The 144,179-nt window shown below is 34.3% G+C and overlaps 1 long non-coding RNA gene across 1 annotated transcript; it reads left to right on the forward strand.

The window, feature by feature from the left end:
• The first annotated feature begins 347 nt into the window (after positions 1-347).
• Positions 348-48,468, forward strand: LOC141553299 (uncharacterized). Its single transcript, XR_012485380.1, has 2 exons — positions 348-424; positions 47,704-48,468. It is a non-coding gene; the product is annotated as an uncharacterized LOC141553299 (long non-coding RNA).
• Positions 48,469-144,179: the final 95,711 nt, after the last annotated feature.

A 144,179-nucleotide genomic window follows, 5' to 3' on the forward strand; every position in this document is an offset into this window, starting at 1 on the left:
GTCTATTAGAGAAAACGATTTGATTAAAGGCTCTAAAAACTGGGAAAGAAAATAAACATCAAACCATTCAGTTAAGACTTTTAATTTTATAATACCTAATGACTTTAAGAGTAAGAGTCCTATTACATCACTATCTCATTTAATGTAATATAAGGACAAGACATCATTTTAAGTGAGTAAACATTGATGATTTACACTTTGTGATTTCTTAATGAGTTGTGAATCTTTTTGACTAAGGAAGGCAAAAATTGTTATACTGATCAAACAAATTAGCAATCACACATCTTGAAGGTTTTAAATAGCTGAGCCAGGTCAGTAGAAGTCAGCCCAACAGAAAAATAGTCAAATGGTAAAAGATTCTAAACTCAGGAAAGCTGTGAGGAGGCAAATCATATTCCCTGTAACAGAGGATTTCAAGGAAGGGGTGAGTGAGCACAGCCAGAGTGTAACACTCTTCCCCACCCCTTCCTTCCTATACTGACCAAATTTTAGCAAGCCAAGATCAATAGCAAACAGTGTAGGCAGTGGACACATTGAAGATAAATATGGACAATCATAGACACAGACAGATAAAGGCCTGAAAGAGTAGGCCTGAGGGGGGAAAAAACAGCTTCAGAGAAGAGTGTGGCAGAGAGAATGATAGTTATGAATTCTAGGACACTGAACCTTAACAGTTCCCCAGAGAACTACCTATATCTAAGAGAAACTTCATAAAGACTCAATCAAGGGAAGAAAAGACTTCCATTGTTAGGATTCATGAAGTACCCCTTTGTCTCATGTACTCATTTCTCTTATATCTTGAATTTAAGATCATTCTCTAAAAAAAATCTTATCTGTACAAGGGGAGACAATGCTTTGGGAAAACTTTATACCGAAAATTTATTGAAGTTACTGACTGATTTGTGACCAGCAGTAATTCTAGAAATCTAGAAATCCAATCCTGCAGGGATTGGCCTTTCTGGTATTTTCATTAGCTGTTCCTCATGTCTGTAACTCCTTCTTCATCTCTGCCTCCTGGCTTTCCTAGCAATTCCACTTCTCTCTCTCCCCTTCTCCCGGCACATTCATCTTTTATCCCTTAATTTTATTTTTTTAGATATTATCCCTTCATATTCAATTCAAACTTGTGTCCTCTATCTACATATACTCCTTCTAACTGCCATAATAATGAGAAAGTTCTTATGAATTACAAGTACTATCCTCCAAAATAGGAATATAAAGAGATAAACCTTATTAAGTCCCTTATGATTTCCCTTTCCTCATCACCTCCTTATGTTTCTCCTGAGTCCTGTATTTGAAAATCAAATTTTCTATTCAGTTCTGGTCTTTTCATCACAAATGCTTGAAAGTCCTCTATTTCATTGAATATTCATCTTTCCCTCAAAAGTATTATAATCAGTTTTTCTGGTTAGGTGATTATTGCTCTTTTGGTCTCTGGAATATCCATATTCAATATCTGTGACCTGCAATGTTTTAATGTAGAAGCTACTAGCAAGTCACTTAATCCAACTGCCTCAGCAAAAAAAAAAAAAATGTAGAAGATGATGAATTTTATGTTATCCTGCCTGTGGCTCTACTATTCTTGAATTATTTCTTTCTGGATGCGATATTTTCTTCTTGATATGGAAATTCCAAAATTTGGCTATAATATTCCTGGAAGTTTTCATCTTGGGATTTCTTTCAGGAGGCAATTCATGGATTCTTTCCATTTTTATTTTATCTTCTGATTCTAGAATATCAGGACAAAATTGATAATATTTTTCTTAGGGGTTTTTTTGCAGGGGGGGAAGGAGAATTTATGTTTTCTTTTGCAATATAACTTTTATGGAAATATTTTACAAAGAGGGAGGAAGAAAGAGAGAAAATCTAAAATTTGAAGTCTTAAAAACAAATATAAAAACCTGTTTTATGTGTAACTGGGGTAAATAAAAACATTAAATAAAGCAAAAAAGCAAAACAAAAAACAAAAATAAAAGGAACACAGTCAATTCTGGCTCTGGAGTAGATCTTCAGAGTCCAATCTAGATGTCTGAAAAGCTAGGGGGCTGTGTACTATCTTGACCTTACTCAAGAAGGGTTAGAACTAGCCTAGCCACCCTTTTGGACAAATGAATATTACTCTTGGACTGATCAACCAAGAGTTTTTTTTGGGAGGGATGGAAATCTGTCCTCTGTTAATTTGGTGAATCGAACCATATGAGCTGCCAGGAGAGAATCCTTTATTGGTTGATTGAATAACCCTGAAGAACTGGTTGCCTAATATTATTCCTACCCTCATTTTCTGAGGACAACTCTAGATTTATGAGGATAGTCAAAATAAACTGTGCAGTGTTGAGCCTATTGTGGGCTGAATACTCATACTCCAACAGAAGGGATCCCTTTCTTTTTTCCTTCTCTATCCTCTCTATAAGCTTCTAAGGAAAATCTTTGTCTTAGTTATTTGTAGTTTTATTTGTAGTTATTTGTTATTTGAAGATTTGCTACTTGGAAGATTCTTAAGGGAAAAGTGCAGCCAGCTAGAAAGACTACTATAAAAAACAAAACAAAACAAAACAAAAAACTCAGTCAGAAAGTTTAAATTGTGGGAAAGATTAATGAAGTTTCATACTTGAGATAGTTCTTCCAGTTTTCTATAATATGATACTAAACTTTTCATTTCAGTAACAGGGACCTATTCCCTCTTCAGATATTCAATAGGAGATTAGGTTTTAAGAGTAAAGAAAATTTAAAAATAATCTTTATCAGCTGTCATTTCAGCCCTGATAAATTTGGGGTTACAGAGATAAAGTTGAACAAGCAAAGAAAGGAACATTTTTTCCCTTGCTTATAGAAATCTTGGGCATTATCAACAAATTAAAGACTAAATTTGCAATCGAAATATAGTATTTTTGCTATACATTTCCAAATATGGTTTGACTATTTTTGTAAATTCTGAAATGTTTTGAGAAGAATGAGAATATGAGACTACAGGGGCAGTTAGGTGATGCAGTGGATAGAGTACCAGCCCTGAAGTCAGGAGGACCTGAGTTCAAATATGGTCTCAGACACTTAACACTTTCTACCTTGTGACCCTGGGCAAGTCACTTAACCCCAATTTTCTCAGCAAGAAAAAAATTGAGAATATGAGATTACCACCATAAATTTTTGGAATGGAACTAACTGAAAACAATATATAATTTGAGAGATTGTCATTTTAGGATCCTTAAAAATTTTGAGATTTGAATAATTCAATATATGATTCTTAATTCAGATTTTATTTGTTTGAGTTTGTCTTAAAACAAAATTATAATATGATTTCATTTAAAGTGAGGTGATTTTGATGTTTTACCCTCTATAGGTAGATCAGATCTTAATGGAAAATACATATTGATATCAAGGTGAAAAGTGTATTCTATACCATTGCTTTAAATGCAATTATTATAGATATATGAAATTATTTTCTGTGTAAGAGGTTTTGAACATGCATTTAACTGAACTGCTATTTGACTTTTAAAAGTTCTGTGGTGTGTTTGTAAAATTCATAATATTATTTATGTTATTGTTAGACTTTTAATTTTTCTCCTATTACTATTTTTGGAAAGTTAACATTTAAGGAACATTGTCAATTTAAAAATTGATATCCAGAGATGTGATACAATTGTATCAATGGAAAATTAACTCATTTTCATGAGGATTCTTACTGGTATAGTTTTAAAAATCTATCAAGCATTTAATTTTATTTTTTTGCTTAAAATGAATGATGATACAATAACTTAGAGTTTGGGGAAAATACCATAAACTTTGTTAATATTTGAGAAGTTTTTCAGGAATTTGCAAGATTTTCATTCTGGATCTTCATCCTGAGTGAGGTCATAAATCTTATTAACTCTGTGAGAGAAGTTGCTGAAAGAACTTTGTGATATTCTAGAATAATAAAGTAGTTTAATGAGAACCTAGGATCTCTTGCTGTTGAAGTAAAGGGACTTACAAGTTGATTTTATAAAGAGTGATTTTGATCTGATATATTGGCAATTGTTATGGAAATTTTGAAAGTGAACTTAGAATAGTATGTATTTAAGTTACATCTTTGAGCTTGCTTAGTATTGATTTCAGATTGAAATCTTTTATTTTGGGTTGAGTTAATATGCAATGCTTTAAGGTGTACAATAGCTAGTGTTTTCTGGGTTTTGAGTAAACTATCATGGATTCACTACATGTGTTATCATAGAATGTGATTATATTCTTAATTTATTATGATTGATATCTGCTCCAATATGTATTTAAACAAGAAAGAATGGATAGAATTAAGGATTGTATGCATTTATTGTTAATTGTTATTCCAACAACATGGAAAAAAATAATAATAGTTATGCCAAAGCTGTGATTAATAATTTGAAGGAAAATCTCTTGTGAGTATAATTTGATATTGTTTGGAGTATTATTGCTGAAATTATCATTAAGCCAATAATTCACCATGTAAGAGAAAAGTCAAATGCTTCTACAAAAGGTTACAATCTGAGAATTGTTGATAATTTTTTGAAGGATGATGTCTAGGTTCTTTTTTCATCATAGTTTTCAGGTAGACCAATAATTTTTAAATTTTCTTTCTTGAATCTATTTTCCAGATCAGTTTTTTTTTCCAATAAGAAATTTTACAATGTTTTCTGCTTTTTTTTATTCTTTTGGTTTTGTTTATTTTGTTTCTTGATTTCTCACATAGTCATTAACTTTTATTTGCTCAAATCTAATTTGTAAGAAATTATTTTCCTCAATGAGCTTTTGTACTTCCTTTTCCATTTGTTCAATTTTGCTTTTTAAGCCATTCTTCTGCTCATTAGCTTTTTGTATTTCCTGTTGTATCACTTTCATTTTTCTTCCCCATTTTTCCTTTATCTTTCTTACTTGATTTTCAAAATCCTTTTTGAGCTCTTCCATGGCTTGAGACCAATTCTTATTTTCTTGGAAGCTTTGGATGGAGGAACTTTGACCTTTTTATCTTCTTCTGAGTCTCTGTTTGTGCTGGACTGTCTGAGCACTATTCTAGGCTGCCAGGGCCATATTCACCAGTCTTCAGAGCCCACCCAGATACACACTAGAGCTGATCTGAGGTGCAAACAGGTTTTGTGTAGCTGTTTTCAGAGATCCTTCTAGGCACCTATAAGTTTTCCATTCTTTCAAGGTGTTATGATCCAAGGAGAAATGTATCTGAGTTTTCACAATCACAGATTTAATGGCTCCCAAGGCTGTTGGTTTGCTGGTTTCCTGAGACCCTCTCACTCTAGTGAGACAAACTTCTTCTGACAACTTTCCAAATTGTCTTTGGTGTTTCTAGTCTGAGATATTTGATAAGTGCCAGTGTGATTCAGAGACCCCATGGCCCACTCCTAGTTTGCTGGGCCTGGGGCTGTGCTGGTGCAGTCTGTGCCAGAACTGTGCTAGTTTCCTACTCTGGTGCAACAGAACCTTTCCTGCTGACCTTCTAAGTTATTTTCAACTGGAAAATTGTTTGACTCCATCTTTTTGTGATTTTGATGCCTCAAATGTGTTTAGAGTCATTATTTAGAGGTATTTTGAGAGGTTCATGGGAGAGGTTGGGTGAGTCCCTGTATTTACCCAACCATCTTGACTCTGTCTCAACTTGACTGTATTCTATATGAACCACAGAAATACTTCTCACTATGCAGAGTAATCTTGTTTAGGTTAAATCCCAACTCTTAGGTCATCAGAGATCCCACTTCTAACACCAATTTATGAACTGAGGACAAAAATAGTTTTAATAATAACTTAGAAAAAAGTTTAAGTCATCCACCAGAGGTTGGGAGCCAAAAAAGAGGTAGCCTACTCTCTCCACATTTCTGTAAGTTACATATATTATAGGATTCAAATAAAGAAGCAAGAAAACAATAGATCATTGGCCAGTACAGAGGCAGTTTCCAGATAAAAATGCAGGTTACTTGAGATGTAAATGGAAAAAACTCTACATTCTTTGTATCAACCTTTGGAGCTGACTGGATTTCTGGTCAGCAAAGCTGTTCCTAGGTTCCTAAGTTAAGCTTAAATACATCTAGTCTTTAAGCAATAGGTAGCTTCTCAGCTATGCAAAGCTAAGAACAATGCCATAAAGTTTTCTCATACCTGGCTTCAAGTCTCAACTGAAGTCCTATTTTTTGCAAAAAGTCCTTCCCCGTTATCAATAATCTTATTGCCTTCCCTTTGTTGATTATCTCCAATTTATAGTGTGTGTGTATATATATATATATATATATATATATATAGTTTACACATAGTTGTAGAAATAGACTTAAGGCTTAGTATGATTGATTTAAATAAGGTGTTAACTCAGTGGAATTGATAAGACAATGGTTATCTAGTTTAGCATGTAAGTTCTCTAGTTCAGTATGATTAATATAATGACTGGTTTATACTCAGTATACTATGATGATTTAGTTGTAATAAAGCATAAAAACTGGGACAAACTCAGCCAGAGACAGACTCGGAGAAGACAGAAGTAATAAGTGTCAACATACTACCTTTGAGGGAGAATGTTCTACATTTGGATAGCTCTGATTTTTTAAATAGCATTTTATTTTTTCCAATTACATGTAAAGACAATTTTAAACCTTCATTTTTTTTTTAATTTTGAGTTCCAAATTTTTTCTCCCTCCTTCCTCTCTCCCTTTTCTAAAATGGTAAGCAATTTGATATAGGTTATATTTGTACAATTGTGTAAAACATATTTACATATTAGTCATATTGAAAAAGAAGAAACAGCAAAAGAAAAAAAAACATGAAAAAATAAGTTGGAAATAGTATACTTTGATCTGCATTCAGACTTTATCAACCCTTTCTCTGGATGTGGATAGCATTTTCCATCATGAGACCCTTGTAATTATTTTGGATCATCATATTGCTAAAAAGAGCTAAATTATTCACAGTTGATTACTGCAGAATGTTGCTGTTACTATGTATAATGTTCTCCTGGTTCTGCTAACTTCACTTTGCATCAGTTCAAGTAAGTCTTTCCAGGTTTTTCTGAAATCCATCTGAGAACAGCTCTAATTGTTAGAAACTTTTCCTTAAAAATTCAAATTTGCTTCTTTTCAGCTCCCACACATTGCTCCTACATCTGTTCTATGTGGTTAAACAGAAATTTAAACCTTTTCCTCATGACAACTTTTCAATTACTTATCAGCTCAAAGAACTAGAGGAAACAATCATCTAGTTCAAAACCCACATTTTCTAGTTGAAATTAATACCTATGAATATTAAATAACTTTTCCAAGATTAGAAGACAATAAGTAGTAGAGTAGGAAATTGAATCCAGATCCTCTAATTCTAAAATTGTTATCCATCTATTATATCATACTGCTCTTTGTTCTAGTAAAATAGTCCAAATACTTTCACCCAGTTCCCAAATAGCATGATTTTTGAAACCCATCTTGATTGTTCTCTTCTAGATGTTCCTCAGATTTTCAATTTACTTCTATTTGTTATGTCCTAAACTGAACACAATATTCCGGATGAGGATTAGGTCAGAGTATAGTGGGACTATTAATTTTGAACACCCTGCTTCTATGCAGACCAAGGTTTCATTAGCTTTGGGGATGTCAGTATCACAATGTTGATTCTCATTGAGTTTGTAGTTTACTAAAATCCCCAGACCTTTTAGAGATAAATTAAATGTCCTTGTTCCCCCTTCCCCATATTATAATGATGAAATTGATTTTCTATATAAGAATTTGCATTTACCCCTCTCAAGTTTCATCCATATAGAGAAATCTTGGACCCTGGCTTTTACTTCATAACTTTTTTTAACCTTATCACTTGTGCACATTAACTACATGAAAGATTAGTGCAAGATCACAAAAACTTTTCACATGTATTTTCCCATTGTTATTGGAATCCAGAAAGATAACATACATAGATTAGATTAAATTATCACAACTGTCTGACCTAGAAAAATTCAGTGTATATGTGTATAGTATATAGAGTGAGGAAGAAAAATAACTGGTCTCCTAAAGCCTGAGGCAGATAGGAAGAAACAAATTCAGTAGTCCTGCATAATGGAGAGGAAGTCAAAATGCAGAATAATTAATTTTGGAGCCAGAATTGCAGAGAGAAGAAGGAAGGGTTATGAGCAGAAGAAAGGTAGATAAAGAAGAAAAGGAGTGGAAAAGAAAGAAATAGTAATGGATCAGGAAAAATGAGGTTGTTAAGTTCAGTTTACTCACAAACATTTTGTGGGACTCATCTAATTTAATTTACCACAATAAGAATCTTTTCTAAACCCACTCTACCAAAAGAAATGGCATTTTTTTATTTATGAATATTTACATTTTACATTTTAGTTTATTATTTTAGCCAATAATATATAATTTTCTGAAAGATGAAGTTTTTATTATAGCTAAAATTTAACAAGAGCAACAATAAAAAAATGTTGTTCTTTTATTCATTTATTTTGCCAAGTTCTATGTTAGAGCTCTAATGTGCTTACAACCCTTATTGAAGTCAATTGGAATTATGCACACACAAGGGCTCTGGGATCAAACCCTTTGTTGACAGAGAGAAGCACTTAAAGAAGGTAAAAGGCTTGAAGATCCAAATCCTTGGACTCAAAGCAAAGCTAAACCATTGTCTGTGCTGATTAATGAAGTCTTTAGCGTGGTGAAATAATATGGTTTTACTAAATGTGAAAAGCTTCTACAGCATTGAAATATCAGGAGTGTGAATGTCAGTCAATAGGATAGTAAGCTCAGAAATGTATCTTGAAATTACTAGCCTCTCTTAAAAATAGTTTTTGGTTGATTTCATAATTATTTGCCACTTTGATGTATTTCTTATCAGGTTCAACAAGTGCTACTAACTACAAGGGTTTCAAACAAAAGGAAATACTAAATCTATTCAATTGGCAGGTTAAGGGAAATCCCAACAAAAGACTTCTGAAGTCCCTTCAAATTCTAAGTTTCTATGATTCTAGTTCAAGGGTAACATGATTATGCCTCTATCTGTCATATATATGTATGTATATATACACACACACATATATATATGCATATATAATATACAGAGTAATACAAGTTTTAAAAGAATCTCCTTTGTGTTGTTGAACTGGTAACTCTGGAGATATTGTCCAAGGAGAACAATTCTAAATCCCTGTAAACCAGCCAATGAAAGATTGGAAAGGAAAAAAATTAATTTGTTATTGTACTATGTACAAGGTACGGTGCTAGGTACTTATGCAAATATTATCTCATACCTGTATTCATTGTGGAGTCAAGGAACCATTACAAAGTGTGGGTTCTGCTTCCTTTATTAGTGAAACAATGATCAGAAGTTAGCTTGAACCTGAAAAAACTACATCCCTTAGTCTACCAATATTTAAAGGAGAAAAATAGATGTAATTCTAAACCTATACCCCTTCTCTTTGAGGAGAACAGAATAGTCAGCTTCTAACCCCAATTTTCTGCTTCTTCTCTTGGAAGGAAGTAAAGGGTTTTTTTGGCGAGGCAATTGTGGTTAAGTGACTCACCCAGGGTCACATAGCTAGGAAGTATTAAGTATCTGAGGTCAGATTTGAACTCAGGTCCTCTTGACTTCAGAGCTGGTGCTCCATTCACTGCACCATCTAGTTGACTCTTTTTTTTTTTTTTTTTTTTTTTTTTTTTTTTTTTTTGAGAAGAATAAAGGAAGAGGCTAAAAATGTAAATCCTGCCTTTCTCTGAGCCACACAATGATATATATGTCCATGCTATATGTTGGAGACAGTCTTCCTACAAAAATATAATCTATCTACCACCAGGACATAAGAAGAAAAAGACAAGGAATTTGGAGGACATCATTAATTATGAATAAAAATAAAATTATTAAATAAAATAAAATTTTTTTATTTTATTAAAAATTATTATAAAAATTATATAAAAATTATTCCAGTGAATATAAAAAAGAGAACTATCTAAAAGGACTAATATAGTTCAAAGAGAATTTTTTGCCTAGTTTACACATTCATAAAAAAGACATGTTTGAAGATAGAAGCAAGATTAAGTAATGGAACATGAATTTGAAAGAGTGTTGTGATCCTTTAATAATAGTCAGGAGTGTCCATTTTTAGACAACTTATGCTAAGGGCAAAAGGGGCTTTTAAAATTGCATAGAGGAGAAACAGAAGATCAAAGAAGGAAAGGGCCTTCTGCTTTGGGGGATTAGGTAATTATAACAGATGATAAAAAAAAAAGTAAAATTGTTTAATCCTTACTTTGCTACTATTTCTATAGATAGAAGAGAAAATGAATGACTAATGAGGAATTGAAAGCTCAAATAAATGAAAGAATAGTGATAATAGATAGTAAATAGTAGATATCATTGCTCTTGAATTTGAGTCATTAGATCCAGATATATCTCATTTATACAATAGTTTTAGTCATATTTCATAGTAATTATGTGATTTTAAGTCATATTTATTTCAATTTAGCATAATTCTGTCAAAAAACATATACCAGATTAATTTCTGTCCTTTTTTGACAAGTTTTCTAAATTGGAGATGAAGAAAATGCTATATCCTTAGCATACCTATGCCTTAGTAAAGCATTTGACAAAGTCCTTCATGATATATTTCCGGGAAATGGACAGAGATGTGGGCTGGACTATAGTACTATTTTGATAATTTGGGTTTGGTTGGACAAATAAAAAAAGTAATCATTAGGAGATCAAAGTAAATTCTCTTTAAACTATATTAGTCCTTTTAGATAGTTCTCTTTTTTTATACTCACTGGAATAATTTTTATTTACAATTTCATAATTAATGATGTCCTTGTGTGGATCAAAGAAAAAAAAGTCTCTAGTTGACTAGTCCCTAAGTGTTCTGTGCTTGGCTCAGTTTTATCTAACATTTTTCAATGGGTTAAATACATAGATGACATGATCATCAAATATACAAATGTGCTGAAAAGTACAAACATTTTGAATAGCCTAGAGTCATCAGGGTCCAAAAAGTATAGATCAAGTAGAATGAAATTAAATCAAATAAGATGAAATTCAATAGGGATAAGTATAAAATCCTAAAATCAGGAACTTCACAACTGTAAAATGAGAGTTATCTAATGACATAAGTATTTGAAAAAGATCTAAATGTTTTAAGGGAATGCAAGCTCAATATTGTTATCAAATGAAGATAAGAAAGGCTCTTGCCCATGTCTTCTGTCAAATGTTATCAAGAAAGATAACATTACTTATCTAAAATCAAAAGAAGATGCCCTTTGCGATTCTTTTTTTCTAGTAATAGAAATTGATTTATATTGAATTATCTATACTCTCTAAGTTGAATCCCCTTGCAATAGTATACATTTGAAACCTAGTTAGCATTATAAATTCTAAACACTCATTACTTTTAGCAGACAATCTCCTTTTAGGTAAATTATAATGATGATATATTATGTACTAGCTCTTGAGCACCAAAGAAAGGTAAATCTTCTCTTCAGTTTCATCAAAAGAAACTTAAAAGAACAAGAATTGTCATGGTACAAGTTGTCTTCCTATTATTGACCTCTTCTTACTATTGATCCCTTCCTAATCTTGTGTCCTAACTCAATTTGTAACTTGTCTACTGTTATCTCACTTTGATTTAAGTCATGTCAGGGTTTTCATTCTTTCTAGATGCCTCTGGCACCGCCATCTCCAAAGCCCTGGATCACCCTTTTCTAATGCAATGTTATGTCCCTATAATAATAGCTAACATATAATAATACAGCTAAGCTATAATACTTAAGGTTTTCAAAGTGTTTTATATATATTATCTCACTTGACCCACACAACAGTCCTCTGGTACATTATTATCTTCATTTTACAGGAGAGGAAACTAATGCTGAATGATTTGTACAGGATTATAGAGCTAGTAATTGTCTCAGGAAGAATTTGAAGTTTTCCTCACTTCCTGACTTCAGATCCATCATCCTATGTATTCTGCCACCAAACTATTATTCCTAACAAAGAGAAACTGCTGAGGCAAACTTATGCTTATATAGTGATAGCTTCATGTAGAACATTATTGGGCAATCAAAAGACTGTCTCACATTGAAGAACTCCCCTCCCTCATCCTTAACTTCCTCTCTTTTGTTCATTATTATTCAATGCTGTAGTTCTCCTTCACCTTAGTTCTTCTCTGGATACAGTCTTTTACAAATGGGACAATTCACCTTTCAAGGAACACTGCTGTTCATACTTTCTACTACATTATATATATTTTCTCTTTCTCTCTCTCTCTTTCTCTCTCTCTCTCTCTCTCTCTCTCTCTCTCTCTCTCTCTCTCTCCCCCTTTTGCTCTTTTTCTACCTTATGTTTGTATGTATATATTTCTACCCCTTTCCCTCAATATTTTAAATACAGTTAATATTTATTGATTCAATAAATTAGTGAGTTAAAATAAATGGATTTAATTCTGTAAATTTTGAGCACCCTGTCAATAAACATTTCTTAAGTATCTATTATGTGTCAGTCACTGTGCTAAGTGGCAAGGACATCTTAAAAACTACTAAATTACTGAAATGACTTCTGAGGTAACAAGTTCTCTGCCAATGGAAGTCTTCAAGCAAAGACTTGATGACCTCTTGTTGAGGATATTATTTAGAAGATTCTTGTTCAGTTCTGGGCTAGAATAGAGCACACCTAAAGTCTTTTCCATTGCTAAGATTTTATGATTATTTGATACCATTATATTTCAATTCATGTTTTGGAGCTGCCTTATTGCCATGATTGACATTTCCCAAAAGAGATACATGTTGAAATAGTCCATTTAACTCAGCTAATTAAAAATTGTTCCAATTATGAAGATCTGCAATTTAATTTCTGTAAGGGTAAGTTAACTTCATTGGTGTATTGAAGCTGTCACATATCAATTAATAATGTATATTGATTTTTAAAGTATGTCCCATGTATAATTTTTTGAAGGACAATTAGTTGTTAAATATTTACCAGCATGCTCCCAGTTAGCTTCATTCTGTTCCATAAATATCTACCATATATCTCAAGACCTTCTCCTGAGGAACAAGAAGTGAAGAGTAACAGGATAGGACAGTTGCTTTGGCTGGAGTTGGGGGGTGATATGTGTTATATTGAAAAAGAGAAATCCAGTGCATTAAGATAGAAGAGGTGGGGGAGGTAAGAAATTGGAAAGAATGGAAACAGACCAGGTTCGAAGTGAAATAATAGAGTTAAGTTTAACTTGAAGAGATAACACAAGCTCTAGACCAGGAAACTTTCCATGTCTTGACCATCCCACCTCAAAATATGAGCCCTCCCTTATAACAAATAAGGATAGTCTAACTTATAGGTCATATCTGAAAATGTATGTATCATTCTGTATCTCTAATCTATCACCTCTCTATCAAGATGTAGGAAGTATGCTTTATCATCAATCTATTGAAGCTGTGATTGGACATTGTATTGACCAAAGTTGTTTTTCTTTATATTATTATAGTCATTCATAAATTGTTTTTTTGGTTCTGTTCAATTCACTCTGCAACTGTTCATACAAGTCTTCCCAGATCTCTCTGGTTCTATCAATGCCTTTTATCATTTATTATGGTGCAGTATTATTTCATTATATTACACTATAATTTTTCATCTATTTCCCATTTGATAGTGTGATAGGACCAGGGTTCCTCATTTCCCCATAACAAGAATTAATATTGCCTAAAAGGCAACACCTGGGACTTGACTAGGCCCTCCTTTGTTTAGAATAACTTTTTGATCATCAACAGGCCAAAAAATCCCATCAATAGACAATCAGAGTCTCTTTGATTTGGTGGATTAATGAAGATTGAAGCAGTCACCATATCCAGCCTTGCAGACCAGACTCATTTCCAAATGGAGATGAAATGGAGGTTGGGGGGGATGAAGTGGTGGTAGATCATCCAGAAAAGCTAAATGCAACTGTATCCTTATTGTATATATCCTTTCTGTGACAGGACAAAGTAAATTTCCTTTCATTAACTATTCAATGATTTGCAAGTGCCTCCTTTTATCCTAATATCAAAACTGAACTAATAAGATACTGATGCTAGTTTCATCCAGAACAGATGGATGCCCACTTGTTTCTAGTTCTTTCCTACAGCAAAAAGGGCTTGCTAACAAAACTTTTGTACATATGAATCCTTTTCCTCTGTCTTTGATCTTTTTAGAGAACAATGCAAAACTTTATTGGTAATTATTTATCAACTAGTTTCCCAAGAAAGTATGCATGACACATTTTTAAATATAATCTGTATTATTAACATATGACAATCAACAGAACAATAAATTAAGCCCTAATTTGTAGCATTTGCCAATATCCAAAGTATAACTGCTCACACTGAAACTTTAATAATCAACTCTTCTGAATCGGCATGAGACAGCTCCAACATACCCACCATATGCTTAGGAGTGTTAGGAATGGTTTGTTTATTTTTAAAATCCCTCACAACCTATCTTTTCCACTGATATGCATACATACATACATATATATATAATTCCCTAATCCAACCAGATTAGTCTTATTGCTGTTCCCCACCCACAATCCTTCCTGCCTTTGCCTTGGTTAAATGCACTCAAATGTCTGGAATGCAAATCTGCCTTATCAATGGCTCTTAGTAGGTTTTCTTCAAAACTGTGGAAGCAGCGCCTTTACTGCAAAGTCATTTCTAATCTCTACAGCTACAAGTGTCCTCCTTTTTCCAAAATTTATATTTTATCTATATAGTATTATGCTTATTTATGTGCATGCTGTCTCACCTAATGGAATACAATCTTTGGGATTGGAGATGATTTCATTTTGTTTGTTCCCACCCCATCCCCAGTACTTAGTACATTGTCTGGCATAAAGAAGATACTTAATAAATGTTTATTGTTTGATTTCCTCAGTATAGGGGAGAATCATCCTCTACCCAAATCAGTACCTTCTTATATGGGGTGCCAAGTGGTAAAATGACTTGCCTAATTTATATCATAAGCTCAATATGTTCAGAAGTGAAATTTGAACCTAAATTCTAAATTCTAAGCCCTAAGGCCAATTCTCTATCAACTTATGCCACACTAAATTGCACATTAACTCATATGTATGTGTGTATTTGCACATACACATTATTACCATCCTGTAAATTATAGTCTAGTTGGGGAGATAACATGTACACGAATAACTATATATGCAAATTATAGTTTATTAAATGAATAGTATAAACAGTAGAAAGCTTAAGACTTGGGATGGGAGAGGTGTTATTTCTATCTAAAATGATCAAGTGAGTTGTTTCATAGAAGAGTAATTTGAACCATGAAAGATGGCACTTAGCAGGCACTTAATAAATATTTATTCCCGTTCCAGTCTACATCTATAGTACTCTACCTCTGCAAAATAGGAGGTTAAGTCATTTTTACATTTCCAATTCTCATATTTCTTATTAACAATCAAGCTTGCTCATATAATTACAAAACATTCAGTATTAATTTTAGTATTGTTGTTCTTTCCATTTATATTTACTAGTTGTATATCCTCTTTTTTTCTGGTTCTTCTTCACTTTGTGTCAATCCATAGAAGTCTTCCAAAGTTTCCCTGTTTTCTTCAAATTCATTGTTAACAAACACAATAATATTTCATTGTATTTATATATTTATGTATCACATTTTTCCCAGTAATTCACTAATTCATGGGTATCTGATTTTTTTCCATTTCTTCTCTACCATTATAACCCAAAATAATTTCTAAGTTTTTAAATGCACATCCTAAATTATGGAGTAGATGAGAAATACACAAGACTAGGAGGCAAAGATTTGAATTCTTGTCTTTGCTGTATGAACATGAATAAGTCATGTAATCTATACATCATAATTTCCTCCTTTGTAAATGGATATATTATCAGAACTAGTTATTTCATAGGAGCCTTCTGAATACCAAATGAGATAATTTATGAAAGCATTTGTATAAGTATGAAAGTGCTATATGAGTGAACAGAGTGCAAATTACAAGTTTTAATGGCTTCTCCCAATAAATACATAATTGTTACAGATTTTGTTTTTAACTCTCATAGGCTCCTTTGAACAAATTAAATTAAATGGGAGAAAAATCTAGATTTTGTTCTAATTATTCAAACAACTCATTTTACCAGACAATTTTCAGGACTTCACTTTATTTAATTTCAAGTTAAAGTTAATGGAAGATGTTTGACCATAGATGTAAACAAGATGAGCTAATGGCAAACTATCGCTTTGATTGTTAATTATTATACATTATTTATTACGATGAAGTAGCAAACATCTCTCTCTCTCTCTCTCTCTCTCTCTCTCTCTCTCTCTCTCTCTCTCTCTCTCTCTCTCTGTCTCTTTCTTTTCCCCTTGATGGGATGTTTGCAGTAAAAACCGGACTCATTATTTATTACTTTTTGCCATGGCAGTAGAGTTTATATGGTTAATTATTTTAAACTTGCTTCCTTTAATGTAGATTGATGAGCATTATGGGAAACAGACAAATATTTATCATAAAATAAAAATGTGAACATTTAATATAATACTTATAAATATTTTTGAGAATTTTAGAATTTACTATACTTTCAATTAGAAATGTAAAATATTTTCTTTTAAGTATAATTATTTCATATATAATTGTATATTCAAATACATTTATAGTCATGTTTTCATGGTGAGACATTCCCAGTTTTCTTTTTTTTATAAAGTATACTTTTGAAAGAGAGACAGAGTGAATAACTATCCTCTATGGAAATATTAGGAAACTTTTTCTCCCACACCTAACCAAATAGAAGAATGGGCTTAGTAAGTCAATTTTTATAAATTCTTTGCTGTGTTGTACTATTTTCAGATTCAAGTTGGACCTATACATATAGTTAGCAGAGGGGTATATTAAAATCAGTTATTTTGAAAACCACTAATTTAATTTAGTCAAACAGCTGATTGCAAATTGGTTGCTTTTAAAATAGCTGTTTGATTAAATTCAATTGAATTAGGCCCCAAACCATATTGTATGTGCAGACAGCTTCCTTTCAGGGAAATGTAGGAGGGATCTTCCTTTATTTTGTTCCTTTATTGTTCTGTAAGATCTAGAATGGTGCTTATTAATTATCATCTTCTGAGCCAATAAGATATTTCAATAGAAGCAATTATTCCTTCTACTATGTGACACCTAACAGTACATAAAAGTTGCTTCCTAATTGGTTTATTAGCTTTAAAAATCTACCTAAAAGAATTGTGCTGGGAAAAAATCAGAAGGCAATACTAGTAATACCCTATGGATGGCTTTGGAATTGCATACTGAATTTATGTACTTTTTAAAAAAGAGAATGAAAAATGCAAATTAAGGATTTGAGAATTTATTTTCCTCCTATTCAGTATTTAGTATATAAAATACCTCTTTATATTCTAAAGTAATCCTTTGAAACAGCTTCAATTATTTTAGTCAATCTGTATTTCAAACACATAACATAACAACATAAACGATGTGTAATGAAGACGAACAAAAATTCAGGTCGAATTCACTCTGCCGAAAAATTGCAAATTAAAATCCTTTGATTGGTATTCTGACTGAATTTCTTAATAATCTAGATATACATTCGATATTAAATATAGGACAGCAATGCATTTGACAGACCCTCGACCAAAATAAAGAGCCCAATCAGAAAAAGACTTCTTAAACATTTTAGGGTGATAAGAAGAAAGCGGACATTTAAATTGTAGGGAAATGGGTGTATATCTTTGGGGGGGGGGAGTGATAATGTACACCCCAGGGGATCCATATAACAAATCCAATAGGTTGGGGGTGGGGGGGTAGTTGGATCTGGGAACCTAACAGTTTGTATATTTCCAATAAATCGTGCGATGATTAATTAAATGTTTGATATTTTAATATCGCGTGTGATTCAATTAGAAGTGGGTGGAGGTGGGGGGGGGGGGGTGGTGGTTAAGAATTTCTTCCAAGCTGCGGACACTGCTGGAGGACTACTCAACGCCAGGGGAAGCCAGGAAAGCGCCAGACTCTGCACAATGCCTCCTTGGGGTTGGTGTCCCTGGGCGTGACTCTGGTGAGAAGGTTCGTGGTTTCCTGAAGGTCACTTAGGAGAAGCGTGGAGGGCGGGGCGGGGGTGGGGGCTTCTAGAGTGAGGAGCCGGGCGGGAAGTAAAGGGAAGGAGAGGAAAAGGTGTGTGATTACTGTGGGGACTCGGGAAGGGGAAAGAAAGAGTTGGCTCTAACGGGGGTGGAGATAGGTGAAGAAAGAAAATACACGTCTAGTGAGGACAACCTAGCCACAGATTAGAATTACAGGCTCTTCACTCCTGACCAAATTTAATCCAGTTCTAAAGGGAAGCTTTTGAAAAACGGGATCTTTTCTAGGAGAAGCTGGATGGGGTCGCATGAGCAGGCGGATAGGTTGTGGGGAGGAGGACTCAAATGCACTGGGCCCTCACTAGGTTACTCCCTTGTTCTTCAAAAGCTAAAGCAGGTAAAGGTTGAAGGAAGCAGTTATCAGTGCTTGCGGTAAAAAGCTATCCTTTTAGGTTACGGTCCAAAATGACCCTAGTCCTTTGAAACCGGCAAATCCTTAAATATCTTTAAAAACAAAACAAACAAAAACCAAATATTGCTGCAATATACCTCTAGTCCCCCGAAAGGAACTGAGAATTTAAGAATTTTCCGAGCTAAATGCGTCGCCTTTTTCCTTTTTCTTGGAAGGATTCTCTCTAAGATGCATCAGGTTGGAGCAGAACGTTTGGGAAGCCGTCTCGGAGTCAGCTTGTAGTTTTCCTTCTCGCTACAAAATAGACCCTTTTTTTTTTTCTTTTCTTTCTTTCTTTGTTTCTTTCTCCCCCCCCCCTTTTTTTTTTCAAGCCGTTACCCTTGCCTCCTCTCGCTCACAGGGAGAAACTTCCCGCATCAGAAACCTTCACTGTGGTTTTTGGGAACATGCAGTGCAGAGAGATGTTTCAGTGAAAACCGCTGACCAATAACCACCTTAAAACTCCTTTAGGAAAGTTAGCCTGTTCGAAGTAACAACGCCTATCCGTTGTGTTTTTACGGGGCTTCGCTACTTATGGTTTTCGGTTTTAGGTCCTTAGGAAAAGGAGAGAAAAGGAGGAATTGAGGGAAACCGGCTAAAATAGTAGCATTCAATTTATCTTATAATGCTGCTTTTTTTTTTTTTTTAAAGTGAAGGATTAGTCCTTTATTTTGCTCTTGCTTTTTCCCCCCTAGTTGAATAAAAAGCCTGGCGTATCCCGACCTCTTTTCCTAAAGGAGTCTGACTGAGAACCCGTTCTTTAGAAGGCTGCCAACCCCTTAGTAAACTTCATTCATTGCTCTCCAACCGCCTCTCAGTCCCAATCCTACTATGTGCCCCACCGTGATTTATTCAGTTAGGCACGGATGAAGGTAGGTCCCTCCTTTTCCTTATATTAAGAGCACTGTGTCTGTATGTGTAGAGGCTGCTTTTTTAGTGGGCTCTTTGGATTTCCTTCTGGTTATTTTGTCAGTTCAATAAAGAAACCGGAGGAGGGATGTAGTGAGATAACACATAATAGGGTGAGACTGAGGGAGGCTCATTCTCCTATTTAAAAGACTACATTAAAAAAAATTAACATCTACGAGGGAAAGAGAAAGTCCCAGAAAGAGGCAGGTGTGTCCCAATAATATATCCATTAAACTTAATCTCTGCTGCTTTTCAAATGAGGAGAGAAGAGGATTAGCAATAAAAGACAAACTAAGTTCTCGGAAAGAGTTGTCTTTAATGATGCCCCAAATGGCCAGATGGGAAATTCTCCATTGGTTGATTTTTCGGGAGGGTCAGTTCAAGAGCAACTCTCGGGCACTCTACTTTCGTTTAAGAGGTGACCTCCCTCCAGTAATTTGTACCTGTAGATAATCTTTCTAATAGTCATCCCAGTCCCTAAAATTGCAAAATAAAATCCCAAGGTTGAGAGGTTTTACCTATGTTGGGGGGGAAAAAGTGTATGTGTAAGATGCTTTTGTTCCCTCGTTAGTTAAATGCATATGTGGAACAGGATCGTTGGATTTGAAAGAATTAACTCTTCTTTTTTTATAAGCTGTTTCCAGAGATTGAAAAATAATGTCAGGAGAGAAAAATGTAAATCGTTTGTGAGCAGCAGTCTGGTAAACAAAGATAGCAGGGAGGAAATGCACACAGACAGTTTTTCTGAGTTAGGCAGCAGGAAACCTCTAAGGAACATAAAGAAATAGTACATCAAATAGGGAAAAGATCGATAGGCAGAGGTCTCCTAAGTGGTTCAAGTTACAAAACAGGTGACTAAAATGGCTAAAAGAAAATATGGGACTCACTACTATAAAATGTATCTCTCAACCAAATACACCTGTAATGACCCGGGAGAGACACTTCTGTTTATTGAGTGGTCCAAGGTTTCAAGGTTGGTGTTGAAGGAATCAAGGGGAACTCCCCCTTCCCTCCCTCCCTCCCTCCTCCTCCTTCTCCTCCTTCTCCTCCTTCTCCTCCTTCTCCCCCTTCTCCCCCTTCTCCCCCTTCTCCCCCTTCTCCCCCTTCTCCTTCTCCTTCTCCTTCTCCTTCTCCTTCTCCTTCTCCTTCTCCTTCTCCTTCTCCTTCTCCTTCTCCTTCTCCTTCTCCTTCTCCTTCTCCTTCTCCTTCTCCTTCTCCTTCTCCTTCTCCTTCTCCTTCTCCTTCTCCTTCTCCTTCTCCTTCTCCTTCTCCTTCTCCTTCTCCTTCTTCTTCTTCTTCTTCTTCTTCTTCTTCTTCTTCTTCTTCTTCTTCTTCTTCTTCTTCTTCTTCTTCTTCTTCTTCTTCTTTTCTTCTTCTTCTCTCTCAACACAGACACAAATTTGTTGCTGAAATACTGGACAGCTCCTCATTTCTTTGCTCTGCATAGGCAATATCTGTTATCCCACTAAGTTTCTCCAGATTTTTTAATTTAATTTAATTTAAAGAAATTCTCTCTCCTTGAGGGAGCGTTAATAACGAAATAATTTACAAGGATGGCCTAATAACTTCGGTTTCCTTCTATTAAAACAGGAATAATGTAATAGGGGAAAAATATGTGTAAGATAAAACTGTATTTATACTGGTGACTCACAGGACTGGTACGCTAGCAGATTGCTGAAGCCTTCTTTATTGTACCGACCCATAATCTCTCTCCACACTTGCCATTATATCCACTAAATGTGTGCTCTTTATTCAAACACAAGATACTTCCCTGCACCTGTTCTCCACCGATGAGAGTGATTTGGCCAAGGGAAGACTCTTTCAAAGTACAGGATAAACTATGATCAATAAAAAGGTACAACATGTTGTATAAATAACGCGCAATAACACTAGGACATAGGTCTCACGGCCATGGAAACGAATGTTGTCTTCAGGAAATTGGGCTGGGTAAGTCATAAACTGAAACACACTGTTTCAAAGCAAAGTCTCATTTCCTCAATATTAAACTACCGGTGCTAAGCTTTAGGTTGTGCTGATCCAATTATAGCATTTTGGAACCTAAAAGGATAGAAAAGAGAAAAGGATGTTAAATTAACTTTAAGAATTATGGCAACTTCTAATTTAGAAAGCCTGCCTAAAGTTGTGATAAAATAAGGGTTTTATTCTTTCTTGGACAGCAAAGTGATTCCGGTAGTTTGATAATTTTAGAAACCTGTAAGATGACAATTTTAAGGCAGCTGCATGGAATGCAAAGTCCTTTTCACTTGCTAAGAAGCAAGTTTTTTTTTTTCTTCTCCTTTCTTTTTTCTTTTGCACCCTCCCCCCTTTTTTAGTGTGTGTGTGTGTGTGTGTGTGTGTGTGTGTGTGTGTGTGTGTGTGTGTATTGATTTCACCCTTCGCTTTCAGTCTAGCCGCTGAATACCATTTAGGCCAAGATTGGGTATAATGGAAATATCATCAGGAGACAATTACCCTTTCAGAGTATTCACTTCTACTCACAGACACTGTTATTTGAGAAATAGGATCATTTGATTTCATATTGCACTAAATAACACCCAGCCGTTTCAAATTGCCAGCTTCTTAAAAACCACCCATTGGAATAAATTGCAGCGCTCCTCGTTTGCTTTTCAGAGAAATATTATGTGAGCCGGGTATAACTTTGTAAAAAAGAACAAAAAGCAACTCTATGCGTTCTTTATTGGGAGGAACAAATCTGGCCCACTGTTATAGGCCTCTAGTAAGGAAATTATCAAAGGCAATCACCTTTCTCTCTATCACCACCCTCTTTCCCCCCTTTTCAGCATCTCCTCCCTCCTAAATTTGAGGTGGTTTAAACACTCTGGTTTTGAACTAAAATTTGCAGCCTCGGCATCCACAAGAAGAAAGAGCTGCAGGCCAAAGCTCCCAACTTTAAAATAACATTTGCGTTTAGAGTGAAGAAAAATTGATAGGTGGGGAAAGTACTGATTTTCTTTTGTAGATCGGCGACTCCTCGGAGGCGTCTGTAGTGATCCAGAGGGCTTGTTTTTGTTTTTTAAAAACTCGGAAACTAGGGTTTCGACGCTTGTTTTCGAGTCTTGGAATAGGAAAGACGCACCGCAACATACTGCAGGCAGACGGATCACTCCTAAGCTGTGCACCACGATACCTTCCGAACGACTCTCCAGCTTCCTGCCTCCCTGTCCGGGGCTCTTTGCTTTCCCTCTCTCTGGAGCACAGTCCGATCAGGTTTGTTCATCCTTGAGCCGAGTCTGCTGGCCCCACTGAACAGATTGCGGAGGTCCGTGGTCCCTGAAAAAAAGAAGGGGAAGAAGTCGTGGAAGAAGAGAACTAGCCTTTCTCTCTTGATAGCTCCTTCCAGGCCAAGTGTAGAGTCCAGAGAAAGCGAGAGAGGCAGAGAGGGAGAAAAAGGGTGGAAGAGAGAAGAGACCAAGTTTCCACCACAGTCTGCAGTCAATGGCATTTTAGAAACTGATAAGCAGTGCTCAACAATGAGCTGAATTTGTTAATTGGTACTTGAACTGCAAAGCTCGATGCTCTCGATTTTCCTCCTTTTTTAAAGCAAGATTTTACCCCTTGCTTTCCTGGTTCATTTGTGCAAAGGTGTAGTGCTCCTTTAAGACTATGAACCTCTGCTAATCTGGTCATCGAAGACTTCAGCATATTTATATTAATGTCTTTCTAGCGATTGCTAATTAGCCCTTTTTATTTTTTTAATAAAGGAAATGGAATGTGTCTAACCCCTACAACCTACCTGTCCTTCCGAAATGAGGCATGGGACAAGCATTAGGTGGGATATACAGATTAGAGGTGGGGTGAGGAAAGGGTGGTTTCTCTTGAGGGGACAATTCCCAACGGGATTAATCTGAGTAATTGGGGGGAAATATCTTCACCTGGTAAAAGAGCAAGGGGAATAGGGAAGGATGATTTTCTAAATATTCTGATATGGGAGAGCTTGGGTTAATCAAAATTCAGTCTAATTTTCCTTTATTAGATGAGGGGAAAGGAGATTGAGGGATCAGTGGAGTGAGAATCAGAAATGATGGATGAGTTTGATTCTATGGAAGTCTATTCACAGACATAGGTGGGAATGTTTAGGTCCCCTAAGAAGTGATTTATCTGCTTTCTTCCTCTCCCTTCAGCTATGACTTAGAGAACATCTGAAAAGAGCACTTTTACACATATGTTTAATCAATTTAAATCCTCTTTCAGACAAATAAAAGTAGGATTCATAGGAAAACATGGAGAACCACAGGCTGCCCTAAAAGAGAATCTGTTACCAAGATTATCTTTAACTCCAGACTCTCACTCTTCATCCAGGACTTCCCAACCCTTGGATTCAGGCCAGGACACCCTTCTTCTGAATAAGAGTCAACCTACTGAGGTTTACTTTTCCTAAGTAAACAAAAGCATAGGGAGAAAGCAGATCATCTTGGCAAGTACTTTAGTGAATCTCCTCAGAAATCTATGAGCTCTACAATCCAGGGGAGGAGGGCAAGGATCTACCATGCTTAAAACAAACTTCCCTGCCAAGGGCTGTGATTATGCCTTTACTGCTGTCTCTTGTACCATCCTGGCTTCACCTTCAATCCTTATACTTGAGTCTGAGAGTCAGAATATATCAAGCCATAATGCACATAGTTTTGGGAACTAAAGAATAATTTCATTCCCAAGGACTTCTTAGAACTGACTCTGGGTCACATAAATAATAAAAAATAATTAACATGTCTGTCATACTTCAAAGTTTGCAAATTTACATGATTTCATTAAGGTCACATTTTTTTTTTTTTTTTTTTTTTTTTTTTTTTACAGATAAAGAAACTGAAGAATGATTTCATTAAGGTCACATGGCTAAGTGTCTAAGGCATTATTTGTATCCAGTCTTCATGATTTCAAGCTCTGTATCTGTTATGTCACACTGCTCCCCAAGTTGCATTTGTATTTGACTTTCTAGTTGACAAAAGCTCTCACACACATCAGTTTACTTGATCCTCAGTGAAAAACTACAAGACAGGCCAGACCATTCAATAAACAACTGAGATTCAACCAGATTAAGTAGTCTGCATAAAGTTACTCAAACCTAAGTCTTCTAACTGAAAGTGAAGTTCTATGTTCTTATCAGTAAGAATCCTAAATAGATAACTTTCAGGGTCCTCCCCTCATCTCTGAAATCAAAATTCTGTTGGATGAAACTAGTAAAAGCTGGTTGCATGAAGTATTTCCCTGTCCAGGTTAAAAAATGGCAAGGAGATTTGAGAGGGAAACCTTGGTTATTTGCACTGATAATGAGCTCCCAAATACTCAGAATAGCTTTTCCACAAAGAGCCTTTGCCTGGATGACAAAGTGATTGCATCCACCTATACCAGCTTCCTTAATACCAAGAGATGAGAGAATTTGATGCTATACTGAAACTTTTCTCCTTCCCCCTCCCCACTAGACGGGTCCAGAAGGTAAGTTTTTTCTAGGGGAAAAAAACAAAAGAAAGTGTAAAGATACTTTTAAAAATATATATTTATGAAGACATTTTGTCATGACTTAGAAGGTCTTGGAAATACATCATTGATAAGTATTGTACAAGAGGATCTTAGAGGTTATTATCTAGTTCAAGCCCTTAATGTACAGATAAAGAAATTGAGTCAAATAACAAATTTGGCCATTATCACAGGGAAAGAAAAGGGGCAGATACAGGATTTCAAACCAGATCTCGGAATTCTCATTCTACAGTACCTAAATCTCTTTACAATTGCAAAGGGAAGGATTTTTAGAGGTCCCTTTCCTTCACTTTCACTTTCAGACTTAAAACAGGATTCAGGAAGCAAGGTAGTTTCCCCCTCACCCCTTGATTTTTTCTGCATTCTAGATCAGAGTATACTTATTTCTAATTTTTTGAAGAACCAGTCAAGAAATAGATAGTTTAAATATTCTCCATTATCTCTTGCAGGCCTAGATTTTGAAGTTTTTGTTGTGGTTGGGATGGTCCCTTTTTGCTTCTTTCTTTCCCCTCTTAATACACACTCATTCTTTATTCTGGCTTGATGATTTTGTCCTTCCTTTCATGGGATCATCTCATACGACCACAGACTTAAGGACGGAAAGGACCCCCAGAGTTTATCTAGCTCAACCTCTAGCTTTACAGGTGAGGAAATTTAACTGCAGAGGAGTTAAATAATTTGCCCCAAGATCCTTCTCTTTTTTCTTCTTCCTTCTCCTTCTGTTCCTTCCTTCCTTTCCACTTCCTCCTTCCCTCTCTTTCATTTTCTCCCTTCCCTCCTCCTCCTCCTTCCTTCCCCCCTTTCTGCATGCTCTATTCCGCTCGCTCCCCAAGTTCCTGCAGCAGCATAGTGTTTTGTTTCAGAGGCAGGATTCACTGCCGAGGCGCAGTAATCGTGATCTCTTCCAACAGACGCTAATCAAGTAATTTCCCCATCCCAGCCCCATCAAATTGCTCTTTAGCTGTTGAACTGTGGAGTTGTGCTCCTCTTTTCACATGCTAATCACACCCATTCAACATCTCTCTGTGAGGCTATTTGTAGTGGAATAAATCTCCTTGTTTGCCCGCTGCATGATTAATTGATATTGTTGTATAGCCTTTGTTTGGGCCGCGCAGAGCTGAAAGGCAGTGCATATTGGAGGTGACGAAAGGAGCTGGAAACCTCATTTCACTGCTGAGGTCTTGCAAAGGTCGGGGATAGACCGATCGCATTATGCATCCTATTTATTTATCCTCATTTGAAATATGATGAAAGGCGAGAGACAGGAGTCTTTAAACATTCACTAAATCGTAGGTAGACAGCACGGCGTTTAGAACAAGTCCCCCAAATGGGCCCAAGGGAAGCCCCCGGCCGGGGAGAGCAGCTCTTGCCACGAGGCTGCAGGGTATCCCGAGCCATCACGGCCATTGCGAGGGTTTTCGGACCACGCGGGATTGCTCCGGAAGCTCAGTCGGAGAGCGGCCGTGGAGAGGTCTTCAGTTTAAGTCCCGGATTGAGCATCTGCGTACTGCGTTATCTTCTCCTCTTCCCAACTAATTTTTTTGGATAGGAGTACGTGATTTAAAATTTATAAAACTGCCTCCGACTAAAAGGCAGATTTCAGTGAAGGGTTTTAATGCTTTAAATAAAGCCAAGCCAAGCCTTAATTAGGATCCCAATGAGTTCCGCAGTCAACACTAGACATCCTTGGCCAACACACTGCGGATGGCGGATCCCTATTAGTTTTTGCTAATTCCAGTTAATGATCATTTTAACAAAATGGACCAGAATACGGAATCCTCGCTTCTTACGTCCTTCGACTAATTTTCTCTCCCAAAACAAAGCTTACTGCAAGTCTGCCTTTCTCACGCTAAATGACGGCTCTCGGGGTAATTACCTAGAAAACGTTTGTCATTGTTTCTTTTAAGTTGGGCCTTTGCTTGAAAATCAATGTTTTATTTGCCGCTTTGATCCCTGATTCCCCCCCAAAAAATAATAATAATTATTATTTTTTAAAAAGCAGATGTGCAGCTATTTCGGCAAACTCCTGGATACTACGGGTAACCTCCCCCTTCCCATCCCCTCACTGCAATTTCCCAGTCTCCCGGCGTCTTTATTCCCGAAGGACAGCATTGCAACTTCGAGATTCAATTAAATAATTCCAGTATTCGGTGCTCCTACCTACTGCTTATTGCAAATATTTCCTTTTCCGTGTTCTTAAAAAAGAAACTGTCTCCTTCCTTTTCACTGTGTGTCGGGTAATTGATAGGCTCTATCAGAGGTCAGGATTTGCATAAGAATTAAGAGCAGTAAATTAATTTAATATTCCATGCACATCTCCAATTATTCCCGTAGACCTTTGTCTCCGCGGCTGGCAAAGAGAAGGTTCAGCTGCTCTTCAGCCAAACAACATCTGTGCAGTTAATAATTTGATAAACAGCTCATACAAATAGTTTCTGAATTATCTGCCAACCCAATGACTATTCAGTTTTGAAAACGTTTTGGCAAGGTCCCCTATGGACAATGGCGCTGGCAGAGTTCATGCAGTAACTTAGCTGTCCACATAGTCACATTCAATTCTTAACTTATAAATGTAATTAGTAAGTTTTTGCTAGAACTCACTAGAAGCAATGTGTAAATTAAGCCATTAATGTAACAAAAATTTTTTTAAAAGAGGGGTTCAATTTCAGAAGATTTTTTTCCTACTTAGACTTAATCATTATGGAGAACATCAATATTTATTAAAGAACCCCAAATGCTTTAATTTTAAATTAAACATGTTGTTATAGGAATTAGGTATGGAGTGTCGGAGACAAATCCAGTTCTTATTGGAAAACTTTGATCCTCTTTCTATTGGGGAGGGTGGAGTAAAAGTTACCTATGGATGAATTTTAATTGAATAACCATTAAATGGAGAGGTAAATTGTTCTTAAAGGATTTAGCTGCACATAAGCTTTTCCCAGTTGCTCCCCTTATGCCCTATTTCTCATTCTTCCAACTTCCCTCTAATCTTAATCCATTCCTCTTCATACACATATTACCCTTCTTCCAGGGGTTGAGAGAATTGTGGGACAGTTTTCATGAGGAATCTACTGCAACCAAAGTGATTGGCTTCTCTATATTAAGCATGAAAACTTTTTGGAATTTTCTATCAAAACTAACCAAATCTTCCTTGTGCTTTTTATTTATATCTTTAAATTTAGCTATTTTCCTCCCAATAAATAGCCCTCTCTCACCTTTTTTGTTTAAAATTAAAGCTACTACTGCTTACCTTGTCCACTATTACAGTTCTTTATGAGCCAAGTCTATCTTTGGTGAGACTCTACTTTCTTTCCTTATAAAATGAAATCCTCTTCCTTGAATATATCTCAGATGGAAACGATTTGATATTGAATTAGAACTGGAAGCCTGATCGATGTCTTATAACATGCAAATTGCAATTCTGTTTATATCAAATCTTCACTTACATTGAAATTGTTCTGTGGGAAAGAAATGATTTTCAGTATCAGAGAAGGATTCAGTAGTAATATATATTCAGCTATCTACATAACACCTAAATATTTGATTCCTATGTCTAAATCACTTATTGTTCCATTTTCTGCTTCTTATACCAAATACTTGAAGCCATTGAAAGCTACACCCAAATTCTGAGTAATCTTGAAACAGTAATATTATAGTACTTTGTTCTTACACTTTAATGAGAGCATGGTAGCAGCATTTTAAATACTGGCAAACCTTTCAGACAACAGGTCTAAGCATCCAACTTTACAATGAAAACAATGCTCTCCTGGATTCAGTGAAGAATTACCTTTCCAGAAAATAAGTCAGTGTGTCACAAGAGCATAACAATAGTCTTCTATCAAGCACATTCACATCTATTTTGAACATTTTTTTCTTCTTGAATTTCATTAGGTCTTCCCATATAGACAGAGATACTAGTAGGCTTAGCAAGGTCCTGTAAGCAGATAAATAGTCTCTATTTATGCTGTGGGTTCTTTCTCTGCCTCCTTTTATTAAATTCAGACTGATTCAGACACCCTTAGTCAACTGAATGATATGAAGATTTCTCATTTTCCCCCTTAAATGGCAAGGTTTTGAATCTTTTGGGAATGGTTCTAATTTTAAGCAACTGCAGTTCTGATGTTACTCATTTTAATGTATGCTATCTATCCTCTTTGGCTGCAGTTGGTTTATGCTTTATATTTATCTTCTTTACAGTTGTGTGACTAAATCTCAGGGTAGTATATAGGCAAAAAAAATCATCATTAAAAATGAAGATGGGACATATGACTGTTTTTGACTAGGTAAGTAAAAGCCATGGAATAGGGAGATTATCAGGAAATTTTTTTTTTTTTTAACTAATGAGCACTCTCCAGAAATGCCGTCTGGTTGCCATTAAAGTTGATGAGTTGGGAAGTCTTATCCTGATAAATGTTTGGCTTCTCTGTGATTAGACACACGTTTTTAACACATTTCAACAGAATAGTAGCTGCTTAAGTGAGACTTAGTCCAAGAGTTTTGTGTGTGTGTGTGTGTGTGTGTGTGTGTTATGTGAATGTGTGTGTATATGTGTGCCAAACAGGATTGAAAAACACAATATTATGGGAAAGAGCAGGAAAATGTGGCCATTAACCACTTGGGACAGTTTAAAGATAGGAATACAAGCCACTCGTTCAAATCTTCCAAGATACTTTGGAGAACACTAACATTTAAATATATGTTTTGTATTTCCATTTATTGGCAACCACCTTCCCATTCTTCATTTTTTCCTTCCTTAAACTAATGATCACTTTAAAGATATTAGGGAGATTATATACATTTTATCTTGAATGAATGAATGAAAAGCATTTATTGAAGACATATGAGGTATGAACTGAGGACAAGAGATTTTAAAACAGTGCAAACCAATGGGGGAAAATATTCCTTTGATAGCTAATAATATTGCTTTGAACTATGAAATAATGTTTGCATATCAACCACTTGCATTAGCTTCCTTCTATCTTTTTAAAAAATCTATTTTCAGTTAGAATTAGATCAATACTCATGTTTTACAAATAGAATACATAAAAAAATGTGGACTAGATCATCTCAAACACTTTGCCTTCATGTAATTTTGTCATTAAAATTTTTTTAGCTGAATTGTTAGCATTCCATCATTTTTATTACTTTGGGACTCTGTTAAAAAAATAAACAAAAAGATGCCAATTGGCCTGAAAGAGTTCTGAAATGCAAAGACTAGTCCAGCTCTTCAGAAAATTCTTATCCTTTCAACAGAATTTGACATGTTGACTACTTCATTCTTCTAAATAGTCTCTCCTCCCTGGGTTTTCATGACTGTTCTGTTATTCTGTTAACAGGTGTCCTTCTACATGTCTTACTGATCCTTCTTGATCTATGTGGAATCATCTTTAGAGTTTGACCCATTGCCCTTTAAAAACTCTCACTTTACTATTCTATATCTCTTCCTTTGCAGAGCCAAATTCTTCATTTTTTTACATCCTGGTCATTTCTCAACTCTTGGCATTCTTGTTTCCCTCTCTATCCACATAATACTACTCTTCTCCAAATTCTCAAATAATCACTTTATTGATAAATCCAGTGGCCTTTCTCACTTTTTTGACATTCCCCTTTTTGTGTTTATTCTCTCTTCTCTAGGTTTTCATGATGCTGTTCTCTACTGATTCTTTTTGTGTCTGTCTAATTCTTTTAGCCTATTTTCCACATATAAAAAGCATTTATTAAGTGCTTATTATACCCAAACCCTATGATAAGTACCAGAATTACAAATGTAAAAGTTAGACTTTCCTAGCCCTCCCAGAGCTTACATTCTAATGGGGGAAACAACTCCGATCCCCGAATGAAGGCCCGGGAAAGGTGTGGAATGTCATAAAGATGAAAAGGGGAAATAGAAAGAGAATATCATTTAGATAGTTCCTATTGTGTTCCAGGCATTTTGCTAAGAGCTTTACATATGTTATCTCATTTGATCTTCACAACAACCTTAAGATGTTGTTATCCCCATTTTACAGACAGTGACTAGAACAATAGGGTAGTCAATTGACATACCCTTTTCAGAGGCATGGGAGACTTGATTTGATAGCAGTTCTCTGAGCTGGAGAAGAGAAGAATGGTGTCATGACACAAAGATAGAAAATGTCTAAATGACTAGGGAGTGAAGAAGTGGAAACATTCAGGTCTTATCTATCCTAAACTCCACTCCCATAACTCTAAATAATTGATGGAAATTTCTAACTGGATATCTAAATGCAACCCATCTAATTAACACTTAGTTATCATTCCCCCAGAACCCATAATCTCTGTAACTTTTCTCTTTCATGGCCATTGTGATGTTTTACTCTAATCATGCCCTCTTTATCTCTTTTATCTTTTGAGTGATTTTAAGTTCTACTTCTTCTGAATTATTACCTAATAATGTACCATATCTTGTAGCTTAATAATGTTGGAAGAATAGAGATATTAAGAAGTGGACCTTTGTTTGATGAGGATGGTTCTCATTTATGTAATGTTTCATAATTCACAAGTACTTTTTCTCACAATTGGTAGCATTGCTATTCCCATTTTACAGATGAGGAAACTGAAGTTTAGAAAAATTGAATGACTTGTCTATAGTCCACATGGCTAGTATTTACTTCTTGTAAGTCTTGTCTTTCTCTTCTCGCTTAGTTTAAAAGAAAAGAATATGAAAAATTAAAGCTTTTCCTGCACAGCACCAAAACAATTGGTCACTGATCAATATGCTTAATCTAGCAGCCCTTTTTAGCCATAGCTTTAGAGCAATCTCATTGATCATCTGTGATGTGTACTATTTTTCCTACTAAGCCGTATTTAGATTCCTAGTGTGAGGATGACATTAGTCATACCACCAGCCTTTAAGTCTAAAGAGCCCATCTTTAAATTTGGACCAATCCAGGTCACCTGGTCTTTCATCTTTTAGAGAAAATTTTTCTCTTTCTTTCTTATCTCCTAATCTCTGATTGTGTGATAGGTATAAACTCTGGAGTGATTATCACAGTGCACATTTGTACTAATGAGTCAGGTACAAATATTATGACTACTATACTCTCAGGACTATAGAATTAGACCTGAAAGATAGGGAAATATGGTTTCTAGTGCTATATAGCTCACAAGTACTCACCAGTGGTTTTCCCTTATTCGTTGATGTCAGTTAGTTAAACTCAATTAGTTTTTAGGAAGGGTTATTACTAGAGAGATAAAGAAAAATTAATATAAAATATTTTCCCAAAAGTCTGTGTTTCAATCTCCTACAAGTCAGTGGGCTCCAGTTTCAAGAACATATATGATCAATTGTTAGAAAATTTAGAGTTTCTGCAAGTTCCTTTGCTGGAGTATGTTAAGATGCTTCTGCTTTGGTATAAATGTACTTTTTCATCTGGATTTCTTGGAGGATTGAATCTGCCATTTCATGATCTCCAGTTTGTTCTTACTTCCTGACATAAACACTGCCATGAACTGTTCCACAAATGCCTGCTAAGGAAGATAGAATATTGAGAGTTCTTTTAGATTCTTCAGAGATCACCCAGCCAATGATAAAGGGTAACTGAAGTTAAGGTCTGGCTGCCCAGCACAGAGCTTTGTTCCTCTCCTCTAAATTGATTCTTTCTCTGCAGTTTAAATGGAACATGTACTCTCTTTCAATCCCAGGCATGATAAATGGTTTTACACTAGCTCCAGAGGGTGTGACCAAGTGCCTCAGCCAATCTGAACAGACTCCCTGTTTCCAGGCCTTTTTCATAGAATGAACAATTATACTCTTAAAAGATAAATGCATGGGGTTAAACGGGATGAGGTGATTTTGACTTTACTCTTATTCTTATATCCAGTCTGATTTTGAAATAACAATACCATGTAGTGCCTATCTCACAAGGTTGTTGTGAAGTTCAAAGGATATAAAGCTTGAAAACTTGAAGTACTTTATAAATATGATATATGATTATCATTAATAATAATCATAATGACACTAACAGCTTCAGTTGGTTGAAAAAAATACAAATGTTGTACTCTTTATATAGGTTGCAAATGTGACAGAAAACAAGTTTATTCAGGTTAACATTTATCTTTTACTCAGTAATTTCTACTTTAGAGAGAAAAATTTCCAAACTGGCATCATTTCTCTCCTAACTCATGCCCTCAGATCTCTCTCTCTCTCCCCCAAGATGATGTAACATTTGTGTGAATCTTGAACAAAGAAAATATCATGATAGCTTGAAATGCAGTTTTGGGTTAACATTTCAGAATAGTTATTTAATCTTTAACTATCTAAAAGGATTTATTGATTCAGTGGATCGTACTGAGCCTGAAATCAGGAAGATCTGAGTTCAAATTTCATCTCAGATACTAGCTATGTTACCTTGAGCAAGTCACTTAATTTATTTGCCTCAGGTTCTTTAACTAATAAAATGGGGGGAAATAATAGCCCCTACCTCATTGGGTTGCTATGCTATGATGATAAAATGAGGCAATATTTGTAAAGCAAACAAAACAAAATATTTAAGAGTGCCAGGTACATAGTTCCAGTTAGTACTACTGTATTCCACTCCTTCTTTGACCACTCCCCTTAAAGACTAAAAGGATCCCCTTATTAGGATCACAATCTTTCCTTACTAAAGGAAGGAGACTCTTCTCTTGAGGTGGTTTTTTTTTTTTTGAGGGGGGGAAGGAAAAGCTACTGAGAACCTATCACTGATCAATCCTCTGGGAATGAAATAATCTTTATGAGACTAAGAACATTGTTTAAAATTTGATTTCTACCCTTAATCCAGTTCCCTTAGAAAGGTTGTTTTTGTTCTCAGCCTTTTCTAAGAAGGCAAGTCTGAAAAGGAAGTTCTTCCTTCACAAGCTTCCACACTTGTTATAATGCTTTCAGAAGACATTGTAAAATATCTGTTATCATAATCTAACCACAAACAGTCCTGTGATTATCTAGAGCAAATATTAATCAATAAATAAATATTTATTAAGTGCCTACTATGAGCCAGTCCCAATTTGTAGCTTAGGAAACATAAAGAAAGAGATTATATTATACTGGCTTAGTTCACATAGCCAACTATTTACTATATGTCCAGTCTAATACATTTAATCTTATAGCTTGCTTTTATACTTCTTGAATAAAACTATTTGGACTCAGTTTTTTAATCTGTAAAATGGGGACACAACCACTAGCAATATCTACCTCCCAGGGTTGTTTTTCTTTCTTTCTTTTTTTGCTGAGGCAATTTGAGTTAAGTGACTTGCCCAGGGTCACAAACTAGGAAGTATTAAGTGTCTGAGGCCACATTTGAAATCAAGTCCTCCTGACTTCAGGACTCTATCCACTACACCATCTAGTTGCCCCCTCACAGGATTGTTTTAAGCCTGTTTTTCAAGAAAAAAAAGTTTATATATTATCAATTGCTATATAAGTAAACTATCATCAATGACCCATTGCACGACCCATTTCTTTAATAACAATATTCTTCCAGATTTGTTATATTTGATCTTGTATGCCTTTATGTAATCTCATTTTGGTCTTTTAAGAATATTGATAATTTTAATGACCAATATTCTTCTGGCATTGTTGTATTCAGTCTTAATCACTAAGTTCAAATCATGAAACACTAGTCTCTAAATGATTTCCAAATTAAAAAAGGAATCCTGAAGCTGTATTTAGTTTGTCTTCAAAGTGTCTTTCACCTCCTGACATAGATGCTACTGTCAGTATCAGGGAACACTCTTACCAGAACAAATGGGAAGTCTCAACTGATAAGGTCTTCAATGTTAGGTGTGGTTAGCAGAGGAATTGATAAAAATTAATTCCTGACCAAGGTTCTGCTAGAGATCAGTTTAGCTCCCTGGTTCTATCCTTTGAGGAGGTCCTCCAGCCAGAAATCCAAATTATATCAAACCACTGAGACCCACCTCTCTGTAGAGATCTTTAACCTGAGGTTAAATTTTCCCTATAAAATCTACTTAATGGGCCATCTCATGGCTGCTGCCTCTCTTTGAGCTTCTGTCTTCTAGCATCTTCCCCCTTTCCTCTTCTCCTTTCCTTTCCACATAGTCTCTCCCCTAATTCTACTATGCATTTCAACTCCATTTATCTTCCTTCTAGCTAATTAACTCTTTTAGAGTGCTATGTCTCTTTCAGGATTCAACCTGCCAGCTAAGGGCATGCTCAATCTCATAGAGTGCTCCCTTGCTATTGGATAATTGTGAGTTCCACTGAGAAACTTGCTTTTATATGCTCTCCCATTCAATTTCATATTTACCATTCCTGGTGTCTAGTTACCCTTCATTTAGTCTATAACCTGTTCCCTAAATAAATCTACCTTTTGCAAAGAGAATGGCCATTGTGAATTCTTCACATATCTGAACCCCAACTTTTGGTGCCTACCATCATCTGGTATCTACATCACTCACATCACAAGTATTCAAACCTTTTAAAGTTTTGGAGTTTGCAAGGTTTTCCTTGGGTCAATGGATGAGGGTGGGTGAGAAAAAGAGACATGCCTTTTCCTTTCCTTCTCACTCATCCTTCCCCATCCCTCAAAAAACTCAACAACCAAAAAGCTATTCCCTTTCAAGAGCTTGACTGAAGCTATTGTACAATTAGAATATCTCACCATTGGAATGCTTGGTTCTAAACCATCTGAATGCTCTTCAATTAGTCCTAATATACTTTCTGCATAACACCAGCTAATTTTATTTGAGTGTAAAACACTCTATACTTCCTCCCAACTTGATCAACTTGTACTTGGAGGTTGTTAAGTACTAACAACTTTATTTGATTCATTGGCCTTATAAACACCTTTTGATTATCTGACTGAGAAGTCCTGACCTTCTGTGTTCAAATGGAGTGGGTTGGACCTCCATAAATACATCAATAATCATAGACCCTGGTACTTAGAACAGTGCCTAGAACAAGAAGATTAGATGATGATCAATTCTGATGGATATGGCTTTCTTCAACAATGAGGCAATTCAGACCAGTTCCAATAATCTTGTGATGAAGAGAGCCATCTACACCCAGAGAAGACTGTGGGAACTGAGTGTAGTTCACAACATAGCATTTTCACTCTTTTTGTTGTTGTTTGCTTGCATTTTGTTTTCTTTCTCATTATTTCTAGTTTGATTTGATTTTTCTTGTGCAGCAAAATAATTGTATAAATATGTATGCATATGTTGGATTTAACATATATTTCTACTATGTTTAACATATAATGGATTACTTGCCATCTAGGAGAAGGGGGTGAGGGAAGGGAGGGAAAATTGGAACACAAAGTTTTGCCAGAGTTAATGTTGAAAAATTATCCATGCATATGTTTTGAAAATAAAAGCTTTAATTAAAAAAAAAAAAAAAACAGTTCCTGGAATATAGAAGGTACTTAATAAATGTTTATGGAATGATTGATTGGTTAAGTCTGATTTCATTATTTCAAACAGAGAAGTATAGAACTTTAATTCAAGGTTATAATTAGTTGCTCCTAGCCTCTTTCTCCTTCCAATTCAATCTGTCCTATTACCAAATTAATCTTGAAAAAGAGTACTTTCGTAACATATTTCTCCCAATCCCCAATTAGAGCTTCAGTTTTCATATTTGTACAGTATAAAGTTCAAACTCCTAAACCTAGCATTCTAGATCCTACATAATCATATTGAACTTATTCTAACCATACTTTCTACATTTCTGTTCTAAGTCAGCCCACGATACTCAGTATTTAATTAAATATATTTTATACATAATTTTTCTTGCATTCCTATTCAGGTTATTCCATTCTTAGACTTTACCCTCCTCCTAGTTTTTATTACATAGTTCAGCTCCCATTTTTCTCAACAATTATTTTTTAAAATCATGGAGCAACTAAATATTGTCAAATAAAACATAGTCACACATTTGCCATGACTAAAAATGTAAGTCTTATTCAGTGCCTTGAGTTCATTACCTCTAGGTATCATGTTTTATTATGGGCTCTCTAAAGTCAGAATTATGACATTTTTAGAAATATAAATTTTCCTTCTGGTTCTGCTATTTTCCTCTGCATCAATTCATATAGGATTTCTCTGAAACCATCCCTTTCATTAGAACTCACCAGATTAAAAAAAAAAGTTTGTAGTTGAAATATGTTAAAATAAAATAAATAAAAACATGATGTTAATTTATAATTTTATGAGTTAATAATTGGACAGCAGGGATCTGTTTCTGAGTTAAACACTTTCATTATTTCTTATGACATAGTAATAATCTATTACATTATAAGCTGTAATTTGTTTAGCCATTTATAGACACCTATTTGTTCTTAGTTCTTTTCTACAAAAAAAGCTCCATAATAAATATTTTAGTAGGTATGATTCTTTTTCTTCTTTCTTTGATTTCCTTGATGTATGGGTCTGATAATGGTATCATTGGGTCAAAGAATATGGATAGCATATTTCTTTTTTTGGATATAATTCTAAATTGCTTTCCAAAATGGTGAGACCATTTTCAAGCTCTACCAACATGCCAATGGACCTGTTTTAGGTCCTCCACTAATTATCATTTTCCTTTTTCATTATCTTTACTAATCTGATAGGTATGAGATAGAACCTCAGATTTGTTTTATTTCTATTTCTTCAATTATTAGTGATTTGTAGGGTGTTTTAATATAGTGTGTTGTTTTGTAAGGCAATGGGGTTAAGTGACTTGCTCAGAATCACATGACTAGTGTTAAATGTCTGAGGCTAGCTTTGAATTCAGGTCCTTCTGATTCCAGGGCCAGCGCTATAGCCACTGTATCATCTAACTTTCCTTTGCTGATTTTTCAATAATTATTTATTAGGTACCTACTATGCTCCAAGTACTGTGCTAAGGGCTGGGGATAAAAATACAAACAACTATTTTTGTCCTCAAGGAGTTTACATTCTTAGTTGTGTGTGTGTGTGTGTGTGTGTGTGTGTGTGTGTGTGTGTGTCTGTGTGTCTGTGTTGTGTGTGTATGTGTATGTGTAGACAATATGTACATAGGTATATGCAAAATATATACAAGATACACACAAGATAATTTTGAGAGAAATATATTCGTAGTTAGGATGGGAAAAGAAACAAAGAGAAAAATGCTTAGGAAACCTTCATGTAGAAGGTTGTACTTGAGCAGAGAGCCTTAAATGAAAGTTGAGATTTTAGACTGTGGGAAGTTTGCCATTGTAGAATGAGGTGACAGTACAAAGAGATGGAAATCCCACAGAGATGAGAAATGGGGTTCTGTGTATAAGGAACAGTAAGAAAGCCAGTTTGGCCGTGCTATGGTGCTTGTGATGGCAGAAGTAGGGGACTAGAAATGTGAAATTGAGGTATTTATCTCTGATTCTAGAAGTGATAAGGAACTACTAGAGAGTGACAGGACTCTGAGCTGCAATTAGGAAAATCACTCAGACAAGTGTGTGGAGGATTGTAGTGGTGAGAGACTTGAGTTAGGGAGTCTAATTAAGAAACTATTGCAATAGTTTAGGCAAAGGTAGTGAGACTTGAACTCAGGTGACTCCTCTGGGAGTGGAGAAGAGGACCGAAAAGAGAGACTTCATAGGGGGTAGAAAAGACAAGAGTAGGCAACTGATTAGATATATGTGATGAGAAAGAGTATAATATTGGCAATGATCAGCCTTCCATGATAACATCATCCCCCAGCTGATAATAATTTGTGCCTCTATTCATTCATTCATTTATTCATTTATCATTCAATGCCTACCTTGTGCAAAGAACTATGCCTCCTTGGAACTTCTGTAGTATTTCTTATCTAAAGCATAAAATCATATATTTCAACAAGACCTTAAAAGCTATCTAGTTCAATCCCCTTATTTTACAGAAGAGGAAACCAAGGCCCAGAAAGTTTATCCTCACTCAGTCACACATAGATAGTAAATAATAATTGTCATTACGATAGCCTTCTCTCGTTCATTTTGAAAACAAGGGCCATCTGTTCTATTTCCCTAGAAAAATGTTATTGTAAAAAGATTACTGTAGTTTGAAATCAAAGACCTTGCTTCCTTTCCCACTCCTCCCAACTTATTAACTGTAGCCCTTAGAGCAAATTTGTTCAGCTCTCTGAACCTCAGCTTCCTTATCTGTTAATTCATGTGACAATATTTTTATTGCCTACCTCAAAGGACTACAGTGAGAATTAAATGAGATAACATCTGTAAAAAGGTTTTGTAAAGTGCAATAAATACAAAAATGTCTTTCAAGCCACCTAGTGGTGTTATGATGAATATGGTACATATTTATTGCATACATAACTATATGTGTGACCTTAACCAAGTTATTTTACTTCTCCAGGACATAGTTTACAAATCTATAAGTGATGGAAATTGCATGAACTCTTAAGATCATGATTATGCTGAAACTAGTTAGAACTGATTTACCAAAACTAACTGTTCCATTTTTAGATTTACATCTCAAAAGTTAACAAAGGCTACAAATTAAGACCTGATTTGTTGTTTTATTGATTGTTTAGAATTAAGAAAGTGATGGGGAAAATGTTAATACAAATGAAACTATAAAATATATTTTATGTACATTTCCCCTCTGGAGAGCTGGTTGTTAAATATTTATCAGCATAGTAGTAAGATCATTTCCATTTCCAAATCCTGTAATCTTATATCACCACTCTGCGGAGGATATGGTCATTAAAGATAAATCCATGAGATAAGTTCTGGAGGAAAAGGTAGCTAGTATTATGGGTCAGGAATGCAGTAAATGCATTTTTATTGATTTTTCTTCTAATTATCTACACTCTCCAATGTCTCCTTCCATCTCTCTCTCTCTCTCTCTCTCTCTCTCTCTCTCTCTCTCTCTCTCTCTCTCTCTCTCTCTCTCTCTCTCTCTCTTAAAAACAAATAACAAAAGAGAGGGGGAAAACAGCTTAGTAAAAACTAAGCAACACATCCAAAACAGTTTGTCTTTATCTGAAATGTTACACATAGTCTCTCACCTCTTAAAAAAAGAGATATTTCTTTGGGACCATGTTTGAAAATTATGATTTCAAAGTATTAAATTTCAGTTTTTTTGTTGTTGATATTCTTTCCACTTAGAATGTTATAGTTATTGTCTATATTGTTTTCTTGGTTTTGCTTATTTCCCTCCTGAATCAATTAATATAAATCTTCCCATATTTCTTTGTATTATTGAGTCTTCATAGGCAGCTAGGTGGCACAGTAGATAGAGTGGCAAACTGGGTCAGGAAGACAAGTCCAAATCTGGTCTCAAATATTAGCTGTTTAACTCTGGACAGGTCACTTAATTTCTGTCAGTTAATAGAAATAATAAAATAGCACCTGCCTCACAGGGTTGTTATATTTAAAGTGAGAAAATATATGTAAAGTGCTTTGCAAAACCTAGGGCAGTAGACATACACATACATATATGCTAGTTATTATTAATTTCTTGAAGCACAGTCATAATTAGGGAGAGACAGAGACAGAGACAAATAGAGACAGACATTGACTCTAGTATGTATGTACTAGTACAGTTTTCATTATGTCAAGATTCAGTCCTTTATTGATTCAATAAAAGAAAGCATACTTTTTTCCCTACCTCAAAAATAAGAACTTGCTAGGGAACTGCAGTTACATCAATCATCTGAGTCCTGTAACTCTTTGTGATCCTATTTCAGGCTTTTTTGGAAAAGATACTGGAGTGATTTGCCATTTCCTTCTTTAGTTCATTTTGCAGATGAGGAAACTGAGATAAACAAGGGTTAAAGTGTATTGCCTAATATCACACCATTAGTCAGGATCTGAGGCCAGATTTGAACTAAGAAAAGTGTTCCTGATTCAGATCCAATACTTTATCCACTGTACCTGCTAGCTGCCCTTTAAAATATTGGTCATAAATTAATCTGTTGTTAGTAATCATTGGATTATTTCACTACATCACCTTACTTTCTGACTGTACACATCTATTTTGTTATTATTCCACTTCTGAGGAAAAATCAGGTGGAATAAGCAAAAGGTATATAACTCAAAGTCAATCAATGATTACTCTTGTAACATGAAGATAACTATGGTTAATACAGCAGAAACAAAATTCTTGAAAGCAAAACATTTGACAGAACAGATACAATTTTTGCATTAAGAAATACCACCCATTGTCACATGCACTTACTAATTCCTTTTCCTTTTTAAATTTAATTTTTATTTAAATATGTTGTTTTTGCATTATCTTTATTTCTGTATCCCCTCCCTTCTCTCTAGGAAGACTTAAGAAAGGGAAAAAAAAGCAGCTCAACAAAAACAGTAACATCTGGCTCTATATACAACATTGCACACCATAGAAGGAAAGGAGAGAGATACATTTTTTAAAAATTCTTTCCCTCTTCTTTATTTCTTCTGAGTGTTATTTTTCTGATTCTGCTTTTTTCATATCTTCTCTTTCTTCTCTGGATTTTTCATATTTTTTACATCTTATAGCACAATAATTTTCCATTATATTTGTAGATGACAATTTGTCTAGCCATGTCCCAATAAATGAGCACCTTCTTTGCTTTCAGTTTTTTATTGGCATCTACAAAAAGCCTATTATAAATATATTATATATATTTTTTGTTTTGTTTTTTACTTCCTTAAGAATCTATGCGGAGATGTGGGTTTTTGAGGTCAAAGTATATGAATATTCTAAAAACTTTTTTTAAAAGTGTAGCTCCAGATTACTTTATAGAATGGTTGGTCCAATTCATGGCTCTACCAACACGATATATAGTGTGCCTATATTTTTACAACCTCTTCAATATTAACAATTTCTTTTGTCATCTTTGATAGTTTACTGTGAAATGAAGATTGAGTGTTGTTTTGGTTGCCTTTCTCTTAAGAATGATTTGGAAAAATTTTGCACAAACCCATTTAAAAAAATGTTTGATCAGTCCTCAGAAAATGCTTATATATACTGCTTTTGAAGGATTATTATGGATAATTGTTATCATTTGAAGGATTATCTACTACTTCAAAATTTTATTTGAAAGATTATCCACTACTATGGGAAGTCTTTTAATTGATGATATCTTCCAAATTTGGCAGTTTTATAATATAGCAATGCGATCAGTACCATAAACAACAGAGATGTTCATTTATAGCTGGAAAAGGTGAAATATAATCACAGGTTAGTGACAAAAAGATAGAGCCTTCTTCCACCTTTCATTAATTTTTTTGTATGATCTTGTCTAGACAGAATAATTTAATTCAGGTACTATTTATACACAAGATCTTTCCTGATACCTTACTTGTTATATTTCCTTTCCTCTTCCCCACCTTCCCATTACTTTGCATTTACCTAGCTGTACATGATTTTCTTTCTACTACTCTTACCCAGGATCCAATAGAATGGAAGCTTCTTAAAATCAGGAACTACTACTTATTTTGTCTTTCTGTCCCCAGTACTTTGCATGTGATTGATATATAATAAGTGCTTGTTAAATCGAATAGATTTAGTCAATTCCCTATGTTTAGATATTTCTTTATTTTACAAGTAAATTAAAATATTTTCAATGACCAGACATTCATTTTTTCCTCCTTTTCATCTCTGTATCACCCCTCCCTGCCTCCTCTAGGTTGAGGGAAAAGAAACAAAACTCAGAACGAATAAGCATAATCAAGAGAAATAAACTCTCACCTTGGCCACATTCAAAAATGTATGTTTCATTCTGCATATTAGTCTGTTGCATCTGAAGACATGCTTCATCATTGTTTCTCTGGACTCATGATTGATTATTTTATTGAACTGAATTCTTAATTCTCCTTAAATTTCTCTTTCTCTTCTCTCCCTCCTTCCCTTCCTTCCTTCCTTCCTTCCTTCCCTCCTTCTTCCTTCCTTCCTTCCTTTCTTTCTTTCTTTCTTTCTTTCTTTCTTTCTTTCCTTTCTTTCTTTCTTTCTTTCTTTCTTTCTTTCTTTCTTTCTTTCTTTCTTTCTTTCTTTCTTTCTTTCTTTCTTTCTTTCTTTCTTTCTTTCTTTCTTTCTTTCTTTCTTTCTTTCTCTCTCTCTCTCTCTTTCTTTCTTTCTTTCTTTCTTTCTTTCTTTCTTTCTCTCTCTCTCTCTTTCTCTCTATCTTTCTTTCTCTCTTTCTCCTCCTCCTCTTGTTCTTCTTCTTTTTCTTTCTCTCTTTCTTTCTTTGTTTCTCTCTCTTTCTTTCTCTCTTTCTCTTTCTTTCTTTATCTCTCTCTTTCTTTTTTTCTTTCTTTCTTGTTCTTTCTCTCTTTCTTTCTTTCTTTCTCTCTCTCTTTCTCTCTATCTTTCTTTCTCTCTTTCTCCTCCTCCTCTTGTTCTTCTTCTTTTTCTCTCTCTTTCTTTCTTTGTTTCTCTCTTTCTTTCTCTCTTTCTCTTTCTTTCTCTCTCTTTCTTTTTTTCTTTCTTTCTTTCTTTCTTTCTCTCTTTCTTTCTTTTTTCCTTTCTTCCTTTCTTTCTTTCTTTCTTTCTCTTTCTTTCTTTCTTTCTTTCTTTCTTTCTTTCTTTCTTTCTTTCTTTCTTTCTTTCTTTCTTTCTTTCTTTCTTTCTTTCTTTCTTTCTTTCTTTCTTTCTTTCTTTCTTTCTTCTTCTTCCTTCTTTCTTCTTCTTCTCTTTCTTTTAACAATGTAACTGGTCTAATATAAAATTGTCCCCTTGATTCTGCTTACTTCCTTCTAACAATGTAACTGGTTTAGTATAAAATTTTCCCCTTGATTTTGCTCACTTCACTTTGCATCAGCCCAAATAAACCTTTTCAGTTTTCTCTGAATTCTTTAATGTTTTCCACTTTAAATATAAGTTTCTGTTGGTTTCTTTAAAAAACAAGCAACAACAACAACAACAAAAAAAACCACAAAAAAAACAAATAAACAACAACATCATCATAGCTCCCCCCAGGATCTTTCTTCCCCCACTTCATCCCAGATAATCATCTTATATAGGTATTTTTAAAGTTAAAAATGGGAGAAGAATGAGTATAACCAATCAATAACATTGAGAAAGTTCAAAACCATGTGCAATAGCTAACACATTCAGACATACCACCCCTTCAAGGGATGGAATAGGAACCTCTTCTGTTTCTTCTTTTGACCTATCTTATTCTTTATAATTTTGTAATATCCACTTTTGATTGTTTTAATGTATGATTGTGCTTTCCATTTACATTTTGGTAGTCACTATGTATATTGTTTTCTTGACTCTGCCTATTTTACTCTGTATTAGTTCATGCTCTTGCATAATTTCTTAATGGCATAATAGTATTTCATTATACTAGTATGTCATAATTTATTTAGCTATGCTCTAATTGATGGGTACTCCTTAGTTTCTTTGTCACTCTAAGAAGAACTGCTATAAATATCTTTGTATACATAGGAACTTTTTATTTTTCTTTGATCTCCATGGATATAAGCCTAGTTTGGGTAAAATTTTTAGCAATTTTCAGGGCATAATTCTAATTTTCTTTCCAGAACAACTGTACCACTTCACAGCTCTACTCTACTGCATGAATGTCAGGCCTAGGGATTTCTTTGTAGCTTTTCAAAGACTGAGGAAATTCTGCTGGCAAGCTGGTCACAAATTCTTAAAACTTTGTAAAGAGCAGACAACGACAAATACTTTCATTTTAGATGATTTCCAATTTTAAAAAGCAATGAAGTGAGACAATTCTTTTAAATACTAGGTATAGCAAATACAGATTTAGACTGCAAAGGCTTTTCCCATAGACCTAACTCTAGTTTATCATGTGATGAAATACTGACATTTTAGAATTAGAAGACCAAGATTCAAATCCATTTGCCATTTTTATGACTTCTGCTAAATACTTTAACCTTGAAGGACCTCAGGTAGCAACTTTTTAAAAGGAAGAATTGGGGTTAAATGATGTCTAAGGTCAATTTCAGCTCAAAATCTATGTTCACACATGATCCTTAAAACAAACAAAAGTGATTATTAGGGAGAAAGCCCTGAATAGTAGCCAGGGTTCAAAATCTTGGTAGTGTCACTAATTTTTTAAGTGACAGTTCTTATTTTCTCTGGGCCTCAGTTTATGAATTGAGGAGGTTAGACCAGATCTAGTAGATTCCTTCACTTCTAATATTCTACATTACCATTCCTTCTTTCAACCACTTCTTTTTCTTCCAAGCCTTTCCTAACATATTTTCTAAACTCTAAGTCATTATATTCCACTATGTCTTTTTGGTTTGTTGTCACAATAGAATTCAAAATCCTTTAATATGCTGTGGGGCAAAGATCTCACTAACTCTTTAACAGAGCAACTTTTCTGGTATTTTAAAATACTTAAATGATCATTTGCTCTTTAATTGAATTTTCTTCAATTATTCAAATTTCAGAAAGGCAGTATCAATTGGAAGTGAAGGGGAAAAAAAAAGAAATGACAGTAACAGAAGCATGTATTCTCTTTGGAAAGTGAGAGGAATATATCAAGAGCAAATGTATCAAATGCAAAGGAAGAAACCATCAAATTCAGTGATACATATAGCTGTTACAAGAATACATTTGCAGAAATCAGATTTCTAAGGATTCATCCTTGATGTAGTTTCAGTTCCCTCTCTTATTGTTGTAAATAGGGACATATAAATCTTTGCTTTTATATTATTTTCTTCATTTACTTAGTCAAATGTGATATGGCTAAATTTCCCCTTCAAAAGAGTTATTTGGGAATGGTAAGAAGAAATGTAAATGGTATTATCCCCACAAATAGTTCAATCAGCAGATTACAGCTTCCCTAAACAATATTCTGGGAATAGATACAATTTGTTGACTTGTTACTATTGTTACTCAGTCCAATAATGCCAGAGAAGGGAAATGCAAATTAAGTTGTGGAAGCTACAATAGAGAGAGTGTGTCCAGGTTGCTAGTGTGGTGCCGTCTGTGTTGATAACCCCTTTTCTTTTGTGGCCCAATCTCTCTTTACTGACTTTTTAATCGAGTTGCTATTCCACTCTTTCTTTTATTGAGCCATAGAAGTGTCTGTAATGAAAGATTAAAATGGTAGCTGTGCAGTGGCTTGCAATGGTTGTGCCCAAATAAAATATGACAGGTCTCTTGTAGGGCCTATATGTAGGCAAAGCAAGCTTTGTAACAAGCCACATTACTCTCTCGTCATGCATACTGATTGCAAATTGTGTGGGTTATCCAGCGGTGCCATAAAAAAAAGAGAAAGAGAGAAAGAGAATTTCTTTTCCCCCAACTGATTATAAACCTAATGCATAGCAAACGATGGAGCAATAACACTCAGATTTCCTGTAGTGAAGGTAAAGGGAAAAAAAAAAAACAAAAACAAAAACAAAACCCCAAACCAGAACAAATTTACACAGTGACAGGCTAATGGATACTTTTCCAAAGAGCGGTTAGAAAGAAGTAGTAAATAGGACTGTGCTGATGCAGGGCAGCAGACCTGGTCAGGGATCAAGACATACAGCAACATATCGGATAACATATAATTGGCAGGTCACATCCAAATGAGTGTAGTCGTGCATCATCTGGAAGGCTTTTGCGGGTGATAAAGACACTTGTAAACAATTCAGTCACTGCACATGGCAATAATATGTTGATCCAGCATGTAATGAGGTGTTCCTGGAATCAATAAACTAGTCATGAAGAACAGGGAGCAAGGTCAGTGTCTGCCTTTTTGATGACCTTTCCTTGCCAGTAAGGACATCATATACTCTGAAGAGGACTTTTCTCATTTTGCAGAAAGCACTGAGTGTCAGAACTTTCATTCGCGGCAAGCAAATGAACAACCAGGCTCTGCATGCTAATGAAGTCCAGGCTATTTTCCACCTTTTCATCTGCACATTATGCTCTTGACTTTGGAGAAGGTGGGAATTAGGTTGGACCCTGGTGTCAGACTGCCTGATGGCTTGGCTCCGGAAAACTGGTAATTGAAGCTGATGACTGATGCGGGGGAGGCCTGAATTTGGAAATAAACAGTTTCAAGCACTGCATGTCATTTCTAGAGAGACTGCTGAGTGAATGGAAATGAGCTCTGTTTCTTGAATCTAATGCAGTTTCTCAGCAGGAAAAACACTGTCTTTTAGACAACAATGCCAGTCATTAAGATTTAAATGTTCTGCTGATAATATAAGGCAGAGCCTTCTGCTTTCACAAACAGCACTTATGTAAATTTCCTTCAACATCCAGATCTACATTTAATCCACACCCAAGAAGATAACTGTTTGGATAGGTGTATCCAAAGGCAATTCTAAATCTCTAAATATCATTCATAAGGAGGTGTGTATGTATGTGTGTGTGTGTGTGTGTGTGTGTGTGTGTGTGTGTGTGTGTAGAACCAGTTGAATTATTAGCCACATATTATAACAGAATAGAATACTAGCCAGTGAAAGTGTCTGTCTTATGTTGGAGACAATGAGAGAATGTTAGAATTCTGCTCATAAAAATAGATATAAAAGCTATTTTCAAAAGCCATGTTTGTACCAATATACTTTCCCCTAAGGATTAACCATGTTTTTCATATGTGTAAATATATATTAATGTCATATGACATCTCCAGAACAACAGATTGTGAGCCAAAATATGGACATATTAAGCTTCTAATTTTTAAATTGAGGTTCCTTCATTGAGAGTCCATTTTATTCTCTCTTTACTTGATTGTTACACAAAGTGTCGACTAAATAAATGTGATGAATTGTTTTTTAAAAAACTTTTTCCTTTTGATTTCCTAAGGCTAATCTGGATTGCTTTCATGAGAAGTCCTATAATCTGTATAAATCTTTTATATTTTAAGGGGCTTAAATTTAAAAAAAAGAAAAACAACAACTAGACATTTCTACATCTAAGTGTTCTCCTTTCTTCTGCAGGTATACCACCTTTAAGAGTAAGGGGGAAGCAAACAAGAAGATGGGGCCACTGTTATTTCTCCTGGCTGGCTCTGAATGATTTATGAATATCCATTGCTTTGCTATTTGGCTGCTTCTCTTCCTCCACCAGAGAGCTTCTGAGGTTTCAGTCTTATTTCAATTTAATGGCCACATGCAAGATTCTTGAAGGAAGTCTTTGGTTTGTGTTTAGACATCTGGGATATCAGCACAACTTGTAAGAAACTGGTGAGAGCTTCCATCAGTACTATCATCACTTCAGTTTAAAAGTAGCAAATCTATCTTGAAAAGGATCAACACTGAATTATTTCAATATTTCAAAAAGATAGATAAGTAATCAAAAAGATGATTCCTAATAGCATACTTGTGGATACTAGATATATCAATGCAAATTCAGCAATCCTTTGCATGAAATATATGAAATTCAATGAGAAAAAGGTTAATTTTTTTTTTAAAAAAAGGAAGAAAAGAAAGAAAAAGCAACCACCTCTTAGCGATACTGTTTTTCCATTTCTGCATAATCTTAAATCTCATGGGTGACTTGTGCAATAGGGTTGAAAGAGGGATAAAATTCAGGTCACTAAAGTACATGAAATGCCCTGCCACTACTATGTTATAATAATAGCAAGCTATATACAATTTTAATTTTGTATACATATATATTGTACATATATATATGCATATGTCATATATATAACAATTCTTTCTCTTTACTTTCAACATATTAAATGAATATGTGTTACTATTTATGTAATGCCACAGTTTGGTTTTTTACTTTTTAAAAATTATTTACACACATTTTCTTCTTTTCTTCTTATAATTCTCATATGGTATTTATAAGGCTTTGTGTCCCATTACCTTATTAGAGAAAATTAAAAAAAAAACCTGCCTGGTAATGTTATAGCCAACATAATATAACAAGCTCAGGTTAAAGCCAAGGTTAGAACTTGTCACAGTTCTTCTCTGTTCTGTCACAGTTTTTCTCTGTATAAAGGCATGTTGTCTTTTTTCCTGCAAATATGTCAAGAAAGAAAAAAAAACCAGGTCATTCCTTTTCAAAATTTTTATTATTTAAATAGCAGTGTAGATGAGATTCACACTTTGGGTAGAAGTCAGACTAGATGACCTTTTAGGTCACTTCCAATTCTGTGATTCTAAGATTTTTGTTACAAGGTTTAAATTGTTCATTCATGACATAGGATAGAGAACAGCTTAAGATGTAGATCCTTATTAAATGACTATGGAAGAAAGCATTATGCTGACAGAAAAGATTGAAAAAAATCTTATAATTGTTGCTGTAGACATAGGTGATCTCACTGAACCAAGGAGCCCTATCTTTTTTCCTTTGTACAAAAAGGAAAGGAGGGTATGATGATATATATATATATATATATGAGAAAGTCTTGAGTTCCTCATACCACTTTCATATTTTCTCCTCTAGCCTATTATAGAATTGACTGGAAGAGAATATTCCATGGGAGTTATCTGTTTTCTCTCTTTTTTTTTTTTTTCTTTCCCCTCATTATATGTCAAATACTGTGCAACCATGAACTTACCGTCAAAGAGTTCACATTTTAATGAGGGAGACTATGTGCAAATAAATCTGACATTCAAGATATGATTTTTGTCCTTCATTTTTGAAAAGGACCAAAATGACATCACTACATTAGAGTTGAGTTATTAGTGTGTCCAACTTACAGACCAATATGAATTCAGAAATGCTCTGCCACTAGTTGGACACAAATAGTCGATATGAACATTTGAGATAGCTTCTCTAATTTTGTGTATTTTATGTTTCCTTTGGGCTAATTCAGTTATGCTTTGCTCATAAAATATAGCACCTTCTCTGATGAGGGTATGCCATGCTGGGAGGTCCTATGTCAGTGTCTCCCATGTCAAACAATCAATTCTAAAGTTCTTAAGAGAGACATTCAAAGTGTTCTTGTATCATTTTTTCTGACCACCTTTTGAGTCTGACCTGTGTGAGTTCTCCACAAAATTATATATATATATATATATATATATATATTTTTTTTGGCAAGGATCCGTATGGCATTTGAGTAATGTGGCCAGCCTAAAAGAGTTGTGCTATCTGCAACAGAGTTGGAATTCTTGGGTGTTTAGTTCAAGAGAGGATCTTGGTGTTTGGTATCTTATTCTGCCAAGTTGTCTTCAGAATCTTATTAAGCTATCTCAAATGAAAGCAATTCAGTTTCCTGGTATGGTGTTGGTATACTGTTCAGATGTCACAGACATGCAACAACACAGAGTAGATGGAAGGTAATCCTGGAGTTAATCTTTCTGAGTTCAAATCTGGCCTCAGACATTTACTTTTATGATCCTAGGTAAGTCACTTGTTTACCTAATTTTCCTAACCAGTTAAATTAGTTGCAGAAAGAAAGGCAAACCTCTTCAGTATATATATTCAGAAAACCCCAAATGGTATCAAGAGTTGGTCATGATCAAAAAGTGACTGGACAACAATTTTGAAAGGGAAGAAAAGGCACTGATAGCTGAGAAGATTGGGACACAACAAACCATCTCTCTAAATTTCCATTTCTCATCCTAATTTTAAGATTATACTTGTATATAGGTAGTGCAAAGAACACCAGAACTGGAAGCAGACAGACTTGAGTTCAAATCCAACTCACACAACTTAATAGCACTGTGATCCAGGACAAATTTCCTTATCTGTGATACTGTTTTCTGTTTCCTTATCTGTGATACTGTTTTCTGTTTCCTTATCTATAAAGTGGAAATAATAATAGTACCCACCAAACACTGTTATAGTAAGGATCAAATGAGATAATACTTAAAGCATTTTGTAAGCCTTAAGGGTATGAATATATGCATATGTTATAAATATGCATGTGTATCTATATGTATATATGTATATATGCATATATGTGTATTACAGAAATATAAATATATATATATACATATATATATATATATAGGTATGTGTGTATGTATATATATATGCACTCATATACAAACATACATAGTTGCTCTTATTATTATTATTACCACAGGCTACCTTTCAGGATTCTGTTAGATGAAGAAAAAGATATCTCTTATCTTCTTATAAACCAAACAAAGCTTTCCTCTTAAGTGAAGCTTAACCTTGATAGAATTGCAGCCTAGATTAGACAACCAAGGCAGGCAATTCCCATGATACCAGACCATTGTGTTGAATTTCAGTCACTGATACTTCTTTCTCACCTCTTTTATAGTAGAAAGGAATAAGATGTTCCATTCCACATCTTTTCCTTCACATCTTTGTATTCTTCCTCCTTCTTTATAGTTCACATTGTTCAGAGGTTCAACTTGCCTTTCTAGTTGGTCTAATCCTGCCCTCTGAACTAATCATCATTCTATTTAGGTAGCTTTACTTTTTCCAACTCTGTATGAGAATCTAGTTATTCTCAAGCCCAGTCAGAACAAATCCTTATCTTTATAAGAAGCACAGAGACTGGTTTCATCCCAAAATAAATGTTTGTTGAATGGAACTAAATTGTTTCTTGGACATGGAGAATGACTATAGAACAAAGTATCTCATTACATAGTTTGGGCTACATATATTAAATTTATTTCCAAATTTATCCCTTAAAACAAATAAAAATGAATGAAGCAGACAAATTTTAAAGTGATGACTAACTTTAAGTACTAGAAAGGACATAAAGGCAGGAGAACAAAAAAGGAAGTAGAGTATTATTCAGCTAATTACCTCAATCTTGAGCTTTATTTTATTTGGCAGAAGAGACTGAGACAGGACCTGGTGGTACCTTTCATTGTTAGCTATTTGTTAAGGGAAACAATCCCCCTCATGCCAGAAATTGAAATAAGGATTCATGACCAGCCCTTTTCCTGAACTGAAGCCTGGGAATCCAAAGCAAGTCTTAATCATGACAGTCAGCCAGATAAACTAGAGATAAACCCTAGACTAGAGGATGTATTAAACCAAAGCCATATCAGACCAAAAGACATGAATGGGAAATTTATATTGTAAATTCATAATCAAATTAGTACCTAGAGTTTGGTCAGTCCTGAGAATTTAGGAAATTAGAACTAAGTGCTGGAATAATTAGGAGCAGGTATTTTGGGAATCTGTATAAGCTTCAGTTTCATGGTGACTCAACCTATGCTTTCATCTGTGTAGGTTTCATTTATGAGGAGTTTCAACAAGCAGAGATCATCACTTTCCCCAGAAATTTTTATACTTATAGAGTTACCTGAAGCACTGAGAAGTTTAGTGACTTGCCCAGTGAAATCAGAGAAAGCAGTTATATTGGACTAATCAACCAACCAATCAATTATTTTATTCCAATAAGTCTCTAAACATTCTAGGAGTTGTGAGTTTTGATCATTGTACAAAATATATCATGATGCAAAAAAAAAAGACAACATAGAAAATATCTTGTAATAGACTACAAGCAACAAACATATCTATAGACCTAAGAATAATATTGCAAGCCAATTTGAAATTGTACATTCTATCAGGTAATCAGTATATTGATAGAGTTCTATTTTAGCCCATATTCTTACCTGGGAGAGGGAAAAGAGTTCCTCTTTCTTCTTCCTCTGGTATTAATTTATAAATTCAAGAGTTCTATGACATTTAATACTTTACCAAGATAAAATGAAATGGCTTCATGATTTAAACATAAAGGGTGATACTATAAGTAAATGAGGAGAACAAGGGATAGTCTACCTCTCAAATCTACGGAGAAGGAAGAAATTTATGGCCAAATAAAAACTAAAGAATGTTATAAAATGCAAAATGGATAATTTTGATTACATTTAATTTAAAAATTTCTGTACAAACAAAACTAATGCAGCCAAGATTAGAAGCAAAAGTTGGGGGGGGGATTTATACCCAGTGTTTCTGATAAAGATCTCATTTCTAAAATACACAGAGAATTGGCTCAAGTATATAATATAAGCCATTCCCCAATTGATAAATGGTCAAAGGATATGAACAGACAATCTTCAGGCAATAAAATTGAAGTCATTTCTAGTTATATGAAACTAATGCTCTAAATCATTATTGATTAGAGAAATGCAAATTAAGACAACTCTGAAGTACTACTCCACACCTCTCAGATTGGCTAAGATGACAGTAAAAGATAATGGTGAATGTTGGAGAGGAAGTGGAAAAACTGGGTCACTAATGTATTTTTGGTAGAATTGTGAAATAATCCAATCATTCTGAAGAGCAATTTGGAACTATGCCCAAGTAGCTATAAAACTATGCATACCTTTTGGTCCAGCGGGGCCTATATTCCAAAAAGATTATAAAAGAGGGAAAAGGACCCACATATGCAAAAAATGTTTGCAGCAGCCTTTTTTCTAGTGGTAAGCAAATGGAAATTGTGTGGATGCTTATCAGTCGGGGAATGGCTGAATAAATTATGGTATATGAATGTTATGGAACATTATTGTTCTTTTAGAAATGATCAGCAGCATGATTTCATACAAGCCTGGAGAGATTTATGTGAACTGATGCTAAATGAAGTGACCAAAACCAAGGGAAATTGACATAGAAACAAGATTATTGATCAACTGTGATGGACTTGACTCTTTCAACAAAACAACTCCAATAGATTTGTGATAGAACATGCCATCTGCATCCAAAGAGAGAACTATGGAGACTGAATATAGATGAAAGCATAGTATTTTCACCCTTTTTTTTTCTTTCTTGTGTTTTTATTTTTCATTTTTGATCTGATTTTTCTTGCATAGCATGATGACTATAGAAATACGTTTAGAAGAATCACACACATTTAACTTGCTTGCTGTCTTGGGAAGGGGGAAGGGAATAGACAAGAAGAAAAATTTGGAACACAAGGTTTTGCAAAGGTGAATGTTAAAAATTATCTTTGCATGTATTTGAAAAAATAAAATACCATTAAAATAAAATTTTAAAAGAAGAATGAAACAGAAAAGAGATGTAATAAAATATCAGGTTATATAGAACAGAAGTATCAAACTCATGGTGGCAAAACTCCTGAAAGCCTTGAACCAAATTAAAAATTAATTGGGAAATGTTTAACAAAATAAATAAAAAAATACAATATTATATATGTATACACACACACATATATATTTAGATCAAGAGGTCTTAGAACCACAAAGATCCAATTAGTTACTGAAGGGTCCGGCTGAGTCAATAATAGTGCCTTTATTAATTCTTGAATCATTAATGCCTGATGTTCCTCAGTATAACATTAGACATACTGAGGAAAAAAGAGTCCTAGTATTTTAAATGTGAAGCAATTTCTGAGCCAGAAGAAATTTACATTTGAAGGGAACTTCATAGGGATTCCATGAAGGAAGAAAAGGATTTCTGATAAGTTTAAGAGTTGTATTTAACCTATGAGCATATATGCTCTGTAAATTTAAGCCCACTCTCTCTAGAAACCTTGTACAAGGAGAATGTATCTGGCTGGGAAGAGTTTTCTGTAAGACCTGTCCTTGCTGTCTACTCATCAAATATATTGTTATTGTAGTTCTTCATGCTCAAAGAGGACCAAAATGACATTACTATGTTGGGTCAAAGTACAGTGTGTCCAACTGTGGCTGCAATATGACTCAAAAGGCTTTACTCAAGATTTAGAGGGGGAATGTTTCTAAATTTCAAATCTCCTGTTTCTTTTGAGCTACTGCAATTTTGATTTGCTCAAAGAGCACAGTGCCTTGGATGCAGGCTTACCATGCTACATGTTCTATGTCAGTGTTTCCTATGTTTCACAATTAATTCAAAAGTTTTCCAGAGAGACTTGAGAGTGTCCTAATTTTTCCTCTTTTGACCTAGTGTAGTGCATGGTGCTGGTATGCTCTCCAAGTTTCCCAAGCATACCACAATGAGGTTAGCACAATAGTTCTGTAGACTTCCAGTTTGGTAAGCAGCCTAATATATCTTTTTTCCCACACTTCCCTTTTGGAGCCTCCCAAACAGTGAGCTGCTTCTGGCAATACCTGTGTCAACTTCATCATCTATGTGGACATCCCTGGAAGGTATACTGTTAACTTATCCACAGCATTCAAAATTTCTCCACTGGCTCTAACTTAGAAATGATATGTTGCTGATTGGTGAGACATCTCTGTTCTCTTAGTATCAATTGTCAAGCCAAAATTAGCAGGTGGTAAATAATTGATCCATATTTTGTTGCATCTTAGGCTTAGGGACTGAATTGAGTGCACAGTTCACCTATGATCAAAATTCTCCTTCTACTTTAGTCTTGTTTTGTAGCCTTTTCAAATTAAATAATTTGCTTTCAATACAGTAGTTGAGTTCCCTACTAATATAGTTTTACTATTTTTTCCTGTAACTCATTAAATTTTTCCTTTAAGAATTCGGATGCTATGCCATTAAATGCATATTTAATGTCTATATTTAGTATTGATTTAAATCATTGTCAATGACATCTTTTAGCAAAATGTAATTTTCTTACTTATCTCTTTTAATTAGTTTTTTTTTTTGCTTTGAGTTCATGTTTATCTCTGCCTTTTTTTTTTAAACTACAGTTGAAGCATAATAGATTCTGCTCCAGTCCTTTATTTTAATTCTGTTTGTATCCTTTTCTTTCAAGCACATTTCTTTCTTGTAATCAACATATTATTGGCTTCTGGTTGTTGATCCATTCTGTTATCCACTTCCATTTTATCCTCCACCCCCAAAGGATTATGCTCTGTTTTGCTAGTTAGGTTATTCTTGGTTGTATTCCTAACTTCTTTGCCTTTCAGAACATCATATTTCAAGCCCTCTTTTCTGTAATGTGGATGCTGAAAAATCTTGTGTGATCCTGATTATGACTTCCCAATATTTGAATGGTTGTTTGGGTTTTTTTTCTGGATGACAATATTTTCTCTTTGACTTAGACGCTCTCGAAGTTGCTTATAAAATTCCTGGGATTTTTCATTTGAGGATGTTTTTCAGGAGGTGATCAGTAGATTCTTTCATTTTCTATTTTGCCATCTGGTTCTAAGATATGTGGCAGTTTACCTTGATAATTTCTTGAAATATGTTGTCCTTATTTTGATGATAGCTTTCAGGCAGTGCAATGATTTTTAAATTATCTCTCCTCAATCTCTTTTCCAGGTCAGATATTTTTTTCAATGAGATATTTCACATTTTATTTATTTTTTTCATTTTTTCACTTTGTTTTATTGTTTCTCAGTGGTTCATGAAATCATTAGCTTTCACTTGCCAAATTATAATTTTTAGGGAATTATTTTCTTCCCTGAGTTTTTGTACTTCTTTTTCAATTTAGCCAATTCTGCTTTTTAAGGGGTTCTTTTCAGTGAATTTTTGTGTCTCTTTTACCATGTGACTATTTCTACTTTTTTAGGATATTATTTTCATAAGTGTTTTTGTGCTTTTTTTTTTTATCAAGTTGGTCTTTCTGATGCTGTTCTGCTGGCAGTGCAGAGTTGTGGGAACCCCCCCCCCTTTGGTCGATGCAGGTCCAACATGAAAAGAATTCACAAATCCAAAAAGTTTGGATGGAAAAAGGGAAGTTTATTATGTTGGCACTGAGAAGACAGCTTTTCTAGAAGAGTTCAAAATTGATTTTAAAAATTAAATAAGAGGGGACAGCTAGGTGGTTCAGTGAATAGACTACTAGCTTTGAAGTCAGGAGAACAAGAGTTCCAATCTAGCCTCAGACACTTAATACTGTCTAGCTATGTGATCCTGGGTAAGTAACTTACCCCCCAATTGCCTCAGTTAAAAAAAGAATAAAACAAATAAGAGAAGTGTGGGGGGGATGGGAAAATAAATGAGAGTGATGCAAGAAAAGTAATGGGGGGAGAAATGATGGGGTGAACCCTGAAACTGTCCTCCTTGACTTTTGGGGTGAACTCGGAGAAACTCTCCTCTGGAAAAGGCCTGCCTCAAGGAATCAATTTAAGTTATCTTGGTGGTGACTATCTAGCTATACCCAAATTAGTCCAGGACCACTCCTACTTATTCAGCCATTCTCCAACTGATAGACATTCACTTGGTTTCCAATTTCTTTAGATGCCCATTTTTGCAAGAATGTAAAATAAATCTTTCCTGCATTCATCAGTGAGTTAAGTGGAGTTCTTGGTAAGATACTTTGTTTTTTATACCTCCCTTGGAAGAATGTCCACTCTGACTTTTTGTTGACTCTGCCACTCCAGAATTTGATTTGAACCATCATTTTAAAGTTGTTTGAAGGGAAATGTTAAGAACGTTCAGCTGAGTTGCTATTTGCACTCTACCATCTTGACTCCTTTTTCATCAGTTTTTTAAATGCTCCTACCACATTTTCAGTTTCTCTATAATTATCTACCTTAATGGTCTGAATTATTCTATGACCTCTTTTTATTGACATCTCTCTGAAGAGGAAGGCAATATGGAAGAGTGTAGAGAAAGTTAGTTTGGGAGTTAAGAAGACTTAGATTTTTGACTTGCCTCAGACATGTAATGACTTTGTGATCTTGGACATGTAACTTAACCTATCACTGCCTCTAGGCAATTTTCTAATAGCATATGTTAGTATTATTATTGTATAATCCTTCAATACTTTATATATATTATGTATGTGATATATTATAATACTATAATAATAATTATACTATAATACTAGTATATTATGTTGTTATATATTAGAGATAAATTACAAAATCATTGATCATCCATATTTATAGAATGAACTTCTTTATTGAGAATTCACTATAATATTCATATAATAATAATGTTTGCAAAGTCCTTTACAAGTATTATCTAATTTTCCCCCTCACACATCCCTGTGAGGGTAGGTACTACTATCATCCTCATTTTTCAGAGAAGGACATTGAAGAAGACAGAGGTTGTATCTTGTCCAGTGTTACATGGCTAGGAAGTATCTGAGGATGGATTTTAACTCAGGTCTTGCTGATTCCAAGTCTCGTGTTCCATCTTTTGTACTAGCTAGCTACCTTTATCCATGCCTAGATAGAAGAGAACATCCAGAAAGCTGTCTTAAATATCTCTCTATTCTCAAAACATCTAGCACAGTGCCTTGTTTGTATTCATTGAATGAATGGACCATTATTAATGTAAGTACTGTGACTACTGTCCTAGAACTTAAAAATATGATGGGCATCAGTTATAACATCCTAGGTCAGGCCTTTAGTCCAACCCATTGAGCATGAATGCAATTTTTTGTGGCGCTGTTGAAGAAGTTGATAATAAGGGAAATGTGTTACTATCTCATATCCAATCTATTGCCAAATCCTGTTATTTTTACTTTTTAAAAAACATTTCTTCTAAACAGCTTTTTATCTCCTTATTGCAATAATCTATTTAGTCTCCTTGATGCAAGTCTCTCTTCAACTCAATCTATCCTTCACTCATTTGTCAAAGTGATCATCTATAATCCTATTCATCAAATTTCAGTGGTTTCCTATTACCTGTGGGTCCAATATAAATAATATTCTATTTGGCATTCAAAGTCCTTTACAACCTGGTGCCCTCCTATTTTTCTGGTTTTCTTCAACTTCCATGTTTCCGTGTACTCTGAAATCCATTGAAACTGGCTTTTTTTTGCTATTCCTCATACAAGACAATCCATTGCTTAACTGTACATTTTTACTGTATCCCATTCTTGGAATTCTCTCCTTCCTCATCTCTACCTTCTGTCTTCCCTGCTTGCCTTCAAGTCCAACTAAAACTTCATTTCTTTCAAGAAGCCTTTCCCAATCCCCTTTAACGTTAGTACCTTCTCTCTCTGTTGGTTATCTCTAAGTTATCCTCTCTATATCTTGTTTGTAGTTGGTTACGTGTTTTTAACCTTATTAAACTAAATTCTTTGAGAGCAAGGACTCTTTTTTGCCTTTCTTTGTATCTCCAACAATTATCATAATGCCTGGCAAGTAGTAGGTGCTTAATAAATGCTTTTATAAATTCCAACAGCTTACTTCCTTTAATTAAACTGGAAGATAGGTATCTCCTTGAAATAATGCCAGGAAGCCTAAAATAAATCCACACTGATTTTGTTCTTCTTTCTTTTTTTGGTTTGGGTTTCAAAATGAGTTTTTTTGTTTTGTTTTGTTTTGTTTTGTTTTGTTTTGTTTTGTTTTGTTTTGTTTTGTTTTTGTAAGAAAGTGCCTCAGAGCAAAAGAAAACTCAGTTTCTTTAAAGAAGATCAAAAGATTGTGGCTAGAACAATGATATATAGCATAGGCATTATTGATGATCACCAGAGAAGTCTGTTATGTAATTCCAACATTAATTCTATAAAGAAAGATAAAAATAAAATAAGCCATTGATTAATAACTTTTTCTTAAAATCATCCATCCTGAATCAAAGTCTTGACCTGATATAACTAAAAAGTGACAGCTTTACTTCATGTTATGTTGGGAAAGTCTAACATATAGTTTTAAATTAAAACTAGAACTTAAAATTAAGTGACTATCTTCTCTTCTTTCATTTGACTGATATTCTGGAGGGAAGAGGAGTTTATTGTCTTAAGGGTGTTATGAATGTAAAGTTTGAGAGATAATTTCTGGGCAATTAACAACCCTTTTTAGTAATTGTGGCTAGCAAATAATTAATAAAAGAAATCAGTGGCATTCTCAGGGAAAGACAATTTTGGAGGCCTCTCTACACTTATGTTTAAGAGTAGGTATTCCCAACAGGTAGGAATCAACTCAGATTGTTTAACAATTAATGAGAGAATTGATATGATGAGAGGTGAACCTATTCTAATGAAGAGCTGGGAGACATGATTTTGATTATTTCATTCTTATTCATCTCTACCCAGAGCACCTCTACCTCAGGCAAGCTAGATAAAAGAGTCTACCTCTAACTAAGCTTCTTGACTATAGTACAGAATGCACCTAGATAAGATTCTCTTTTTAAGGTTTTATAGATAGGTGGGGTCCCACACAAAATAGAAAAGCATGTAAACTGAGAATTTGACAATCTCATCTATCAACCTGTCTTTCAGAAATTGGCTGCATTATTTTTGAATGAGAAAATTGAAATGAAAAACCTTAATTTTAGTTAATAATTAGTTATTAATAGGAGAGAATAATTTCTCTCAAGATTAACTGAGAGCATAGTTATTAATGTTTCTCTTAACCTGCTCTCTCCTTTATGTGCCTATGTCCCTCAATACTCACTCCCTTCTCAACTCCACTTCTTACAATCTACAGCTCCTAGTTTCTTTGGAAAATCAGGTATTTTCTTCTATGTGAAGCTATAAATTGAGAATGTGTATATATATTTTCTACCTTGTCTCAATCCATTGTGTAGAATCTTGAGAGCTATAAACATGCAGGGACTTGCACTGTAGAATGAAGGTTGCAGTGGCTAAAGAATTGATTCATGGGGTATTAAAAAGATCCGTAAGAGAGAATTCTGGGAAGATGGCATAGTGTGTCAGAAAATTTCAAATTCTCTAGATTACAGCAAAAGCAAAGCAAAACAGTGCCTCAGGGTGAACAAAAAGGGACTAAAACAAAATGAGAAGTGAGGCAGAAAAATGGTCTTTCTGGGACAATCAAAGAAGAAATGAAGATATTCTGGCCGAGGTTTGGTAGGGTGAAGTGTAAACAACTCCAGATAATTCTGCTGAAACAAAAAATGGTCAGCCCTGGGATTAGTTGGTTTGAAAGGTAACCTTAAATCTTAGTCACAGGAACTTTCACTTTTCAGAGAGTGGAGGGAGTCTGTCTTCTGACTTGGGGAAAGATTGAGGGAACTTTTATCTGTAAGGAATTCCAAGCCCAGCTGTGTTACTGAGTCAATCCTGGATGAGAAGGAAACAGCACATCCCTTGTGAGTGCAGAAGCAGAACAGGGATGCTGCTTGGGATATCAGGCCAGAGAGGAGAACTGAAGGCTTTACTTGAGGCCAGAGGCACCATAGGCCTCTACCACCACCATTATAGGACAAGAGGTGATAACATTAATGAATTCTTTTTTTTTTTTTTTTTAAATGAGCTGGATGAATGGATGGCCCTTCCTACTAACTCTGAAAAATGTCACTCTGCAGAACCTAACCCTTTTGGGGGATTGGGCAGAGTGGTGGTAAATCTTCAGCCAGAGGAATGGGAAGTGGACCATATTGAGAAGGGAGAGAATGAAAAGGGAATCTGGAAGAAAATCGCAAAGGGGCAAAATTAGGTGAAGTAAGAATAAAAAAAAAATTAATAACTTTTAGAGTCACCTTCCTATCCCAAATGGAATAGGCACCCCATGAAGTGCTGATTTCAAGCCAACACAGGATGACCAAGGGAAAACCCCCAAATAACATGGTCAAAACTGGCTCCTGTGACTATTGCTCAAAAGTCCACTTTAAACCATATCTAATTTAAGGGCCTCATGAATATCAATACCAATTGAACTTCCCTGTCTGACAGTCTGAAGTGTTTGATATTCAGGCTAGGAATTCAAAATGAAACTGGAATGGCAGAAACTAGGCATGGACCCTCATTTAACACCATATACTAAGATAAGATCAAAATGGGTCCAAAATTTAGGCATAAAGAACGAAATCATAAATAAATTAGAGGAACATAGGATAGTTTACCTCTCAGACTTGTGGAGGAGGAAGCAATTTGTGTCCAAAGGAGAACAAGAGACCATTATTGATTAGAAAATAGAAAATTATGATTACACCAAATTAAAAAGTTTCTGCACAAACAAAACTAATGCAAACAAGATTAGAAGGGAAGTAACAAATTGGGAAAACATTTTTACAGTTAAAGGTTCTGATAATGGCCTCATCTCCAAAATATACAGAGAATTGACTTTAATTTATAAGAAATCAAGCCATTCTCCAATTGATAAATGGTCAAAGGATATGAACAGACAATTTTCAGATGATGAAATTAAAACTATTTCCACTCATATGAAAGAGTGTTCCAAATCACTATTGATCAGAGAAATGAAAATTAAGACAACTCTGAGATACCACTACACAACTGTCAGATTGGCTAAGATGACAGGAACAAATAACGATGAATGTTGGAGGGGCTGTGGGAAAACTGGGACACTGATGCATTGTTGGTAGAGTTGTGAAAGAATCCAACCATTCTGAAGAGCAATCTGGAATTATGCCCCAAAAGTTATCAAAATGTGCATACCCTTTGACCCAGCAGTGCTACTACTGAGTTTATATCCCAAGGAAATACTAAAGAAGAGAAAGGGACCTGTATGTGCCAAAATGTTTGTGGCAGCCCTTTTTGTAGTGGCTAGAAACTGGAAAATGAATGGATGTCCATCAATTGGAGAATGGTTGGGTAAATTATGGTATATGAATGTTATGGAATATTATTGTTTTGTAAGAAATGACCAACAGGAAGAATACAGAGAGGCTTGGAGAGACTTACATCAACTGATGCTGAGTGAAACGAGCAGAACTAGGAGATCATTATACACTTCAACAATGATACTGTATGAGGATGTATTCTGATGGAAGTGGATATCTTCAACATAGAGAAGAGCTAATCCAATTCCAATTGATCAATGATGGACAGAATCAGCTACATGCAGAAAAGGAACACTGGGAAATGAGTGTAAACTGAGCATTTTTTTTGTTTGTTTTTCTTCCCAGATTATTTTTACCTTGTGAATACACTTCCTTTGCAACAACAACAACAACAACAAAATTCAGTTCTGCACATATATATTGTACCTAAGATATACTATAAGATATTTAATATGTATGGGAATGCCTGCCATCTAGGGGAGGGGGTGGAGGGAAGGAGGGGAAAAATTCGGAACAGAAGTGAGTGCAAGGGATAATGTTGTAAAAAAAAATTACCTATGCATATGTACTGTCAAAAATGTTATATTATAAAAATTAATAAAAAAATAAATAAAATTAAAAATAAATAAAATTTTAAAAAATGAAACTGGAGTGCAGGAATAATAATGTCCAATTCACCTGATTTCAGATCATATCTTTTGTGGTTATTAGTACTATGGTCTAGTAATAGAAATACAGAATTTGAGGATTGGAAGGGTTCTTAGTGGCCTTGTAGTTCATCCCAGACTTGAAAAGAAGCTATAATATTTATCAGTCCTCTAGTCTCTGATTGAAACAAATACCACATAAGGCAACCTATTCCAGTTTTTTTTCTGGGTGGCTCTAATAATTAATACTTTTTTTCTTGACATTTCCTAAACCTCCTAAATTTACCCCATTTGTAATTATTTCCATTGCTCTTGATTTTGTTTTCTGGGGCCAAACACAGCAACACGACAGAGATGTTACAGAAACCTCTGTCATGTCCCACCTGGGTCTTCTCTCTTCTCCAGGTTTGACTTATTCAGTTCCTTCAATCAATCCTCATATAACATGAGCTTAAAGGCCCTTCATCATCCTGATTGTCCTCTTCTGGATGTTTTTCAGCTTAACAGTGCCTTTAAACTGTAGTGCTCAGAACTGAACATAATAGTTCAGATGGATTCTGACTACGACAGAATATAGTAGGACTAGCATCACTTCATTCCCTTTAAAGCTACCTCTCTCTTAATAAAGCTCAATATGTAATCTACTTTTATGGGGACCATATCTCACTGCTAACTTATATTGAGCTAACAGTCCACTAAAACCTGTAGATCTTTTTCAGAACTGCTTTCTAATTATGCCTTTTTCACCTTGTGCTGTAAAGCTGATTTTTTTTTGTAACATTAGTGTAAGACCAGGGGTTCTCAAACTACTGCCTGAGGGCCAGATGCGGAGGGCTGAGGACATTTATGCGGCCTGCCTGGTTATGGCAAATGGGCTGAGGGGCGGAGACAGAGTGTGAGATTTTGTTTTTACTATAGTCCGGCCCTCCCACAGTCTGAGGGACAGTGAACTGGCCCCCTATGTAAAAAGTTTGAGGACCACTGTAAGACTACTGAATTTCATTTAACTAATTCGTTCCTGTGCCCTCTCCTTTCAGCATCTCCCTTCCAGCTATGTGTGCATTGACAATTTGCTAAGTATGCTATCTATTCTGGCTCTTTGTAATCACTATGCTCTTTTCTAGATTCTTTGCCAGTCAAGTCTTTAGTGATCTGCTCTAGAATATTCCTAGGAATCAAAGTCAAGTCTACTTAGCTTTTCTGAGCTTTAATTTTATCTGTAAAATTGGGATAATGATAGCTGTAATACCTATTTATAAGGACTTTGTAATGCTTAAATCAGATATGTGTAACATGCTTTAAGAATTTTAAATGCTACACAAATGTCAGTTTTAACTATTTGTAAATGCACTTTGTATTCAATAATATTCCGATTATTGATGTTAATAAAAACAATTATCCTCATAGTAGAACAAGAAGATTATAATGATAGCTAGCACAGCACTCTAAAGTTTACAAAGTATTTCACTCATTTTTCCCTGAGTCTTTCCTTGGAAGTTGAACTATTATTATCCCCATTTTATAGATGAAGAAATAGAAACGGAAGCTAAGTGTTATATTGTTACTTAATGTCTAAAAGTGGACCTTAAGATCCTGTGCTTTCTCTTGTGCCACTTAGCTAATGAATTTTCATCTCACTCAATTCAGCCTTCCTGCTTCCTACAAAACATGAATGGGGAACTTGAGCCGGGAGGACTAGGCAAAAATGAATCTCAGTTAGCCCATCTGGACTGGATAATCAGATAACCCAGATTCTGTTCCTGACTGCTTGCTCAATATTAGACTCACTGTATAAGAAATTACTTAACATTCCTAGGGCTCAGTTTACTTATTTGTAAAAAATTAGATCAATACTCCCTAACTTGCCTAGCTCATAGGACTATTGTAAAACTCAAATGCAGGTAAAAGATAATAAATGCAAATGTACTTTGTAAAGCAAAATATTAATATAATAGTATTATTTTTAAACTAGTCACTGAATAACCATGGTCATGAGCCTCGGGCACAGCATCCATTTGCATTGCTGCACTGGCAATTGTCTAAAAGAAATTGGGCTTGATCTAAAAGAAATCCAGTCATGTGGAAGCAAGAATTTTAATAAACATTGAAAATTTGACCTCTGGCACTTATGTTTTCATTGCCATAAGCTTTATGAATTACTGCTCTGATACTGACAAGCTGTTGAAAATTTGACAGCCTGGAAATAAGTTATTTCCCAGTGTTCTTTCCAGGATGGTAAAGTTTTTGTGAGCTGCTAGTTTCTTGAGATGTGTGTCCAGAGATGATCAATTATTCATCCTAACTCCTTTAGTTCTGCAATAGCACTACCCTCTTTCTATTCCCCCATGCTCAAAACTTAAGTAATTTTGCTTTTTCTCAGTCTTTCAATTACTAATATTTCCTTTAGTACCAGTTATCTTTGGTTGATAATACCTTTTATTCCCATCCTTTGCTTTGCATCCTAGTTCAGATACTCAATCTTTCACCTGATCTATTTCACCAATAGATTTCTAACTTGTCCCCAAGCTCCCAATCCTATTCATTACCAATCTCTTCACAAAACTGCCAGATTAATTTTCCTAAAGCATAGTTCTTTGCATAGTTTAGGTCCATTGATAGACTGTAAGCTCCTCACTGGAGGACCCATCTACCTAAGTTTAGAGAGACTTATTAGTTTGCCACAAGGAAGACCTGAGTTCAAACTGTCTTCTGTCATTTCACTGTGAATAGTATGTCACTTAACTTCAAAAATCTCAATTTTCTCCTCTGTAAAGTAATAATAATATCCATATGAAATAATGTGTATAAAATGTTTGGTGAACTTTAAAATATCTATGTGTTTGTTATTATCATCGTCATTAGCAGCAGCAGCAGCAGCTTGACATTCAAGCTCCTTCACTATCTGGTTCCAATTTAACTTTTCAGCCTCAATTCTAATTGCTTCCCCTTAGGTTTGCTGTACTTCAACAACATTGGAATAGTCTTTATTTCCCCAACATATCCTTCCATCTCTCTGCCCCTGCCCTCTCCGTTTTCTTGTTCTCCTACCATCTCTAGTTGTTGAAACCTTCCCTACTCTTCAAGTCTTAGATAAATACCTCTCCATGACGTTTCTCTCTCTTGTATGGCGTTGTTCTTAAGAGAGGACTTTATAAACCTTAAAGTCAGTCAGTCAACAAGCATTTATTAAATACTTGCTCTGTGTTGAGCATAGCAAAAACATGCTCCCTGACCTCAAGATCATATTCTAGTTAGGGAAGTAATAAACAAACAATTATATATTGAGTACACATTTTTAAATTAAATTTAAATTTATGGAATAAAATAAGCATTTTCATAATATAATATAATAAAAAGATAACTGCACATGAAACTTCAAATCTATTATGTACAACATGCTATTCCTTTAAAATATAAAATAAAGTTATCATGCACTTCTTTTTTTTCCTTTTTTTTCTTCCTTTCTTCTTTCTCTTGCCCTAGAAATGGTTAACATTAGACAAAAATACGTATAAAATTATTCCAAACACAGTTTATTAGTTCTTCCTATGGATGCAGATAGCATATTTTTCATATGTCCTTTATAGTTAACTTGGATGTTTATAATAGTAAAAATTATCTATTCACTTAAAGTTATTCTTAAAACAATATTGCTCTTACTATATACAATGTTCTCTTGGTTCTGCTCATTTTTCTTTTCATTATTCCTTGTTTTTCTAAAATCATTGAGCTCATCACAGCAGTATTCCATCACAATCATATGCCACAATTTGTATAATTAAAAGGTAATGTTAGAGGGAAGGCACTAGAGAGGCAGAACTACCAGGAAAAGTGTTAAGGACCATGCTTAAGTGTGAAGGGGCAGGTCAATTCTCCAAAAGTCCCCACAGCTGTGAATTGCTGGAACTCTAGCTTCCCAGAAATCAGCCAGAGTCAGGATCACTAAACGTCTTTATTCTGGATCTTTACTGTCCCCTCCAACGCCAGGTCACGAGTGTGAGAGAGCATGAGTTCCACCACCCAAGTTTTCCTACTCCTCCCACACAAGTCACTTCCCTCTCTTTGTCCCACCAATCAAGTCAGCACAGAACAGCTGGGGAGGGTCAACCTTCAAACAAGTTAATAGGGAACCGTCCAATTGGCAATTAGTCTCACGTGCTTCACTATCCAAGTGCATTGCTCAGTTCTAGCCCTTTACAGTAAATCATAACACCCCTGAAGGAATTACAAATCAATCTTTACTGACATAGGTATTGCTTGTGAATTGGAAATGAAATAAATTGGAGGCAAGAGGGAAGAGGAGGGAGGTCAGAGAATGCAACTATCTCTCAGGCTCCTTGTATCATTATCATCCTCTTACATGAAGGGATCTATTCTGCTGGTCAGAATTAGGTCCCCAACAGCCACTAACAGGTGGCTCCTGTAATATCCAGCAGCCATTAGCAAGTCGTTTTCATAACATAAAAGCCCCTGCAGAAAGTGGGATTTTAAGTGAATTTAAAGGAAAATAGGAAAGCCAGAAGATGGATATCTGCCCATTTCAGGCATTAAGGATTCAACAAATAAAATGACACAGTCAGGAAAAGGGATGTCATGTGTGAACAGGAAGAAGGCAGTATTACTAGATGAGAAAGTATATGAATGGAAGTAAAGAGTAAAAAGATTGGAAATGTATGATGAAGCCAGATTCTGGAGGGATTTAAAAGTCAAGCAGATTATTTTACATCTGATCTGGGAGGTAATAGGGAGCCAACAGAGTTTATTGAGTTGAGGAGGGGGATTATTGTTATTATTTTAGTTGGGAATGATTATTTTCTTTTTGAACAAATTCTCATGGCATCATGCAAACAATGAATTAAATGTTCGTTGGAGACTGGCAGGTGCACACAGTACCTCTGATGGTTTCTCTTCAGGTGTAAAGACTTGTAATGGAAATACTCTCTAACTGATTCTGGGTGGCTAACCATAGAGAATAAGAGATTCTTACAGTGGTTGTGGAAACATTCAAAATGCATCAGTGACAAAAACCTCAATGATTTTTTTTTCTATCTCTTTGATTACTTGTCCTTTGCTGATGACATCCGATGAGAATCACCCAATAAGGTAAGAGGCTTGGAGCCTTCTCTCCATTGAAACCAATATGTGGCCACATAAGAATGAAGCCTTTGCCTTGGTATTTGTTCTTCCATTTCAGGTAAAGGTGATTACTCTAGAGTTTCTGATCTTGCTAGTTTTGGAAAATTAAGAAAATGAATGTCTCACCTTTTGAGTTTTTCAGGCAGCTCAGCATCGATATCCCAAATATCTAGAGTAATTTTAGAAGCAACCTTTAGGATCCAGCCCATAAATAGCTGAGATGAGGATTCATCATTCATCATCTATGCTACAACTGGATATGAACTGGGTGAGATCAATATTATTTAGAAACTTTATTGAAATATTGCATTTTCAACAAGAGATAGATGTGTTCTGGTAAAAGTATTTCCTCAAGGTGTAGGAGGGAAATGTTTGTATTTTTGTCCTTCCTGTATCATGTCCCTTTGTAAAAGTTAATGAATGTTAAGCGCTTACATGGCACTGGGGTACTAGTCATTGATACTCAAAGCTTTTGAGAACTTGAGTCAATAGCATCAGAGAGGAGAAAAAAAAACCCAATTTCTCAGGGTACTTCCAGAATCCTGAGGAATAGATGTAACTGTCCCGGCTCTGGGATATTGAGCCAAAGTATACTTGTTACATATCCTATTCCTCTGGTTCCCCTGTTCTTCTCTTATGTATTTTGCTAAAAAAAAAAAAAAAAAAAACAAAAACAAAAGACAAAAAAAACACCCTCAATTTAAGGTTGCTCTGAGATAAGTTAGTAATTCAAACCTTACAGTAGCTCACAAAACCATTCACAAAAGATCACAAATTTTCCAGCGTATGATAGAAACCCCTGGGGAATTCAGACAAGCTTACATCTATGTTCTTAGCTAGAACTCACATATTACTAAAAAAAGAAACAGATTCCCCTTTACCATAGAGACTGTGTATTTTGGGTCTTTACTATCAGACAATCACAACAACAAAAGAGATCAGGTTTGTGGCTGCATAAACAAGGTACACTGGATTGTTGTTGTTATTATTCCTTCATTCTTGAAGAGGGGGTTGATGCCATGACCTGCAAGTAAATTGGATTTAAGTGTGAGTGGGCTGTGCAAGTCACCAGCCTCACTTTCTCCTTCAGAGTCATCTCTGTCCTGAGGCAACATATAGATCAAAATGACTAGAGATGGCCCTGGATGCAGTGGGAGATCTTGCACTGAGTAATCTCAGAAAATGAGGAAGCCAAATATATGGATATGATAATCAGAACTAAATAGGAACTATACACTGGTTCATAAAATTTTTGCCCTGGAATGAATAGACAGATGAACTTTCTAGGATTTGCTAATAAATATAGTCACCCTATTGAGAGGTATTTATCAATATTAAACTATTATTATTTATATAATCTTTTCCCACATGGTTTAGGTTCTTTTTTTCTCAATAGTATTTTATTTTTCCAAATACTGTAAAGATAGTTTTCAACATTCATTTCTGTAAGATTTTGTTCCAATTTTTTTCTCCCTTACTCTCTCCCTTCTCCCCCATTTTTAATACAGCAAGCAATCTGATAAAGGTTAAACATGTACAATCCTTCTAAACATATTTCCATATTTGTCGTATTGTGTAAGCCCAAAATGAAAAAAAAAACACAAGAAAAAAAAAACCAAACAAAAAAGATGAAAATTCTATGCATTAATCTACTTTCAGTCTCCACAATTCTCTCTCTGGATGCTGATGATATTTTCCATCCTGAGTCTATTGGAATTGTCTTGGATCACCACATTACTGAGAAGAACTAAGTCTATCATGATTGATCATCACATTCCCGATTCAGCTTGCTTCACTTAGCATCTGTACAGGTAAGTCTTTCTAGATTTTTCTGAAATCTTTCTGTCAGATTGATGGATTCTTAAGAGTGGCTTTGAATCTGCTGTTTGGAATGTATCCCACCATGTTGCATAGCTATATCACTGTCAGAGATGTTGAAAGATGATGTTACTTCTTATTACATTTATGAACGAATTATTATCCATAATAGACTGCAAATCCCTTGAGGACAGGAGCTATATCTAATTCACTTTTATGACACAGTGCCTAGGTATTATCTAACACTCATTATGTATTGAATAAATAATAATTGAATAAATAAATGAATGTTAACAAAACAGAGAACATGGATATAGATATAGATGATATAGATTTTAAGCTACTCCCTTTAAAGACTGTCCCCTAGCAACATCCATTCTGACTAGTTTTCTAAAATCTTGTCATTTTGGAATGTTTTATAATTTATAATTAGAAGAAATAAATATCAGTAAACAAAGAGGAGACACAAAATACAAAAGCTTAAAAAATTAGTTGTTTCAAATTCAATTGAGTAATGTAATGATTCACACTGGTCTTGTGTCCAACTAGTTAGTACAGGTATTACATAAATCTTCAGCAGCTCTATCAGTAGTTGTTAGACAAATATATAACGTGAAAGATATAGCTTAATCTTAGTGAGAATTTTTGCCTGGAAGTGATTAAACATGATAGTAAGTTACGGAATCTTTTTTACCAGAGAACTTTAAAAATAATATTGGATGGTGTAATCGCTGCAGGCCTAGAGTAGAGAGAGTAATGGAGATGTTGTTCTTTGTTCAAGAAGACTCTGAATTCCATTCCTCATCACTGACTGTAGTTGAAGAGGATCAAGTGACTGCAACTACATGATAGATGGACTATTTAGGAAGTCTTGGAAATAAGTGAAATCCTGCTAAATATGGCATCAGAATGGTTTGGAAAGTAGTTTAAATGTAGAAAGGGCAGGAGTTAAAAGGAAGTGGATGCACTCTTGGCGATGAGTATGGATCAGGTGAACATTTTGCAAGATGAAAGTAGATTTCATCATTTGCATAATTAAAGATTTGGACCAGACGATTATAGCTCTAGGAGTCTGAGATTTTGTTTCTAAATAGTAAAATCTGAGGTCCTGGGGGATGTGTGTTTTTAAGGTGCCTTTCCAATCACACCATGTAGGACTGCTCACAGGATCAGGCATCATTAGGCTTATTTTGCCCATGTGGGAAAGAGGGCACATAGGAGTTGTAATTTGCTTAACGTCATAAACTAATGGTACAACCAAGTCTTGAACCGAAGTCTTTTGGCTTATAGTTGAGTACTCTTTTTGATTCATCAAACAGCCTCCCTTTGAAGAACATTTCTCTGCCATCTCCCACAATTTTCTCTCTTCCTCTTTACCTTACCAAGACACTCTCTCCAGTAACCCTTTTTGCAATAGTTAGAAGAGGTATAGGACATGATGTGGCTCTAGTTATTTCTTGGAGCTGCTAAGCAGAATCTATTTGATTGCATTGCTTGGTCTACAACATTGTCATTATTTAAATCATTCCCTTGTATTTCTTTATATGAACTGATGTGCCATAATGGCCCTCCCCTACCTTTTGAATGTGTGTGTGTGTGTGTGTGTGTGTGTGTGTGTGTGTGTGTATGTGTATAACTTTAAGTATGGATTAAAAGAGGACAGATGCTTGAAAATTTTTTCTCTTTGAATGTGAAAACACTTGTTTTTCAATTCAAGAAGGATGATTTCAATTAAAGAAAAGAAAAATCTCAATAACATAGGAACCCATGTGTGCTAAATGGACAGCCTCATCTTATATTAAAAAGGAGAATTATAATACCCAAGTCTTCCTTTTATCACAGAAACAAGGCGAGAGAATCATTTGAAATCCATTCTGGAATTCATCTAAATGACCAAGATAGTTATAGAGCATACTATCTTCAAAGCCGTCCCTCCCTCCACACTGAGATAGCTCAGACTGTGCTTTCTTTGCTTGTGTTTCAAGCTCATTTTCCAAAGGCTGGCAAAAAAAGAAAGGAGAGAAAAAGGTAAAACCACCTCTTTGTATCTTATGATCCCATGGAGGATTTTGGAATGAACATACTATAATGGCTAAATAGGGGACAGTCTCTACATTAACTTAAAGCAATTTTAGACTATCCCCTGCTTGAAATGAGGTAAATGAGTGGTAATCTATAACTAACCCCAGGTTAGAGGGACAGGCTTCTAGAAAGCAGCACCCATATTGTGGCTTGTTTTTTGATGAAATCCTGGAAAGATTAAGCTGATTGAAGAACCTTTGACTAAGACTGAGTCTTCACAAATTAGTTTGAATTGGTCAGTCATTTCAGTTAAAAAGTAGGCACTATATCTTATTTGTTTTTCTGCTCCAACAGTAATTGCTTTTAGAGCTCAGTGAATACTTTGATGGCTAAGCTTAGGATAGAACAAGACACCTGGTCTTAGTGAATCCCAGCATGGCAAAGAAGTCTAGACTGGTGGATGAAACATAAGCAGAAAATAACAAAAGGCAACTCAAATATGTGTACAAGTTGTTAATTAGCCACCAGGCAGCCATACCAACGGGAAACATTGTCAGAGTTATCTAACAGTCAGATCAGGATGTCAGATACAAAATAGATTTCTTAATGGCAATCTTTGGTTAGGGGCAGGTTGCCAGTTCTTAGAAATGAGAAACAGGGAGTTCTCCAGTTCTGAAGAAACTCGGGTCTAGGGCAGTGTATCAACACAGCATCTTATGTATGAAAAACCAAAACAAATATCCAGTTATTAAAAATAAAGAATAAGGTGGTATAGGAGCTGGGAGTGAGAGGAGGAGAAAGGGCTCCATTACTAGGATTAGGGAATAAATTAAAGAGACCAGCAGAAAAACTGACTTTTTGGTGCCTGAACTGGGTCCTCATAGCTCTGTCACCTCTCGGATTACTGAATCCCAGAGTCTATAATAATGCTAAACCTGCAAGTAAGGGGTGAGGTAGCTTTATCTAGATAGATTAAACAGGTTGGTAACATTATGTTCTCTATGCTCTTGCGTCACATCTGAAAACTATCAAAATAATGCCTATAACTTATCAAAGAAGTCTACTTATCCATTTACTAGATAAGTTCTGGGGAGTTGCTTGAGATATATTAAGTAATTTGCCCAAAATCACAGGAGTAATAAATGTCAGAAGCACGATTTTAATCCAGGTACTTCAGCCAGAATCCCAGAATTCTATGAGTAATGACGTACTGTCTCTCTTTTATCAGTAAGTCCAATGAAAACAATTGATCATCTTTGTCCCAATGACAAAACAAAGCTAGGTTGATTTAAAAGATCATTTTAAATTGATTGCTTTTGTATTGTGTGGTCATATATTCTGTTTCTTGGTAAGATAATTTTTTTTCTTGCAACATCTAAAAGTTATTCCCCCAAAATCTTGAAACAAAACCTTAACTCTAATTTCTCCTCTCCATTCTCACCTTCACTTCCTAGAAAATTATTCCATCTGTCTGTCAGCTTGACCAGTATAGTGAATGACCAGTACAGTACAACTTCCTTGACTGCTCTATTTCAGAGAATTTTATACTTCTATGTCACTGATAAGGACACCCTGTTCTATTAGTGCTCCTGTGCTCTTGCAAATGCTGTTATTTAGCCACAGAGAGAAACCCTGTTTTATTGGCTCTTCTGCTAGAGTTGATGATGATCTTTCCAAAATTATTCTGTGTAATTTCTGTTTATGTCCTTCCAGAAATCTAAGACAGAAGACTCTTATCTACTGTGTGTTGACTTCCTCTAGGGCTTTAATATTTTGCATGTACTCAAGCAATTATTGGACTTTTCATTATTTAACCCTTGTTCTGATCCAGTTTTCTGGATTGTATACCTTTTATGTTACTTTTCTTACATAAGTCATTGTTGGAAATATGCTTTACCCTATTTGTATATAATATATATTTCTCCATTGCCATTTGGGTCACCTGAAATTCTGATTCTTTGGAGTTGGTGTAGTTGCGTAGTTCATACCCACAAAGCACCATGGAGAGAATATTGGTGTTTAAAAGATGGGGAAAAGTTTAGATTATTGAAATCTCTATGAGTTTTTTCAAATACACAATCTCCCATAGGCAAATTAACTAACTCTTCCCTTTATATTCAATTCTGGACCCAGCTAATTTGCAATATCTTCTCAAGTATATTCATGGATGAGATCTATAGATTGGTCATTTAGTTATGTGTCATAACTTGGAAAATAGACATTCTGGTGTGGAAAGTTAGACCCTTTAAGATTATTAGAGATCTCATTTTAGAGACTGCACTGTTCCAGAGCTTTTTGCAACTAATCTATCTACAATCAGGATGAAGAGACCTCATTATCTAGTCATCTTTAATTAAAACACTGTACTAGTATCTTTTATGATGGAGGCAAACTCCTTTGGTGAGCATATGTTTCTCTTTTAGGTCTTACTTGATATTAATCATTAGAAGTCCATCAAATAATCTTTTACATCATTACATTTTTTTCAAGGAATCTGGTTTTAACATATGTCAAAGCTTTGTTGGAGAAGAGCCTTCAAGTCTGCATTTTGCTCTACTAAATCAAATGCTTTTTTCTAGTTAACGAATGATAAGTAAATGAGATTTTGCATTCTCTACACTTTTTAGTCAATTGTGTGACTATAAACACATGGTGTGGTGTAGAACATTGTGAAAATATCTCTTTTGTACTCCTTTTAACTTCATCAAGAATGTCCTCAGTATATGTGTAAATTGTGCTCAGAAAAATTCTGTAGAATGGAAAAGTTAGCATATGGTTTGGTAATTGTGGGTATTTTCTTGCCTTTAGTAGAGAAACAGATAGAGCAAGTGCTTGATGTCCTTCCTTCTTTCAGATTTCCTTAGGATTAATGTTTTAATATCTTTTATATAGCTTCCAGTCACTGGGTATTATCTGTGTAGTCCATTTGCTATAGATAAATATACAAATAGTATACTAAACATTTTAGTGAAAAAATTGATAAAGGAAGACTTTTTTTGTCTCAGTGATGTGTTTATTTTATTATTCATACAGACAACAAGACAGTGATTTTTATGTAATTGATTAAATTAATTAATAAAAATTAATTAAATTAAGTACTTGATTAAATTAATCAATGAGAAATAAATTTGTATAACCACAGGGCACTAGGGGCAAAGCATTGTAATAGATCCTGGAGACACAAAACTGAGATCATCAGTGTCCTAAAAGAATTTACATCCTATTGAAGCTTACATTCTATAACTTAACATTGTCTTTTCAGAGATTAATTAAAAATAAATAGGGCAAGGAGATGGTTCATTGAAATAGAAAACCTACTCATATTTTTGGCAGATTAATACTCCCAAGCATGGTGTAGGATTTGAATGCTTTAACTTCATCAAATGATAACCTTACTATCATCTTTACCCAGATACAGCACATTTTCTAATCACAGTAAGAAAACTCTCAGAGATGGTCCTTCCTAGTAGTAATGTGACCAGACATACTTAGCCATACTTTAGTCCAGCAAAAAGATGGTTACAATAATTCAAATGTGCTACTTATACTTCAAATGGTTTGGCCCCATTTAGTTACCTGCCACATATTTAACTTTCTTATTGATCTTCCAAAATTTTTTTTAAATTTATTTTTAAACAATGGGGATTTGAAGTTTGAAGTCTCTGAATGAGCAATAGCTCTTAAAATAAAATAAAATAAAATAAAATAAAATAAAATAAAATAGCTCTTAAAAGGGAGGAGAGGTTGGGAGGTTTTGATTGTTTCCCATCTGAAAGGTGGGTGCATCTGAATAAAACTGCATCCATTATCTTCATCAAAAAGCAAACAACATCCACAAATACCCAGCTTTGAAGTTAATGAAATATCTGTGTACATCAAGGCAAAGCCTACAGACGAATGGCACTGTCTTTTGCCAGAAAGTTCATTAATAGCCTTCCTGCCTATGCTAATACAAGTAGAAAATTATGCAGACTTCATATTTCTTTACAGACAGGACATGCTGATCAACCATTAGTGAATCACATTGATGGGTCTGCTAATTGTGCAGAATTTAATTAATGATTATGTAATATGTAACCTCTTTCTACTGTCATTAATATCTACTACTCACCAGAGACATTCTCACTAAATTAGAGAATGATTACTGCATAGTTAATCTACTTAATCCCAAATATGTTAGTTAACATTGTTGGTATTATAGACAATAGTTAAAAGTGCTAGTAAATTGAAAGAAAAAAGATGAGTTCCCATTAAAATTTAAATGGCTTATAGTAAGTTTTCCTTTAAAAGATAAATTGAATTAAATGGCATGGGAAACTTGAAGGCAGAGAAATAAAATATTTCAACCAAATTTAGATTTTTTTAAAAAAAATTCTATAATATGTATGGGGAAGAAAATGTCAGACTGATGGAATCAACTAGGATAGGTTGCCTATTAAAAGTATCAATTCTCTTCTTATTATATAGTCAACAAATGTGTTGAGTTATATTTTGTATTATAATAATTATATTATGTAGTATATAATATATATAGTATATATAAAAAGTAGCATATATAATAAAAATTATATTTGTTCTGATATTCTGTTAAAATAGAAACTGAATTAGGAAATCATTCTTATTTATGAGATAAAATGATGAATATTTAAAAATACACTGGAAATTTGTGAAAATACTGACCTTAGTACTTGTTTTCTGAGACCAAATAAGTGATTGAATGATATTCTGAGATTGTATCATTTTTGGTACTAAATCTTCCCAGATGAAGAAAGGAACAGTGATATGTTGAATAGGGAATAGTGGCATAGTAAATATAGTACTGAATTTGGACTCAAGAAATCCTGAATTTAAATCCCACCTCAGCTAATTTGGGTAAATTTGATGGACAAATCACTTACTCTCTATGAATCTTAGTTTTTTCATCACTATAATGGAGATACTAATTTCTTTGGTACTTACTTCAAAGAGTTATTGTGAAAATCAAAGGAGATTAATTGCATATAAGCTACTTTGTAAACTTCAAAGTGCTTTGTAATATTTTTTTAATAATTTAAGATATATCAACCTTAAAATGAATCCTTTACTATGTATGATCTTGGAAAAGTATTTAAACTTCTGTTTCCTCATTTGTTTTTTGATGTTGTTGGTCACTATGGTTTCTAAGATCCTTTCCAATTCCAAATCTATAATCCTATGATATAGTGACTTTCCAGTGAGTTTTGAAGATATCACCTTATTTTCCTCCCATATCAGTTCAACATGCCTATTAATAATGATCTCATAAGAGTTATGGGATTTAGAGACAGACAGAAATTTAGGTCATCTAGTCTAAATCCTTCATTTTACAGATGGGGAAAACTGATTCTTAGAGGGATCAAATGACTTGTACAAGAGGTAGCACTGTAACCCAGGTCCTCTGATACCAAATTGAGTTCTCTTTCTATTTTATTCTAAGGTATAACCAATTTTTAAAATGTCCTTGCTAAAGCTGTTCCAGATGGATATTTTTCACCAGACTTCACATGAATTAAAACCTTCTGTATGAATGACATTTTTAAACTTTAAATTTTGATAATCAAAATGATATTACATGTATGTACAACTTTTCACATTTCCAGAGCTTGAGTAATTTAACATGCTTTAGTTTTCCATAAAAAGGTATGGCTGTTGGGGGCAGCTAGGTGGCACAGTGGATAGAGCACCAGCCTTGAATTCAGGAGGACCCGAGTTCAAATATAGTATCAGACACTTAACACTTCTTAGCTGTGTGACCCTGGGCAAGTCACTTAACCCCAGCCTCAGGAAAAAGAATTCAAAGGTAATAAGGAGCTTTTGATATATATATATATATATATATATGTATGAATTCTTCTTGTTCACATATTTTATATAAATAATAAAGATATATCATTGTATCCATAATCAAATATGGCATGCCCTGGCTATCAGAGAAGTTTATAGCTTGACTCCTAGGTGCATTCATGAAATATCATGTTAGCTACAGAGGAAAAATCTGTTGAGAATGAAAGAATTAAAAGTTTCCTTCAGTCTCATTCCTTACTCTTTTATGTTGACTATACTAAGTAGCGCCAGGATATAGACTGCTGGAGCTAGAGTCCAAAAGACTTGAATTCAAGTTATGTCTCAAAGATTTTCTGTGTTACTTTGAGAATTTCACTTAATCTTTCCCAGCCTCGGCTTCCTCATCTGTAAAAGAGGGATAGTGAAAACACAGATCTTACTATTTATTACTATTATGAGGACCAAAAGAGATAAAATATGTAAAGTGCTTAAAGCATTGTTTGGAAGTTAGCTATTATTATTATTATACTGTGCAAAATTGGAATGAAGGTGTGGTGACAAGGTTTTCATTCTAAGGTGCTGAATTAGAAAAATGTTGAGTAGTATAGAAGTAACAGCATTTAATAACTAATTAGCAGGAATATTTGATTAATATAGGCAACGGTCAGAAATAAGACAAACATTTCCTGCTCTATCCTGATCCTTCTCATTCTTTCTTTGCCTCCTTTGGGACTATGTTTCTTATTATTTGCTTCATGCATAGTTCAAAGTATTTTCTTATGCTAAATACAAAAATTCCTAATGTGATTTGACAAGATCCTCCAGAGTAAGCTTACTACCAACTTTTGAATCAACTAGTCATTCAAAAAGGCATTATAGTATAACTAGGAAGTCAAGGCAATTGATCTTTGATGCAGAAAAGCAGTAGCTATTGCCAAAAGCCTCAAGAGGGACATTAGCTTTTCCTCTATTTTCTTACTGCCTTTGGATAGCTCCTGAAAGCATGGATAGCCTAGATTTCTGAGATTCAAATCCAGCCTCAAACATATGACCCTGGATAAGTCACTTAATAGCTGTCTGCCTTAAGTATAAAATGAAGATAGTAACAGTATTTATAAAGAGCTTAGCACAGCCCTTGAAGGAGATATATAACTTTTTAGTCCCTTCCCTTCATGGCTCCCTGTGTATCTGTATTTGCATTGCTCAGTGTTGGATCTGGCCTTAGATTGTCTGGGATTAGACTTTTCTAGAAGTAGCTGAAGATCTTAAAGGTGCAATATCTACCAAAAGGCTGAGCAGTGATGACTCTGTGGCATAAAGGCAGAGGCAGCTGCATCCTTGAAAACTCCTTCTGAGTCCTATTCTTTCCAGAGGTATCTGTGCCAAAAGTCAAAGAACTCTTGAAATTAGAGGTCACAGGACACTTATAAAGAGAACATGGGAGCTGGTAAGTATGTCCTCAAGCAGTTATACTCAGATTTCAGCTCTCAAGCAGCATCTGGCTTGTTCACATGCAATTTGTGGTTCTTTAAGACCTCATACTCCAAGACTCTTCTCTCATAATAGATTTGACAGGGCAGAACAGAGTTATGTAACTTTTTTGGCCAGCGGTGGTTACAAATGTGGTTTCCAGGGTCACCCTATTGTGAATGATCTGGGCCCTGGAGAATTCCTATCTCTTCCCCTGTCTCTATCTCCTATTCTGAACACTGAGCCCTTTTGAAGATATGTATAAATGATTACATAGTGTTATGAACATGTGGAGAGCTATAAGCATTTGATACCCACCCCTCATGTAAACAAGCATTTGAGATCTCGGCACATTTACCAAGACACTAAAGAAGGCCAAGTAAAAAGATAATATAGACCTGGAAGTGAGAGTTAGTTGACAGAAGGTGAAATGTGCATTTTCATATTAGTGTAATGAGTTTTAAATAAGTGTAATGAGTTTTAAATGAGTGTAATGAGTTTTAAATGAGTTCAGATCTTCAGGCCCATATAAATTATAATCCAGGGCATTGGAGAAATTTAGCAATATGATTTCAGAGTCACTATATGTAACTGCGAAATCATGACAATAAGGCTTTGTGAGATAAAATATATGAATTTTTAAAAGGTGTCCACAGAAATTCCCATGGCATTCCAGTTCTAATATAATTGGACAAATAAGGCACTATGGGATGCAAATGAAGCTGTGAATATAATACAACATACAAGATATACTACTGGGATGTTTTTGGGAGATGAGGGTGAAATCATATGGAGACTGATTGAACTGGAATATCTGCTAAGGTACTAAGTAAATGTCTACAGTTGATTGCTCATGAGAAGCCCATTGTTGGGAATCAGGAGTTATATACGGTTAGGAGTACCTATAGTGCTACCCCTACAACCTAAGATAGCTGGAAATCTTATTCATTAGTATAAGCAAGGGATGTAACCTGGGGTAGAAGTGCTGTCCCCTCTGAAAGTAATTTTTGTTTTTATTTTGTATATATCTTATGTCTCTCTATGGATGTTATATTTGCCCAATAAGATAAGTTCTTTGTGTATAAGAGTACAGGATGATATGTATCACTTTGTCCTTGAATAGCTATTACCAATGCCTAGTACATAAAAGATGCTAAATCAATGTTTGTTGATGCATATACAGAAATTTTTTGCATATACATCTGATACATTAGAAAATACTGGAAATGGCCAGTAACAAATAACATCACAAAAAGATACAGGAAACAAGTAGATACTATGTGCCATTAACTCCTGAATCAGTTGCCTTTGTACCGCTAAATCAATCTATATAAGTCTAATCTTTTAAGCTTAATCAACTTGTTCGTGCAAAGATCCAAATTAATACAAAGCTAAAAGAAAGAATAAAAATGTGAAGTCTGATTTTAATAACTTCAACCTGAAATACTTAAACCAAAAAATGGGAAATAATTGGAGGAAAGGATAGTAATTTTACACAGAAGTCTAACTAATATAAAGCAATTGTCATAAAAAGATTTAAACTATATTAAAACCAACATAGCAAATATTTGATTTATTGAGCAGAGCAAGATATCAAATAAAGACAATATTAGGTTAGAATATACAATCACTTGTAAAAAAAAATTGAGTTACATTTTAAAAATGTATTTTATTGATATTTTTTATTTTATGTGCTGCTTATGTTTCCTATTGCATACTATCTCCCATTCCCTTCCAGAAAACCATTTCCTTATAACTAAGAATAAATGAGAAAAAATATTATAGCAAAATCAACCAAACCATCAAAATGCCTGTCCTTATATGCAATATTCCATATTCCTAGTACCCCATTTCTGCAAGAAGGGAGGGAAATATCTTCTTATATCATTTTTGGAGCCAAGTATGATCATAATAATTTTATAACCTTCATTGTAAATTTTTCTTATTTCTTTCCATTTACTTTGGTGTAGTTCTTACACATATTATTTTCCTAGATTTATTTATTTTACTTTGCATCAGTTCAAACACCTTCCTATGAGTTTTCCACTAATTTTAGCATCTTTTTGTCTTGTGCTTCATAATTTGTTTTGACTATAGTTACATCAATGTCAGCTATAAACTAATGCAGCATTTGTTTCAAAAAGATTTCTGACTTTATTTTTATAAGCTTCAAGTTTGAGAAAGACAATTGCCTTCTTCATTTGTTCATTTTAAGGAATGAATTGATTTCCAAATACCTGAGTATCTTCACAGGACTTGTCTTAAAAGGTTATCTTTTTTCTTAGAGCTAATGTCACTATTTCTTACAATTATAAAAAATATTTAATTATATTCATGCATATTTTGTATGATCCTTAAAAGGGAGGGTGTTTAAAAGAATATAAGGAACTAAGGAATGAAAATAAACTTAAACAAAGCTTAGCAGGAGAGTCAACTAAGTAAACTTATTCCCTAGAATTTAAAGATAAAAATGGAAATGAATGGACAAAAAAGTGGAGAAGATATGTCAGTATTTCTCTAGCAAACTCTTCTCCATCAATGACAGTGAAGTCACAATATTTAGATTCTACTGTAACAATACTAGCTGTATTTATAGAAGAAGGAAAATAGCACTGCAGAAAGTAAATGTGGGAAAAACAACTAGAATACCAAGCATAACCTAAAGAAATATGTACTGTACCTGTCAGATTGGCTAGAATGACAAGGAAAGATAATGCAGAATGTTGGAGGGTATGTGGGACAACAGGGACACTGATACATTGTTGGTGGAATTGTGAATACATCCAGCCATTATGGAGAGCAGTTTGGAACTATGCTCAAAAAGTTATCAAACTATGCAGTATTACTACTGGCCTTATATCCCAAAGAGATATTAAAGAAGGGAAAGGGACCTGTATGTGCAAGAATGTTTGTGGCAGCCCTCTTTGTAGTGGCCAGAAACTGGAAACTACGTGGATGCCCATCAATTGGAGAATGGGTGAATAAATTGTGGTATAGGCCTGGAGAGACTTACATGAACTGATGTTGAGTGAAATAAGCAGGACCAGGAGATCATTGTTTACTTCAACAATACTATATGAAGATCAATTTTGATGGATGTAGCCATCTTCAACAATGAGATGAACCAAATAAGTTCCAATAGAGCAGTAATGAATTGAACCAAGAACACCCAGGGAGATAACTATGAACCGGTACATAGAATTCCTAATCCCTCTATTTTTGTCCACCTGCATTTTTTATTTCCTTCACATGCTAATTGTACACTATCTCAAAGTCCTATTCTTTTTGTACAGCAAAACAACTGTTTGAACAAATATACATATGTTGTACTTAATTTATACTTTAATGTATTTAACATATATTGGTCAACCTGTCATCTGGGGGAGGGGGGAAGGAGGGGAAAAATTGGAACAAAAGGTTTGGCAATTGTCAATGCTATAAAATTACCCATGCATATATCTGGTAAATAAAAGCCATAATTAAATTTTAAAAAAAAGAAATATGTGCTGGAGCCAACACAATTTGAGGCCTTTTGAACAGATAGATTTTCAAAGTATCTGAAGGAGGGAAATAATCCAAAAATGAAGGAAAATTTGGAACTCATCATTAACCAAAAAAGTGCATAAAGAATACCAGAAACTGTTAATATATGTCAATTTTCCAATCTATAAAAATTTTGTAGAAAAGTAATGTATATACATTTTGAGATCATTCTGTAAAAGAATTGGAAGAATTGTGTGAGTCAAACTGACTCCATTTAGCAAAAACTTACTCCATTTTTAATGCAAATTCCACCTGCTTGCTAACTGTGGTATTTGAATGAGAGCCTGTTTCACATCTGGGAAAGTCTATTTGTCTTTCCAATTTCTGAAACTTGCTCATCCCCTTTACAACTTGGAAAGTCTTTAATCTTTCCTCTAATTAAAAGTCAGATTACCTAATTTCATATACTGGTTTATATCCTATCAATTGTTTGCTTTTACTTCATAAGAATCTGTCTCCCCTTGTACTTAGGACCCAGTGTCTCTCTGAGGGAGTCTGGTACCAATTTGTTATATAATTGGCATACGCTTTTAATGTATGTAATGCTCAGAAGCTTGAACATTTGTTTCCTAAATTATTTCATATTTTACACATCACAGTTTTTGGTGAAGCCAGACAGATAAAGACAGTCTTCAATCTTGAGTGTGTTTTCAGAAAAACTTTCTAGCACATCAGGGGACTACTCATAAGTTTTATCCCACAGATTAGTCTCTGCCACCCTCACTCCCATTCCCAATTCAAATTCTTCTAGTTAAGGTAAGCTCCCACATTTTTGAGAAAGGTAAGCCCTCACTTTCTTAGAGAAGTAAATAACCCTGTGATGTCCCTTTAAGGCAATAAGTTAAGGTAGGAGAAATCCCCTTAGGGAAATAAATTAGGCTAAAGCTTCACATTATTGGAAAAAATTCCTCAGGGAAATAATGAAATCTGGTAGTAAGTGTACTGATGGGAACTTTCTGGAAAAAATTTTTTGCCTTGGGACTAGGGGAAGAGCACACTTTAGTAAATTATGCAAAATTTAGTTTAAAACTGCAAGAGATTCAGCTGAAAATTTTTTTTGGCCTCAATTTGGCACTCTTGATTATAGGTCATTAAAGAAATTGAGACTAGTCTAAAAATACATAAAAATCAAAATAGATCTCAAATTTGACCTGAAGTAAGAAGTTTCAATTTACTACTGGTTTTAGTAAATTGTGTAAACTGACTTTCTATGTGTCTGTTGTGTTATATGCAAAATATCTTTGTATCTGTGTCAAGTGTCATTTTTAGATTTTACTACCTTGGAAGATTTCTAAAGGCAAAATGCAACCAGCCAGATAGACTGCTGAAAAACTGTAGCCTAAATATTTAGAATGCTGCGGAAGATTAATGGAGTTTCATAGTTTCACATTGGAAGCAATTCTCCCAGATTTCTTTAATTTGATGCTGAATGCTTGTCCAAGTAAACAGGAATATGTTCCACTTTGACCTTGCAGCAGAAGATTAGGCTAAAAGCAAAAAACAACAAAACAAAAATCCCTATATGATACTTCTCTCTATCATTTTAGCTGGCCAAGTTGGGGTTACAGATATAAAAGTCAGATAATCAAAGAAAGGAAAAATTCCTCCCTGGTTTATAACAATTTTTGGTATTATACATTAGAGTATGAATTTGTAATTGAAATATAATATTTTTATCATAAATTTCAAAATTGTGGTAGCTGCTAAAAATATCTTAGTAGAACCTGGACATTTGCAGACTAAGCTTAAACATCTCTTTTCCCTTTCTGGAGAGAAGGATTTTGATTTGGGAAAGAGATCTGAGAAGGGTTGATTCCATTTAGATAAGCAGATTTGAGGCAAGTGCTGAATAAAAAACTCATCTTCTTCTCTCTGTCCTGATATAGCACTTAGCAGAAGCTTAAGAAATGTTGAAATATCTTAGTGAAATTTTGGGTACTATTTTGTAGAATTTGTGTTACGGGAAAATAAGAATAAGACTTTGTGAGAGATAAAGAGGAGAAACCTAAGCCAAAAACTTAGACCATCTTGGCTCAGCTCAAGTATCTCTGGCTGGCTCCCTTTGGTTCCCTTTCAAATCATACCTGCTTAAGCAGATCTGACTTCTGTTCCAGCTGTACTGGGAAGTTGTTAGCTCTCTGAGTGTTTTTATTGTCATAGAAAGGGCCATGTTGCCAGAGAATGGAAAAAAATGGATTTACAGTTTGCAATGCTTGTTACTAATTCTTTTTTAACCACAAAAGAGAAAAGCTTGTTTGAGGGAGCAATTTAAAAATAAGTAAAATTTAATTAAGGTATGAAAAAGGGGATTTATAACAAAGATGGTCCATGAGGACGGACCATGAAACAACACTTCCAGTTATATGATATCTCCTAACCTAATCCTATTGTTACCTGGGCCCAGACTCTATTGTAGTCAACAGGTAGCTCAGTCATAATAATAAGAGGGGAGAAGTGAGAGGGAATTAGTAACTCTTTTGGGAAGGCTGGAGTAAAACATTCAGAACTTTATATAACAAAATTGTTTAGGTAAATTAGAAGCAGGATCATCAAAGAATATTAGAAAGAAACTATGCATTTGTAATCTCTTAGAAACCTTAAGAGGTAACAAAATTGTAATTAATTGAGGTTTTTAAATTTTGTGCTAAGCCACAAAGGAGAAATACAATTAATAAAGATTTATTCTTTAGATAGTCTGGTATGCAATTGGGAAATATAATATGTTATCCTTGAAAGACTATTCTAAGAACATATCCTTTTGAAACCTCCTGACTTCCAAAGCATGGAGATGAGAACTGAAAGCTTCTACTTGGAGCCTCTCCCCATTTTTCAGCTGAGATTCAAGCTGAAAAGTCTTGAGAAAGGTGAGAAGATGGGGCTAGGTTATGAACAAAATAGGAATTGATATGGCTTTTTGACTAATTTAAAAGGGGAAAAAAAGTTATAGGGAGCTGAGAATGCTACCTTAAATCTTTGAAAATGAGCTGGTTGATAACAATGGACTCCAAAATTTTGAAGTGCAGCCAACTAATGGCCTTTGGAATATTTTAAAAATTTATTTTTAGATTTAAAATGTTACTATTAGTGATTTAAAATTCAGATTTGATTTGGATAATTTTTTTCCTGAAACTAAATAGGATAATTGTGGTAAATCAGAAACTAATACAAACTGCATTAAGAAAACTATGAGCTGTGTGATCTTAAGCAAATAACTTTATTTCCATTTGCTTCTATTTCATAATTTATAAAGGAGATGAGATTAACACTCATCTTCTAGAGTTGTTATGAGGATGAAATAACATGATTGTTATGAAGTGTTTAACATGGTGCCATGCATACAAGAAACTATATAAATGTTACCTATTGTTATTTTTATTTATTTAATTGAATATAATTGGTCCAGACTGAATAACTCTATGCCAGATCTTAGATGTGATTAATATAAAATACCAAAGAATAAAAAAAATATGAATTTCTATGAAAGACAATTGGGAAATGCATTTTGCTGAATTAACATAATTTGATTGGTAATAAGTTTAGTTTCATGTTTTAAAATATTATATTGTATTACTATTGTGTTTCTAAAAATATCCTTCCTTATATTGTGAAATTTGAGAAATTATTGACAGAAATATTGAGACAAATAGCCTTTCTTTCCCTGGATTCCATTCCATTCCAAGCTGAGCTTTTAAATGTGATAACAATTTAGTTAATATCTAAGAATTATTAAATATTTAATAGAAGTATATTTTGTTTTAAAATTGGTGATGATAATAATGATGATAATTTACTGTTTGGGAGAAAGGTTGTGTAGGTTCTTTAAGATATTTTTATCTGTGACATTGTTTGAGACTTTATATTCAAGCAGGATCATAATATCTAATCAGTGCTATCAACTGCTTTTTGTAAAATTCTAAAGTATTGAAGTTTAAAAACCTGGAACTGAGAAAATAAGATCCCCTCTCCCATTCACAACTTGGAGGGGTTTACAGGTTTACTATAATAGAGGGTGAGTTTTCATCTGAAATGATTTGGCTATCCCCTATTAAAATTATAAAATTATATCTGAATCATCTGTAATAATTATATTTTTGATCCAACTTGTTAATGGTGGACTTTGGATTCAAGGATTTTAAAATAGTCTTTAAATATGAGGCCTATAAATGAGTTTTGAGTTAACAATCATGTAAAATTATTTTTAATTGATAAATAAAGGATAAATTAAATGTAACTATTAAGGAAACATGAGAAAATTAATAATTTTCAAATCGTAAGCTATGATTAGTGAAATTTTACTTTTTAAGGTAAATGGAACTATTACTTCATATAGCTTTGAGTTTTACTTATAGGGAGGGTTTTTTGCATTTTCATGAAGCCATTCCTAAAACTTCAGAGGAAAAAAATGGCATGTAGTATAGTCTCAGAAGTGCTATCTTTCTATCCTTGGGAAAAGTTGAGGAATGATTTTGACATAACTTAGGATCCTCTTGACTTGTTGACTTATTTTCCCCATGGTGAAACTTTCTTTTTCAACAAGAAATTTCCTACCTGGTTAGCCTAATCCTGGCTTTTGATACCCTGTGAATAATGTGGAGCTGTTATATATTACTGTTGGCTGGTAAATATTGATTGTTCCTAGAATCAAACAGAGAGAAAAGAATTATTTTCTTTGTTATAATATATGTTAGGTCAATTGATGTCCTTGGGGGAACAGTCTTGACATTGTTATAACTATATTCCTTCTTTTTCCTTTTTTGGGCAAATTTCTATGAATAGTTATGAACTGCAGAAGTCTTTATTGGTGTGATACAGAAATTTTATGGAAAAATGTAAATTAATATTGCAACATTTGAGTTCAAATCATAAAATAGAGATGATATCTTCCTGAGAAGGGGATTAAAATTAGATAAAGTAATTAGATAAATTAGATAAATAAGGTGAAAATGTAAACTTTTTAAATTAAGTGACAAGATTAAATTGTTTTTTCCAAGAATTTGTATATATACATATACATATGATTGGCTTCCAAATATTTCTAATGGGAAATTCAGACTTTGAGAATGTTAAGTTCTGAAAATTGGATGAAAGATTTTACTAAATATTGCATTGATTAAAAATGCATTGATGATTGTAAAGAAATTGAAATAATTTTCCTATTTTGGATTGTCTGTTTTAAGAGACAGAAGGGCTCATTTTCCAAGTTAGACTCTTAGGAAATATTTTTAAAAGATTCTTCCTTCACCCTTTTGATAACATTGTTCATGTTGTTGGGTATAGGGTTTAAGTAAAGAAAGAAAGAGAGCAAGTGATATATAAAAACTGAAATTCCCTGAAAGTCAAACTTAAGAGATTGTATTAAATTGTATTGTCACTGTCAGATTTTAGCCAAATTACCTAGGAATTTTTGCAAGTGACTTGGAACTGGAGAAACAGAATCTCCTTCATAGCTGTCCTAGAAACAAGGCCTTAGTTATATGCAGGGACCACAAGACTATATGAGACATCTAGGACTCAAGACAAATGTGCTATTTTAATTGTCATTAGGAATGGATTGCTAGGATATAAAAAGACTTGATATTATTTAATAGTGATGATCATTCTTGTATTGCTTTGACCTTTTATTTCATGATATTTATGTTTGCTGAATTTTCTTGGTTATTTTGGTGACATGAAAATCTCTCTTGTCAAAGCCCTCTAAGTAGCTTGACCTGTAACCTGATTTTGCTTATCTTTAGAATCTATTTCATAAGGTTTGTTTCCTTAAGAGATATCTTTATTAATGTTGTTAGTCTTGGCATTAGCGACTATGCAAGAAAATCCTTCCCAGTAGTCTTGTGCAAGATAAGTAGGCATGGATGGGCTATAGGTTGCATGACTGGAGGATATATACATCTCAATGAACTTACAATGAACATCTGAGAATTTGAATAGAAATGTCACATTTTGGGAGGGATAATGACAGGCATCATAGTATGGTAAATAGAAGATTGGAACATGAGTTCAAGTTCTGCTGTGGACAAACACTTGCTATCTAAGTATAGACAAGTCACTTAATTTAGGGCCTCAGGAAATTTTCTTTTTTCATTTTAAAATAATAACTTTTTATTTTCAAAATATATATAAAGATAGTGTTCTACATTCACCCTTGCAAAATCTTGTGTCTTAAATTTTTCCCTCTCCCTTTCCCCCACTCCCTCCCCTAGATGACAAGTAATTTAATATATATTAAAATTGTGCTATTCTTCTATATATATTTCTATAATTATTATGCTACACAAGATAAATCAGATCAAAAAGGTAAAAAAGTGAGAGAGAGGAAAAAGTAAGCAATCCAACAACAAAAAAGGTGGAAATAGTATATTGTGATCCACATCCAATCCCCATAATCCTCTTACGGTATGCAGATGACTCTCCAGGCAATTTTCTAAGACTATAAATCATAGAAAATTGTTACTATGCATAACATATAGAAAGGAGTTTTCACACCCAAGAGTTCCCCACACACATATATACCTCCCATTCTCTTCCAAAAAATTATAACTAAAGATGTTTGCTTGAGGTAACTAAATGGCAAAATATCTGTAAACACTTTCAAACAAGAAATTTATAGAAGTGAGATATCAACATAATTCTCATGGAGGGAGGCAGGTTTTGAACTGAACTTTGAGAAAAAATGGGTCAGATTAATTAGGCAGTCAATTCAATAAATGTACTAAACTATAAAGGTTTATGGGAAAAAAATAAGAAGAAAAGAACTTTATCACAAGGGCTGAATCTGGAAAGAAAATTCTTGGAATTAAGAGAGGCAACGTTGGAGATAATAATTTGCATTTGTATAGTAGTGTTGTTCCACAGTTCCCTTTTATTGTCCTACCTCAGTTTCCCTGAATTGTCTTGCCTAGGTTCCTTGAATTGTTTTGCCTCAATTCCCCTGGTTGCAAGACCCCTCCTGATCATTAAGACTGATATAATTTAGGACTTGTTATGTGTAAATGTGTAAACTCAAGATAAGGGAGAGTTTAAACTTCCTGACTACTAATTCCTCTTAAGTTATCAAGAATTTATGGTCTTCACCCCCACCCTGTCAGAACCAGATTGATAGTCTGTTCCTGCTCTCAGTCCTCTGACTCTCGGTCTTTTCCAGTAGCTGAGAACCACCTGTATATATACTTTATGGGAAACTCATGTCATCTTAGCGAATCTAAAAGGTATATAGTGGTACCTCAGAGTTGTCTTAATTTGCATTTTGCTGATATGCTAATAATGATTTAGAGCACCTTTTTATATCATTAAAAATGATTTTAATTTCTTTATCTGAAAGTTGTCTGTTCATATCTTTTGACCATTTATCAATTGGACAATGCCTTGGATTATTATAAATTTGAATAAATTCTCTATATATTTTGGAAATTAGGCCTTTATCAGAACCCTTGAATGTAAAAATATTTTCCCAATTTATTGCTTCCCTTCTAATGTTGTCTGCATTAGTTTTGCTTGTATAAAATGTTTTAGCTTTATATAATCAAAATTATCTATTATGTGTTCAATAATAAACTCCAGTTCTTTTTTGGCCACAAATTTCTTCCTTCTCCACGGATCTGAGAAGTAAACTATCCTTTGTTCTTCTAATTTGCTTATAACATCACTCTTTATGTCTAAATCATGAATCCATTTAAACCTTCTCTTGATATATGATGTTAAATGTGCATCAATGCTTAGTTTCTGCCATAGTAGTTTCCAATTTTCCCAGCAGTTTTTGTCAAATAGTGAGTTCTTTTCCCAAAAGCTGGAGTCTTTGGGTTTGTCAAACATTAGATTACTATAGTCATTGACTATTTTGTTTTGTGAACCTAACCCATTCCACTTATCAACTGATCTATTTCTTAGCCAGCACCAAATGGTTTTGATGACTGCTGCTTTATAATATAGTTTTAGGTCTGGCACAGCTAGGCTACCTTCATTGGCAATTTTTTTTTTCATTAATTCCCTTGAAATTTTTGACCTTTTGTTCTTCTAGATGATCTTTGTAATTACTTTTTCTAAATCTATAAAATGATTTCTTGGGAGTTTGGTATGACACTGAATAAGTAGATTAATTTAGGTACTATTATCACTTTTAATTATATTTACTTAGCCTACTCATGAGCAGTTGATATATTTCCAGTTGGCTAGATCTGAAAAGTGTTTTGAAGTTGTTTTCATATAAGTTCTCTACTTTGCCTTGGCAGACAGACTCCCACATATTTTATATCATTGACAGTAATTTTAAATAAAATTTCTCTTGCTATTGGACTTTGGTAATATGTAATATATTATATATATATATATATATATACATATACATATATATATATACATATACATATATACGTATATATAATAAATATATAAAATCAAATAATATATAAAAATGTTAATGATTTATAAGGATTTATCTTGTATCCTTCAACTTTGCCAAAGTTGTGGGTTATTTCTAGTAGTTTTTTAGTTGATTCTCTAGGGTTCTCTAAGTATATCATCATATTATCTGCAGAGTAATAATTTGGTCTCCTCATTTACTATTCTAATTCCTTTAATCTCTTCTCTTATTTCCAAAGCTAACATTTCTCATACAATGTTGAATAGTAATAATGATAGTGGGCAACTTTGTTTCATTCCTGATCTTATTGGGTATAATTTATTCCTATACTCTCTAGTGTTTTTAATAGGAATGGGTGTTGGATTTTATCAAATGTTGAGATAATCATATGGTTTTTGTTAATTTGGTTATTGATATAGTCAGTTATGCTAATAGTTTTTCTAATATTGAATTATTCCTGGTATAAATCCTGCTTGGTCATGGTATATTATCCTGGGGATAACTTTCTGTAGTCTCTTTGCTAATATTTTATTTAAGATTTTTGCATCAATGTTCATTAGAGAAATTGGTCTATAATTTTCTTTTTCTCTTTTCACCCTACCTGATTTAGGAATCAGCACCATTCTGTGGCTTAAAAGAAATTTGGTAGGGCTCCTTTCCTTATTTTTTTCAAATAGTTTGCATAATATTAGAATTAATTTGTCTTTAAATGTTTGTTAGAATTCATATATAAATGCATCTGGCCCTGGAGATTTTTTTCTTAGGGAGTAGATTAATAGCTTGTTTTATTTCTTTTTCTAAAATGGGACTATTTAATTAATTTTTCCTCTTCTGTTAATATGGACAATCTATATTTTTGTAGCTATTCCTCCATTTCCCTTAGATTATCAAATTTATTGACATATAGTTGGGCAATCTAATTTCCTCTTCATTGGTGGAAAGTTCTCCCTTTTCATTTTTGAAAATAACAATTTGACTTTCTTCTTTCCTTTTTCTAATCAAATGTATCTATTTTGCAGTTTTTTTCCCAAAAAGCAACTTTTAGTTTGATTTATTAATTTAATAGTTTTCTTACTTTCGGTTTTATTAATCTCCCCTTTTATTTTCATAATTTCAAATTTGGTATTTAATTGATGTTTTTTAATTTCTTCTTTTTCTAGCTTTTTAAATTACAAGCCCAATTCATTGATCTTCTCTTTCTCTATTTTATGGAAGTAAGCATCTAGAGATATAAAATTTCCCCTAATAACCACTTTGGCTGCATCCCACAAATTTTGGTATGTTCTCACATTATTGTCATTCTCTTGGATGAAATTATTCATTGTGTTTATGATTTGTTGTTTCACCCCACTCATTTTTTAGAATTAGATTATTTAATTTCCAATCGATTTTTGGTCTATTTTCCCCTGGCCTTTTGTTGCATATAATTTTTATGGCATCATGATATGAAAAAAATGCATTTACTATTTCTGTTTTTCTGCATTTGATTTTGAGGTTTTTATGCCCTAATATTTGGTCAATTTTTGTGTAGGTTTCATGTACTACAGAGAAAAATATATATTCCTTTCTGTTTCCATTCAATTTTCTCCAAAGGCCTATCATTCCTAATTTTTCTAGTATTCTAGTTATCTCCTTAACTTCTTTCTTATTTATTTTGTGGTTTGATTTATCTCATTCTGAGAGAGCAAAGTTGAGATCCCCCACTAGTATAGTTTTGCTGTCTAATTTTTTCTTGCAGCTCTCTTAACTTCTCCTTTAGGAATTTGGATGATATACCATTTGGTGCATATTATGTTTAGTATTGACATTACTTCTTTTATCTATAGTACCTTTAAGTAGGATGTTGTTTCCTTCCTTATCCCTTTTAATTAGATTTATTTTTGCTTTTGCTTGATCTGAGATCAGGATTGCTACCTCTCCTTTTTTTTTTTTTTAAACTTCAGCTGAAGCATAAAAAATTCTGCTCCCTTTTACCTTTCTGCTTTAAATGTATTTCTTGTAAACAACAAATTGTATGATTCTAGCTTTTAATCCAGCATACTACCTACTTCCATTTTATGAGAGACTTCATTCTATTCACATTCAATAAAATTAATAACTTTGTATTTCCTGCCATCATATTTAGCCCCAGTTATACTTTTCACTATCCTTTCCCTCTTTCCCTTTTCTCCATATTTTGTTACTGACTATCCTCTCCCTCAAACATCCCTTCCTTTTGCAACCTCTCCCCCTTTCTTATATCTTTCCTCTTCTACTTCTGTTCTTCCTTTTATTAGCCTCCATCCTTCCTTTCCCTTTTCCCCTTCCACTTCCCTCTAGGCTGAGACAAGTTTCCGTGAAGCTAAATGTGCCTGATATTCTCTCTTTGAGACAAATCTGATGAGAGTAAGATTCATACAATGCTCATTCCCCTCCCCTCTTTCCCTCAATTGCAATGGGTCTTCTTTTGCCTCTTCATGAGATGTAATTTACCCCATTTTAACTCCATTTTCCTCTTCCAGTAGAATCACCTTTCTTCTAGCTTCTTTTTTATATCATCAGAATAAAATCTAATTATACCTGGTCCCTCTAAGCATACCCAAAACAGAGATACAGACCTTAAACATATCATCTTCCCCATATAGGAATATAAGCCTTTTAACTTCTAAAAGAAAGTTATTTTTTTCCTTTTAACCTTTTTATTCTTCTCTTGAGACCTGTATTTGAAGATCAAATTTTCTATTCAGTTCTGATTGTTTCAGAAATAAAGTTGCCTATTTCATTGACTATCCATCTTTTCCTCTGAAAGATGATGCTCAGTTTTGCTGGATAATTGATTCTTGGTTGCAATCTAAATTTCTTTGCTTTTCGGAATATCAGATTTCTTGCCCTTCAACCCTTTAAAGTGGAAGTTGCTAGATCCTGGGTAATCCTGATTGTGGCTCCTTGATATTTGAATTGTTTCCTTTTGGATGCTTGCAATAATTTTCTCCTTGATTTGACAATTCTGAAATTTAGCTATGATGTTCCTTGGAGTTTTCATTTTGGGGTCTCTTTAAGGAGGTGATTACAGAACTCTTTCAGTGGCTATTTTACCCTCTGGTTCTAGGACATCTAGGTAGTTTTCCTTGATGATTTCCTAAAAGATGATGTCTAGGCTCTTTTTTTCATCATGGTTATCAGGAAGTCCAGTAATCCTTAGATTTTCTCTCCTATATTTATTTTCTAGGAGATTTGTTTTTCCAATGAAATATTTTACATTTTCTTCTCCTCCTCCTCCTCCTTCTCCTCCTCCTCCTCCTCCTCCTTCTTCTTCTTTGATTTTGTTTGACTGATTCTTGAAGTCTCATTGAGTCATTCACTTCCATTTGTTCAATTCTAATTTTTAGTGAATTATTTTCTTCAATTAGCTTTTTTATCTCCTTTTGCATTTGGCCAATTTAATTTTTAAAATGAAGTGTTTTGTTCTTTGCATTTTTTTTCCATTTCAAGATTGTTTTTTATTTAATTTTAATTGATTTCTTTTTCATATCTATTTTGCAAGGAGTTACATACTTTTTCCATTTCATCAAGTCTACTTTTTAAGAAATTTTCTTCAGATAATTTCTGATTTTCTTTTTTCATATCCTCTTGCAAATATGTCTTCCCCCCATTTTCTTCTAATTCTTTGAAGATCCCTTTTGAATTCTTCCAAGAGAGCCTTGTGAAGTGGGGACCAACTCATATCACCCTTTGGGGCTTCATCTAGAGCTTATTTGCCTTTAGGATCTTCAGGGTTTGAGGTTTGTTCTCTTTTTCTATAAAAGCTGTCTATGGTCAGAGTTCTTTTTGCTTTTTTGCTCATTTTTTTTTAAATTTGAGGTCTGCTCTTAAGGCAAAGGGGCAATAGCCACTTCAGTTTGCCCTGAGGCCAGTGCTGCTGACTGAATACCAGTGCTGGGTAGGTGGGGACCTGGCCCCATATTCTTTGGGGCTCAGTGGCTTACAATCTGCTTTTTTTTCCTTTTGGGTGTCTCACAGCAAATCTACTTGCTTGCAACTAGGACAGAGTAATCTAAGAGCTTCACACTACATTTTCTAGTGCACAGAAGCTGCAATGCCCTGGCTCCCCACCTCAGCCCCTTGCCCCAGGCTCTCTGCTCTGTAGTCTGGGCTCAGCAGCCTCTCCTCCTGTCCAATTAAAATAGTCCTTTTCTAAAATTCTTCCAAAATATCTTCTTCTGGAAATTTATTGTACTCAAAATATTTGTGGGTTTTTGTCCAAAACCAGTTCAGAGGCTATATCTGCTGTTAATTTGAGGTATTGTTCAGAGGAGCTCAGATACAGATGTGTCTACTCTCTGCCATCTTGGCTTCACCCCTCCTCCAATCCAATTTTCAAGCCATATTGGTCCTTGTGGAATATATTCTACATACTCTGAGTTCTAATAAAGGTGGCCTACTTGCTGTTCTCATACACAGGATACTACATTTTCACTTCTGTCCTGTATGTTTACACTGTCTTCCATGCCAAAAATGTCCCTTTTTTATCCTATACTTTTGCCTCTTGAATCCTGACTCCCTTCAAATCTCATCTCAAAAACTACATTCTATATTCTATGATAGTCTATTCCTCACCTCCTGAAAGAATTAATTGTATTATTTTGTATATTGTTTGGACTTTCTTATCTGTGTATGTATTGTACTTCCTCTCCCCAAATAGTTCTGTGAAAGCAGGACTGTTTCAATTTTATCTCTAACATCTAGTCTAGTATCTAGAATATATAGCAGATATATCTTGAAGAATTGTTGAATTTAATTTATTTTTTTATTTTAAAATTTCTTTTAAAAATTATGAATTGAAACATCAAAAAATTAACATTTCTATGTACAAAGAAATGCCAAAAAAGAACTACATAAAATCATGAATTCCTATTATGTATGACATTTTAAAATAAAATTTTAACACTAGTACCAGCACTTTATTGCTTGTTTTTTTCTCCCTTCTAACTTCTTTCTTTCTTCTACGAATTTAAAAAATTTCATTAATACCTTTTCTTTCTTTCTTCTTAATATCATTATCATGATACACTCACTTTACCCCTGTCACATCTCCCCACCTATACCTTTTAAAAAGCCCTAAAAAGAAGTATAACTAAATTTATAAGTTGGCCATATGTGAAGATGAAAGACCTTCAATTCATGATCTTTTTGCCAAGATGTGAGAAATATGCTTCATCACCATTAGAGGTAGTGATTGGCCATTGCATAGATGAATTGTATTCAGATGAAGATTAACTCTTCTTTCTACTATTTTTTTTTAACCAGGAAAGGAACTCTTAATTCAGGATTCAGAGAGTCCTAAGGGATTGTGGACAGATTTGGGGTGGTTCCATTGTTTTTTAATGTTTGCATAACTATCTTTCAAAATAATGGTTTCCTTTGTAATCCTAAATATTTTGTTATGTGTATTTATAGTAAATACTGCTTTGACTCATTATTCTACTACATCTCCCTCACAAGATTCTAGAAGGTACTTTTTTTTTAGGGAGTTAGGATAACTTAAAACTTCACTAGTTGTATTTCTTTCAATCTAAATCACCAATGAGTGACTGGCAATCTAGTTTTCAAATGATCAATTACAATCAATTTGTTTTTTAACAAAGGAATATTTCCTTTGAAGATATAACCTGAACAAAAATACAAAGATTTCCCTCCACACACACACACCTCAGAGGCACATCCCTTTCTATGTCCACTTAGGAGAGTGTACTCACTCAATGCAGTTTCTACATGGCACTGTTCAAAACCAGAAACCTTGCTCATCTGACCTTTTAAAATTCATGAAATCACAGTATCTGTTCCCTTCACTTAAGAACAAATGCTGAGACATTTGTCAGTCTTGTTTCTCATAGCATTGTTTCTCACTGATTATTGCCAGGAAAAAAAAAAAAAACTTTAAACCAAGAGAAGAGATGCAACTTAAAGAGAGCAGAGGATATCATCAGTTTCCCTTGCACAACTGCAACCAATTAAAGAGACTGTCATTGACCATATGGTTAGTGGATCAGAAACAATTACAGAATGTCAATGCCTGCTCCTAATTGTCTCCAACACATTTGCATTTCACATCATCCCAACTCTTTTGGAAATAGGCTCTCCAATTTCTTCTATATGGGGAGCAGGTTTACAGGGATCCTATGCATGTGACAACCCCCCCAAACTTAACTTCACCAGACTCCTCCTGTTCTTAACACAGAAAGGAAACGATTAAAAACCCTGCCTCAGAGGAAAATATCATTAATGTAAAAAACTGACTTGTTCTAGGGACCTATCATTTGCCACTTCCAATCTATGGGCTAAAAAAAACCCCCACCCACTCCCTTGAATTCAATTTCTTCCTTTGTAAAAGGAACAACATGGATATCAGTCACAGAACCAAAAAAATGCAATTGGAAGGGACTTTGAAAGTAAAATAGTACAACTCATGTCTGATCAAGAATTGTCCCTTTTACATCCTCAGAAGATACTCATTCAGAACTTCATTTAAAGATTTTTAGTGAGTGTGAATACATTATGTCCTCATATGTCATGAATTTGAGGCTTATAGTTGCCATTCTCTGAGTGTCCGGTCTCTTCCAATTCTAAATTCTATGGTTCAATGCTTTTCCTAGTGACCACATGCTCTTTCTTTCCTGCCCACAAAGTATGCATATTTACAATCCAAAGTTTAAACACTGCTGTTCTGAAACCCTTGATTCATGGAGTATTATACTTAATGGAACTAATCTAGATTATTTGAGCAGTGAGTTCATTCTGCTCATTTCACAAGTGTTTGCTCTCTCTGAGTTTCTTTACTAGGTATATAGACAATAACTTTCTCTCCCTTCCTCTCTCCCTCCTTTCCTCTTTTCCTTCCCTTCCTCTTCTCTATCCCTCTAGGATAAATAGCACAATTGTACACTTTGTCTCGGGTTTACTTGTTTATGACACAGAGTTTACTAAAATAATTTTTGGAAACTCTAGGTTAGAAAATTAGCTGGATAAGTGGAGAATGGGAAAGAATGATCAAAACTGACATAACATTTATACTACTTCAGAGCTTTAAAAGTGGTTCATTAGAGGTAGAAGAAACCTTAGAGTTTTCAGTCTTACCCCCTCATTTTACAGAAGAACAAATTAAATTCCAGTGAGATGAATAATTTGTCCAAAGTTACATAGTAAGTAGGAGAATCAGGACTTGAATATGGACAGTTTGTGTCATTGTTCTTTCTTTCAAATTGCTCATTATAAGATGTGAAGAAATGATCCATCTGTTGCTACATCAGAATGGAGGACATATGCCAAAGCAGACAAAAATCCATAGTACTTTATACTGTAGCCTACATTGCCCTGGTTGCAAGCTTAATTAATATTGGTTTTAATTTTCTAAGACATAAAAAATTTTCTTGGATGCCAATGGAATTTGCTTTTTTCATGTAGAACTGTTACCATGATTCAGAAATATCATTGCCATCAGGGGGAAAAAAACAAAGTTTTTTGTCTTCTCCTTAAAATACTAGATGGGCCATGTACAGAAAGAACATGCTTTATCACTGGATTTATTTTGTTAATAGTTTCACATATAAAGTACTTCACATGCATGAATGATTTTGTTACCATGTTTTTAAAATAGTTATATTTAGTTTTTATAATCACTTTAATTTCTGCAAATATGCCTTCACGCTTCTCCACTTACCATTCTTTAAAACAAAAACAAAAAACCCAGGGAGGGGGGGAAGCAATTCATTAAAAGCAACTAACACATCTGATAAAATCTTCTATAACTATAGTAGTCTTCTACCTTTGTAAACAAAGGAGGGATATAAAAAGGAAATTGAGAGATATGAAGTCCATCAAGGCTTGGATGAGCATCATGGTGCTGAGTACAGAAATAACCATTTTCTTCTAGAAAGATTTGTCTGTTTCATGGAGATGAAACCAGGAAGGGCAACAGATGCAAGATGGTGTGTTATCAGATAGACTGTCTTAAGGACGGGCACTATCTTATGCCTTTTTTTCTTCAGTTCTTAGCATAGTTTTTCAAAGAGGCACATATGCTTTGCTTAATAAATGTTAGATGACTAATTGATAATCTTTGCCTCAATTTCCTCATCTATAAGATGCAAGGTCACTTATATAAACTGATTCACACCAAAAGAAGCAGAACCAGGGACATAGCATGCACGATGACTATAACAATGTGAATGGATGGGAAGAATGAAGGAAAGGAAAAAGAAAGGAAGAGAAAGGAAAATACTGAATATTGAGTAATTATAATATTTAAGAAACTTGATTCTAAGAAGAATTAAGAAAATATATATCCCTCCTTTCTTTATAGACTGTAAGTATGGAATATTGCATATTCTAGCATTTTCAGTTGATGTTGGTTGTTTTTAATGAATTGCTTCCCCCTCCTTTTTTGTCTTTGTTTTAAAGAATGACTTGGTAAGTGGAGAAGTATGAAGACATATTTGCAGAAATTAAGATGATTTTCCAATCATCTTAATATAACAATTTTTAAAGGTAGCAAGAATCACTTGTGCATAGAAAGTACTTTATATATGTAAACTATAAACAGAATAAATCCTGTGATAAAGCATGTTTTTTAATATATATATATATATATATATATATATATATATATATATATATATATATATGAGCCCACCTAAGTATTTTAAAAAGATAAACTTTAAGGTTCTTTCCCCTGATGGTGAAGCTTTTTCTGAAGTATAGTAACCTTTCTACACTAAACAATTCCTCTCAATGCCTTCCTTTTAAAATTTTTTTCAATAGTATTTGTTTTCAAATATATGTAAAAATAGCTTTCAATATTTATTTTTTGTAAGACTTTGTGTCCCAAATTTTTCTCCCTACCTTCATTACTTCCCCCTTACCCAAGACAACAAGTAATTTAATATAAATTAAATATGTACAATTTTTAAAAACATGTTTCCATATTTGTCATGTTGTGCAAGAAAAATCAGACCAAAAACAGAAAAAAAACATGAGAAAGAAAGAGACAAGTAAAAAGTGAAAATACGATGCTTTGATCCATGATTTAGTCTCCATAGTTCTCCCTCTGGATATGAATGGCATTTTCTATCCTAAGTCTATTAAAATTGTCTTGAATTACTGCATTGTTGAGAAGAGCCACATTCTTCATAGCCTTCATAGTTGATCATCACATAATCTTGTTATTGCCTTGTACAATGTTCTCTTGGTTCTACTCACTTCACTCAGACTCAATTCATTTAAGTCTTTCTAGGCTTTTCTGAAACCAGTCTGCTCATCATTTCATATAAAGAAATAATATTCCATTATTTTCATATACAATAACTTATTCAGCCATTCCCCAACTGATGGACACCCACTCAATTTCTAGTTCCTTGACACTACAAAAAGGGCTGCTACAAACATTTCTGTACACATGGGTCCTTTTTCCTCTTTTATGATCTCTTTGGGATTCAGACCTAGTAGAGATACTATTGATCAAAGGGTATGTCTAGTTTAATAGCTCTTTGGGCATAGTTCCAAATTGCTCTCCAGAATAGTTGAATCATTTCACAACTCTACAAACAATGCATTAATGTCCTAGTTTTCTTTCAGTGCTTTCTTTTATAAAGGACAAAAGTGATTCTTTCAGATCTGCTGCCCTGTTTGATTTGTTAAAGAACTTCTCCATCTAACTTGTATATGTCCAGGGTCACATTGAACTGAAGTCCTTTTATTATAAATCCATTATGATTTTTTTTTCATTTTTATTTTTTCATTCTTTCTTTTTGGTCTGATTTCAGTTGTGGGTCAGTTTTTATTTATGATTTCAGCAGTGTAAGACATTCTTACAGTAAAAACTCTAAATTGATATGGGCAACTCCTCTTTAAGTTATATAGTTGTAGAGGATTTTGTGCCAAAGGCATGACTTAAAATTATGTTTATTCCAAGGCTGAAACTCTTTCCATTTTGCTATGTTGCCACTCATATTAGTACTATTATTATTATATTATTTCTTGATTTTAGCTATACTAGTCAGATTATGAGTATAAAAGAATATGACACAAGGGAAATGGCAAAGACTTGTCATCAGCAGAGGATAAGTTGCAAATCCAAGATCTAACACTATATATTTATGTATGCCTCTGAACAAGTCACTTAAGCTCCCTAAGTATCATTTTTCTCACTTATAAAATGGAGATAGCAATACTTACAGCACTATTATTTTTTGTTCAGTCATTTCTCCATTGATGGGTACTCTCCTAATTTCTAGTTATTTGTTACCACACATAAAAAGAATTGCTGTCTAGAACTTTTTCTTCTTTTTTGGCAGTACAGATCTACTATCACAGTTATGGGTCAATATGCATTGTTTAGTAACATTTTAGTTCTATATTGAAATTACCTTTTGGAATAGCTGAACCAATCCATAACATCCCCCAACAGTGCATCAATGTCTGTTCCTGGTTATTTCATGTAATTTTTGTGAGGATGAGGTACTTATAAAGTGCTTTGTAAACCATATAGTACTATATTAAAATAAGCTATTATCTCTTGCTATGATTAAGAGGGAGATGTTAAATAACTGTAAATAATAATTATAAATAAATAGTATTATTTGATATTAATTTTCTTGGGTGTGAAAGTTATATTTAGCACAATCTATTTAAATTCTACAACAGGAAATACTATATAACTAGGTATAGATGGGAGTTCTACTGTGTGAAGGCTGTGATTAACAAGACAAACACATTTTGTGCTGCTGCTAACTCACTTTCTAATTAAATCTTTCTCTGAGTTCAAAAGGCAGTGTAGGCTATGAATGGGCACCGAGATATTGCTAAAATTAAAGAAATTTTAAAACTTGATGCAGTGTCCGCACCCTAGTCTTAAGCAGGAATCATCCTTTTTTGAGGGGTTTTCTTTTTCTCTATTAATTTTATGGCTTAAACACATCATAGTTAATGGTCTATACTTGAATACAAGTTTAAAATAGCATAAGAAAATAATATTAAACTCAAGTTATAGCACTTACCAGAAGATATATAGTTGAAGGGGATTTTGTTCCTTCACACATATCTAACTTCCATTAATAGGAGGGAAACTGGGCAGGAAAAGTCAGTTTTTATAGAAGAACAGGGTGAAGGAGATTTCTCCAGTTAGTCCTTTAAGGAAGTAGGAAAATATGGGCCCAATAGTTTGGATTTGCTATTTTTAATTTGCTATTTTTAATTCAGCCTGTCCTTGAAATCTTTTGCAGTCTTATCTCCCTGGACTGTTTCTCCTCTCATATAATCTGATATTCTGGTCCTATCTTCTAATCTGACACTCAATTTACATCATCAGGGGCTTGTGTTCCATCTCCTTTTCTAACTAGCTTGTTGGAAGGAGTAGGATCAGGACACACATTTTCCTTCTTCTATTTTATCTTAGTTATGTGGCTTCTCTCTCTCAAGTTCCTTTAAGACTAGAAGAACCAGAGGCTTTTCTGTGACACCTGTGTATATTCTAACCAGTGGTCTTCCCTGATCTCTGTAATAATGTTCCTAGACAAGATGAACAAATATAAACTGTGATCATCTGTAAGCATGATCCTATTTTTCCTTAACATAAGACACACACATATCCCACATTTTGTTAATTTTGCAAGGAGAGAAGAATCTTTAACTGTTCAGTCAGATAGCTATAGAATTGCCCAGCAATGTCTTTTTGGAAAGTGAAGGAGCAGAGTACTAAATATTGACCCTATCAAGGAAAACAAATACAGAAGGAAAGGAGTTGGAGTTGTATTTTTTAGAGTTATTCATTCTGGTGCATAGGCCATGCTCAACAGAAGTATATTTCTTTTTTACAAAACTTGACATAGATTGCAAAAATTCTATACTTTACCTCCTGCTGCCAAAGTATAATACTAAATGCAATCAATAATTTTGAATGGATTTTGGTTTTTTAAGTATAAAAATGCTAGAAGGGTTCAAAAATACTTTTACCACCCGGGGGAAAAGCATCAAAGTTTATTGTCTTCTTGAAATATTTAGCTGGATCATTTATAAAAGAAGCTTTATTTCTAGATTTTTTCTTACCTCCAAACCCATTTTACAACATGATTGTTAGCATTTTAATCATATTTTCTGATTTTCAAAGGTTTATAGTTATTCTTTAAAATGTGTTCACAGATGAAATATGACACCTAAGGTTTCAACAAAGTAACACTTAGGCTTTTCATTTCTATAAAGTTAACTTCAGAAACTTCCTTTTGGTTGGTTTTTTGATTGCCAGGGAACCATAAAAATATTTCATTTCATGATTTCTTAAGCGTCACATCAAATCTTGGTAAGTGATTTTGACAGATAAGATCAAATGGAGGGAAACATCATAGCTATTGACCATAAAAATTCTTATCAAGTATATATTAATTTTTCTTTAAAAATTTTCTAAGCAATATCATGTGTATAAATAGGGTTGAATGACAAAATAATGTTATTTAACAGGTAATAAAAGGTGTGATATGAGGACTTTCATCCCCAAATACCTTTTTTACTCTATAACATAGTACTAGAAATTTCTTTTATCAAAAAGTCATTCTAAAAAGCATTGTCTTTTTCTAGGAATTTTTATACATGCATTGTCTGGGGAAGGGTGACTTATGAAGAGAGACAGCCCTAGAAAATGGAAAGAACACTTTGTTTTAGTCAGAAAATGAACCTGAGTCATAGTTCAGTTATAAATGAACTATGGGACCTTGGGCAAGACAATTCATCTGTTTGAGATTCTCTATCTGCCAAATGAAGGGTAGACTTGATGACCCTAAGGTCCTTATAATGCTAAATCAATGATCCAAGGACTCTCTGAACAAGTTTCTTTCTTTATAAAATAAATATAATAATACTTGCCTGAATAACCACAAATCAATTGGGTATTGCTTAATTGATTTTTATATATCAAGAATTCCCCCTTTTCACCATAACTTTATATTGTATTTTCTTTTAAGCAAATTAGCTAATTGGTTTATTTTATTGGACTTTTAAAAATTTCAATTCAGTTTTTCATATCGTCCCAGTTTTAGCTTTGTTTTTATTTTTGTGGATCATTTCCTTGATTTTCAGAATTATTTTTGCACTTATTTTGTAGTTATTTATTCCATAGATTTTAAAAAAGTTATATATTCAAATCATTGATTTTTTTGTTTTTTGTTAAAGTAAATATTTAGACATGTTTTCCCCTAAAGACTGTTTTACTGTAATCAGATAAACTTTAACATATTTTCTCCATTATAATTTTTAATATAATTATGATTTATTTTGTCACATTAATTATTTAGACTTTTAAAAATTTAGTTTCTATTTGTCTTAATCATTTCTTTTAATTTTAATTATTTATTATAATATTTATTGTATTATGGTTTGTAAACAATATCATTTTTCTACTTTTCTGGATTTGTTTATGAGTCTTTATGGACTAACATATGGCCTGCTTTTATAAAAATGCCATGTCAAACAATAGAATATATAAACACTTAATTTCCATTTGAGTAATTGTAAAATACTCTGTTGAGATAATTTGTTTATTTTTATGTTAAAATTTTTTGAAGAACATTGTTTTTCTGTTTAATTTTCTGTTGTTTGGCCAGTTTTTCCTTTAAGTATTTAGATCCTAAGGCCATTTGGTTCATGTGTGTTTAATATTGCTTTTGGAAAATTATCTTGGCATACTTAATCAAAATAAAGTATTTTTTAAACCAGAAAGCTTTAGAGTTTAACAATCACATTTCTGGATATATTGAATATAGAGTTCCTTTTAGGCAACTCTTTTAAATTTGCTCTCTGATTCCAATAATTCTGAATGGATTTTGTCTAATGGAGTAAGATTTTTCTCTCTTCTTTTTTTAAGCTTCTCTAAGCTCCCAGAAGAGCTCTAATTTTATTTCTTTACTCATGTCCGTGTGTGTGTGTGTGTGTGTGTGTGTGTGTGTGTGTGTGTCCCTTTCTCCTTCCCTCCTAAACTTTTCTTGGCTTTTCAATTCATAACTTACTATTACAACAATTTCTTACTCGAGATTTCTAAGTGACAGTGGAGGGCTGCTTCCAGTTATATGGGGTTCTCTATCCTCAGACTGAGGCAGGATATTAGGCAATCCTAGTATATTTCAATTGAGATATGCTTTCCTCTAAGGAATGCTTATGTGCAATTAAATAATTTTGATATATCTATCTATTATTTCTGTAATTTATCTATACTATTTATGATTATATTATTTGTTTTCATTTGTCTAAACCCTTTCTTTTACTTTGTTTTTGGTAATAATTTTTATTGCATTATGATTATAGATTATTGACTTACTCTTCTCTGTGCAGTTTCATATTGCTTAGACATACATATATAATCATGGCCATTTGGTAATATATGCCTAGATGGGCTGAGGGCTGGAATACCTGTTGAGCTGAGTGAGCATGGCCTCTGGAGAGCACTGGGTGAATAGATGGTGAACTGGGTCACTGTTGCCCAGTTCACCACTTAGATGGAGTTAATACCAAGCAAGTATTTTGTCTTTTCCCATTAGAGAAAGGTCAGTAATGAGCCAAGAAATAGCAGTTATTATCCTTCTACAACCACTACTATTTTGCCTTTTTGTTTTTAATCAGAATTATTTTGTTTTACATGTTTTCCTCCTATACTATTTTTTAAAATGTGTTTCTTTTAAAATAATTTCCTATTTTTGGTGTGGAACTTTTAGAGAGAATTGAATTTAGCCAAAACCTTTTCACAATGATGTTACATCATGTTTCTCTTAATATCATTTTCCCTCTCAATGATAGTAAATAGCTGTAAATTATAAAATATCACCTCTACAAGGAATCACATTTTCAGTTGATCTTAGATGCAATAAATCTTTGCATTTGGTTGAGGTAGGTAGACTTTACCAACAGTGATTTTTGTGCAAGAAGTGATGTAAAAGACATCATCTGGAAAATGATGACCACCAAAAAATGTTGGGATGGACACATGTCAGAAACAAAGGATAACAGATAGACAAACTAAGTGCTGTTCTAGAATAAATGGAATGTTAAATATTGAGGATGATATTGGGTAAGTAAATCCTCTGGGGATTTTTCTGTGTCTGAATTGGACTGGTTGATTGTTGTTATCACTTCCAATTATAAAATGCTGTGATTTATAGGAAGGCATGGATGAAAATTGTTTAGAATAAGAAAGTGTCAATAGGTTCATGGTACCCACTTGTCATGGCTCACACCAATGAGGTAATGACGTTTTTGGAGAATAGAAATATACTCCCCCATGAATCCTCTTTGTCAAGGACCTTAAATATTTTCCTAAATATATCTTTTCCAAAATAATTAGGTTCTCCTTTAAACTTCCTGATATTAATATTTTAAATATGATTCTCATTCAGGAATTTGAATAGGAATGCCTAAAAGAAAGAGGCAGCATGACATAGATAAGACATGGAGCCAAAAAAACCTAGATATGAAATCTGTCCCCCATACTATCTGGGTTACTATGGACAAGGCATTTAATTTTTCAGTCTTACTTTCCTCATCTGTAGAATGGAGATTGTAGGATTCTTGTGAGACTTAAATGAGATAACATATATGCTGTTTTAAAGTGCTCTGTTAGTGTCAGCAATTACTAAAAGAGACAAAATTAGTCTGAGAGGCACTTAATTTTATTTTCCTCTGGTTGCCTCAAAGATGTTAGGAACACAGTAACATTTTGTTTGCTTTTGTTCTTGATTGTTTTTCTTCTAATTAACCTGAAAAGCTGGACATATCAACCTCAGTGCTACATTTCTTTTATCTTTCTGCCAAATTGAACCAGTCTAGCTGCTATTCTATTTATAGGTTTTAGTGATGGTCGAACATTAAGGGGTTTTCTTTCAAAATGACCTCAACCTATTGTCAAGAAAATATTTATCATTTATCACTTATTAGTATAATTTAAACCTAGTTTTCTCTGGCTAGAATTGTCTAATCCACAGAACTTATTGTAGAAGTCAGGCTCCCCTTTGAGATGCTCTAGGGTAGTTACATGGTTGAAAGGAGTACTTAGATTCCACTTAGTGTTTCTTCTGGATGCATTGACATTTTATTTTGGGTCTAATTCCCCAAATTAGCTTGACTTACCTGCTGATATATACCTCAAATTGCTTTTTATTTGGAGACTACCTACAGCCTTTGGGAGATAAATCAAGCAAATGTCCTTATGCCCTTGTCAGAGACTCAAGGAAGGAGCCATCCTATTTTCAGCTCTCCCCTCTACCAAAACATAAATTTCTTTCTAAAATAATTTCAGATTTGGGGTCTTGTTCATATGGGTAATATTATGGACTAGCTAGAGAGAGAGAGAGAGAGAGAGAGAGAGAGAGAGAGAGAGAGAACCATTCATATGTGAAACCAAGATACAGGATCACTGAGATATCCATTGCTGACACTTCAAGCTGTAACATCTAATTATAGTGTGTATGAAGGCCCCCAAGACCATTTTTTTTCTTTAGCTGTCCGAGATTTGTACTGTCTGCAATTGTGTAGCAAAATATCAACTTTTAAATAGGCTGACTACCAAAGGGGAGGAAAAAATCTTCTTTGTTTATATTCTTTCAAGATGGGAGGATTTGGGAGCATATTCTGGGTACTAAACATGCTAAAATCTGTCTTGAAGACCAGGTCTACTTGGCTGCCTGAGAGCCCATGTCATTTAGCTAAAAGCTTTCTATTGTCTCAGCATGCCCCCAACTGGCAGACGGGGCTTAGGATTTTGGGGAATAAGAATTCTGCAGATTTCAAATCTCCTTTTAATGCCTTTGGACATGGCATCAAAAAGAAGGAAAATAACAGTCCTCTCCTGCACAGCATCAATGATAATAATCCCCTGGCCACCAACCTTGAGACACTCCTCAAATTTTGGCTACATAATCTTTGGCTGTTTTATTAGAAACTTGCTGTGCAGACAATTAGTCATTTCTTTGGGGGAATGGACAGTCCATTTGGACACAATTTATTGGCTTCATGCAGTGGTGCTTTACTTTAGTTCGAATCAGTATTTTCCCATATTCCTTTTTCTTTCCTTCCCCTTTCAATGCTATAAATCATATGAATGTATGAATTTAGGAATGATATTAGTTATGGTTGAAGTCAAATTTGCTGCCTAATCCCATGATCTCTCTGACCACTGCAGCCTGACATCTTAGGTAGGCTACATTGTTTGTTGGTCCTAGAAGCTTCTAGAAGAGCTTAAACTAGTGATATACTGCCTCATCATTCTGATTGGGGCCTGATGTAGGCAGACCAGGTCTCATTTGGGCAGTGTGTGAACCCTACTTGAAACACAAATATTAAATGAATATGTCATTCCCTTGACTCATTAATTTGGTTGGTTAATTTATTTTTAAGTATGCTAAGGTGGGTTTTCCCTGTGCCTGTCAAATACACATACCAAGAAAGAAGGTCCTCCTTGATTCTAATTTTTTCTGATGAAAACTTAAAGGCAAGTGTGTGTGTGTGTGTGTGTTGTTGTTGTTGTTGTTGTTGTTGTTGTTGTCAAGCAAACCATGATATTGATGAGGAAACCCCAAAACTCTTAAAACCTCCTGGGATTCTGACTCGGGGATCTGCCCCACCCCAAGCACAAACAGTTTTTTCCTTACCTAAAAACCCATTAAATTCTATTCAAATTCTTTTTTTTTCTTTCTTTCTTTCTTCCCCCCCCCCCAGGCTGGGGTTAAGTGACTTGCCCAGGGTCACACAGCCAGGAAGTGTTAAGTGTCTGAATCCAGATTTGAACTCGGGTCCTCCTGAATTTAAGGCTGGTGCTCTATCCACTGCGCCATATAGCTGCCCCAAAATTCTATTTAAATTCTAACCCTGGCTGAAGCTCAAGCAAGAAACCAACTTGGGACTCTACCCACGGGCCCCTTCAGATGGTTCAAAGCCCCCTCCCCCAATTAAAAGGGCTAAATTGGAGTCCACTCTTTGCAGAAGTCCCAAACATGGCATCCTTACTCCAGTCATGTCAAAGATTTCTGCCCACCGGAGCCACTGTGGCTCTGGTGTCTTCCTACCTTTTAATCTTACTTCCAAACCCCATAATAAACCTCTTTTATAAATCTAGGTTTCCAGGTCTGTAAATTCCTTTATAGAGGACTCTTGTGCTGCTACTAGACCTCATTTAACTCTGTATCCTTGTGCCAAATCCAATGGGGTTGCAGGGGAGCTCTATTTGACTCCTTATACTCTGAACCTGCCACTAGACCTCAATTAAGCCTAATTTCATTTAGGTACTCCTTATCTAGTTCTCATCAATATCAGGGACATGATATCATGGCATGAAAGTGAATTAAATTTAAATGAAGGAGGGCTGTGCAAGGTCATCTGCCTCACTTTCCCCTCCAAGCCATCTGGGTCCAGTGGCTAGATATAGATCAAGATGACTAAAGATGGCCCTGAATGAAATGGGAGACCTTAGACTTTTTAAGTTAAGGTCTTCAACAGGTTTCAGTTTGACTGAGGTTGTACCCATTCAGTGATTAAGGCTAGGTAGCAATTAAGGCTAGGTAGCAAAGAATTTTCTTTTTCACCTAGACCAAAAAATCTAAATAAATAAATCAGCAGAAATAACTGCTATTTACATTCAAACTGAATCAGGACCAAAACAATGACTAAATGGGGCTTGGTCTAGGAGCTATTGGTGGCCAATTAGAATCAGATTAATTTTGGTTTAGGGCCTGGTCCTTAAGAAAGAAATGTAGCCAGCAAACTCCAAGATATATATGTGGGGGGGGGGGAAGGGGAAGAGAAAGAGGGAAAGAGAGAGAAAGGGGGAGAGAGAAGGAGAGAGAGAGGGGGGTAGAATATGGGGGGAGGGGAAGGGACAGGGATAGGAGGGGGAGTTATTTAATTCTAAGATAACTGGCCATCTTCTAAAAATAGACTCTTCCTTCAAGGCTCTTTAGCCTTTGCAAAATCATAACTAGTGCAATACAACAGGGTGTAAAGGGCTGAAACTCTGAGTTGATGCACAGGAATCAGACAATTGAGCACTTAAGGCTAATTACTGATTGGATAATACTCTATTAGCATATGCTTGGAAAATGGCCTTCCCACTATTCTATGTTGACTTGATCTTTTGGTGTATACAGAAAATTATGAGAGGGATTAGGGGGTGAAATAAGAGAAGTCAGAGTCACTTTGGTGGTAGAGGAGAAAGAAGGTCATGAAGATCCTCTGTCCATCCCCTTCACTTCTATCCCTAAATACCAAGAATAAAGACCAAAGACTTTTGCTTATCCTGACTCCAGCTGATTCTAAGGTATTCAGGGTGCTCACAACAGGGCTTGCCACAGGGCACCAAAATTTAGCATTTGTACTCTTTTAGTGTTAGACACAACTATATTAGCAGCTGATCATAGCACCTAGTTAGCAAGAATAATAAATTAAAATAAAAAGTTATCATATAGTTTGTGTTCCCTACTAATACTCCATTTCTAGTTTGGTGGTTATTCCATAGATGAGTTTTTATCCAACCCTATCCTAACCTGCTTTCTTCTCTGCCAACTAGCCCCTTCCCTGATGATCTCAATTTCTTTTTTCTATATTTAGGGGTAGAAAATGTGTTTTAACACTCCAACTAATCTCTTAATTTTGGTGCCCAGAATAAACAACATAAAACATTCTTATTGTAAGAAGCAAATATGTACATATATATGTATATATATATATGTATGTATATGTGTATATATACATACATATATATGTATATATATATACACACACACACATATATATTCTCAAATAACACTTCTAAAGACAAAGTCAGGATTTGTTTGGGGGGGGGTTGAGGGAAGGAATAGGATAGAACATAAATCTCTGGCAAGAGAGATTTGATAGCTGAGAAATTATTATTGTGTTAAACATTCAAAATTACAGCATTTTATTTAAATCATTAAATCCAAAATATTTAAAGAATATTAAACATATATAATCAGAACAAATAACTTCCTCCAAAAGTGCATTTATTTATTGGAATTCACATTTTTGTTTTTGGGACACTTGAAGAACAAAATTTTTTAGATAGTGAACATATACATTTATAAAGCTTCTTCATATATGAAGATGATTATTGACTGTCGTGTTCATGACCATGACTGATGACAATCTTTTGTAAAAACACTTTTTGGTGCCTTTTTTTACATATCCAAAATTTTTCTCAATATCTTTCCCTTACTCCTTCTCAGAGAGATACTCCATTTAAGAAATATTTTTAAAGACAAAAAAAAAAAAAAGAAAGAGGAAAAAATCAGGCATATTGAACAATACATTGAAAAATATATGATGTATGACACTCATAGACCTCACCCCTCTGGAAGGGGCAAAAGTGAATCATAGCAGTGATTTTGCAAGTGTCATTGTTTTTTTTTTGGTTTTTTTTTTTTTTTTTTTTTTTGGTTCTACTGATGTTTAATACATTGTTTTAGTCATTGTGTATAGTGTTTATTTGACCCTACTATTTTATGTTGTTTCAAATAGTATATGGCCTTCATGCTGCTCCAAATTGATCATGTTTGTCATTTGCTATAGCACAGTAATGTTCCTTTTTATTCACATATACCACAATCTATTTTGCCAATCAATGGGCATTCCAATTTGTTTCTAATTCTTTGCTATCACAAAAATGCTATAAATATTTTAGTGTATATGGGGACTTTCTTCTAACCAATGGCCCCCTTGAGCCACAATGCCTAATAATGGAATCTTTGGATTAAATGGTATGACTATTTCAATCACTCTATTTTCATAATTCCAAATTGCTTTCCAAAATGATTATATTAATTCATAATGCCACTAACAATGTACAAGTATGTCTATCTTCCTCACAACTCCTTCAATATGGATTATTTCCATCTTTTATCATCTTGGCCAATTTGCAAGGTGTGAAGTAAAATGTTCATTAATTTAATTTGCATTTCTCTTACTATTAGTGATTTGGTTAATAATTAGTGACATGATTAATAGTTTACAATTCTTCTTTTGAAGCTCCTTGTTCAGATCATTTGACTATTTATCTGTTAGGGAATGAATTTTGATCATCTCTGAACATTGTTTATAAAAGCATATATGTGTATGTATGTAAACATACCTGTATACACATGTCTATGCATACACAGATTACATATATGTGTATATGTGTGTGAGTGAGATTTGGATACCCATCCTTATCAGAAAAATTTTATACAAAGATTTTTTTCTCCATTCGACTGTTTTTCTTCACTAATTTTGTATGTGTAATAGTTTTCTGTTTCATGAAATCAAGCTTATCTATTTTATCTTTCATAATTGTTCCTATCCCTTGTTTGTTAAGAATACATGTCCTATCCATACCTGTGAAAAGCATACTCTCCTTTTCCTTCTGTTTTCCTTCTGTTTTTTTATAGTATGATTTTGAAAAATTTAAGATTACATATCCATTTAGAATGTATTTTTAACATGATTTAAGCTCAGTTTTTGCCAGACTGTTTTCTAGTTTTCCAAAAAGTTATTTTTCCTTAAGAAATTTATTTTTCCAGGTCATCAAAAACTGCATTATTGAGTTCAATTGTTTTGGATTCTTTTTTATCTAATCTGTTCTATACATTTCTCTCTTTTGCCTTAAAACCAATATCAGATGGTTTTGATGACTGCTATTTTAAAAAAGAGTTTGATATCTGAAAGTATCATTCTTATTTTGTATCTTTTTGTTATTTTCTTTGATACGATAGATATTTTCTTTTTTCTTTTTTATAATAATTTTATTGAGATATGTAAAATATCTCTTTGATAATTTGATTGGTACATCAGGAAATTATAATTTAACTCTGGTAATATTGTTATCTATTGTTAGCCATGAACAGTAAATATTCTTCCATTTATTTATGTTGTTCTTTATTTTATTAAGGAATACTTTGTAATTGAATCTATACAAACATTATATGTCCTTTGATAAATTTATTTCCAAATATTTTATACATTTATAATTATTTGGTGTGGGATTTTCTTTTTATTGTCTTCTTGATTTTTGTTATTATTAAAGAAAAATGCTGTGGATTTCAAGGTTTATTTTAGGCTATAATTTTATTGAAGTATTACTGATTCTAGTAGTATCTACCTTTGCCAGTTTCCTAGGATTTTCTAGGTGAATCATCATGTCTTTAGCAAATAGGGAGAGTTCTAATTTCTCTTTACCTATCTTTGCGAATTTAACTTCTTTCTTTCATTTTATGGTTATTGATAGTATTTCAGAACTATATAAAATAATAGTGGGAAGAGTATATTTGTTTTATTATTACATTTGTTGAGAAAACTTATAGTGTATCCCCATTCATTGTATGTTATGTTTTATTTTGGTTTTAGATAGATGATTTTTATGATATTAAAAAATACCCTCTATGCATGTCCTTTGTTGGGGTTTTGTTTTGTTTTGTTTTTAGCATCAGTGAGTATGGTACTTTGTCAAGAGATGCTTTTGTAACTGGAGATAATTATGTACTTTTAGATATTTTGTTTTTAACCTAATTGTGATGAATGTTTTCCTAATGCTGAACTATCCTTGCAGCCTTGTAATAAGTCCTTCTTGGTTCTAATGAATTTCTTACAGAAATCATTATAGTTTATTTGACAAGGTTTTATTTAAAGTTTTTTTTAATCAATGTTCTTTAATTATATTGATACATAACTTTCTTTTTGTATGTTATTCTTCCTGGTGTAGGTGTTTGGACTTTGTCTAATCTGATAACAGTGTTGATGGCAGGTATGTAGAATATGGAATAGATTGTTTATATCTATCTATCTATCTATCTATCTATCTATCTATCTATCTATCTATCTATCCATCTATCTATCTATTTATCTTGTTCTGAATTCTGAGTTCTCTATCAGGAAGTAGGTTTTTCAGCATTAATCATCTGGAATTATGGTTAGTCTTTATGCTGATCAGAGTTACTAATTCTTTCAAGATTATTTGTCTTTTTCATATTATTGTCATATTGTTCTGATTCTGTTCACTTCACTCTGAATCAATTCAAGCAAGCCTTCCTATGTTTTATGAAACCATCTCCATCATTTCATGCAGCTCAATAGTACTTTGTTACAATATTGTCCCCATTTGAGAGGTACCCTTTCAGGTTCCAATTATTTGATGCCTCAAAGAGAGCTACAAACATTTCTATATATCCTTAGAATTTGTTTTGCTTAGGACTAATCCCTTTCTGAGTATGTCTTTTTTCTATTCCATTCTTGTCCCTTCCCTACTTTTCCTTCTATTTCCCTGTTGATTGAAATGTATTTCTGTACCTAATTGTGTGTGTTTATTTGCATGTATTCTTTCTTCCTTTGACCAGTTCAGATAGAAGTAAGGTTCAAGTGCCAGCTATCTCCTCCCTCTCCTTGTTTGTATTTACTTGTATACTCTGATAGGGCCCTATTCACCATACCACACTTATTTATCAGAATTTACATTTCACTAGCTCAAATCTCAGTCACCTCCATGTCACAGTGAGACATTAGAATTGTTTAGTTGAGCACACTTAAATCTCATGTATATGTCTATACATATACATATTTATATATTTTTGTCAATGTATCCTTTTGCATAAAATGTTTTCAGTGCTGCACACACATGGAACATCTTGGATTAGCTGCAGCATTTTTTATGTAAAGACTAGAATACCCTAACCCCAATCCTAATCCTAACCTTAACCCTGACCCTCCAGTCACATAGATTTGTAATCTCAGTGGCTTCTTTAAGATTCCTCACTTTCACTCATACCACATACCCATTCATCTGCCAAATTTTCCATTTCTATATCCACATGACCTCTCAGTTTGTCTCCTAATTGCTACTTTCAGTCACTACCCTCATCAGCTCTTGAGGAGATTATGCCATTAGCTTCTTAATTGGTCTCTGAATCTTAAATCTCACCTCCCTCTTCACTCCAATCCTTCTCGAACACAGATGTCAAAATGATTTTCCTGAGATTCAGGACTGTCCATGTATGTCTCTCTCTTACTTAATAAACTTCAGTGGATCCTATTACTTCAAATATCAAATATAAATTCTGTTTGGCATAAAACTCTTTACAATCTGGCCCCAGTATTCTTTTCTTGCCTTATTATCTATTACTTATTCCCTGCCATACATACTATAGTTCTTGAAAAGTGCCTGACACATAGTTGGCATTTGATAAGTGGTTGCTGATTGATTAAGAGGAAATTCATGATTCTTCCAGGTAACTCATTCTACTTTTGGATAGCTCTCATTATTAGGAAACTTTTTCCTTATGTTAACTCATTAAAATAAATAAGTTGGCTAAAACAATCTTTAAGGCCTTTTCTGATTGTGATGCTGGATCATACAATCCCTCAGAATCATTGTTATAAATATTAATATCATTACAGAATGCTGCTTGAAAAATTCTGAGTATATAGATAAATAGGAGCTTAGTCTATTTTGTAAAAAATTCTTCACAATGATTTCATGGAGGTGGTATGGAATAGAAATGATGGGGTAGTGGTAGTGCTTTTGGGGGGGAAATCTAAGATTAGGTGTGAGGAAATCTAGATATTAGTCAATACCATTTCTCTGTTTCTGAAATTACAGGAGTTCTGAGCTCTGTCAGAATTCCTAGTTAGAGCCCTACAAATACTTAAGTTCTTGACTTCCTTTGTTTGTAAAATGTCTCAATAAAACCTGTTCTAGCTCCCTCAGAGGAATGTAGGAAGGACCAGATGAGTAAATGAAGGGGAAAGCACTTAAAATATATATATAACACAAAGAAGAAAGTTTAAGTAAAACTTTAGGACAAATCTACTGGAATAGATAATGGATAACTCCAAGGTAGGGTGGGGAAAGAACCAAGAAAACAAAATACTAGAAGATTTTTGTTGCTTTCAGACCAGGTGCTACTGTTCCAGTTAAACTAGTTAATTGATTTTCGGAGGCCACTGGCCAGATGGGTGCTTATGAACAATAGGACTAGAGAAAAATCCCACAACCCCTCAGGGTTACCCCTAGAATCCTGAATAGTGGGGAGCAGTTGCTTCATTCTGGGAATCTGACCTGCCAATGAGAGCTCAGGCTCGGAGTGAGCCCAGAGCACATATGTGCTACACAATGTAGTGAATTCCTTTTGGCAGGGATAGCCAGGAACAGTAGGCTATGCAGCTGGCACAGCTTCAGAGATTAGGGTACCAAAGGGGAGATAGATACAGCTGTAATATGTGCAGGTAATAAAAATTTTACCAGGCCTGGATGTTGGAGTGACCCTGGAGTCTTTTGAAATTATACAAACTAATTTTGTTCAATAACATAAAATTAGACAGTGAAGCTAATTTTATGCCCCTTTCCAATTCCTCTGACAAATTCTTGTAACTAGAATTCAAAATACCTAGAAAAAGTTTTTATGCCAAATATAAGATATTTACATTTTGATTTTTCAAACTCTTTCACAGTTGAAGTTCCCCTCATCAGTCTTTTAGATCTGAAAAATCAAACATTAGAAAGGGTATTTCTGAAATACCATTCAACTCTGTTATGAATATCATTGCACTCAAATCTCTGCAAAATTATACTGGGTAGTTTTCAGAAAAGAAGAAAAGACAAAGGAGCAGAGAGATATTCTAAGTTCAGACCTCTATGGAGAAACTATTAAAAATTCATTTCATACTCCTTTTCTTGGGTAAAATATTATATTCATATCACCTTTTCAATAATAATAGCCATCACTTATATGACACTGTGAGATGTGCAAAGCACTTTACAAATATTATTTCATTTTACCTTTACTGTTGGAAAGATCCTGGGAGGTGATGCTATGACTAGCTGCATTTTACAATGAGGAAACTGAAGCAGATAGAGGAAGTGACTTGCCTAAAATCACACAGTTAATAAGTGTCTGGGACCATATTTGAATTCAGGTAACTCTGGGTCTAGCCCTCTATCCATTGCACCATCAGTTGCTTATTGACTTTGGATGTATGCGCTTTTGGTATGCAATGCTAACAGTAAACTTTCTCATCCTGTGCTTTTCTTGTTTATGTCCTAGTTTATCATTCCTAGAGGATTTGTTGACATAATGGATGATTGCCTGACTTGTGATTGAATTGGATTTAAGGGAGACAGTTAAATGACTCAAAGTCATCACTTCTTCCACAGTCATTCAAGTCCACTGGCAAGACAAAAAGTCAAAATGACTGGCAATGGTGTGGGGTACAGTGGAATGACCTTGACATCTTCAATGTTGGACCAAACTCTGAGCACCCTACAGCTTCAGCCACTTTTACGACCTTTGGAACAAATTGTTCTCATGATGAATATGAAAATGCTTATAAGAACTGTAGATATTTAACCTATATTGGATTGTTTGCTGTCTTGGGGAGGAGGAGAGAAGTGGAGAGAGGGAGAAAAATTCAGAGCACAAGTTTCTGCAAAGGTGAATGTTGAAAACTATATTTGCATGTATTTGGGAAAATAAAATACTACTAAAAAAATTAAAAACAAACAAACATAAAGCCAAAAAAGAAAGAAAGAAATGATGAGCAGGCTGATTTCAAAAAAGTCCAGAAAGACTTACACCAACTGATTCTGAGTAGCGGGAACAATCTTCACATGCTTGGTGTAGAAAACCCTCTAACTCATTGATGAATTTGAGGTCTCATTTAGTCCATCTACCAAGATAATTTTATGGAGTTGTAGCCATTGTGCATGCTTCTTGGAGCCACAGGTTAAAATTGAGTGACAGTTGAACACCAAAGGTGAATGACCAGTCCTGAAAAGGACTTGCCAAGCCCTCAAGCCAAAGGTGCTAGTCTTCCACGAAGAGCCCATAGACCCAATCCTAGAGAGTTTGCACAATACACTAAAAGTCGTTCTCTGGTTCATTTAATGTTTCAGAAGTAACAGTGTACTTCTAAGAAATACCACTTAGCTATCCAGCTTTTGTTTCTTACTTTTGAAACATGGCAAAAGAAATGTCTTACAATGTTTCTCATGGGCAAATGATCATTGGTAACATGTTGCTGCCTATTTATACTCACAATACATCTTTATGTTGCTTTTTGTATTGTTTGTAATTATGATTCTTCTGAGATCATGGCCCTAACATCCCTGGGAGAATACTATTGTAAAAAATGGGATTTTGTGGTGCTATCTGTTTGCATTCGAGAACCTGTCCAGCATTTTCAAGGATACCAATCTAGCACAATTTCTTAATATAATACAATTCTAGGCCAAACTAATTGGACTAACATGATAAATGATCTATTTCAATTGCAGATCATAGTATAGACTATGTATATGTTTCATTCCCTGAGTTTGTCTGGTCCAATCTCTTTTATGCTGCTACCGATTTCACATTTAGAGACAATACAATGCCTTCTGGGAAACTTTGAAATTGTAACAGTATTAGCATTTATGTAGCACTTTGTAGATATTATTTCATTTTATTCTCATAACAACTCTCAGATATAGGTGCTATATATATCTGCATTTTACAAAAGAACAAACTGTAGCAGAGGGTAAGTGATTTGGTCACAGAGACCAGATTTGAACTCAGATAATTCTGACTCCATACCTAGTATTTTACCAACTGTATCACCTAGCTGACATCCACAAGTAACCATTCTTTTGTTTGGGATGTTCAAGAAATCTTCCATGACACTGGCAAACATCTTGGATGAGCATATAGCTACTTTTTCTGCACTTCACCTGTAGTCAAAACTTACTGGATAATTGAACATAGTTGCAACTGTCATAGTTTTATTTAACTTGTCTGCTTATGTTTGCCTCTTTTACCATCTCATTTCCAACTCAAAAAGTCCAGAATGTAATCACAAGATTTTAATGAGGTATTAAACTAATTGTAAAGATATCTATGTCCTGATATTTTTTATGATATGGGAATGACTTTCTGTGATAGAATTAAAGGGAAAAATCTCACTGAATGAGCAAAAAATTAGATGTATCTCTGCAGGGCTTTATGTAACTAAGTCCTAAGGCAACACTTCTAGTCAAGGAAGTAGAGGCTCCTGGGTACTTTGAGGGGGGAATCTGAGGATTTTCTCCACACAGTCCCTTCACCTCTGCCCATTTTCTACCATCACCAGACCACCAACCAGCAGAACAGAGATAGCCCTTCCAGCGGCTGGATCAGTTCGAGTTAAAGCCAACATATGCTCTAATCAATCGATAAAGCAGTTACTCAACAAGTATTGATCATGTACTTATTATGTGCCAGGTTACCTGATGGGTGTGTTAGGATTATAAATACAATGAATAAAACAATCACTAGTCATAAGCTTATTTTAAAAAATTCATTTATTTTATTTTTAGTTCCAAATTCTCTCCCTTCCAACCTCCCCTTTTCCCATCCATTGAGAGAGCAAAAAACAAATAAACATTGCAAACATGCATAATCAAGCAAAGAAATTTCCTCATTACCCATGTCCAAAAGAAAAGACAAGAAAAGAAAACATGCTTCTTTCTGCTGCTGAGACCATTGGCTCTCTATCTGGAAGTAGATAGCATGTTTTCATCATGAGTCTTTGGAATTGTAACTGGTCATTGTATTGATTAGAATTCTTGAGGCTTTCAAAGTTGTTTATTCAATAATAATGTTGTAAAGATAAACTATGCTGCTAGTCCTTTTCACTTCACTTTGTATCAGTTTATATATATATATATATAAACCATTCCCTTCATCATTTTACAGTACAATAACATTCCAGCATTTTCACATACCATAATTTGTCCAGCCATTTCCCAATTCATAAATACCCCTTTATTTTTTAATTCTTTGTAATTAAATAAAAAAACTGCTATAAATAATTTTGTGCATATGGATCCTTTTCTTCTTTTTTAATCTCTTTGTGATTTAGATCTATTAGTTGTATGTTGGCTCAAAGAGTAAGCAGGTTCAATAGATTTTTTTGAGTATTTTCCCAAATTGCTTTCCAGAATGTCTAGACAAGTTCACAATTCTATCAAAAATGCATTGAAGTACTTGTTTTTCCCTGTTCCCTCCAGAATTTGTCATTTTCCTTTTTTTATCAACTCTGTCAGTTTAATGGGTGTGAGGTAGTACTTCAGAATTGTTTTAATTTTCATTTTACTAATTATTATTAATGATTTAAAGCAACAATATTTCTAATGGAAAAGACAATGAGCACACAAATAAATACATCAAGAATAAATGAAAAGTATTAGCTAATAGGTAGAGGGTGCTAACATTAGGAGTGTGGGGAGGTGAGAAAAAATTAAAAAGTGATCCTATAAGAACAGATAATTTTCAGATTAAGAAATTGAAACTATTTCTCGTCATATGAAAAGGTGCTCCAAATCACTACTGATCAGAGAAATGTACATTAAGACAACTCTGAGATATCACTACTCACCTCTCAGATTGGCTAAGATGAGAGGAAAAGATCATGATGGATGACAGAGGGAATGTGGGAAAACTGGAACACTGATACATTGTGGTGGAATTTTGAATGAACCCAAACATTCTGGAGAACAGTTTAGAACTATGCTCAAAAAGTTATCAAACTGTGCATATCCTTTGACCCAACAGTGTTGCTACTGGGCTTATATCCCAAAGAGATTTTAAAAGAGGGAAAGGAACCCACATGTGCAAAAATGTTTGTGGCAGCCCTTTTTGTAGTGGCAAGAAACTGGAAACTGAGTAGATGCCCATCAATTGGAGAATGACTGAATAAATTATGATATGTGAATGTTATAGAATATTATTGTTCTCTAAGAAATGACCAGCAGGATGATTTCAGAGAGACCTGGAGAGACTTACATGAACTGATGCTAAGTGAGATGAGCAGAACCAGGAGATCACTATACACAGCAACAAGAAGACTATACGATGATCAATTCTGATGGGCATGGCTCTCTTCAACAATGAGACGATTCAAACCAATTCCAATTGTTCAATGATGAAGAGAGTCATCTATACCCAAAGACAAGACTGTGGGAGCTGAGCGGGGACCACAACATAGCATTTTCACTCTTTCTGTTCTTGTTTCCTTACATTGTTTTCTTTCCCATTTTTTTTTTACTTCTTGATCTGATTTTTCTTGGGCAGCAAGATAACTGTATAAATATGTATACATATATTGGATTTAACATATATTTAACATATTTAACATGTATTGGACTACCTGCCATCTGGGGAGGAAAGATGAGATATTTTAGAACAGAAGCCTTTGCAAGGATCAATGCTGAAAAATTACCCATGCATATGTTTTTCTAAATAAAAAGCTTTAATTAAAAAAAAGTGATCCTAGCTATGTCTTGAAGAAAGCAATGGATTTTCTGAGGTGGGTGAGGAAGAAATGCATTACAGGAATGGTGGATGGCAAGTATAAAGGTATGACAATAGAAGATGGATTATCAAATAGAAGGATCAGAGAGAAGGTTAATTTGGCTAAATTGAAGAATGTGGGAGGGGGAGTAATTTCCAAAAGAGTGTAAACTAGTTGTGAAAACTGTTAGAAGCTAAGCAGAGAAGCATATATTTTATTTTAAAGGCTATAAAGAGTCATTAAAGCTAATTAAGTAGGGCAGTAACATTGTCAGTATAGCTTAAGGAAACTGACTTTGGCAACAGTTTAGACGATGGATTAGTGGAGTGAGAGAGTAGGGTGCTGCTGCAGTAAACAAAATAAAGTGATAAGAGACTAAATGAAGGTGCTAATTATATAATTAAAGAGAAAAATTAGGATCAGTTTTGAATTAAGAGAGATGAGTTTTCCTGATCCTGGGTCCAGCATTCTATCTATCTACTATGGCACTAAATATTTACTCTGACCAGACACTGTTTTAATTTCTGGGAATACAAATATAAGCAAAAAAAAAGACTATCTTAAGGAGTTCACAATTTTTTAAAGGAAACAACATAACTATAAAACATATACAGAGCAAATACAGTCAGGAGGAATCAGAAAAGACTCCATGTAGGAGACAACATTGGATCTGTGCTTTGAGGGAAATAAGTACCATAACTAAGGAAGGAGTACAATATTCCAGGGATGGGAGACAACTTTGCTCAAAGATACCAAAATGAAAGGTGGACTTATTTGCGAGCAGAAGCAGCAAGTTAGCTAGTTTGACTAGAAAGCAAAATATGTAAAAGGGAATAGCATATAGTATCTGGAAAGAGAAACTATAGGGCTTTAAGTATCAAAGAGAGGAACTTGAATTTCATATTTGAAGCAATGGAGAACTATGGGAGTTTATAGAGCAAGGATGATACTATCAGATCCATGCTTTAGGAAGATCACATTCATACTTCTGGGGAGATTGGTTTACAGAGGGAAGAATCTTGAGGTAGAAAATCCAATTAGGAAGTTATTGCAATAGTCCATTTTACAGGTGATAAAAGCCTTTTCTGGAGTGGCCATATGAATGAAGGGAAATGGAGAATAATTCAGATTTCCACTATTAAGACAGTAAGATCTTACTTCACAACTTGCTTTGTTCCATTTGGAAAAGTGACAGGAAAAGAATGTCTTTGACCTCTACTGCACATTAATATTAATGCTTTGGGTCCAAACCATAATGTTCTCTCTCTTTTTTGAATGTAAAGGAAAAAATAAAATATAAAAATAATGAATAAACATGGAGTTAGAAGAGCTGGATTCTAGTTTGACTCAAGTCACTTGGTTTGTGTATGTGTGTTTGTGTATTTTCCAACTTAAAAAAACTTTTAAAATATAATAATCATATCTTACAGAGTTATTATGTGAATTAAATGGGTGAATAAATGTTAAAGTACTTTGTAAACCATGTAAAGCATAATATTTGTAATCCATAGACCAACATTTTCCATACTCTCCTCATGAGATTCTGGATGCTGGTTATAGATATGGTCTGATTCTGGGGGATGGATTTTCTCTTTGGCTCTTTGATTCCAGTTGGAATACTACAGGAAAATCTCAAAAATATGTTCCCAGTACAAGCTATACTATATATAGCTTGTATCTATATATCCCCAATTTTGATCCAACAAGTCTTCTAGTCTTAGATGGAAATGCAGGGGAAAATTGGCTTCACCACACAGAAAAAGCAAAAGATACAAAATATTCATAGTAACACACATAGTAACATATTCCTAAAATATAGGAATACCAAGAATATCTAAAGAGCCCATTTGCTATCCCATCAATGTAATTTTTTGTCTTCAAGGCACCATACTGATATTACTATTAAATCCTTCTCCTCCCTCCCCCCACCACAGGATCTTAGTGCTATTCTGTAGTTTACATTTTCCTTGGAAGGTAAATAAACTTGGAGGGTTGTCAAACAAGTAATATTCTTTCTAGTAGACTTCTATAGTCTAAATAATTTACTTACTTTGCCCTTAAAATAGGATGCTATGTAGGAACTCTGGATGATCTCTTTCTTTCTTTAAGGTGCATGTTGCTTCTGGAAATGTTTTTATCTAATTAAGTCATATCAAGTAAACAAACATTCATTAAATACCTGCTATGTGCCAGGCACAGTGTTAACTGCTGTGGGTACAAAGAAAGGCAGAAAATGAAAGTAGTGTTTGCTCTCAAGGAGTTCATGGCTTAATGGGAAAGATGACATGTAAAAAAAAAAAAAAAACTACGTACAAATAAGACATATGCAGAAAATTTCAAAGGGAAGGCACTAAGATTAAGAAAGATGGGGAAAAAGTTTTTTATAGAATCTGGGACTTTACTGGGATTTAAAGGAAGCCAGATAATCTGGGACACAGATAAAATAAGAGGCAGAGAAGAAAAGTTCAGTGCTCAAATTTTTAAATTAGGAGTAACCCACAAGACAACTCAAAAGGACTACTCGGGTCAAGTGAACATGCACATGTCTGCATCTTCCATGTGCTTCTGCTACAAATTGCCATTAAGTGCTTTTGGAGTGGAAAGAAATTCCCTTCCTTCTTTAACAAATTGTGGAAGACAGCAAAAAAGAGAAAAGGTAAAGAGGAAGTTCTCAAAAGAGAGGTAAATCAGTTGCTTTTATAGACCAGGGAAAAGATGGCCTGAATTTCATTTGCCCCATCATCAGGAAGCGGTTCCAGCCTCTGAAACTTAGTCTAGAGGGCCATATGTGAATATATGGTCACTTTCCATGAGGAGGTACTCCTTACCTGTTTCCAAAGAATGTATGCTCAAGAATCTTATCATGTCTACTGGATGACTCATTAAATTGATGAATGACTCCGTTTATCATATCTTATATATTAATTTCCAATGATTTATATTTATATTATGTACAATTTTAATGTTTTAAGAGATAGGAAGCATGACACAGAAAATAGAATACTGGACTTGGATTTAGAAAGATCATTTGAATTTCACTTCAGCTGCATAACCATAGGCAAGTCACTTAACACCTCCCAGCCTTAGTTTCCTCATCTGAAAAATAGGAATAATAATATCTATGGTATTTACCTCACAGAATTGTTATAAAGATAAAATGAAATAATGTATTTAAAGAATTTTGCAAATAATTAAGTGCTATATAAATGTCAATTATTATGATGATGTTTATAATTGTGAATCACTAAGGGAAAAGAAAAAGTAACTGTAGGAAATTATGAGCATGTAAACCATTAACATGAGAGAATAGGACTATCTAAATTATTGAGAGTAGCAGAATATTTAAATATAAAAATTTAATAATAAAACTGGGGGTTATCACCCATAGTCAGTGATCTAAAACAGCTAGGTGGCACTGTGTATACAGAATTAGGCCAGGAGTCAGGAACAACTTGAGTTCAAATTCAGCCTTAAATATTTAGCAGTTCTGTGATTCCAGGCACTTAAACTATCTGCCACAGTTTCCTCAACTGTAAAATGGGGATGATAATAGTAATGTCCTCCCAGGCTTTTTGAGATGATTAATTGAGAAAATATTTGTAAAAACATTTACCATAGTACCTGGCATATAGTTCGTATTTAATAAATGCTTGCTCCTTTTTTCTTTTCTCTCTAACATCCAAAAACTGCTTTGTCTCTCAGGCAGCTAACCCTTCAGTGTGTATATGTGGATATATGTTTCTATGTATTTGTTATGATGTACATGTGCAGTATGTATGTGTATAAACTCTTAGAAAAGAATGACGCCTTCTATATTTAGTGGCGATTATCACCAACATGGAAATGAAGGAATTAGTGACACAATAAAAACTCAAATTGCTTGGCAACAGTATTTAGGCCCCATTAGGTAGATTTGTAACTGCTTCCAGAGGAATAAACTCCTGTGTCATTAGATAACAAGGAAAGAAATAGGTTATTTTCTTTTTGAAAGGTATGAAAGCCTCCAATTGCCTGATGTATTTGCTTAGTAGATTATTTTCTGTCATCTCAGTTAATTGAATTTCATCCCTTGCTCTTCAAATGCTTTCCTCTCACATAAGGTTAGAAAGTTCAGAAGAGTCACATTTTAAACCATGTCCATTTAAAACAGAAATCAGCTATATCTATATGAAGTGTGCTTTGGGAGGGAATTGAGAAACCCAAATCTCTAGCATAACTGCTTCCTCTCCCCTGCCATTATATCAGAGTAGTTTGGCATTTAAGTAATGTTTTGTAAGTCATCTTTGCAACCTGGCACCCCATCTAGACATTTTAATGAGGAATTCAGTTATTTATGGTGCTATCCATTTCCCGTTTGGAAATCCTATGAAAGCTTGCCCTGGTGTAAAGTTGTATTTCCAAATCAAATATGAAACCTAGAATTTAGTTGTGGTTTCAATAAGAATTTGATTTATTATATATTTGGCAGGAACAAGCTTTCAGTATCAGTGAAATATCACCTGATTAGATATTTGTCCCTATCCTACTCATTCTTTTAAATATTTCCAGATTTATATATGTGTGTGTACACATATATATTTACACACAGACACACACATATATGTATATATATATTATATATGTATATATATACAAATGTATAATCTAAATATATAGATAATATTAAGAAAAACAATATAACCATCACTACCCCCCACAAAAATTTAAATATTTGTCAAAGTACTTAAAAAATTGGGGTAGATACTCAAAATTTCCTAACATTTGGGCTTTGGAACACATAGACCTAAATATTCTTTACCACATGGCCCCCACAATCTTTTTCTGGGCCCTTCATAAATCCATTTATCTTTTAAGTTAGTTGAAATTGTATTACTTACCTGCCTTTGTTGGGCAACTATGTGGCATAGTGAATAAAGTGTTTCCTGGAATCAAGAAGACCTGAATTCAAATTGAACCTCAGACACTATCTGTGAGCAAATAATTTAACCCTGTTTGCCTCCATTTCTTCATCTGTAAAATGAGCTAGAAAAGGAAATGATAAATCTCTCCAGCATCTTTGCCAAGAAATGCTCAAATGGAATCACAAAAGGTGACTGAAATTATTGAACAATAGCTATGACCTTTGGTTATACTTCTTAATGCACTGACAATCTCTGGAACCATAGCCTGGTCTCTAAAAAGTACCTGTGAGTTATGGTTCATTTGAAGAAAGTAAATAAAAAGATGTCGTTATTACTGAGAGTAATAGGTACAGACTTTGGCTTTATGGTACAAATACTTTGTCATTGCACACCAGATACAGACCCTGTTTTTAAAAACAAAATGAAAACTAAGCCAACTCTTTTCTACTTCAAACCTCCAAGAGGGGACTGAATTCTTTTTTCTATTCAACACGAAACACTACAGTCTTCAGAGACTTTGCTAAGATTGAGAGTTCAGACATGACATGGTTCCTACCTCTGTGGATCTTATAGTCCAGTACAGCTAACATGATAATGGATACTATGCAACAACATATAATAATACACTTCTCTTTTGGCTGTACTACTTTGGGACTTCTCTGAGTTTAACACCGTCTCAAGAAGCTATGGAAAAAACATCATAATCCTGAAAAAATCCCCTCCTCCTTGTTACTCATCACCCTTTCATTGGAGAGTGGAACCATAAGCTTTAAAATTGCCATTTAAAAGGAGGCAAACTCAGTCACTTCCTCATTCCTCAGCTGGCCACACTAATTTGGGATTTTTCTGACTTTTCCACCATGCTTCTTCATTGGAAATTATCCTTCTTCCCTTCTAGAGAATTTAAAAGTCAGAAATGAAAGGAAACTTCATTCCAAGTATATACAGGCCATACTTAATGTAAGAAGATAAACCTGAGAAGTGGAAGGTTATGGGAAAGAAAGGTAATTAAAGTAGGGCAGTTAGACAAGGCAGTAAATTGCATAAAGAAAAACAATGTACTATAAACATGAAAAGATAGACTAGAATCACAATTTCATTTTGAGAGGTTTGTCTTTGATCATGAAAAGATAGTAGAAAATCACTGGAAGTTTTTAGGCAAAGGATTACCCTGATCAGTAAACATGGTCGGTATCCTGTGCCTTAGAAACATCACTGGGGTAGCTGTGAGGAGAATGTATTGGAATGGAGAGAGACTTGATCCAGAGACATCAATGGGAGGCTATTATAGTAGTGTAGATCAGAGGTGATGGGTTACATGGAAATTATGTGAAGAGATATGAGACATGTTGTGGTAAAATAATACTGCAATATTAATATAAGGCAATACTTGGCAAGTGATTTAATATATCTGTTGGGGAGAGAGAAGAGTCACGGATGAATCTGAAGCCACAAACTAGGTTCCTAGAAAAATGGTGACCAATGGAAACTAAAGAAGAAGGGTGAATTGTTTTGGGGAGAAAGATAATGAATTTATTTTGGAACTTGAGTTTATGTGCCTACAGGATATTCAGTTGGAGATGTTTAATTGGCAGTTGATGATGGGAGCCTGAAAATCAAGGGAGAGACTAAGGCTGGAAATTATATGTATATATATATGTATATATACACATATATATGTATATATGTATACATATATGGCAAGTTCAAATGAATGTTTTAAAGAATGGGTAAGACATATGTGTATTTGTAGAGCTAGCAAAGAAGAAGGTAATATATCAATCAGGAGAGAGAGACAGAGACACAAAGAGAGGAGAGAGAACAGAAAGAGAGAGAGAGAGAGATAAAGAGAGAGAGAGAGAGAAAGAAGGAGGGAGGGAGAGAGGGAGAGGGAGAGGGAGAAGGAGAGGAAGAGGGAGAGAGAGGGAGAGAGAGGGGGGGAGGGAGAGAGGGGGGGAGGGAGGGAGAGAGAGAGAAAGTAAAAAAGAGAGATGGAGGGAGACAGAAAGGAAGACAGAGACAGAGAAGAGACATTTTAGACATACACAGACAGACAAAGAGAAAATTTTAATGGGATAAGCTTAGAGAAGTTCAAGGTTGCAAATAGAAAGATTAACTTTAGTAAGGAAAAAGCTATATCATTTTCTGCCATTGGAGCTAAGGAGAAGGGAATTTATGAAGATGTAAATATAGAAACTTAAGAGAGATGATCTTAAATTTCTCAAAAAGGTGGGAAGTAAGTCATCTACTGAGAATAAGGAGGGTAGAAGGAACATTAGGAGTGGGGAGGGAAAGATATGGAATAGTCAGGTGGGGAGCAGTGTAGCAGGGAAGCATGAGAAAAGAAACTTCTTAGCACTGGAGGTCTTGTAATATTTGAGAAAAAGCTGCTTTCTTAACTTCCATAATATAGGAAAAGTATGAGAATCAGGTAAATGAGGAGTTTGTTAAGAGTAGAAGGGAAAGAGGAAGAGGAGGATAGAGGATAGGGACTAGAGCAAAGTAGGTTTGAGCTGAATAGGAATGAAAGTATGAGAAGGGGTAGTCAGGGAAAAGAATTTCCTGTCCTGTAATTTTTCTTTGAATCAAATTTGAAATTTTGTCTTTGAATCAAAGGGATTAGAGACCCAAGTGGTAGAAATTTGCAAGAGACAGAATCTAGTTTGGAAAAGCTGATATATTAAATATGTCAGTGGTTAAGATCTATAAGGCTTAACATTAATGACCTCCTACATTTTGGTTCCAACTTACTTTTCTAGCATAACTGAACAATGGGAGGGTTTTTCCTATTCCTATTTTTGTTTTCTATGTGGAAAGAGCTTATGTTTACAATAAGTCATTGTGATTGCACCTTTTTGCCTGATATAAACTCTAAAAAACAGTAAAGAAAGAGATCATGTGAATCTAAGGGCTTTTATATCATCACTAGAAAATGAGGCTTTAGTTCAATAATGTTATATTCCAATTTTTGTTATAAACACAGATCTCTAAGCAAAGGTGTGCTGGTAAACATTTAACAACCACTTTTGTGGAACAAATATGCAGCATACCCTTTCAAGTTTAATCTCTATTATTAACATTTTCTCCATTAATTTCTAAAGTCTTGGAAATCAATGAAACTAGAATCAATCTCTGATTTATAAGATTTACTGATTTCTGAGTTGTAAAAACTCACACTGAAATTTTAATAATTGGCTCTGCTGAGCTAGTCTGAGTTAGCTCCTGTACCCTCTTTTTTTGTCTATGTTAATGAGATTTCTTTAAAAGCATAGTCTGTAGGCAGAACTATCCCGAACCTTAATGACAGCATCCAGAAGAAACCACATTAGATGACTCAGAAAAAATATCTAGATGAATGACTACATATTTTTTCTGTAATCTGGATATTTTGGTGTCTGGAGTTGGAAGGAGTCAAAATGATCAAGTGTGTTAATAGATTTAGAACCAGAAGGGAACTTAAAGGTCCAAAGCAATGCCCCCATTTTACATGTGAGAAAACACATGTCTAGAATAGTGAAGTGTTTTCAAGGTCACTGGTAGGAGTGGCAAATATGGGATTCAAACTCAGAACCAATGAGTCTCCATTTCACTGTGTTCATGGCTTCTATTCTTTCTTTTTCAGCTGTCTAGCATGAAAACCTGCTCTCAGTAAGAACTCCTAAATCCCTTACCACCTATTATGAATTTAATCCAATGTGTTACCTCTTTGAAGAGCATTTGTACATAAGCCTTTTTTCTTATGGAATGAAAGGCCCTGTTCCCTGTTAAAATATGGTTAGTTCAGGGCAGCTAGATAGCATGGTGGATGGAGCATTGACCTCAACACTTATCATTAATTTTCTGGTTGTGTGCCCATGGGCAATTAATCCCAGTTGCATGTATATATGTTTGCATGTAGCATATATGTTTGTGTTTATATATATGTATGTATATGTTAGCTCTTTAATGCTATGCAAAATCACAGCGTAGAAAAGTAAGAAGTACAAAAACTTCATCAGTAACACATTAAAAAAAGAATCTAATGAAAATGTCCTACAGATTTAATATATATTAAATGATTAAGAAATGCATAAACACTGCAACAAATAATGGCCATTTCTGTGACTTCAAGTTGCTGCTCAACCATGCACAGAAGCATGACCAAGTTAGGCAGGTTATCGCTGATTCCTTGGAGTAAAAGCCATGGTGGGACGGGTTAAGGGTGAATTGTTCAGGCCAGCCCTCCTCTGCCACAGCTCCTAGTGAACTAGAAGATGGACAATAAATATGGTATTTTACCTTGAAAAAGACCTAAAATTTGCTTGTAGAAGTAGAAACTGGAGCTTGTGAGTAATTATGCAATAGTTGTATTCTGCATTCTCCATTTCTCTCAAAAATCTTATGGAAGCAAACTTTTGAGTGTATTCAAAATGTTCCCTAACATATTGCCTTTGAACAAATCCACAACTTTTGAAACATAGTTTATAACAGAAATGACTAATTTAAAGCAGCAATAAGTTGGTAGGGAGACATGGTGGGAGAGGGAGGGGAGGAGGTAGGGTTCAGGTATACCTGAAATTGCATATCCCAAGCCACCATTTAGTCTGCCTAAAGATAAGGCCAGTCCTGGCTTTGGATATCCAGTCTAAGTCAATACCAACTAAGTCAAAACACCCACAGGGCACAAGGCATATTTACTGACTTGTCATCACAAAACCGAAGGCGAAATAACAGAGTGTCAGCCAGTCAATGAAGAAGAGACTGGGAAGACTGACAGATTAGCTCCCCTTATCTCCTTGAATCAGCTCACACTGCTGGCTGAATTGAAGGTCAATATCTTCTGATTCTCCTGTGGTAAGCAGGTGTCTGGAGAGTATGGATTTTCTGCTATGTAAGCTCCACTATCCTTCATTGTTGGCCTACATAGGGCCAATTTCAAAACCGTCAAAACATATTATAGAAAGCCTGCTCAGAACAAAACCCTACATACAGCCTTTCTAGGATTTTTGGTTGACATCTCTCAGTTGTTCACTCCCCCCTCTCCCTTTCCCCCTCAGTTCTCCCTTCATCTCCTGATGACAGTACTCCCTAGCTATTTGGGTAGCAACATAACCAAGATACATAACTAAGATACTGTCCCTAGGATACATTAAAAATATCAACTTCTCTGCTCCTTTGCTTCAGTTATTTTAAAAAAGGGTTAGTGGTAGGTGATTCCCACTCTTTCTCTTTTGCCTATCAGTTTAGCATTATTGTTGTCATAGTCAAGGGTATTTACATGCACAAAAGTCCTTGTTCTGAGGTCATTCACTTCTAGGCATTTTTTTTTGTATCAGAAAAGCACTAATTTCACCTTAAAGATCTAATTTTCCTATAAAAGGGCAATTCTCTTGTGGTTTTCTATTATGTAATAATACTGATTACAAAAATCAGATTTGAGTCAGTTTAAGAAGCACAGAGGAAAATACTATATAAATATTGGCTAGGATTGATCTTTTTTTTTTTACTGTTATTGCAAATAGTGATGAGCTTACGAGGAGGTGGAAAAGAGATTTAACTATTTTTGAGGAGGGCCAAGTAGAACCTTCACTACAAAATCTTTCCTCCAGAATCTGGTATAAAATAGAATCTTCTCTTTGAATCTTGAAGAATTTTTCATTTGTGAAAATGAAAAGATGGTTAAAAAGATGCTATCTGAGAATGAGACTTGTATTTTTGAGGTATAGATTAAAATATAAAAATGATAGATTTCTAGCCTTCTTTGGATATAGCATATCCTAACATAAGTTGACAAGAATGTATTTTCTTGGTAACTTAATTATAAAATCAAAATAGTTTTAAAACTGGCTTTTAAAATCCTCCATAATCTGACACTTCATACTTTTGCAATATTATACCTTCCTCCTCTCCATGTGCTCTGTAATATATTGACACTAGCCTCTTATTTATTCTTTATATAAAACACTCCATTTCCTGAATCCAGATATTTTTACTGGTATTCCCCCATGCCCAGAACTCCTTCTTATTCTTCGTCTCAACTTACTTGCTTGTTTGATTCTCCTCAGATCTTATTAAATATCATCTATTTATTTGTATATGGGTTGAAATCATCTCTATGCTAATCATTCACAATTAAAACTCTTTGAAGGCAAGGAGTATTTAAATTTTTTTAAAATGTGTATTATTAGCACTCAGCACCATGACCAGCATGCAGTAGATACTCAAAGAGGGAAGAGGATTGAATTTGCAAAACTATAGACTATTGAGTTTAGATTTAATTCTTGGGGAAATTCTGAATGTATTATTAAAGAGATGCTTTTTGTAAATCTAAAAAAGGAAACAGTTATGACAAAAGTGGTATTGCTTCTTAAAGAAGAGGTCATGTCAAACTGATATTTCCTTTTTTGATTGAGTTGCTAAATTGGCATATCAGGAAATGCTACAAATATAGTTAACCTATATTTTAAGCAAAATATTCATTAAAATTTCTTATTCTGTACTATTTTTCTTGTCATTTTGTATAAAATGACTAATATGGAAACATTTTATATGACTGCACATGTATAATCTATATCAGAGTGCTTACTGTCTCAGGAAGGGGGAAGGAAACAGAAGTAGGAATAGAATTTGGAACTTAAAACATTAAGAAAAAAATAGGGACAGCTATGTGGCGCAGTGGATAGAGCACCAGCCTTGAATTCAGGAAGATCCGAGTTCAAATCTGGTCTTAACACTTCCTAGCTGTGTGACCCTGGGCAAGTCACTTAACCCCAGCCTCAAAAAAAAAATCTTAAAATTTGCTTCTATGTAACTGGGAGAGAATAAAATATTCTTTTTAGAATATTCTCATGCTCATTTGGAAAGATGGAATTTAATAGGGATAAATATAATTTCTTACATTTTAGGTTTTTAATGAACTTTCACAAAATCAAATTAGGATGATGTCACTAGATAGAAATTTATCTGAAAAAATGCTGGGAGTTTATCCCATTCATAAGAAGCTATTATCCTGCTGTATATTCTGTCCTGGTCAGATTACATTTTGAATATTGTGTTCAATTTTGGCCATCCCACTTTAAAAAGTGATCAATAAATGGTAAAGTATGGAAAGGAAGGCAATCAGCATAGTTTAGAGATTTGATCTCATACCATGTGAGAAGATTTTTTTGGGGGGAGAGATGAGGCATGATAAAGGGTATCAAGTGGAAAAGGGATTGAATAAATACACAGAATTGGGAACAATGGATAGAATTTATTAGGAGACAAATCTAAGGTCTGTATTAGGAAAATTTTTTTACAAATAAAGCTAAGCCCAAATGGAATAGATTATTTTGAGAGGCAGTAGGTTTCCCCCTCATTACAGACCTTCAGGAAAAAGAATGGATGACTACTTGTTGGGTATGTTGCCAAATAAAGTTTTTCTCATCATGATTTAAACTAGATGATCCCAGATATTCCTTCCAATTATGAAATAAAATTCATTTCAAAACATTTGTAGGTACTAAGAAAGATACAGTTTAGAAACTGTAGGCAGAATGATTCCTGTCTTTATAGAACACATACTCTAGTAGAAGATGAAGCACAAATGCAGATAACTGCAATACATAATATTAAATGACAAGTACATAAAAAGAGGGGCAAACATTGTGATAGGAAGTCTGAGGAGTTATTTATGGGGAGGGGTGGTAGCAGTTTCCTGGAGATGGCATTTGACACAAATGGGTGGGAATTCAACAGGTGAAGAAGGGCATGAAGAACAATAATAGAAAACAGGTAGCAAAATTGCTAAGAGAAAGGAAGGGGGACTTCAACAATTCCTTATTAAAATGCAAATATCTCAGGTAAGGACAAATGTTTTAAGCCAATACCTTTTAACATTTGACAAGAAATTATGATGTTTAGTTAAGATCCTTTTGCAAGAGCAATAGTTGTTAGATGTATAACTGGAAATGGAACAGGTAATTAAAAAGGAGAAAAAAACTAGGGGTCACAAGAAACTAACATTTGAACTTTGACAATGGGGAACTCTGGGGGTAAATTTTGGGAAACTTTGTTCACTTACAATTGTGAGTGCTCATTGCTTCAGAGTCTACTGTACTTCATTAACAACTTATTACATAATGCAATGAACAGCCTCAAAAGTGTAATTGCTAATATCATTTAGTCTTGGAAAAATAAATTCTTTCCTTCTTTATAAAGTGGCACACAATAGGTAAGTTTAGTATTTACAGTTGAAACAGGAATCCCTCACAAACATATTCTTTTTTCAAATTCTTATTATATTTCTCAATTATACAAAGTGTAAAATAAAGCAAACAGTATTTTCAAAAGAACTTAGTAAGAGTATGAAAAAAGGCATTGTATTCTTTAATAGCAGGACTCTGATGAATTTTTCTCCTCTCCTTTCTTAACAGAAGAATCTGCTAATTTGGTTAGTGCTGTCATTTCTTTCTTTCACAAGCAAAAACCAGAACAAATAATTTTAATTTCTTGATAATTCACAACATATGTCATTGTTCACACTATTGGTTTAGTTGCTCTTAAAAATTCCTTTTTAATCCTAAGCTTTTTAATCATTAAAAAATAATAATAAATCAAGAACATTTTTAGCCAGAATCAATAGTTTTATGACTTTTATTTGTTGCTTATTGGTGAGAAACTGATAAGTTAAGTTCGAATAGAAGGAATGGGTGCTCTTAAGAAAGAAATTTGATGAAGAAACTTAAGTGATTCTAGTGAGGAAGAAAAGTGAAAAAACTGTCTAATGAGCCTGATGTGGCTGCACAGGGATTTAGATATCTTTGTACAAATGATGTCCATTCAAGCCATTTTAAATTGTTTCCTTGTAGTGTGGAGGTGGTCCTGATTTTTCAAAGGCTAAGTTATGGCAAGTCTTTTCAAGATGATAAGATTTCAAGTATTGGTCCAATGCAATGGACTAGAAGCAGCTATTTGAAAACCAGACTTATTAACAAGTTGGTCATAGGATAATTAATTTTATTTTTTTTCTTTTGGCCACTCTTAAAGACCTTTTACTAGGCTATGAAAAGTAATTATTTGCTCTGGTGAAAAGTATATCCTCACTGATGAAATTACAGAACATTAAGGTATTTGAAACACATATAAGAGAAGAAAATAAAGACAGTCAATTGCAAATATATATAAAATAGGACTACATTCTGGTAAAAAAAAACAAAAACAAAAACAAAAACAAAAAACAGCAACAACAAAAACAATGCCAGGAATTCTAAATTCCAAATTGAACTGAGGCTCGCAATGAATTTTAAGGACAACAAAAGTATACTTTAATCTCTGCTTGAAGGGAGAAGGCAAGTACAAGATACAATAAGGTACAGGACCATTGCTTTGGGATAGATGAAAAGTTTACAATGGTCAAAAGAGAGAAAACAGAACAACTATTTTGCTTCTATTTTCTCTACTGAGAATGATCCTTAGACTTGAAAGTATTGAACAAAAAAGGTAAAGAGCAAATTGAACTCAAGATAAGTGAGATGATAGTAAGTACTTAACAGTGAGTCAAGTCACCAATCACAGCAATGCTGAAAAAAAATTGTAAAAGTGATTTTGAGCCATATTTTTGAAAACCCTAGAAAACAGGAAAATAGAACAGGAATAGATGGTTGACTGTAGTTCTCATGTTTAAAAAGAAGAAACTGTTAACTGATGAACTTCATTTTCATTCATGGAAAAATTCTAGAACCTAGTATTGAGAAGACTATTGATGATTACTTAAAAAGGAAAAGAATAAAAACTCTAATGCAATTCAAATCCAGGCTCATTTAATAACTAGCTGTATAACCCTGGATAAGTCATTTGGCAAATGAGTTATGAGTTAACCTCAGTGTCCTTTATTATAAAATAGGGATAAAAATAGTACCTATCTCATAGGGATAAAATGAATTTCAAACGAGATATTCATAAAAAAAATTCTTAGCACAATGCCTGGCAAATAGTAGGTGGTACATAAATACTTATTTCCTTTCCTTCCTAGCTACAAACCACCATGAGTTTATCCTAACAGTTGGTCATGGCAAATGAAACTATTTTTGGGGGGAGGGACAGTTTTGTTAGACATACAGGGAAATGCCTGCATATATAATATATATTATAATATGTAATATGTTATACTAATATAAATATTCAGATAAAATTCAACAAGGTATTTAATAACCTCTCACATTACAGATAGATTTATGTTCAGAATATGGTTATATTTTATGTTTTATGTTCAGAACTGGTAAAGCCACATGACTTACAAAATTTTGGAGTTTGAATAGAATCCAAAGACTGAATGAAAATATCCTCTACAATGGATTCAATAAATAGTCATCTAGTCAGTACCTAAAGCCCTTGAATAAAGAAAAAAACCTTCTCAGGCAGCTCAATACATTTTATAATAGTTCTAATTGTTGGACAGTTTTTTCTCAAATGAAGATAAACATTCTTCCAGCTTCCTTTTCTTCTTTACTTTCTCTTTTCCAAACAGCTACAGTTCTGGAGCTGAAGGTCCCAGCTTCCTTAGCTGATAAGTTTTCTGCTCATTGAAAAAAGTTCAACTTCCACTATACAGAAACCCCCAAGTCAAGTGTGATCCAGAAACATAGTATTTAAACTTCTTTTTATTGCCAATACTCCAGAGTGGAAACACCTGTCAATTAGAGGTTGAAACACATCAGCACCTCCTACAGGAGATGAGAGAAGTCCAAGTTTTCCCTGGTAAGGACAGAAGATATAGAATCCAATAAAAATTTGATAAACTAGAACAAAAGTTTATATCTAATAAGAAAATAATAACAATTATGATAAAAATACCTAAATTTGGAAAATGTTTTATATCTATCATTTTATTCAATGATGAGATTTAGTAGCAATAGAAAAGTCCTGTAGTTGGATTAAAAAAGCAAAAGGATGAGGTGAGAGAGATAGTTAGATAATTCATATGAAAAAGATATGGGATTTCTAATGTGTGCAGGCTCAACATGAGTCAATAAGCATTGTAGAATGTGGCTGCTCAAATAGCAAACACTATCTTAGGCTGCATTAACCTTGCAATTGGATCCAAAAGAAGGGATGTGATAATCCTGTTGTACTCTATCACATTTTGAATGCTGTGTTCAGTAAATTTTTTTTTGCTGCAACACTGACAAATTGGAATTTGACCAGGTGTGAGTGACCAGGCTTTGAGAGGACTCAAAGCCATGTCTTGCAAGGCTTGGGTGAAGAAAATAGGGATGTTTAGCCTTGAGAAGAGAGAGCTGTTTTCAAGTATTTCTAGTATGTGGGAAAAGGGATTATTGTTGTTTTTCTTGGCAGCAAAGTAGTAATGGATAGAAGCTGCAAAAATGCAGATTTCTGCCCAATAAAAGGAAACATTTCACAATTAACTCTACCTTTTCCAAAAGTATTGTGGATATTGAGTTCCCTACCTCATTGGAGGTATCTAAGAAGAATGGAATGAGCTGATCACCTTATAGGTTATCAGGTGTCTGCCTGATTACTCTTCCCTATATCTTATATTGTATATAAAGGGAGGGGTGAAGGGATGAGTTGACATCACATAAGCATTTAAAATGTTTGTTGAATTGAATTGAAGGAAGGTAGAGATACCCATTGTTCTCTGTAGGATTTCAAATCAATAAGCTGAAAAATACCTCTGAAAAAGAAGGTTGATTTTAGATTTCTCTATTAGAAGAGGCTCAAATATTCTGTGTCTTCCTACACATGATTGTACTCTTACCCAGTCAAATCAGTTATTTTGGAGTTAACTGAGATTAGGGGAAAGGGAAATTAGGTAAAGCATGAAGCTATTTTGACATTTCTCAAAAGATTTCTGTATTGGTATTGGTAACTCTTGTCTTTAGCAGGAGGTGCCCTGTACTTGAACTTCTGGCAAGTAGGCCCACCCTGAAGAACTGACAATAAAAACTGTTGAATGCTGTGTTTCTGGGTCACATATTGATTCAGTAGGTCTCTCTATCATGGGAGTTAAACTTTTCAATGAGTATAAGCAGAAATTGAAATATGGGAGACCAAATAAGAGATGATAATGCAGAGGACTTGGGAAAGAGAAACTGGAGAAAGATGGCAGTTATGTGAAAGGATAAAAGGGTTTGGATAAGAAATGTTGTGAAGAGAGTAATAATTAGGGAGAGAAAATTGACAAAAATAAGGAATTGGTTAGATATGGACAGTCAGGCAGAGGGAAGGTCAAAGATGACTCCTATGTCATGAACCTAAATATTAGAAGAATGATAGTGTCCTTAACAAAAACAGAGAAATTTGGAAGAAGGGCTAATTTAGGGTATGTGGATAGCAAGTTCTGTTTTGAACACTTTTGATTTAGAATGCCTTTGAAACATTCAGGTAGACATATCCATCAAGAAGTTGATAATATAGAACTGGAATTCAGGAAAGACTTGAGGGATGGATATATAGATTTGGGAATAAGAATGATAACTGAACCTATGGAAATTGAGGAACTCACCTAGAGAGTATAGAGGAAAGAAAAGATGGCCCAGCATAGAGTAGTATTTAAGATAGGGCAACTAAGACTTCACATTAAATTAAAAAGGTTTTGCACAAACAAAGCCAATGCAACCAAGATTAGAAGGAAAGCAGAAACAAAGCTGGGAAACAATTTTTACAGCTATTGTTTCTGATAAAGATCTCATTTTTCAAATATTTAGGAAAGCAGAGTCAAATTTATAAGAATACAAGCCACTCCCAAATTGATAAATGGTTGAATATATATATGTATATATATATATATATATATATATATATATATATATATATATATATATATATATATACATATGCTCTAAGTCACTGTTGATTAGAGAAATGCAAATTAAAACAACTCTGAAGTACCACTTTATACCTATCAGATTGGCTAATGTTGAAAGAAAAGGAAGATATTAAATGTTGGAGGGGTTGTGGGGAAATTGGGACATTAATGTATTGTTGGTGGAATTGCAAACAGATTCAAGCATTCTGGTGAGCAATTTGGAACTATGTCCAAAAGGGTAATCAAACTATGCATAATCTTTGACCCAGCAAAATTCCTTTAGAATATGAACTCGACTGGATCTATATTCCAAATAGATCATTAAAAAAAGGGAAAGGACTCAAATGTATAAAAATATTTACAGACAGCAGCTTTTTTGTGGCAAAGAATTGGAAATTGTGGGTATGCCCATCATTTGGGGAATGGATGAACAAGTTGTGGTATATGCTGGTGATAGAATACTATTGTACTAAAAGAAATAATAAACAGGTGGATTTCAGGAAAACCTGGAAAGATTTACATGAACTGATGCAGAGTGAAGTGAGCAAAATATTACAGCAATATTATGTAATGAATAACCATGAATAACTTACTATTCTCAGGAATACAATGATACAATGATCCAAAGGATTCATGATTAAAAAATGCTATCTGCTTCTAGAGAAAGAACTTATATTATATGAATATTTTACATGATTGCAATATATAGCCTGCATCAAATTACTTACCATCTTAGGGAAGAAAGAGAGGAGGGAAGGAGAAATGAAATTAAGAACTCAAAATTTAAAAAATGTTAAAAATTGTTTTTGCATGTAATTAGAGGGAAATAAAATGTTATATTGAAAAGAAGATTTTGCTATATCACTTGACATATTTCATGTACAGACACATGTTGGTGAGGAATGGGAAGTGTAGGAGGGCTCAGACAGTGGTATTTGTCAAGGATTGTCCTGGAGATACCTTTGTTATCAACCACAGTAGCAGTCCAGAGAAGTTCTAATGCTCCCCTTTTATCCTAGTGCTTTCTTCCCTCAGAGATTATATAAGTGATGTGCATAAACATATTGTAGTTTTTCTTTGTTTGTTTCCTCCTTTAAAATATGAGCTCCTTGAGGGCAGGGCCTTATTTTTGCTTTTTGTATTCCTAGTATTTCGCACATAGTAAACACAGGAAATGTTTCTTGTTTGATCAACTAACAGAGAAAAAGATTCTCTAGGACTTAATTGACCTGTCTTGTCCATCAAGTAGCAGAGTAGCCCATTTGATGTCTGTCAATCAGAAAAATAAAACTTCCCCACAGATAAGGTGGTCCCAGCCACATCTAAGAGAGATAATCGAAGCGTTGTTAGGCACCTTTAGAAGCTTATTTTCCTTTCCTCTGCTCCTTCACAGGGTTGAAAACTCAGAACCAGAATCAGTTGGCCTTGGGGAATTATGGAAACATAAAGCAAGTCTGCATCTTGAGTAAATTAGGCAAGCAAGTGTTTTGACTTCTCTCCCTGTCCTCCCAGCAGGCTCAACAGGTTGTCACTAAGACACAATTGTCTGGTAGGTTGCTGTTTAATAATCTCCCTGGGATCCGAGCATTAAACAATGGGGACCACCTGGGAGAGGTACAAGTTGTGCCTTCAAGACAGGCCCAAAAGGCTTTAGTTGGTGGGACCGCTGCGCACCATATGCCACCATTAATCCTACATTTGAATCCCGGGGCAGAGAATAGGACATGGCCAGACTCCCGGCAAAGGCTTAACTCTCCCCAGATAATTCTGAGAACTAGCTTCTGCCAGAGAACCTGCTGTAGAGAGATCATCTCCCAGAAATGATTGGGGCAGTGGGGGCTGAGGGGGAGGAGAGGACTGTAATAGTACAGAATCTATCATGCAACCATACTTAAACCAAACTAAAACCTAACTTAAAATTGAGAGCTCAATGCTATCATTTTAACATTGCCTTTCCCCTCTCACTTTATAAGGAAAATCAAAGAAAAGAGGTACTAAGATAAAGACAGAATTCTTTAAAAAAAAATTCTGACTGTATTTTGGAGGGCTTGAGGTAGTTCATTAGTATGTCTTGATCCTAAGTTACATCTTCCTCACTCCCAATCATACTTTTTTTCACAAGTGAAATTCAAGCCCAACTTACAGTAATTAATCTCCCTTCCAAATGTGCACAGTTCAGCTCTGGGCAGCTGGCACTCTCAACATACTCCAAAAATCTTTCTCAGCAAATTAAAAAGATAATCAGGACCTGGAGAGGAGAACCTAATTGAGTAAGAGTTTTTCAGACCCAGCAATTTTAATTATGAAATGTCAAGACCAACACAAGCCTTTGTGTCTGCAGGCTCTCTTCCTTCACAAAATGCAACTTCTAAAACAGCTAGTTTTGAATATTATTCTCAAGCAGAAGACCTCAACATATTCCAGGAAAATTCATCTTAATTGATTTGATAAAGACAAAATGGCTAAAAGGTAGAATTTATTTATTTGGGGGGGCATTGCCTTCACTAAAGTACTCAGAAGTATTCTTGCTTATAGGACTTAACCAGATTTTTAGTCCCCAAAACAAAATGAGCTCTATTTATGGGAAGTGTAGTCTGACAAGAATAAAGATTCTCAGGGCTTTGCTCTAGGGCATTGACATTTAGAGGGCAACAGAATTTATAGTCTTTCCATAGTGTAAAAACATGGAGCTTAGCATGTAATTAGCAAAATTAATTAATTAATTCTTTAAAATAGGTAAGAGTAACTTCACTATGTTCTGTAGTCTCTGTGACTCTTACAAAAATGAAATTTTCTTAAATGTTGACTTGAGGGTGCTTTTCTTGATATTTTCCCTGTTTGTTGAATTTTGTGCAGCTTGCCCCAGGCATGAAAAATGTTAGTTATGGCTCTAGAGAAAGGGGTTAAGGAGAGGTTGTTGCTACTGGAGGAGTCCCTGACTATATTTCTCCAAGTTTTCCTTTTTCCCTTTGACACTGACTAATAGGGGAATTGCTTGACTGTGTCCTTGAAATGTAAGAACATATATGTATGGAAGTTGCTCTGTGTGTGTGTGTGTGTGTGTTGTTTTTTGTTTTGTTGTTTTAATCAGTGGCTTCTACTAAAATTTCATCATTCTCTCCTTAATTATATCAAACAGCCTCCCAGGACAATTATAAGAAAGGTAGATTCTCAGCAGTTATAGCTGAATGTGATATTTGCTTTTCAGAAAAGTCTGGCCATTAACAAAAATTGATTGCCTGGCCACCCAAGACTACCAAAATAATCAGAGGGTGACTTTGGGGCTGTTTGATTTTAAACACTTTGGAAAAGCCAGCAACATTTTCTGCTTTGGTGAATAACAATTCTCCACCCTGGTATATTAGAATAAATCAGCTCAGTTGGTACTGCATTGTTATAAAGTTCCCAACTATTATAAAATAGTTTCTATCAGAGCAGTTTTCTCCTTAGCCAGTCAAGTGGAATGATCCCTGAAAGCAATCTTGTGTGGAAGAAATGCTCTCGGTTTTCTCACTTCAAGTTCCTTGCATCATCATAAATTTGTGCTAAAAAGCCTGATGATTTGGGGAGTGTTGTTTTCAAATGATAAAGAAAAAGCAACAAAGAGAATGCAACAGTAAACCCTGAAGTAGATGAACAATAAGAAAGAACCTTTTATGCCTTAGACAAAAAAAAAGTTACCCAATTTTTAAAGGAGCTAAGAGCAGATAACTTTAAAAAATATGTGAAATGCTACTTCTTCTTTGCCCAAATCTTAGAATTTGTGCCTCCTTAAAAGAAATTCTGAACATTGAAAGGTTCTTGTACTTGAGTAGAAATATTTAGTCTAAGAAATATCTAGGGGTATCTTAATGTCCTTGGCAGCTTGGTGATAGGATAGAGTGCAGGACCTGGAAATAAGAAAACCTCAATTTAAATCTGGCTTCAGATACTTACTAGCCATGTGGTCCATGTTAACTTGTCTGCCTTGGTTCCTACTATGTAAAATGTAGATGATAATAGCATTTACGTTTCAGGATTGTTGTGAAGATCAAATAAAGTCATATTAAAACTCTTGGCAAGTCTTAAAGTTCCACAAAATTTCAACTATTCTTATTAAAGCTAAACAAATGCCCTGAAAATTCAGTAAACCAAGGGGAAGCAGCTTCAGAAGATGGTTTAACTGCTAAAGAGAGCAGGCTTGCCCAGCAAAATAGGGGCAAATACATCTAAGGCTGCTTCTTTCTACTTTCGAGGGATTGATTGAGGATGTCACTTTAAAACAAGTAATCAAGCAAACTTATATGCTGCTTTGAATGAATGACTGAATAAATGAATGTCTCCCCCACCACCTCCATCTCTCACTTCTAGCACTACTGGATAGAATACAGCAATCAGGATGGCCTAGGTTCCTGGAGTCTACTAGCTGTGTAATCTTGAAAAAATCACTTGAGTTCTGGCCTCAGTTTCTTCATCTGTATAATAGGTATAATACCTTCAAGTCCCTACTTAAAGGGTTCTTATTTTAAAAAGAGCTTTGTAAGTCTTAAGTATAATATAAACAGGAATTGTTCTCCATTCATTTATTTCTTATAGATTTAGGTCCAAAAGAGACTTTAGAGATTGTTTTCCTATCACTTTATAAATGAGGAATTAGGAGCAGAGAGTCTAAGGGAAACTTATCCAAACTCACACAGCTCTAAAGTCATCTGTCAAAATTAAGGTTTTTCATCACAAATCCAGCATTCTTTCCATTACATCAAGTTATCTGCCATAGCAATAATAGATGCTGGATAAAAATTTGTTGCACTCTCTTTGCAAGCATACAGTTCCACATACTCAAAGGAGAAATATTCTATTGATCAGTAAAAGAAAACAAATAGAACTCTTAAATAGAAGAGTTTGGAGGAAGTTCTGTTGTCAGTAAATACCCTTCCCCAGAAACCTATCTTTATAACCTCACACTCACAGCTACCTACCAGCTAGGACTCGTGACATTCACTGTCTCTTTTAGCTCCTTCAGCAGCTACATTGATTCTACTCACATACAATTTTTAGCAGCTCCCAGAAGATGGAGAGGTCAGTATGTCTCCCCTTTATCATTCCTTTTGCAGTTCTCACAGCTCCCACCAGATGGTATCGGTGCTGTGTTCCCCTCTGGACTCAGGCATTCCTGGCCCTTTGCTATGAAAATACACACACACACACACACACACACACACACACACACACACACACACACACATCTATGGCCCTCTAACTATGCTGTAAAAAAATACTCTGGAGTTTCCCTGTCTTAGCAAAAGATCCCTGGAACAGTAGAATGAGTTCTCTGGTCTTGGAACTAGAGACTGCATATTAGAATGTGCAATTTAACACACATTGATTTACAAGGCACTAAGCTACATACCGAGTATACTAAGAT

The sequence above is a fragment of the Sminthopsis crassicaudata genome, chromosome 2 (assembly GCF_048593235.1).
Source record: "Sminthopsis crassicaudata isolate SCR6 chromosome 2, ASM4859323v1, whole genome shotgun sequence".
Classification (NCBI taxonomy): domain Eukaryota; kingdom Metazoa; phylum Chordata; class Mammalia; order Dasyuromorphia; family Dasyuridae; genus Sminthopsis; species Sminthopsis crassicaudata.